Source organism: Rhinolophus sinicus, chromosome 1 (assembly GCF_057876585.1).
Source record: "Rhinolophus sinicus isolate RSI-liver-muscle chromosome 1, RSI-T2T, whole genome shotgun sequence".
Lineage (NCBI taxonomy): Eukaryota > Metazoa > Chordata > Mammalia > Chiroptera > Rhinolophidae > Rhinolophus > Rhinolophus sinicus.
This window is the reverse complement of record NC_142501.1, coordinates 112,582,594-112,722,758: the sequence shown is the minus strand read 5'-3', so window position 1 is coordinate 112,722,758 and position 140,165 is coordinate 112,582,594. Positions and strand designations below refer to the sequence as shown.

Here is a 140,165-nt window from a genome sequence, read left to right as displayed (position 1 = left end):
TGGGTGGCCGGTTGGCTCAGTGGTTAGAGTGCAGTGCTCATAACACCAAGGTTGCCGGTTCGTTTCCCGCATGGGTCAGTGAGCTGGACCCGCCATAACTAGTAGATTGAAGAGAACGATTTGACTTGGAGCAGAGCTGTGCATCCCACAACTAGATTGGAAACAAACACAATTTGTTTTAAACAGTTTTTTAAAAAGGATGTCTACATCTTGTTGAAGAAAATCAATCTTAACAGGAGTTATTATCTATAAAGGAGTACAAAAGTCATGTGAAAAACTAGAGAATAAAAAGAAGAGGAGATAAAAATTATTGAGCCTCAAAATTCATATAGTCACGAATGAGGTAGAAAAGCGTGAAGCAGAACACTAAAAATTCTGGGATATTGAAGACTGAGCAAGACAGGATGTAGTAGAAAACATTTTTTAAATCTGTTTTTACAGGTTAATTCACTGATTACCATGCCTTAATTCATTTCACTGCAGATGACGTTTGGATATACGTATTGTACGTCATTCCCCTATTCCGTTCACAGCGGGTACTTTTTTATTTTCAGATTTCTGGAACTAAGGTGGGATTTGCCTCTCCTTCTTGATATTTCAGTTCCCATCACTATTATCACTCAGTTGATCTTTGAGAATCATTCTTTGTGGAAAATGATTTTATTTTGAAGGCCAGTTGATATAAAACGAGACTATTAGGAAATAAAGAAAAAGGGTGATTTAAAAATTGCACCATACTCTTAGATTATTAAGTCATATTGTTCAATTTTTAAAATTTCAAATTGATTCTCTTATTGGAACAGTCAGATGAGATGATTCGAAATATTTTCATAATTCAGATGTATTTCATTCCATATTGATGATAAGTATTTTAAACTTCAGCTTTTTTCACATTTAAATTGCCCTCCAAATCATTGACTTAAAACTAAAGAATACAAATAGACTATAATTATTCAGGTTATAATTATTTTTAAAATGTATCCTTTCCGTTGGCTTTAGGAACAAGCAGCATGTCAAGAAAACGTAGACCCGTTAAATGACCGTGGTGACAGAATTCAACGTCTGCAGGTCAGAATTCAACGTCTGGAATCTGAACTCTCCAAAGCGAAACATTTTAAAATAGAATTGGAAGAATGTAAGCGCCTCTACCTAGAGGAATTAAAAGTTACAGCATCTTTGGAAAAGAAACTAAACAAGTAAGTCCAAACAAAGAGAAAAATCAATCGAGCTCATTAATTTGCCTCTAAAGTCTAATTTTTATCCAGGCAGATTCCCGAGATTAATAGGAAGTGAAAGCTTACTAAATAGTATAATTTTGGAAAATGATGTTAGTGAATAAATTACTTTTAAAATGTTAGTTCAGGATGCATCTCTCCCATTTTTGGTTTTACATGACTGTATTTTTCCTTCTCACGCTTTTCATAGCCTTAATCTGATCTACCAGTCTCTAAGCAAAGTGTTTTTGAAGCTTTGTGATTTAGACAGCGCTATTTATTATAAAATTTCTTGTCAAAATTTCCCTAAATATGAGGTAACTATTTACTATAACAACTTAAACCCAAAGGGTTAAGTACTCTGCATATTCTGGCACTTGGTAAATGTACTTTCTCGATTGTGCTCTGTGTTTTTGTCTCTAGAGGTCGCTTTCGGACAAGCTGTTTTTTCTAGTCTTTTGGATGTACACAGAGGCATACATGTGAAATATAGGAGAAGGTTAACATAGGGGTGAAGGGTAGTGTAACTGACTAAGTGGCTATAAAAATAAGGCGGTCAGCCTGAGGGGGTGTGTGGAAGACAGAAAGGGCAGATCCCACCTCCAGTGCCTTGGTAACAGTGTCATAAGCTACATGCCCCTGGAGCTGTTTCAGTTCAGTATGATCACCAACCAGGCTCTCTTGTTCTCCCCCAGAGGCTGTTGTTCTAAATGACGCCTCAGTGCCAAATGGTTAATTTCTTCAGGGTAATGAGGGGATTACCCAAGGGCAGTGAAAGCAAATGCTTGAAAATAGCTTTGTGGGATTTCAGCAAATTTCTAAACTTGTTTACTATGTATGTCTCTTAGCAATCCTCAAGAATCTTATGGGTTCAGCCATTCCAGAAGGCAGAAAGTATTATCTGTTAAGCCGTCAACATCACTGATAGGCCTTTTCCTCCCCTCCCTACGTTGAATTACTTCTTAGCCTGGCTTCCCCACAGAAACATATGTACCGGTTTAAAACAATTTGAAACATATCCTTGTACTTGGTAGGTCTGCCCTGACATATTTTCAGTGTTCGTTTCATGGGCAATTCCACTTACTATTATGGAAACATTAAGAACTGCAAATCATTAAGGAAAAAATAAAATACTAAGTCTTTGCTCTTACAATCTTCACAGGATTAAGGACACGCTGGCAGAGATGAGAACCCAGCTTCTCATGAATGCACCACAGAACTCTTTACTCAGCACGGCTCCCAGGAGGCCAGACCTGCACCTCCCTTGTGTTGGAAGGCTAAATGATTGGTTCCGACCTCAAGGAAGTCTCGCTCCAAGAGAGCAGTGGGTGATTGCTATGTCAGCCCCACAGACTTCTAATAATGGCACGTGCACCAACTTGATGAAGGTTAGTTATATTACCTTCTTTCCTTTGGGTTTCAGATTTGTGATGTAATTCTTGTTCTTAACTTGGTCGGAGATTCTGAGTTGTTTCATTGACTAATGCACACAACGTAAAGGGCATAATTGTGTGTGCTAATGTAGAATGGAGACAGAAATTTGACCATCTTTTGTAAGTCCCTGCATCTCCCATGTTTTAAGAGCTACCTGTCATTAACTGTATTCAATAAATGTAATTAACTGACACATTTTAAATTTCTGGAAAAGCTGCTTTTCAATTAGATTTTACAAATGAAATATTACTACCTAACAACGAACGGTATGCTTTGAGATGCTTTGGCTTACTTCTGCATTGTTTTTAATTTGGCGATGGTTTATAACAATTTTAGTTTTCCTACAGCCCAGTTTCGCCATCCCTAAGCGTAAGTGAATGATTGACATTTACTAACTAAATGTGGATGTTTCTTATTTCATTGAAACCGAGGTAAATCCTTTTTATGAATTCGGCAAACTTGTAACCCTGGAAAGATTAACTTCTCTTTCTAAGTTAAAAGTTGTCATCTTTTTACATGATAGTACATCCTTAATTTCTGTTTTACTTATAGCATTTTTATTTCGATGATTTAAAATGTCTTGCTTAAAAAGTAATAATAAAATAAAATGTCTTGCTAAGCCACAGTACATTTTCGAAAGAGGTAAATTGAGCAAATATTTGAATTTTTAAAATGAAGTTCACTTATATCTGTATATCTCGGCATCACTTGAATAATTGATGACTGAGATGGCAATGAAATGGGGTCGTTACTAGCAACTTGTTTTCTTTGTGCAATACTGTTATTAAAATGTCCATTTTGATCTCATTTCTTTAGTTCTTCACCGAGCCAGGATTTCTGTTTGGACCTTTTTTATAGTTCTCATACCTTTGGTAAAGTAGTCCTTCTGTGCATTAATTTTGCTCCTGAACTCATTGAACTGCCTCGTGAGTTTTCTTGTATCTCATTGAGATTCTTCCTGGCTGCTATCTTGAAATCTCTATCACGTAGATCACAATCTTTCGTGACTTTGACTTGGTTTCTGGAGAAGTGTCGTTGTCTCAGTGTTACCCTGTTACCCTGGTTGTTCATGCTGCTGGATGGCTTGTTCCTCTGCAGGCTCATTGGAAGTAGTGAACACTTTCTTATTGATGTACATTTTGATGTGAGCAATTCAGCAGGTAGATAATTAGACGTCTCTGTTTTGTTTTTCAGTAGCTGATGCAATAGCACAGTTTCTGTTTTCTTTCACTGGTGCTACTTGTGCCTAGGGGGTCCAAGTGTGGGGGCTTAGCTGTGAGTGTGGGAGTGCTGGCCTGGGTGACCAGCATGATGGGTGTTGCCGCTGTATCCAGATCACGACGTTCGCTGGGCACCAGCACCTTGGGAGGGAACAGGGGAAAGCGCTGGTTGAGGAGAGCCTGTCTTGAGCCCACTGAGCTCACCTGGTTCCCTGTGGCCCTGGTAGGACTGTGCTGTGGTTCGAGGCTGGAGAAGTATTTCTGCTGCTGCTACTGGTCTCTGGTGGTGCCAGCACTGCTGCAACTGGGGAGGGTTGGGATTCTTGTGGAGGTGGGGGGATGCTGCTGCTGCCCCTCTTACCCTCCACTGGGCTGTGATGTGGGGGCTGCGCCCCAACCCCTCCACTGCTACTGCCTTTGCTGGGGATTCAGGCTCAGCCTGTCCACCTGGAACCAGGTGTGGGCCTGTTCCTGTCCTTCCCCCCATCCTGCCTCCCTTTCACTTCCCATACACCCTCCTTCCCTTTACGGCTGTGGGATCTTTTAGGCATCCTAGTGTGTGGGACAGAGGAACCTCTTTTGGGCTAGAGATGTCCAACTAGTTATAGATGTTAGAGGAGATGCAACGTTGTTGTGTCATTTGCCATAATGTTGACATCACCTTCTAAGATAGCCATTTCTGTCAATGCAGATTGGTTTGTAATTTGATGGTATTTTTATGGCCCACTTAATGACAAGCAAAATAGCGTAGGCCTGTGCTAAATGAGGTTTCAACCTTGTTTTTTCATTTAATTTCATCATAACATAGCATAGCAGAGCCAAGTATTTTGAGATAGCCTTTTGGTCGTATAGGATCTCAGTGCTTCGAAGTGCTGACATTGGAATACTGGGTACAAAAGGAAAGTGTATGTCTAATGTTTTGTAAGTTGTTCAGCATGATACGTACTTCAAATGGTCTCTTTAGTCGTCTCCAGAAAAATCAGAAGATGAAAGAGTGTAAATGCAGAAGCTATGCAAGAGAATATGCTTGTGGACATTTTTTCTTTAATTAATTTTTGGTAGGAAAGATGTGTTTAGTTTTTCAGTATTTCTAGATAAACGAGAAATGGTTTATTTTAAACTCAATACCGTTTTTCCAAGTTAGCCACTATCCCCCTGTGGGGCGTTGTTTTGCCCAATCGTGCAAGCCTGATTAAGAGAGATGAAAAAGCGCTACTCCGTCAAGATACAGAGATACATCTCCCAATCACGACAGAATGCTGGAAAGACTTATGGTCCAGCTGTGATGATGTGAGGTTGGACAGAAGTGTGCTAGGAGATAAAGAGAAATCTCTTTTGTGGTATAAGTTTTGCTTGCTACAGATTACCACAACATGGTTAACGCATTTGTTGGTTGGTATCGGTCAACCAAGTTTTATTTTCAGGAAAAGAAAGGTTCCTTTAAGGAAGAATTTCCTCAGTTCGAGTTTGCTTTCTATCATTAAAGATTTTCTCCTTCAAGTTCTCGGTCCTGTGTTGAGAAATGTTTGTGCTTTATATATTGAGTGTATTGACTGCTATTAATCGGAGTTTTGATATCAGTCTCAGTTTCCTTATTTTTTTTCATGACTTTAAAGCTTCCAATTATTTAGAAAGTTACTATTTTGTTTCTCATGCCTCAGTATTGTTGAACTACATGACAAAGTTTTAGGTATTCATTTTGTCTGAGTCAGAAATTGATGGCAATTTCCTGAATATGAGGAAGTAGCTGGCATGTTACTCTAGCCTCAGTAAGAAGTCCTAAAGCCCATTCCTGGCCCGCAGCTCATTGGTTTTGTGACCTCAGGTGACCTCTGATCTCTCTGAGCTTGATTGCCTGTTATGTACAATTACGGACTTTGACTAAATCAGTGACTTTCTGACTTCAAAAATATTTATTTTTCAGTCTAATACGAGTCTTTAAAAAAAATTTTGAACGAAACTATATGATATAAAATATAGACAAGTAGAGCTGCCTAGCTAACGGAGACATGGAGACTCTGAGATTTTGTGTTCCTGCGGGGTCCCCAGTGGAACCTTAGATTTCTATGGGACAGAGTCTGAGAAGTACCAGTTATGAGAAAACCCTTCTAGTGAAACTCCTTTGAATTAAAGTTCGTGGATACATTCTTTTCCTGTGTATAATTTTCTCACCTGTCTATATTTTTGAGTAATGGAAAGGTATAAATAAACCTGCAGAAGCATTCTCCTTCTGAATATTGGACTACAAGCTACTTCTACTATCTGAACACAATCTTCACCTACAAATAAACATATAAAGATAATCGAAGTAAATATCTAGGAAAAGGGCTTTGGGGAAAAGAAAATAACGTTACATTTGCAGTTCTCTAATTCAAGTCACAGAAAAATGTGATTTGCATTTTATATATTGTTGACTAATTGGAATTAAAACTGTTTCATGACAGGCCTCTCCCTTCACCTGGTATTGGGTTGTTGTTTTTACAAGGCCGTCTAGTAATGTTGTCACATTATTCATTTTATAAGCCTTTTCTATGAAGCTATTGACAAAAAGGTGTTATGGAAAACAGTCTCTGCAAATATTGGAAACCATGATGGCCAACAGATTTGTCTTCACCCCTGAATTTGTAAAGGCATTGGGTGTCATATTATCGTTGTCACCACACTGTCTATTACGTTCTGGACATTATTGTAAGCCCCGTTTTGGTCATGTAGTGAGAGGATACCTTTCAGAAGGAAGGATTAAATAAGAAAACTTTAGACTGGGACACTTGCAGTATAGAGTTTGAAATATTCCCATACATTTCGTAATTAAGTAGACTAACTACAACCACTCGAATACTTCAAAAATTGGGCCTCCCTCATTTGTAGAAAGAATACGAAGTTACAATTAAATAATTATGTATTCTTTTCGTTGTTACTAATTCTTCAGTCATGAATCAGAAACTAAATTTGAAAACTGGGTCTAGGCCATACTTTCTAAGTCAGATTTCCTGTAATCTTTGTGTCCATACAAATATAAATGTTTCAGTCATAATACAGACAAGAAAATAGTTTTTGTGATTGTTGCAGCCAGCAGAATTTTCACGTGACGTGACAGGGCCACAATCATCATTTTATGTATTTAAGGTTCTATGCTGAGAAATAGCCTAGAACACACCGTAAGATTAATTTTAAAAGTGCAAGAAACCATTAAGATAAAAAATCCATAAAGGAAAAAATCCATTAAAGTTAAAAAAAAACTGATTAAAGTTTTATAAAGAGCTGTTTTTCTAAGGATTGAAAAGTAATGCTTTCACTGTAAAATATGACTTGTTTGATTCTTTGTAGGAATCAGATCACACCTCATCCTTCTGAAATTGTGTGTATTCAGTAGACGAATTTCAGCTGCACTATGGTCGGATTAGTCTAAACAGCATCACCTATATATGTTCTCTATTAAATTAAAATGAGTACAAATGTATTTTATTTATGTGATTACTTTTGTGTGTATTTACACAATGCCCAAGCAAGGTCTACTCTTTAAAGGTGTTATGTAAACGCCACATTCCTACATTAAAGCCTCTTGTTTAACTTAAATACTGTAACTAAGATTTGATTTATTTCAGGAGCAGCAGAAGTTGGTGGAAAGCATAACTAGAGATGTAGAAGAAGGTAGGTGGCCAAAATGTATTGATTCCAGTTAGATACCATTAATTTCTGAAATAAACAATAAAGAATATGGCATCCTTCTCCATGTTTTGATAATAGATACTACAATAACTATTTTCTCATGCATTGCAAATGGGAAAATTGAAAGCATAAACAAGCATTATGAAGAATACATTTCTTCCTCATTTATTCATCACGTGTAGCCTTTCGAAAACCTCAAAGTCCATGTATCTCTTTTTATTTCTGGCCGTCCCCTTCCTTTCCTCTACCACCCATATGGAACTTTTAACTTGCACATTGAAAACTGGGCTTCATCAACCTATCCTGTTTTTGCTAGTGATATAAGGCCCAGTAACCAGGCTCATCTAGTAATACTTAGGCAATTACAGTCCATATAGCTGTCACCTGATCGGTGACATTTAAACCTCCAGTCATTGACTTTGTCATTGGTTTACCTTTTACCTTCAGGAGAAACATCACATACTTTTGCATGGTTAAAACCACCCAAATCAATTTACTTCTTGCCAAATAATTCGGCCTTCTCTCTTGCTACTAACTCTAGTCTGCCCCTTTGCTCTAGCATCTATTGATAGCTAAACTAGACTACTTCTCATTCCACGCGTGTTCTTCCCCACTCTAGTCTTTGCATCTGCTTCTTCCTTCTATGTGGCATGCTTTTTCCTTGTCCTTCAGATATGAACATACGTATCACCGCCACCAAAAGGCAGACAATATTGACACAAAGCCAGGAGGTCCCTTCTATGTGTTCCGATAATGCCCTGCTTTATATTTGTATGGTATATGTGACTCTGAATGGAAATGGCCTGTTCACCTGTTTTTCCAGTTTAGAGTAGGTGATGGTTCTGGGGTGGACCATGTCCTCTTCACCTTGTAACTTCAGTGCTTGTTGTACTACCTTAGCACATGCTTGTTGAATAAATGAATGAAGAATGAGATAATCAGAAGCTCTGAAACTTAGCAGGAAGAGCAGTTAATTCAGTGTGCAGCCATGGGCAAGTGATATGTAATAGTAATCTCCTACTGGGTAGTGGAGTCTTCATAGGTTTTTTTCATTCTTCTTAACATGTATACTTACATTTTAGATAAAGAGTATGATTCTTTCTTTTTTTTTCTAGCTGATGCTGAACTTCAATCTGAACACCGTCTACTTTGCTTTAATATCTAGTGATGATCTAGTTTTGAATGCATCACAAGAATATATGTCGTTTTTGAATAAGAACTATATGATCTGAAATATAAATAGTTCACCTTTACTGGGCTGTTTACATAGCATTTTCCTTCTTTCCCATTAAACATATGGTATGTGAAAATCCTTACTGAAGGAAAATATTTTCGTTTCATATGTGTATATGAAAATCTATGTAGTATTCAAACTGTGTTTCTTGGTGTCTAACTAGCTTTGCAGCAGATTTTGTGGATGAAAACAAGCAGTGTTAAGTTTTACATACTCATGCTGCCCAAATACCAGCTGTTTATGCAACACCCAAACAACCAAGTTGTCATTAATACTGCAGGGGTGTAAACTGATAGCTTTTTTTGAAATTTCCGGTATTTATCACTGTGTATGAACCTAAAGAGTTTGACAGACATCATTTTGATCTGCTGTTCTGGCTACGGTCAATGTTTGGATGTATTACAATAGTTATAGTGCCATATATCTGGTTCTATTAATATATAATTTTAAACACTGATTCATAAAGCTGTCCTCTTAGAGAAATAAAATTTGTCTAAGGATTTCACCTTTTCTAGTCATTGATTTATTGATTTGTTTTTTGGAAACAGTCTTAAAATTAAGAAGCTTCTGGTTACGCCGACTTGGCAGAAATGTCACACAAGTGATGCTGAGTTCTTCCCAGTGCAGCAAATCTGGAGGCACGTGCTGGATTCCGTTACTGGCAATGTTGACTTTGATCGTGTGGTTAAGAAGCGTCGCCGAGTTTATCCACCATAAAATTACTATTTCCCCTTGGTTATTCCCTTATCTCTTGTGTGCAAATACCCTGAGACTCTGTAAATATATCGTCAATCCTCAAAATCTCACCCACTAGATGGAGCACCCATTGATGACTCTTGATGAATCAATGCCTTGATGGTTGCCAAATGATTATAGTATGATTCTGTCATCCCTCCTGCATTGATCAATACATCCAACGAAACACGCAAACAGATGAGGGAGGAAGGAAAGCTTATTACTTTGGTCCTTAAATGCTCCTGATTTGCCCAGTGGTAGCCATTTCAAGCTCACAGCATATCTTTTTGACCTGTCCCCATTATTCTTTGAGCACATCCTTCCTCTCTCGACAAGTTGTTCCAAGCTCATCTTGCAGTTGTCCGCCCCAGCCCTGCCATCGGACATTTTCTATAGAAGCCCTGAATCCTCTTAGGGGAGAGTGACATCAGGAGACCTGGATCTGGACACCAGATGCGGTGGGTGTGCATGTTGCTAGTGGTTGTCGTTGCTCTCGGGTTCCCTCAGTGAACAACAGGGATTATGTGTGTCAACAGAAATGCACGCACACACGCACACGTGGGTTCAATATCAAATATAATGAAAACTATGAATTCCTACCAATTCTTCTAATTCCAGTCAAATTCCACAGGGATCATTCCACAGGGTTTTTTCTTCACTCTCTGTTAAGTCCCTTTTATGGCAGTAAGGTGGCTCCCATCATCTGTATCTTATTGGTTTCATCTCCTTGATGTGCCCACGCACATGTCCTCCTCACTGCCTTGGATTCCAACGCCCCACATTGAGTGGTGACCACTGTTGACCTCACTGTGCTCTCCCAGTGTGTGCCCTTGCCCTCACGTGCTTTCTCAGATCCCCTGTACCAGGCCCCCTCCTCTGCAGGTGATGTTCCCCCTTCAGGCTCTGAAAACCCGCGCTGGCTGTCCCTGTGTTCCTGTGTTGACGCCTCCTGACCTTGCCCAGTCTCTGACCCTTCATCCCAGTCCGTGTCTTTCAGGGATGCTCTGACTTGCGCTCCAGCACTGTCGTGGTGCCCTCCCACACCTCCGCCTTCCTCTTCCATCCAGGCTCCGACAGCTTACTCTGAGCTGTCACAGCTCCGTTTTTGTCCCCATGCTTTTGAGCTGAAATGATTGGGAAGAGAAAGAAGAAAGGGGGGGAAGGGCTCTATGTACCTTTTATAATCCGCTTGTCAAGCTCTACAAATACAAGCAAGGATTTTGATTGGAATTGCGTTAAATCTGTAAACAAACTGTGGAGAAAAGACATTTGTAATACTGAGTTTTCCAAACTTAATATTTTAATTGTCTGATGAAGTCTCAATGTTTAAAATATTTCCCATAGCGGGCTGGCATATATATTTTTTATTTATTCCCTATTATTTGATACTTTTGATCCTATTAAAAATGTTATTTTAAAAATCAACTTCATTTCCTCTTTGTTGCTCACTTACAGGCATACAATTGATATTTTGCACTTTGAGCTTGATATCAGCTATAATGCTGAACTCTCATATTTTTCTTACTCGATTGTTCTTTCTGTGGATTCTTTTGGATTTTCTACTTGTACAGATAATATATTTTATAAATGGGGACAATTTTGTTTCTTCCTTTCCAATTCGTAGAGTTTTCATTTCTTTTTCCTTCTTACTGCAGGAATATTCTTGAATAGAAGGTGAAATATTTCTGAAATTCCATGTATTTCTGAAATTCCAAAGCAGAATCAAAATATCTTTCTCTAATTCTGTAAATAGTGGTGGTTTTTAAAAGGAAATGTCGTCTATTAGTGTATTAGTGTTCTATTGCTGAATAACAGATCACCACCAACTTAGCACCTAACAAACACCCACATTATTATTTCACATTCTGATGTGCCCGGCGTCTGGGCTCAGCTGGTCCTTGCTCAGGATCTCACAGGCTGCGGTCAGGGTGTCAGCATTAGGAGGCTCCACTGGGAAGAAGCCACTTCGAAGCTCCTTTACTTTGTTGGCAGAATTCCCTGTGACTGTTCAACCATATATTTATATTCCCAGCGATTCTCTGGCTCTCAGCGGGAGGCTGCCTACAGGTCCTAGGGGTTGCCTACAGTTCTAAGAGGCGTGTCTGAGTCAGGGTGGGCTGCGATAACAAAATACCATGGACTCATTAACAACAGACCTTTCTTCCTCACCGTTCTGGAGGCTGGGAAGTCCAAGACCAAGGCATTCGCAGATTCAGTGTCTGGTGAGGGCCCACTTCCTGATCCATCGACACCGGTCTTCTTGCTGTGACACATGGCAGAGGGGCAAGTGATCGCTCTTAGGCCTATTGTGTTTTTTTTTGTTTGTTTGTTTTGTTTTAAATGTATTGGGGTGACAATTGTTAGTAAAGTTACATAGATTTCAGGTGTACAATTCTGTATTACATCATCTATAAATTCCATTGTGTGTTCACCACCCAGAGTCAGTTCTCCTTCCATCACCATATATTTGATCCCCCTTACCCTCATCTCCCACCCCCCAACCCCCTTACCCTCTGGTAACCACTAAACTATTGTCTGTGTCTATGAGTTTCTGTTTTCATTTGTTTGTCTTGTTCTTTTGTTGCTTTTGGTTTATATACCACATATCAGTGAAATCACATGGCTCTCTGCTTTCTCTGTCTGACTTATTTCGTGTCAGTATTACACTCTCAAGATCCATCCATGTTGTCACAAATGTTCCTATATCATCTTTTCTTACCGCCGAACAGTATTCCATTGTGTATATATACCACAACTTCTTTCTCCATTCATCTATCGAAGGACATTTAGATTGTTTCCATGTCCTGGCCACCGTAAACAAAGCTGCAGTGAACATTGGAGCACACGGGTCTTTATGTATAAATGTTTTCAGATTTTTTGGGTAGATACCCAGGAGAGGGATTGCTGGGTCATATGGTAATTCTATTCGTAATTTTTTGAGGAAACTCCACACTGCCTTCCATAACGGCTGAACCAGTCTGCATTGCCACCAACAGTGTATGGGGTTCCTTTTTCTCCACAGCCTCTCCAACACTTGTTACTATTAGTCTTGTTGATGATAGCCATTCTGACTGGGGTGAGGTGATACCTCATTGTGGTTTTGATTTGCATTTCTCTGATGATTAGTGATGTTGAGCATTTTTTCATATGTCTATTTGCCATTTGTATGTCCTCTTTGGAGAAATGTCTCTTCAGGTCCTCTGCTCAATTTTCAATTAGGTTGTTTGTTTTGTTGTTGTTGAGTTGCATGAGTTCCTTGTATATTCTGGATATTAGCCCCTTATCAGAGGCACTGTTTGCAAAAACCGTCTCCCATTCAGTTGGTGGCCTCTTTATTTTGTCGGTGGTTTCTTTTGCTGTGAAGAAGCTTTGAAGTTTCATATAGTCCCATTCGTTTATTTTAGCTTTTACTTCCATTGCCTTTGGAGTCAAATTCATAAAATGCTCTTTGAACCCAAGGTCCATAAGTTTAGTACCTATGTTTTCTTCTATGCAGTTTATTGTGTCAGGTCTTATGCTTAAGTCTTTGATCCATATTGAATTAATTTTGGTACATGGTGACAAATAGCCGTCCAGTTTCATTCTTTTGCACGTGGTTATCCAATTCTCCCAGCACCATTTATGGAAGAGGCTGTCTTTCCTCCATTGTACGTTTTTAGCTTCTTTGTCAAAAATTATCTGTCCATATTTATGTGGTTTTATTTCTGGGTTCTCAATTCTATTCCATTGGTCTATATGTCTGTTTTTCTGCCAATACCATGCTGTTTTGATTATTGTAGCCCCGTAGTAAAAGCCAAAGTCAGGAAGTGTGATACCTCCATTATTGTTCTTTTTTCTTAAGATTGCTTTGGCTATTTGGGGTCTTTTGTGGTTCCAAACAAATCTGATGATTTTTTGTTCTATTTCTTTAAAAAGTGCCATTGGGATTTTGATGGGGAGTGCATTGAATCTGTATATTGCTTTGGGTAATATGGCCATTTTAACTATGTTGATTCTTCCAATCCATGAGCACGGAATGTCTTTCCATTTCTTGGTGTCTTCTTCAATTTCTTTCAAAAATGTCTTATAGTTTTCAGCATATTGTTCTTTCACATTCTTGGTTAAGTTTGTTCCTAGGTATTTTATTCTTTTTGCTGCAATTGCAAAAGGAATTGTCTTTTGTATTTCTTTTTCTGAGATTTCATTGTTAGTATATAGGAAAGCAATGGACTTTTGTACGTTGATTTTGTAGCCAGCAACTTTACTGTATTCGTTGATTGTTTCTACTAGCTTTTTGGGGGAGTCTTTAGGGTTTTCTATATATAGCATCATGTCATCTGCAAAGAGTGACAATTTAACGTCTTCATTCCCAATTTGGATGCCTTTTATTTCTTTCTCTTGCCTGATTGCTCTGGCAAGGACTTCCAACACTATGTTGAAAAGCAGAGGTGATAGGGGACAGCCCTGTCGTGTTCCTGAACGTAGAGCAAATGGCTTCAGTTTTTCACCATTAATTATGAGATTAGCAGAGGGCTTGTCATATATGGCCTTTATTATGTTAAGGTATTTTCCTTCTATACCTATTTTATTAAGTATTTTAATCATAAATGGATGTTGTATCTTGTCCAATGCTTTTTCTGCATCAAATTTATATAATCATATGATTTTTGTCCTTTATTTTGTTTATGTGATGTATCACATTGATGGATTTGCGGATGTTGAACCATCCTTGAGCCCCGGGGATGAACCCCACTTGGTCGTGATGAATAATCTTTTTAATGCATTGTTGTATTCAATTTGCTAGAATTTTATTTAGGAGTTTTGCATCGGTATTCATCAGAGATATTGGTCTGCAGTTTTCTTTTTTTGTGCTGTCCTTACCAGGTTTTGGTATCAGGGTAATGTTGGCCTCATAAAATGAGTTAGGGAGTACTATCTCTTCTTCAATTTTTTGGAAGAGTTTGAGCAGGATTGGTATTAGATCCTCTTTGAAGGTTTGGTAGAATTCACTAGTGAAGCCATCTGGTCCCGGACTTATGCTTTTGGGAAGGTTTTGGATGACTGATTCAATTTCGTTACTGGTGTTCGGTCTGTTTAGATTTTCCAGTTCTTCATGGTTCAGCCTTGGAAGGCTATATGTTTCTAAGAACTTGTCCATTTCTTCTAGGTTATTGAATTTGGTGGCAAATACTCCTTCGTACTATTCTTGGATGATCCTTTCTATTTCTGTGATGTCCGTGATAACTTCCCCGTTTTCGTTTCTGATTTTGTTAATTAGTGTCTTCTCTCTTTTTATCTCAGTGAGTCTAGCCAAGGGTTTGTCAATTTTGTTAATCTTTTCAAAGAACCAGCTCTTTGTCACATTAATTTTTTCTATTGTCTTTTTGTTCTCTATTTCGTTTAGTTCTGCTCTAATTTTTGTTATTTCCTTTCTTCTGCTGACCTTGGGTTTCACTTGTTCTTCTTTTTCTAGTTCTTTAAGGTGTATCATGAGGCTATCTATTTGGGAGTTTTCTTGTTTCTTGAGATAGGCCTGTAATGAGATAAATTTCCCTCTTAAAACTGCTTTTGCTGCATCCCAAAAAATTTGGTAGGATGTATTTTCATTGTCATTTTTTTCTATGTATCTTTTGATCTCTGCTCTAACTTCTTCTTTGACCCAGTCGTACTTAAAAAGTATGTTGTTTAATCTCCATGTATTTGTGTTTTTTCCTGCTTTCTTTTTGCAGTTGATATCCAATTTAAAAACCTTGTGATCAGAGAATATGCTTGGTATGATTTCAATCTTCTTAAATTTGCTGAGGCTGATTTTATGTCCCAACATATGGTCTATCCTTGAGAATGTTCTGTGTACACTAGAAAAGAATGTATAGTCCGATGTTTTAGGATGAAGTACTCTATAAATGTCAATTATGTCCATTTCATCTAATGTGTCATTTAGGGCTGCTGTTTTGTTATTTATTTTCTGTTTGGATGATCTCTCCATAGCTGTCAATGATGTAGTTAAGTCCCCTGGTATAATTGTGTTTTGGTGAATTTCTCCCTTTAGTTTTGTTACTAGTTGCTTGGTATATTTCGGTGCTCCCTGATTGGGGGCATAAATATTGATGACTCTTATGTCTTCTTGCTGTATAGTCCCCTTCACCGTAATGAAATTTCCATCTTTGTCTCTTATTATCTTTTTCACCCTGAAGTCTGTTTCATCTGATATCATTATGGCTACACCTGATTTTCTCTGGGTACCATTTGCTTGGAATGTCAATTTCCACCCTTTCACTTTGAGTCTGTGCTTGTCCTTGTAGCTGAGATGTGTCTCTTGGAGACAACATATGGTTGGGTTTCATTTTTTGATCCAATCTGCTACTCTGTGCCTTTTTATTGGTGAGTTCAGTCCATTTACATTTAGGGTGATTATTGATATGTGAGGGTTTCCTGTCATTCTATCTTTAGTTTTCTGGTAAGGCTGTGTCTCCATTGTTTCTTTGCCTTTTTGTTGTTGTCTATTATTTCTGTGTGGTGGTATTCTATGATGTTTCCCTCTGTTTCTTCTTTATTGCAGTATATATTTCAGTTCTGGATTTTTTTTTTTTTTTAGTGTTTACCCTTAAGTTTATGTAAAAGAAAGTTTGATATTTAGAGTATTCCATTTTCTTCAGCACGCTTACTTTCTCTATTCCCGTATTCCGCTTCAGGCCTTTACTCTCCCCTTTTTTATGTTTTGGTTGCCACAAATTGTCCCTGTTGATGGTGGTCGAATAGCCTCCTTTAGTATTTCTTGTAGTGCAGGGTGTGTATTAGAAAATTCCCTCAGCTTCTGTATGTCTGGAAAGGTCTTTATTCCCCTTTGAGATCTAAAGGATATCTTTGCTGGATATATTATTCTTGGCTCATAATTTCTCTCTTTTAATAGTTTAAATATTTGGTTCCACTCCCTCCTGACTTGGTGAGTTTCTGCTGAGAAATCTGATGATAATCTAATGGTCTTTCCTTAGTAAGTTACCGTCTTCTTTTCCCTGGCTGCCTTGAGGATTCTTTCTTTGTCGTTGATTTTAGACAGTTTCAATACAGTGTGCCTTGGAGAAGGCCTGTTGGGATTGAGGTAATTAGGTTTTCTATTTGCTTCTGTCTAATGGGCTTTCCTTTGTAAGTTACCGTCTTCTTTTCCCTGGCTGCCTTGAGGATTCTTTCTTTGTCGTTGATTTTAGACAGTTTCAATACAGTGTGCCTTGGAGAAGGCCTGTTGGGATTGAGGTAATTACGTGTTCTATTTGCTTCTTGGATTCGAGGGTTCAGTTCTGTCCACAAGTTTGGGAAGTTCTCATCGACGATTTGTTTTAATATATTCTCTGTTCCCTTCTCTCTTTCTTCTCCTTCTGGTATGCCCATTACTCTTATATTACTCTTTCTGATGGAGTCAGAAAGTTCTTGTAGACTTCTTTCATTTCTTTGAAGTCTCAAGTCTCTTTCTTCTTCCATCTGTGTAATTTCCAGGTTTCTATCTTCGATGTCACTGATTCTTTCCTCCATCTGGTCAACTCTACTACCTAAGCTGGTTATTTCGTTCTTAATGTCTTCTATTGAGTTCTTAATCTCCAGAAATTCTATTTGGTTCTTTTTTAAAATTTCAATCTCTTTCATAAAATGCTCATGCTGTTCTTTGATTGTGTTTCTGAGTTCATTTAACTGACTCTCTGTGTTTCTTGCATCTCGTTGAGTTTTTTCAGAACTGCAATCTTGAATTCTCTGTCATTTAAGTCACATATTTCTGTATCTTTAAGTGCCTTTTCTGGAGATTTTTCACTTTCTTTCTGAGCTATCTTGTTGCCTTGGTTATTCATGGCAATTACTGATTTACGATTTCTCTTCCTAGACATCTACAGGAGTGGCTTCTGCAACAGGTTGATAGGAAGCGGTCTTTCTTTTGTTTTCCAGTACTTGTTGGTAGAGTGTTTTAATTTTTTTTCAACAGCAGCTTATTTTTCTTCTCCCACACGGTGGTGCTATGTTTTCTCTGCACTATTCCAGCTTCTCACACAATGGGGTGATTCCCTGGGAGACGGGCTTCTCCTCTATTAATAGTTAGTCTAGGTCACAGGGTGCAGTATCCCTGTGGGTATGCGGAGAGCTTTTGATGTTCCAAAGCTCTTCCCGCTCCAGATTCAGAGCCTGTATATTTCAGCAGTTCTGTTTACTCCTGCAGGGATCCGCCAAGATAGGTGGGGACGGGGCGAGGTGAGCTGTGAGAGGTGGCCCAGAGCAATGGCGGCGACCACCACCACAGCCCGTCCTGCTTCCACAGCTCCCTCCCCTTTGCCAGAACTAGTTGGGCTGCGAATTTGTGTCTGCGGTCTACCGTTCTCAGAACAGCAAATATTCTATTCTTTTGATCTGACATAGCTGCTATTCAGCTTCTAGCACTGGGCAGGTGGAAGCGGGGCGAGCTCTGGGAGGGTAGGGAGGGGGCGGCTAGTCTCAGTGCCTAAAACTTCCGTTCTCTGCTCGGCAGTGAGGGCTTAAACCACTGTTTTCAGCTTTCTTCCCTCAGTCTTTTCTCCGAGGTCTCTGCCATGAGCGTTGGGTTGAGCCGTGTTATATGCTGCCCCCTCAGCCCTGTGGGCCATAATCGTCCCACTCATGAGAGCAACATCCTCCCACTCTAATCATCTCCCAAAGGCTCTGTTTCCAAAGACTTTCACGTGGGGCATCAGGACTTCACCTATGAATTTCAGGGGGACATGACATGAGCATTCAGCCTATGGCAGAGCCCTTCACGGTTCGTGGCCATGTGCGCTCACTCAGGATGGCTGAGACTTCAGGAGGCAGCCAGGGGAACCTCTCACTTCCCAGAGCAGGGCTCTTCTTCTTTTAAAGGTTTTCAGCTGATGAAATCAGGCTCACTCAGATTCATTCCCCTTTTGATTGACTCACAATGATCTGAGTTACTTACATGTGCAAAATTCCTTTACTTTTTGCCACATTCTGAGGGTTAGAGGCAAGGGACAGATCCTGCTCATTCTCAATGGGAAAGGATTATGAAAGGTGAGCACAGCAAAAGGCAGATGTTATGAACTGACCTGAGGGTCTATGTTCTTCAGTTGTGTGATGGAAGTTTTCTTACAATACCAATTCTATCATGAATAAATGTTGAATTTTACTCGATGCTTATTTTGCATCGATGGAGATCATTTGCTTTTAATTGTTCACGTGCGTCACTGTGTTTCCTTTGTCAAATCAGTCAAGCATTTCTCAGGTCAGCCGAACTTGGTTATGGTATTTTCTTGCTTTGTTTTATACATTGCTACACTTGGTATGCTAATAGCTGGTGAGGACGTTTTCATCTCTCTTCGTGCATAATGATACTACAAAGAATTTTTAATACTTTAACAACATTTACACGTCTCCAAACATGTGCTTATGTTGCTTTGTACTTCAATTCTGTCTTGTATCTTACACAGACACAAGATATGTTCATAACTTTTTCAGGATCTTATCCACGTTCATTGAAGTACCTACATATTTAACCCTTTATTTCCTCTGTTTCTTCCTTACATCTCAGAACTTCCATATGGGGTAGTTTTTCTTCTGTTTGTAGTGGACATCCTTTAGAATTTTCATCAGTGAGAAATTCCTGGTAGTGAATCTCTGTTTTTATTTTGTCTGAGTATTGGCACATATTTTCACTTCGTAGAGAATTCCACGTTGGTAGTTAGTGTCTTTGATGATATGGAAGATGACATTCTGTTGCACTTTGGCTTCCATAATTGCTGTTGAGTAATTGGTTCTCCAACTGTTCGTTTTTTGAACATAATCTATTCCACACCCTGCCCCTGTCCCCACAATCTTTGGTTACTTTTAAGGTTTTACTCTTTGCTTTGGTTCATGAATCAGGAACAAAGTAATATTCAGAGACTGGAGCTATTGTAGTGCCAGGCCATTGGGGTTCATGCCCTGACAAGTTTGCAATGGCCTATTTGTGCCCGGTGAGCGTAGAGACTTTTATTTTCTTTCTGACCTCCCATGACCCCTGCAAACGCTTTCCGTCTTAGGCTGTGTATTTTGACCTTGGTGACCACTGTAATTCCTGGCCACACTGAGCCCAGGGAAGTGGTGGTCGTTATGCAGCCAGATGCTTGACACGTGCTGGTCTTTCCTGCTGGTGTTCGCTCACAGTGCCCAGAGGGCTGGCTTTAGAATTTGGATGACTGCAGTTTTATCTTGAACTGCACTCCTGGGTCTCTGGAGACAGTGTGCCATCGGGCACAGGTAACAAGTGCAGCCGGGGCATGGATTCACTTATAAGGACAAGAGCATCTTGGGTGGGGATAATTATTTGCTGCTTACAATCTGAATTTTCAAACAGGTGTGCAGGTGAGACATTTAGTGCAATACATTGCATGTGTGAAGTTAACAACTAGTGTGTTTAAGTTAGCTTTAAACTGTGTGCACAGTTTGTTCCCTTTTGGTGGTGTTTTGAAGCCAAATAACGAGCAAGGGGGGACTCTATGGAGAGGCCAACCCATGGATACACAGTGTTCATAAACAGACTTTTAAGAGTCATTCCCCAATTTGTAGTTTCAAGTTGGCTCTGGATGTATTTAGATACATGCTGGTCTCGGTTGTAGACATCTGAAACCTACAGGTTGGCTTTGACCATAGAAGGGAAGTAGAATTTTATTAACAACAAACTGAAAGATGGGTGCTTTATTACAAAAATAAACCAAAACAAAACATAGCACATTCTTGGTTTGAGGGAAGAAATCATCTCAGTGGAGCTGCAATAGCCCGATGCCCCCAAAAGCAATTCAGAAATCCTGCACCTGGAGGGCTCATTCTCAAGGAAGCAGCTCTTCTCTGGAGGACACATAAAAAGTGTCCTTCAACCTTGCTATATGAATAGGTGCAATAGAATAATAACAGAATAAAGAAATTCAGGTTGATTTAGCTGGAGGAAGTGAAAGTTTTCCTCATGATAATGGTTGAAATTTGGAGGGTCAGACTCAACAGATGTGAAGGGGAATTGAGCTCCATAGTCCAGGGGAGTGAGATGTGGGTGGTCTAACTGCTGTCACAGAGGGTTTCAGGAAAGGGGTGATGCTTTCATTGTTACTAGATCAGAAAGGTGACTGGGCCCCAACAATTTAGAGGGGAGGAGAGGCAGGATGCCAGCTGACTAGCTGATCCCTGAGAGGGTGTGTCTAAAAGCTGCAGAAAGACTCCCTAGGCAGAGCAAGGAGGACCCTCCAATCAAATATTGGGACAGCAGTATGAATTGGTTACAGAATATCAGGGCAGGTTTGAGAGGGGAAGTTGAATCACATCAGTGTAAAAACTCAAAAAACATTAGTGAGTGGCTCTTAAGGTGACCATGTATTGTATGCTGTACCCTGGGAAAGCACGCCCAAGAAATCATGTTTAGGAGTCGTGGTAAGGCACAGAAAACATGAGCTATATTGGAGGGAGGGTAGGAGGTAAGACCATATAGTATTGACTGATTTTGTAATAGTCGTTGGTCTGCTGGAAGGATCTCTTGTGGGAAGGATTATGTAACCCAGGCAAGTCGAATGTGGACAAGATTTATTTAAACATCAGATGCTTTTGGCAGAAACCACAGTTCCTGTTTTCACATATCTCACTATGGAAAACTGCATAAAACAAAATCTAGAGGAACATAAGTGTTAGGAAAACATCTAGGGCAAAAAAAGGGGAAAGAAAAAGTACTCAGAACCGGCAAAAAGCATAGCACGACTTGGTAGAGAAGGAAAGAACTCTGTGAGGTAGGGTAATGAGCTAAGTCTTCCTGAAACTACTGGTAAACTAAAACAATAAAGGCCAATAGCTTAAAGGACATAGCTGATTGAGGTGATAAACAGAGCCAGTGACATCCTACCTAAACCAGAGGAAAATACCTCTCTTGAGTAGTCGTGACACAGACGGCCGCTAGGGGCGCAGTTCATTTAAAGCAACTTATTTCAGAACTTGCTGTGGTTCTCTCATGGAACCAATAATGGGGACAAAGTGGGCAGCAGAATGTTCCCAGGGAAGCAGGTTTCCCAGATCCAAGCAATTCCATAGTGAGTGGCAGGAACCATAGTTGCTCAGTACCAAAATCACTGGTCCATGGGGGAGAGTGGAATCACGAGTGGAGCCCACAGGCCATGCAGCATCAGAATGCCAGAAAGAGGACACTCAATGCGCTAGTCAGAACTGAGAGACTGAAAATGCTGAATGGAAAGAACTTCTCAGGACCTGATACCTGGAACTACTTCCACTGAAAATTGTAAAGAACAAAAGGCAGGACTACCTTAAACGACAAGCTTGGGAAAGGAGATGAGTGAATTTTGGCCTCTACCACATCCTGGTTCCATATGTATAGAAAACTTTTAGTGTCTAATTTAACCTCTTATGGAAGGTTTCTTCTAATTACGTTTTAGAAATTGGGATATAACATAACATACGCTGTTCAAAAGAGTGCAAATCTGTACTTTTAGTATATTGATTACGTTGTAACACCATCACCAGTGTCCAATTCCAGAGTATTTCCATCGCATCAAAAGGAAACCCTGTACCTGTTAGTAGTCAGTCCCAATTCTCCCCTACCTGCCCTCTTGGCAACGACTAATGAAATTTTAGTGTCTATGGATTTGCCTCTTCCAGATATTTCACATACTTGGAACCATACAGCGTGCGGCTTTTTAGTCGGGCTGATTTCACTTACCATCATGTTTACAATTTTCATCTATATTGTAATGTGTAGCATTACAGATTCCTTAGTAAAGCTGAATGATATTCCATTGTGTGCATATACAGTATTTGTCTATCCATTTGTCAGTTGATGGGCGTGGAGTGTTTCCATTTGGGGCTATTATGCATAATGACGCTGTGAGCATTGCTGTGTGATCCTAAATGGTTTTCAGGGTCATGATCACAGACCCCAGACAAGCATCATGGGTTGACCACTATACTAGCAAAGTTGAAACTAACTGATATTTTTTTAGATACCTCTCAGTCTATTCTGGCCTTTGACTACACAAAGTACTGGGGTTGGGAAAATAATTGTGTTTCGGATAACTGTTCTAGGAGTCGGGGATTGCTTTATTTTCTAAAATGTGTAAGTGTGGAAAACAATTGCCGTGTAATTGTTTTGAATCAAAACTTGCTTGACTCCTTAAAAGTGAGGCTCCTGAGCTGCTTAGCAGTGAACACACACAGTTGCAAGGCCCTGAACTGCACCCACTCCTGGCTGCAGCTGCCAAAGGGATGCAGACATGGACAGTTCATCTGATTGAAACTGGCACGATGAGAAGTCTGGGAGAATGGAGTTAGGCTCTAAATGGGGATTTGGGACTTTAATTTCTTTGGATGCATAATGCCCAAGGACAGCAGGGCTTTTTACATTGTAGCTCCAGTGGACTTCAACTGAAAGATTCAGGGTTTTAATGTTTTAAGATTTTAATCTTTTAATCGTAAGACTAGAAATTAACGGGAGGGGTTATACTTAATTTTGGAGTGTCACTATATGCTGACATGTGAGTAGGAGAATATTTTAATTTAATTTGGAATATTTAATTTTAACATTGTTATTTAATATCATTGCAGAAACTCTGAGAGGGTATATTGGTCAATATGGCTGTTCAGAAGTTGGGGTAGAAAATAGCTTTAAATTCAGAGTGGCTATTGAGATCATTCAATTAATATAATACTATTCTGTTCCATTTCAGAACCTAGAGCAAAATCTAATTCTTTCAATACAAAGAAAGGTCCTAGAATGTCCTAGAAATATCGATACCTTAGTACAGAAGTGCAGTTATTTTCTTGTGACAAATATTTTCTTCTTCTTATGTTAAATGTATATACCATAGTTCTCTGCTAATGATGCCTCATCGGGTAATCTATTGAGGATCTCTAAGGAGACAGAGACACGCATGTAGAATACATTTTTTAAAAGTAGCACAAGCTAAGGTATCTCTTATTCAAAGGGAAGGGCAAAAGCACAGGAGCTGGTGGTTATATTGTCACTTATCATCCATCAAGGAGATGAAAAGATGCTTTTGCTGTAGATTTTTTAAGCAGCTGGATTACACCAATATTAAAATGTGTGTGTGGGGGGAAATTCCTCCGGTTTTCTCCCTTAGCTGAGTCTTTGCTACTGCCATTGCCAGGTGTGTAAAAATGATGATTAGATTTGGGCCCTTTAGTGTTTCATCCTTGGGCCAAAGTAGAGGATAAACCTGGGACGTCTCCCAGTGGAGGCCTTGAACTCTTTATCTCCAACATGGGACACAGAGTGGGAACCCAGGATGTCCTTTCTGCCCCCTGCCTGCAGTAAGTGGGGATTTCCAGAATTCCCCCCATTTGCTGCTGCTGTGCATACGCTCCTCTGCAAAGTGAGTTGGTTTTCCATTCCTGGTGTAGTAACTTAATTTAGTGCAAGGTTTGTGGTAGGAGGTTGGAGTTTTTCTGGTTTCACATTGGTAGACATGTTCCTCACTCTTTCCGCTTTTCTTTTTTCTTTTTTTGGGGGTAGTCTGATTCCTCTTATTTATATTCATACAAAACAGGGTCTTAAGCAGGTCTGCATTCAAAAATTATGTGATTAAGAATTAAACCGGGTGTTTCCGGAATAATGGCGGCGTGAGGTGAGCCTCTGTAAAGCTCCCTGGAATTTACAACGAATCGAACAACAAAAACTCCACGAAGGACTCCCTGCACAGCAGACAGGCAAGACGAAGAGGCCCACTACCGACTGAAATCACCTACAGGTGGGAGATCCACGCGAGTGGAGGGAGGAGGAAAGGGAGAAGCACGGAGACGGAGCCGCGCGGGCGCAGGACGCAGACCCAGCTCAGTGCGCCGAGCTCGCTGCTTCCCGGAGCTACCGCAGCTGCGGGAGAGGGAAGAACTCGGACTGCTAGGGCTCCGCTTGTGGCCCACAGGGCTGAGGGGGCAGCATATAACACGGCTGAACCCAACGCTCACGGCAGTGCCCTCGGAGAAAAGACTGAGGGAAAAAGGCTGAAAATGGTGGTTTAAGCCCTCACTGCCGAGCAGAGAACGGAACCTTAGGCACTGAGATAGCTGCCCCCTCCTTACCCTCCCAGAGCTCGCCCCGCCCCCACCTACCCAGTGCTAGAAACGGAACAGTAGCAGTGTCAGAGCAAAAGAACAGAATATTTGCTGTTCTGAGAACTGTGGGCCACAGACAAAAATTTGCAGCCCGACTAGTTCCGGCAAAGGGGAGGGAGCTGTGGAAGCAGGACGGGCTGTGGTGGTGGTCGCCGCCATTGCTCTGGGCCACCTCTCACAGCTCACCTCGCCCCGTCCCCACCTATCTTGGCGGATCCCTGCAGGAGTAAACAGAACTGCTGAAATATACAGGCTCTGAATCTGGAGCGGGAAGAGCTTTGGAACATCAAAATCTCTCCGCATACCCACCGGGACACTGCGCCCTGTGACCTAGACGAACTATTAACAGAGGAGAAGCCCGTCTCCCAGGGAATCCCCCCATTGTGTGAGAAGCTGGAATAGTGCAGAGAAAACATAGCACTACCGTGTGGGAGAAGAAAAATAAGCTGCAGTTGGAGAAAAAATAAAATATTCTACCAACAAGCACTGGAAAACAAAAAGACCGCTTCCTATCAACCTGTTGCAGAAGCCACTCCTGTAGATGTCTAGCAAGAGAAATAGTAAACCAGTAATCACCATGAATATCCAAGGCAACAAGATAGCTCAGAAAGAAAGTGAAAAATCTCCAGAAAAGGCACTTAAAGATACAGAAATATGTGACTTAAATGACAGAGAATTCAAGATTGCAGTTCTGAAAAAACTCAACGAGATGCAAGAAACACAGATAGGCAGTTAAATGAACTCAGAAACACCTTCAAAGAACAGCATAAGCATTTTACAAAAGAGATTGAAATTTTAAAAAAGAACCAAATAGAATTTCTGGAGATTAAGAACTCAATAGAAGACATTAAGAACGAAATAACCAGCTTAGGTAGTAGAGTTGACCAGATGGAGGAAAGAATCAGTGACATCGAAGATAGAAACCTGGAAATTACACAGATGGAAGAAGAAAGAGACTTGAGACTTCAAAGAAATGAAAGAAGTCTACAAGAACTTTCTGACTCCATCAGAAAGAGCAATATAAGAATAATGGGCATACCAGAAGGAGAAGAAAGAGAGAAGGGAACAGAGAACATATTCAAACAAATAGTCGATGAGAACTTCCCAAACTTGTGGACAGAACTGGACCCTCGAATCCAAGAAGCAAATAGAACACCTAGTTACCTCAATCCCAAAAAGCCTTCTACAAGGCACATTGTATTGAAGCTGTCTACAATCAACGACAAAGAAGGAATCCTCAAGGCAGCCAGGGAAAAGAAGACGTTAACTTACTAAGGAAAGCCCATTAGATTATCATCAGATTTTTCAGCAGAAACTCTACAAGCCAGGAGGGAGTGGAACCAAATATTTATAAACTATTGAAAGAGAGAAATTATGAGCCAAGAATAATATATCCAGCAGAGATATCCTTTAGATATGAAGGAGGAATAGAGACCTTTCCAGACATACAGAAGCTGAGGGAATTTTCTAATACACGCCCTGCACTACAAGAAATACTAAAGGAGGCTATTCGATCACCACAACAGGGACAATTTGTGGCAACCAGAACTCAAAAAAGGGGAGAGTAAAGGCCTGAACCGGAATACGGGAATAGAGAAAGTAAGCGTGCTGAAGAAAATGGAATACTGTAAATATCAAACTTTCTTTTACATAAACTGAAGGGTAACCACTCAAAAAAAATCCAAAACTGAAATATATACTGTAATAAAAGAAGAAACAGAGGGTACATCATAGAATACTACCACACATAAATAATGCATAACAACAAAAAGGCAGAGAAACAATGGAGACACAGCCTTACCAGAAAACTAAAGATAGAATGACAGGATATCCTCACATGTCAATAATCACCCTAAATGTAAATGGACTGAACTCACCAATAAAAAGGCACAGAGTAGCAGATTGGATCAAAAAACTAAACCCAACCATATGCTGTCTCCAAGAGACACATCTCAGCTATAAGGACAAGCATAGACTCAAAGTGAAAGGGTGGAAATTGACATTCCAAGCAAACGGTACCCAGAGAAAATCAGGTGTAGCCATAATGATATCAGATGAAACAGACTTCAGGGTGAAAAAGATAACAAGAGACAAAGATGGACATTTCATAATGGTGAAGGGGACTATACAACAAGAAGACATAACAGTCATCAATATTTATGCCCCCAATCAGGGAGCACCAAAATATACCAAGCAACTAGTAACAAAACTAAAGGGAGAAATTCACCAAAACACAATTATACTAGGGGACTTAAATACATAATTGACAGCTATGGAGAGGTCATCCAAACAGAAAATAAATAACAAAATAGCAGCCCTAAATGACACATTAGATGAAATGGACATAATTGACATTTATAGAGTACTTCATCCTAAAACATCGGACTATACATTCTTTTCTAGTGTACACGGAACATTCTCAAGGATAGACCATATATTGGGACATAAAATCAGTCTCAGCAAATTTAAGAAGATTGAAATCATACCAAGCATATTCTCTGATCACAGGGCTTTCCAATTGGATATCAACTGCAAAAAGAAAGTGGGAAAAAATACAAACACATGGAGATTAAGCAACATACTTTTAAAGTACGACTGGGTCAAAGAAGAAGTTAGAGGAGAGATCAAAAGACCCATAGAAACAAATGACAATGAAAATACATCCTACCAAAATTTTTGGGATGCAGCAAAAGCAGTTTTAAGAGGGAAATTTATCTCATTACAGGCCTATCTCAAGAAACAAGAAAACTCCCAAATAAATAGCCTCATGTTACACCTTAAAGAACTAGAAAAAGAAGAACAAGTGAAACCCAAGGTCAGCAGAAGAAAGGAAATAACAAAAATTAGAGCACATCTAAATGAAATACAGAACAAAAAGACAATATAAAAAATTAATGTGACAAAGAGCTGGTTCTTTGAAAAGATTAACAAAAATTGACAAATCCTTCGCTAGACTCACTAACATAAAAAGAGAGAAGACACTAATTAACAAAATCAGAAACGAAAAAGGGGAAGTTATCACGGACACCACAGAAATAGAAAGGATCATCCAAGAATACTATGAAGAACTATATGCCACCAAATTCAACAACCTAGAAGAAATGGACAAGTTCTTAGAAACATATAGCCTTCCAAGGCTGAACCATGAAGAACTGGAAAATCTCAACAGACTGATCACCAGTAACGAAATTGAATCAGTCATCCAAAAGCTTCCCAAAAGCAAAAGTCCAGAATCAGATGGCTTCACTAGTGAATTCTACCAAACCTTCGAAGAGTATCTAATAACGATCCTGCTCAAACTCTTCCAAAAAATTGAAGAAGAAACAGTACTCCCTAACTCATTTTATGAGGCCAACATTACCCTGATAACAAAACCTGGTAAGGACAGCACAAAAAAAGAAAACTGCAGACCAATATCTCTGATGAATACCGATGCAAAACTCCTAAATAAAATTCTAGCAAATTGAATACAACAATGCATTAAAAAGATTATTCATCACGACCAAGTGGGGTTCATCCCTGGGGCTCAAGGATGGTTCAACATCCGCAAATCCATCAATGTGATACATCACATAAACAAAATAAAGGACAAAAATCATATGATTATATCAATTGATGCAGAAGAAGCATTTGACAAGATACAACATCCATTTATTATAAAACCACTTAAAAAAATAGGTATAGAAGGAAAATACCTTAACATAATAAAGGCCGTATATGACAAACCATCTGCTAATCTCATAATTAATGGTGAAAAACTGAAGCCATTTGCTCTATGTTCAGGAACACGACAGGGCTGTCCCCTATCACCTCTGCTTTTCAACATAGTGTTGGAATTCCTTGCCAGAGCAATCAGGCAAGAGAAAGAAATAAAAGGCGTCCAAATTGGGAATGAAGAAGTTAAATTATCACTCTTTGCAGATGCCATGATGCTATATATAGAAAACCCTAAAGACTCCCCAAAAAGCTAGTAGAAACAATCAACGAATACAGTAAAGTTGCTGGCTACAAAATCAACGTACAAAAGTCCATTGCCTTCCTATATATTAACAATGAAATCTGAGAAAAAGAAATACAAAAAACAATTCCTTTTGTAAATGCAGCAAAAAGAACAAAATACCTAGGAATAAACACAACCAAGAATGTGAAAGAACTATATGCTGAAAACTATAAGACATTTTTGAAAGAAATTGAAGAAGACACCAAGAAATGGAAAGACATTCCGTGCTCATGGATTGGAAGAATCAACATAGTTAAAATGGCCATATTACCCAAAGCAATATACAGATTCAATGCAATCCCCATCAAAACCCCAATGGCATATTTTAAAGAAATAGAACAAAAAGTCATCAGATTTGTTTGGAACCACAAAAGACCCCGAATAGCCAAAGCAATCTTAAGAAAAAAGAACAATAATGGGGGTATCACACTTCCTGACGTTGCTTGTACTACAGGGCAACAATAATTCAAACAGCATGGTATTGGCAGAAAAACTGACACTTAGACCAATGGAATAGAATTGAGAACCCAAAAATAAAACCACATAAATATGGACAGATAATTTTTGACAAAGAAGCTAAAAATATGCAATGGAGCAAAGACAGCCTCTTCAATAAATGGTGGTGGGAGAATTGGATAGCCACGTGCAAAAGAATGAAACTGGAGTGCTATTTGTCACCATGTACCAAAGTTAATTCAAAATAGATAAAAGACTTAAGCATAAGACCTGACACAATAAACTGCATAGAACAAATCATAGGTACTAAACTTATGGACCTTGGTTTCAAAGAGCATTTTATGAATTTGACTCCAAAGGCAATGGAAGTAAAAGCTAAAATAAACGAATGGGACTATATGAAACTTAAAAGCTTCTGCACAGCAAAAGAAACCATCGACAAAATAAAGAGGCAACCAACTGAATGGGAGAAGATTTTTGCAAACAGTGCCTCCAATAAAGGGCTAATATCCAGAATATACAAGGAACTCATGCAACTCAACAACAAAGAAACAAACAACCCAATTGAAAAATTGGCGGAGGACCTGGACAGACATTTCCCCAACAAGGACATACAAATGGCAAACAGACATATGAAAAAATGCTCAACATCACTAATCATCAGAAATGCAAATAAAACCACAATGAGATATCACCTCACCCCAGTCAGAATGGCTATCATCAACAAGACAAGTAGTAACAAGTGGTGGAGAGGCTGTGGAGAAAAAGGAACCCTCATACACTGTTGGTGGGAATGCAGACTGGTGCAGCCGTTATGGAAGGCAGTGTGGAGTTTCCTCAAAACATTACGAATAGAATTGCCACATGACCCAGCAATCCCTCTCCTGGGTATCTACCCAAAAAATCTGAAAACATTTATAGATAAAGACACGTGTGCCCCAATGTTCATTGCAGCTTTGTTTACGGTGGCCAAGACATGGAAACAACCAAAATGTCCTTCTATAGATGAATGGATAACGAAGTTGTGGTATATATACACAACGGAATAGTATTCGACGGTAAGAAAAGATGATATAGGAACATTTGTGACAACATGGATGGATCTTGAGAGTGTAATGCTGAGCGAAATAAGTCAGACAGAAAAAGCAGAGAACTATGTGATGTCACTGATATGTGGTATATAAACCAAAAACAACAAAAGAACAAGACAAACAAATGAGAAACAGAAACTCATAGACACAGACAACAGTTTAGTGGTTACCAGAGGGTAAGGGGGGTGGGTGTGGGAGATGCGGGTAAGGGGGATCAAATATATGGTGATGGAAGGAGAACTGACTCTGGGTGATGAACGCACAATGGGATTTACAGATGACATAATACAGAATTGAACACGTGAAATCTAGGTTATTTTACTAGCAATTGTCACCACAATAAATTTAAAAAGAAAAGAAAAGAAAAGAAAAGAAAGCAACATACATACAGAGAACATTTTGTTGCTTGCCAGCTGGAAGGGGGTTCATGAAGTGGGTTAAAAGGGGAGAGATTAAAAAGTACAAATTGGTAGTTACAAACTAGTCATGGAGATCCAGGGTATAGTATAAGGAATATATTAATAATATTGTAATAGCAACGCATGGCATCAGATGAGTACTCGATAATTTAGGGTGATAGATGGGAGAGGAGTTAGGAGCAGGGTGCAAAAGGTGAAGGTAGTAAGAAGTACAAATTGGTAGTTCCTAAATAGTCATGGGGATGTAATGTAAAGCATAGGGAATATAGTTAATACTGTCACAATAACTATGTCTAGTGCCAAGTGGGTGCTGCACGAGTCAGGGGGATCACTTTCGTAAATTACGTAAATTCTATCCTGTACACATGAAATTAATGTAAAATAATTTTAAATGTCAAAAAAGCGAAAAATTTGTAAGCATACCCAAAACTGATTAAGCTTATACCAAAATAATGAGGGACTATAGATTCCTAGGGGAAGAAATTAGGATCACGACAGAATTATCAGCCACCATAAGCTCTACCGTGTAAATCAAAAGTTTAATTACGACAGGTTTCAACGAATTCGATCAATAGCCCTCACTTCTCTAGAAGACTCTCATCTCAGGATTCCCCCCAGGTGAGATATTACCGGGGTTAAGATATTTGATTCACACAATGTTGAGAGGAAGCATCTGGACTGGGAAGAAAGGGTAGTTCCAGCTGACAAGCCTTCCAACAAGATAAGGGGTGTACTTGTGAAAGGAATTTCAGAACACTTCCATAGGTCAGGTCAGGTCAGGTCAGGTCAGGTCCCAAGGAATAGGAAGTTATTCAAAAGAGCAAACAAACATGGAAAGGCGAATAGCGGACAATGTGAAGCTTATGAAAAACTTATGCATTCTGAGAGAAAAGCAGGACAAAGTATGCTGGTCAGCATCCTAAGGGTGAGGAGCTGCCAAGATCTGAAAATAACGCTACGCTCACAGTAACAGTGGTAAGAATCCCCGTAAAATGTACAAGATGAGCCGATCCATAGCAAGTCATGGTTTATGAGTGTGTGGTTGAGGGCGCTGTCTATGAGGGACTCGAGGGGAAAAAGGAACGTACAGAAGACCTCAGTAAGGGGGTGAGGGCTGCCACTGTAGATGAGGGAATGTGGTTTGAAGCACTGGGATGTAGGGAGCTGAGAGCATTTAAAAAGAGGAATAGAAAAGGGTCAAGGACTGACTATCAGGGCTGCTGTTTAGAAAAGAGTTGGGCTGAGAAGACCACAGAAAGGGTGTGGGCATCCTCATCAGTTGCTGCGAAGAAGTAAAGCAGGATAAGGACTAAAGAAGGAGATGACCCTGAAAACTGTTTTAGCGCAGTCATAAGGGCAGAAAGTCAGATTCTTCTGTAAAAGAAGAGAATAAGTGGCGAAAATATGGACCTGGGGATGAGGCCACACATTAAAGAGGGTTAGAGTCCAAGGAGAAAAACAGGATGACAGAAAAAGTCACAGGAATCAAGAAACAGTTTTGTTTTCATATAACATAGAGGAGATGAACTTTAGTTAAAGAGAAAAATATTTACTAGAAACGGAGAAATTGAAACCTATGGAAGAACGCTTACAGAGAATGAGAGTCTTCATCTGATGCTCATGTCAGATGATCACAATAATGTAAGGTGGACTGCAGGGAAGTTTCAGTGATTATCGTAGAAAAATGTGATTCCATAAACCTTGGAAAATCTTGAGCTGTAGATGAAAATGTCTCTGGGGGCATTTCTACAAACCGAAATGTAAATAAGCCACTATTTAAATCAGGTTTAACACTTAGTATTTTTACATGTGTAAACCTCTGTTTTTAAGAAAGTTTGGCAATTTAAATTCCAGGAAACCAATGATGACACTGTAAAATCAATTTGAGCTGTTTTAAGAAAAGTCATTGTTTTTGAAATCTGTCCTTACTGGCATCAGGTTTATAAACTACATTTTATACACCTGTCTACACATATTACTAATGAACTCATGAGGAATAATATTTTAAAGAAAGAAGTGAGTCTCTAGATTTTCAAAACTAACTTTCTTTAAAAATGTTTTTCAAAGTCTCAGGATGGAAAGAAACAATTAGAGTACTATAAGAAGTTAACAGAATCTCTGCAATATGATTTGAATCAACACAAGAAGACAAATGATGGATTAGAGAAAGAGGTTACCAGGTAAGGTTTTGATATTTCAGATCATGTCAACCATTAATTACTATTTAACTATAACTCTTCCTTGATGAAAACCTAAGTACAAATGTATTTCATATCTGTAATTTTCATAGTTAAACACATTATCCTACTTAAAAATTTACTTCAGAAACTCACAGCACAATCAAACTTGTGTGAATGCCAAAATGTTATACCTACTCTTTAATGATTCCTGTAACTATAATGACAGTGTCTTTTGCATATACTGTCAACTGCGCTCTTCCTGGTCTCCCTTGAATCTTTATTTCTGCAAGATGTCTTTGCTCTCTTTGGTAATCTTTCCTTCTTTAATAGTGTTCTTCCCTTCGGCATTCTAACAGTTTAATGTCTAAAAACCTATCTGTGGTTTTGTTTAACATCATCAGAAGTGTTATTGATTTGGCTTCTGTGTTCTTTCTACTTTTTTCAGTTATAAAACATGTCATACATACCAAACCAGATGTATAACCTAAAGAAGAATGAGATGAGTAATCGTCTCACTCAGATAATAATGGAAGTTTCCCAACATCTGGGAAGCCCGCACGTGGCGTGCCCTTGCTGCAAACTGAATGAAGTTTTTCTCTGATTCTCCTCAGTGTTTTTTTTCCCTCATGTCACTGTCTTTCTCTGCATTGTTTTGGATTCTTCTCATTTTATTAAATTGTGCTGGCAAAGATCTCTTCTTAAAACAGACTTGAAGAGACTGTTACACCTTATCTCTCCAGTGTCCTTTCTTCTAAAGCCCTGCCCTTTCCTTTCCACTCTGACCAGATTTTTCCTTCCGGTTTCTCTTTCTATTTTGAATGATTTCTTTTCTTCCTGTAGACTGTGGTCAGTAGGCTCCGAATGGTATTTTTCTGTCTTTTCGAAACACCCACATATATTATACTTTCCTTCTTCACCTTTGATACTGATCTCTGCTTTATAGCTGATATTTAATAATAGGGTAACGTTTGATACTAACAATCTTAAGTGGATGTTAATAATACTTTTATTATAAGAACCTTACATTGTTGCAATATTCAGTCTGTATCATATGTATCACAATTGTTTTGTGTTACTCATTTAAGATTATAATTTAATAAGTATGCTCTCAAACTATTATACTGGAATAAATAGGAGAGGTTCATAATTTATAGGTTTGTTTATTTTGTATGATAGACATAATCTCTCTTTAAATAATTATTAAATATTTGTCTTAAAGAATTTGACTTACTCATTTTCTACAATTCTGCAGACTGAAGACACTCTTTCAGAATACAAGGATGCTACATGACAATCAAAATGGAGAGGTTAGTGTCCTTGGAGATTTAGAACCCAATCAATCTGAAATGGATATTCAGAAAAATAGGTTAAAACAGAAGGTAATTTATAATCCGTTTGGAACCCAGAAATCACTTAATTTGGGGAAATATAAACCACTCAATGCTTTTAGCAGTATGATATAGCTTTTTCCTTAATTTCATAGACAGAAGCAATGAAAAAGACCGCTATTTTTCTATATAATTTTTCTTTAAAAGGGCATTCTGTTACCTCTCCTATGTCTCAACCCTGGCTAGTTATCTAAAGCCAAGAAGGACACTGTTGCATGACCCCCAAAGCACTGGCTCCAAATCAGCGCCTTTCTTTCTTTCTCTCTCTCTCTCTCTCTCTCTCTCTCTCTCTTTCTTTCTTTCTTTCTTTCTTTCTTTCTTTCTTTCTTTCTTTCTTTTTCTTCCTTCCTTTCTTCCTTTCTTCCTTTCTTCCTTCCTTCCTTCCTTCCTTCCTTCCTTCCTTCCTTCCGTCCTTCCGTCCTTCCTTCCTCTCCCTTCCCTTCCCTTCCCTTCTGTCTTCCTTCCTTCCTTCCTTCCTTCCTTCCTTTCTTCCTTCCTTCCTTCCTTCCTTCCGTTCATTCGTAACAGCTTGATTGAGATATAATGAACATAGCATGCAGTTCACTCATTTAAACTGTCCAGTGCAGTGCTTTTAGTGTGTTCAAAGCTTTATGTAGTCGTCATCACAATCAGTTTTAGAACATTTTCATCACCCTGGAAAGTATCCTTGTACCTGTAAGCCCTCACTGTGTGCCAGTCTGCCCTTCCCACTCTTCCTAGCCCTAGGGAACCACTAGTGTACTCTCTGCTCCATATTGTGGTTTTGATTTATTTTTTTCTGATGACTAATGATGCTGAGCAATTTTTTCCCATGCTTATTATCCATTTGTATAGCTTCTTTAAAGAATTGATTATTCAATTCCATTGCCCATTAAAATTGCATCGTCTTTTTCTTGTTGAATTGTAAGAATTCTTTATGTATCCTAGATACCAAATGCTTATCACATATTGGATTTCCAAATATTTCTCCCTTTCATTAGCTTGCCTTTTTAGTTTTTCAATGGTGTCCTTTAAAGCATAGAATTTTTCTATTTTAATAAAGTCCAGTTAATCTACTTTTGTTTGGTGCTGTCATATCTAAGACACAATGCCAATTCCAGTCATGAAGACATGAAGCTTCTTCTAAGCTTTTATAGTTTTCGCTTTTACATTTTGAAATATTTTTTATATATGTTATGATGTAGAGGTTTAATTTTTTCTTTTGCATGTGGATATCCAGTTGACCCAGTATCGTTTGTTCAAAAGACTATTCATGTCCAGTTGGAATTTTCGGCACCCTTGTCAAAAATCACTTAGCTATATATAAGTGGGTTAATTTTTGGATCATCTATTCCAACTCATTGATCTATAGATCTGTCCTTATTCCATTACTGAATCAAATGTTATGAGAACTCTTTCCCAGTCATCTTGGATATTACAGGATATCTTATGGAATAATACAATGTCAGTGTAGTGGAATATCTTTAATTCCACTTCTGTGGAGATGTTTTGCTTCTTGATGGAGCCTGTGGCCTGCTTATGCCTTGGTGACTCTATGACATGATGGGATATTAGGCTTACAAAGTCGACTCATTCCTTTTATTTCCTTCATTCAAAACATTAGTCTTTAACCCAGTGCCTCCCCCTTCACTTCCATTTCCATCAAATGACAGTAGTAAGATCTGCTTACTTGGTGGACCACTTTCTTCAGTTTGTCTATCTCCTAATCCATAGCCTCTTCCATAGACTTCACTGTCTAGGAAGGAGAAGATGAAACCTGGACAGTCTGCATTCCTCTTTGGAAATCTCTCTAATCTGTCATCTTGCAATTGAAAAGTAGATTCTGTTTAACCTGGTTCTTTTCTAAAACACTGGTGCCAATCTTGTTCTTGGCATAGATCCTACATTCTCAGAAACGCAGTTCCCTGTATCTACTTCTTTTCCTTAAATAGGGATGCATAGTTGTACCATTAGCTTCATATATAAAGAATGGAACAAATATTTCATCCCATCCAAAGAAAATATGTCGAGAGTACAGCTGTTAAAAATCAGGAAGAAATCAATCAATCAGAAACAAATAATAGATTAGTGATGTGAATCAGAAAATTTCAAAGCCTATTTGTATGATACGGAGAAGCATTATGGTATAAGATACAGAAGACACTGTCTTCCCTTCCCATACAAACAAGCTTGAAGTAAGGTAGAATAGAAATTGTATTTAAACAGTGCCAGAGGAGACTATGATTGTTTTATTACTGAGATTAAAAATGATTCCATAATGCTCTCTATTTCCTCACCGAGGGTAAGGAAATGAAGATTGAGTACTAGATTGAGGACTAAATAGTCAAAGCTGCCGATCTCTTAGAATTTTAGGGAATGGAAATCAGGAAAAAGGTTTGATTTTGGCTATTAAGTGGCTATTTCTAGTTTTTCAACTATCATACTACAAATCATATGTCTCCTTGCCAGTCTTCCTTATCCCGTAAGTTGAGGGAAGCTTCTAAAGATGCATACCTGCCTCGCTGTCATTGAAGGGAACCCTGAGACACCTTCTTGTGTCTTCCTTGTATTCACTGCTTCTTCTCATTAGCATTATGTGCCATTAATAAGTCAATCTCCACATTTCTTAGATTCCACTATAAAGGAGACTAAAGGCATACCTCGGAGATATTGAAGGTTTGGTTTTGACCACGGCAATAGAGCTAGTAACCCAATAAAGTGAATCACAAGAATTGTGCATATAAATTTATCCTTACGCTAGTCTGTAGTGTATTAAGTGCGTGGCGGCATTATGTCTAAACAAACAGTGTACATACCTTAATTAGAAAGTACTTTATTGCTAAAAAATGCCAAACATAATCCAAGTTTGACAGAAAAGTGGTGTTCATATACTTGGTGAATGCATGATTGTTACAAGCTTTCAATTTGTAAAACATAATAATAATAATAATAATAATAATAATAGTTGCAAAACACAATAAAGCAAAGTGCAATAAAAGAAGATATGTCTGTAATTTATACTCTATAAGTTATGTTACTTATTATCTCTTTTTTTAATCCAATAGATGTATCCAGTTTTTTCCTTAACTCCGCAATGGAGTGGCTGAAATAAACCACAGTTATTTGGTTCACAAATCCATACTTAAGAAGAGTGTGGCCAGGGCCGTCTGTCTCTGTTCCCCTCAGCTTCAACTGGGGCAGCTCCATGGCTGGTGGCTGGAATCATTTGAAAGTCTGTTCAGCAATGTGTCCGGTTGTTGGTGCCTACTGTTGGTCGGCACTCTAGCTGGGGCAGACAGCAGGGACACCCACACCTGAACAGCCGGCTTGCATTGTGGCCCGAGCCTCCCCACAACACGGGGCTGGGTTCCAAGGTTCAGATCCTCAGAGACATAACCAACAGGAGCTGTGTTGCCCTTTGTGAAGGAGTCTTGGAATTCACACGGAATCTCTTTCAACATATTCTGTTCATTAGGAGCAAGGCACTAATGTTGACCCATATTCCACTGTGTGTATGCAATGAATATTTCAAAATTTACGGACACATTTAAAAACCAGCTTGATCTATCCACTGTCCACAATTCTTTATATTCCTCCCACATGGAAAATACACTCATCCCTACACAATACTCCCCACAAGTCTCAAGTTTATGGCATCAGGCTCAGGTTCGAGTCTAAGATTTTACCATGTGAGTCTGGTGCAAATGGGGATGAAGGGCCTGGTTTTTGGTTTCTAGGATAAAGCCCCTTGAGGACAATTCCTTTCAGTATGAAAACATGAGAATGGAAGGGACAAGTTACCTACCACCCACACACCCAACATTCTGCTCGACTGCTGAAGTTTCCCCTGCAGAAATGGAAAGTGGAAGGCACCTTAGTCCATAGCAATTCTGAAATACAGCCTGATGTGTGCTGTCCGTTCTTGGATTAGGACTTAGTCGTAACCTTGCCAGGGCCTCTCCATGGCCCTTTGCTGTGGCCTGTGAGCTCTTTGTTCTGTGCTTTTCATAAGAAATGACCTGTGCTTGCAGCTCTTTCCTCAGCATCATTCCTCCACGCGAATGCCTAAGACCCACAGGCCTCCTCTTAGTTTTCACTCTCTCGGTTTTTGTTAGGAGCCTCCCCCGGCGGGCACGATGCCGAGGAAGCAGTGACCGGGAAAAGGCGGGAGCGCGCGCGCGGGGTGAGCCGGGCCGGGGGCGGGTAGGGGTTGGGCGAGGCGGTGGCTCCTTCTCTATCTACCCTGGAAGCTGTTCCCGCAGACCCCTTCCCTGCCATCCTGACCCAGTAGGGGAGTGGGTGGCGAGGGGTGGGGCGTCCCCTCCTGTGGGAGGGTTTCCAGTTCCCGGCGGATCCTCACCTGGTGGGAAAGGGCCGCGAGGGCGGCCATCCCTGAGCGCCCTTCCCCCCTCTGCACCGGCCTGGCTGGCGGCAGGTGACTTTCCTCTGTAGGTCGCAAACGTGGTTTAAAGTGATACCCTCCCGCGGGTTGGGAATCACTGTGCAGCTAGTGCCTCATTACAAGGGAAGTGGTTAAGGGTACACCTTTGGGAGACGTGAAAAACTGAAAATACTCTAGCTTTAGGAAACGGCCCAGGAACACTGGAGAACAAATGACTTCTCTCAGGTGGTGGGATACTGAACAGCCACCTGAAAGGAATCTTCATAAACCGTTGTGTCTAGTACATGTGTGTGTGTGTGTGTGTGTGTGTGTGTAAATGTGTATATACATACTTTTATACTTGTATTTAGACAGAGAATGTGAATGTTTCATGAGGCTGAGGAATTGCTTTTACTGTTGGAGATGTGTAAGCTGGAGACAATAAACATGGAACAGAGAAAATGAAACCAGGTTCGTCTGCCTCCTCCACCAGGAAAACTGTTGTACGGAAATGTGTGCCACAGACATATTTAAGGAAAACCAAAGCTGTAGGCCCGTAAGGTGGTGGTAGGACATGGAAAGCCTGAGATCTGGTTCAGCAAGTGGCAATGTGAACGGCAAACCCCCCTTGCTCTTTGTCTAGGGGCCAGGCTAACCCTCAGGCCCTGCCCAGTCTGTAGTCAGCTGGGAGACCCTGAGGAGGCCGGGCCAGGGACCGCCCTGGAATGGACTACCCTGGAGAGAGGAGACAATGATTAGAGTCTTTGGGATGAACGGTCCGCTTTTCTACTGGGACGGTTTCAGTAGTTCTTTAGATATTGTGAACAGCATTATAAAAGTAGTGTCTTTTTGTAATTGACCTCAGGTTGCGTCTTATGCTATGGAATCCAAATAAAACCTCCAAAAACCAAAAGAAACTTATTGTTGAAAGGAACTGGTCAATGTATTTATTACCTTACTGTGGAAGCCCCCCATTTAAGTAGATCTCCGAGCCCTGCTTCTTGTGAGTTTTCTAGATACTTGAACTGTGTGATATGTTCTTTGGAATCTATGGAACAGTAAATACAAAGGAAAAGGAAAAAAGTAAACTTTGTCTTTTTGAAATTAACATCTATTTCATGCAGAAAAAAATATATTACAAGTTTTCATTGTTTTCACTTTGATGTGCATGAGGATTGAATAACAGAATATATGTCATGAAATGATGTCCAGATACCTTTGCATTAAGTTGGTGCAAAAGTAATTGTGGCTTAAAAGGTTAAAAATGAATGCGAAAACCTCAATTACTTTTGCACCAACCTAATAGTAATATGAAAAACAGTACTGATTTTCAAGGTAAGTTTTAAAAGTTGAATTTAAGAATCTGGAAGTGAATACCGTAGAACTGTAGTAAAACTTGTAATACTAGCGTGTGGGTTTGTCACCTACACAGCAGGAAGTGTTTCATTAGTGTTAGACTTTAAAATACCTTGTTAAACTATATTTTCATATCATTTCAACAAACATTTCCTGAGGGCCTGCTGTGTGCCAGTATCTGGGAAGAATGAAATAGAGACCATGGCCTAAGTTGGACAGGAAGATGGATGGGCATGGGGTGAACACTTTGCAGAAAAGGACCAGGGAGGTGGAACACAGGTGGAACGCGCTATTGGGTACACAGAGGAAAGAACGGGACATCTCCTTGAGCTGGACATTGAACTGTCCAGTGGCTGTTTGTCAGGGCAAAAGGGGGCCATTCATTTGAAGCACAGGGCAGAACACAGATACAAGGGCGTAGAAGCAAGAGTGCAGGGAACTGTGAGCTCTGTAATGTCCTCTGGGTGTGAGTGGCATGGCGACAGGAGATGATATTGGTGACTAAGTGACAGACAGATCCTGAAAGGCCCTATTTGTCTCTCAGGAAGGAGCTGGACCTCTGTCTTGTATGGGAAGGGTTTTAAGCAGCCAGATGAGCTCATGTTGGGGAAAAAAACAGTGGGCTGAGAGGGAACGATCTGAGAGTCAGACTGTGTAGGAGGCTATGAAATTTCATTCAGCAAGTATTTGTTGGACCCCCAAATATACCAGGTAATGTTCTAGGTGCTGTGGACAAAATAGGCAGAAATCCTGTACTCTGTAGAGTGCAACGTTGATATCTATAGTCCAGACAATACAAGAAGGGTCTGACTTAAGCTGGCGAGGATGGAGAGGGGGCGGAAGTGACAGCCTTTGGTGACCCATTAGTGACCCATTAGACTTAGAGGAAGAGGAAATGGGAAGAATCAAACACAACTCCCAGGTTTCTGCCTGGATGATGAGGTGAAATCTATTTCCATTTTCCGTATATTAGCCAATTACAAAATCAGAATACCATTTCTGGCATAAAAGATGAGCGTTGTTTTTATCCCCCTGGAAGGATACGTAGTTAGAGTTATTTCCCCAGGATGGGGATGGGTTTAGTTGATGCAGTCTTGGAATGTTGTAGTCACACAACAGCCTAGCCAACTGTCCCCCCGTGTCTTTCCTTAAGGAAGGAAGAGTGTGTGAGACTGTGCCTTTCTGGGACTTTGTTCCATCCTCAAGTTTACACCTTAGGTCTCTCTGTCTGGTCCCCAAAAGAAGGTTTGCAGCCAAAGACGGGTAAGATATCTCACAGGAGATACAACCTAAGCCAGGCGGAACCGAGTGGGGACCCCCAATGAGCTGCCTTAGAAAAATATGGGAAGGGGCCTTGCCTCCCCTTCCCCCTGCCTGGGAAAAGCTGTGGCCGGCTCTGGCTTTTCCCTGGCACCTGTTTGTGAGAGAAGTTACAAAAACAATAAAGATCAGTTCTCTCCACTTAGCTCAAGGGCACTGTTACAAAATAACCTTAATTAGGACATTGTGGGACCTTGTGCTTCAGCTGTTGACTGACAAAGGGTACATACCTTAATTAGGACATTGTGGGACCTTGTGCTTCAGCTGTTGACTGACAATGGGTGATTGAGATAAATGTTTTTCTGTTATGATGTGTGAGTTTCAGAGACTGTGTAAGAAACAAGGTTGGTTTCTCTTGTTTTTGTATACCTATTCAATAAAAACCCCCAGTAGGCCTTATTCTGGGCTCCAGTCCCCTGAGACTGAGAGACCCCTGGCCTTCAGAGAGATTTAACTGCATTAAGTCTCTGTTTGTTTCTTTCTTAAAAACTTAACCCAAACCGCCCCTTCTCGCACCCTCACTGCCCCTGTTGCGCTGGATGTGACAGAATGTGACTCAGCTTCCTTGTGAACCCAAACCGGAATTTGCCAATAACCAGCTTTTGTCTCCGATCACCAAATAGGTTTTCACTGTTTAAAATTTCTTCATTCACATGGGGATTGAACCTATGAATACTTAATCAGCAAATTTGGAGAATCAACCACAACAGTGTAGGGTTAGACTTATTCTGTATTATTGTGCTTCCCCGAAAATAAGACCTAGCCGGACAATTAGCTCTAAAGCGTCTTGTGGAGCAAAAATTAATATAAGACAGGTATTATGTTAGATAAGACTGGGTCTTATAGTAAAATAAGACTAATAAGACCGGGTCTTATATTAATTTTTGCTCCGCAAGATGCATTAGAGTTGATTGCCCGGCCAGGTTTTATTTTTGGGGAAACAACGGTATTCCCACTGGTCCAATGTCTAGTGGGTGGAAGTCAGTATAAGGCAGATTTAAGTTCAATACAAAATGACTTTCTGACAATCAGAACCATCCTGTAATATAATGGGCAGTTGCCTGCTAAGGTCATTGCTCATAGTTTCTGTCATTGATGTCATTTACGCCTGGTCTATATGACCATCTGCCGCAAAAGCCAGACAAGACTTATTTTTTCTTATTTTTCTTTTGTTCAAGACCAGGGTTAAATGTCTGATCCGCCATCTTGGGCCACCAGAGCCAGAATAAGGAGTTGGACTGGATCATTTTAAAGCCCAACTCAGGGATGAGATTTAAGCTCATGCCTACAAAGTCAAGCCATCGCTGTAACTACAAGTAGTTAAGCAATTCCAGAATTTATCATTCTGGAGTTAAGAATGATAAAAATATATAATCGGGAATTCAAATAGTGGATCTGGGAATAAAATCCCCGAGATTTTGCTTTTGATCTTTGGACCTTCTATGTAGCTCTCTTTCTTCCTCATCAGGGAAATCTTGACAAATCCCGGGTTAAATTAATTCAGCATTCTGTAGTTAAATATCACCTTTGCTTGTAAATGACACATTTCAGATCCACATTAGTTGGACTTTTATGGAAAAATCTGGAATCAGGTAGAACCTTGGAATAAATGGCTTAGTGCCAATTTCCATAACCTTTGAAGATGCGTTCAAGGATGTATAATACATCTCTGTTTCATTGAAAGTAGCTCAAGGTGTTGTCAAAAACAGGGTAAGTACTCAGCTTCTTCTAAGTGGCATTCTAGCAAGAGACTTTTCACATATGCACTGTACTGTGATAATTCATAATGAGGCCCCTTGAAATATTCTAAAATCATAAAGTTCTCTTTGAGTCACCACAAGTCAGTTAAATTGCTGTTAGTAATATTTTGGTACTAATCTACATGCTTATAATTTTGGTATTTACATACTTATATTCAGCATACAGGCTAACTGTTTATTTACTGTGACATCTGCATTACCAAATAAGTTTTCCTAACAGTGCTGAATAGCAAAGGCTTTACTATAACTAGGATAGGCATGTGTATTATTAGTGTGAGAGGGTGGCATGGCCCTGAGGCTGTTAGGGTGCATGTGTTGAATGGTATGGGTTGGACTGTGACCTTATTAGAAGCTTAAGAACACTTTTTGAGCTGAAAACTACTGTAATGACCATTTGCTAGATAAGTCACATTTGCTAACCATCACAAGAGGTCAGGTGACATCTGGAGGTCACACATCTGGTTATTGGCACCCAGTGTTTATTCTACTGTCTCCCTTAGTATAACCCTATTTTTTTCCTGGTGTCCTTATAAAATCTGGGCAACCTGGAAAAGTGAGAAGCACCAATGTAATAATTAGAACCTGTTTAACTTCTTTGTGGTGTGTCTGAAGACTTGGTAGAGGCATAAAGGATAGTCAAAGAGGACAAATATCTGGGTGGTTTTCTTTCCTCCCTCTCTCCTCCCCTCTCCTTTCCTTCTCTTTCCCCTCTCTTGGAAAAACTATTAAGGAGAAATGTGTGCATATAATAAAATGGAACGAAACACATTTGTGGATACCTGCTTAGGTACTTTTTCAAAAAATCTGTAAAATATTTCCATTTACTTTTTCGAAGTGTAGTGTAATCACCGAATACCTGAGGAAATTTAATGTGGACAAGTAAATGATACACGTTACAAGGATTTTATCTTTAGGTCTATTACCTAGAATTTTAGTATTCCTCTGCAAAATTGATGGGAACACCGATACTAAGTAAAAACCCATTTTATGAAATGTTAGCACCAACATCATTCAGTATAAAACTGAATTTTACAGAAAGCCAGAAACTGGCTTTATTCAAATTATTTTTGTCCAAATTATTTTATGCAAAATAATCCAGATTATTTTATTGTGGAAAACAAAAGCAGTTCGTTCTCGTCCCCTGATACTATCAGAGAGCACACGTCAGCAGTATCCTCTTTGCTAAACGAATTGGGATATGGGGCACATTGGTGACTTCAACGGCTCACACTTGAATGTTGTACTTTATCAGTGTTTTTTTACTTCCCAACATTGCCATCTTCATTAAAGAATCTCATGAGAATGCCTTTCCTTGTGCTAGCTGCCCTAGGGAGACGTCACACAGGTGACACTGTTGGGGGCCTGCTGTCCCATCAGTAGTAGCTCCATCTCTGATTTCCTACAAGTACCTTTAGACCAAAGGCAGGTCGCCGGTCTCTTGGTTCCAGGGGACCCCCAGAGAGCCCAGGTGCCGCCTCCTGTTGGATCGGGAGGAAGTACCGCCCTGCATTAGTGTGTTTGGTTGCCTTTTCTTGTATGGGCACTGGGAGAGCACTCTTAGTCGTGATGATGCAGTGAGACATCAGAGAGTGGACTTCTCTCTCCTCGTCTTCACTGACTGCAGGGTTTCGTGAAAAGGCTTATCATCTTCTTCATGAAATGTGTAAAAGAAAATATTTGCCTGTAGCATGTAGCCAGTCATGAGAAGAGAGTTCTGTTTGCCCAGGTGATAGGCCCTACAGAGGTGGAGTGGGGATACACTTGTCTCTTATTGACGTCGGCTTTGCCCCCGCTAGAGGTTAATGGTATGCTTAAAACAGTCTCAGAACATGCAATAACTGGGCGAGATTTCTTAGTCTTTTTAGTGTGCTTTGCAAAATGATCCAATATTGAAGCCTAAATATTCAGTCATCCCTTTATGGTCCTATAGGTCTGGGTTTGGAGTCATCCTTGCTACTTGGGTGTGCCTCTTTGTAAGTGACCTTGGAAGAGCTATAAAACCTCAGTGAACTTAGCTCTGTCACCTGTAAAATAAATATGATTGAGTTTCCGTGAGGATTAGAAACTGACGTGTCTGATGCAGTGATTCGGGACATAGTGAGCATCCGAAATGTGTTAGTTCTCCCTTTCTTCTTAGCCAAAAATACAAGAAATAAAATATGGAGATTAACAGCTTATTGAAATATACTTAACATACCATGCAATTCACCCACAATATGGAGACTCGAATGGAATGATGTGCATGGGAAAATCAGCTTATTGATGCTTTGCCCATATCCACAGATATACATATACATACATACATACATACATATATATATATATGGAAATCCTCTTGAATGACTCTTGCTAAGATTCCTGATCATCATGATGCCGTGCCCTTTTGCCCTTTTTTTCCTCCTCCATTTCCCAGCTCCTCACTGTACCCCTTTACACACCCATATGCACAGGCATCCAAGTGCACACACATACACACTGAGCTAGGATAGCCTTTGTTTAAAAGAGTCAAAAATATTCAAAATATGATGGGAGGGAAAGTAGGCAACTTTTGGAATACATATTAGCAATTACTAATGGATTTGGGGGGATTCATGGGGAACCCTTGCAGAGGACGGACAGCTATATTTTCTGTTTGTAACTTTTCCATAGGATCTGTTGCCATGTCCCACCAACAGCTTAACTGCGTAACTGAAAAGGGGGACAGCCCCAACGAAACCACAGGAAATGGACCCCCCAATCTGGCTCACCCAAACCTGGACACATTCACCCCAGAGGAGCTGCTGCGGCAAATGAAGGAGCTGCTGATGGAGAACCATCAGCTGAAAGGTAAGCAACACCTGGCCCCCGTGTTTCTCCATTCACCCTGGACCTTCCTGAATATAATACCCTTTGTAATAAGGCTTGTTGGTGAACTCCCTGCTCTCTGTCTGGTTCCCAAGGAGCAGAAAGAGCACAGAATTAAGCTATCAGTAAGGCTAAAGCTGCTTTCATTATTTACTTTTGGGTGAAGGTAAGAATAAAAAGTATTTTATGTGTCTCAGGGAAATGGCATAATGACATTTAGCTAATTTGAAAGGAAACAGAACGAAAGAAAGGAAACAGAACGAAAGAAGGCTGCTATTATTGTAGAGTTAGTCCTAAATATCATTACTTTGTTAAGAGGAAGCATTCTAATATCTCAAGCCATGGCTTCTGGCAGGACCTGTGTTTGAATTTGGTTAGTCTTTGTAGTTATACACAGGTACTTGTGCTATATGGAGGTAACCAAATCAATTTTATTTTCTTGAGTCTTATGAGGACTAGAAATACCCTTAGACCTGCTGGTCCTGTCTGAAAACAAAAGCCCCTCATCTTGCTACAGTCTTCTTCTGGCTGACCCTTAGGCCCAGGCCCAACATGGCATCTTTAGATCCAGAGCCTCCTGGTGAAGGGGTCTGAGGGGCAGTGAGATTTATGAAGTCAGGTTCAGTCCCCTGGTGTGTGACACCCTCACTCTGAACCCCATACAGAAGCCATGAAGCTAAATAACCAAGCTATGAAAGGACGATTTGAGGAGCTTTCAGCCTGGACAGAGAAACGGAAAGAAGAACGCCTGTTATTTGAGATCCAGAGCAAAGAAGCCAAAGAACGCCTAATGGCCTTGAGTCATGAAAATGAAAAATTGAAGGAAGAACTTGGAAAACTAAAAGGGGAAAACAGAAATGTCATTCCAGGTGAGCAGACTGATTGGCTGTGATTTTATTTTACTAATATTTGTAGTATCTTATTTGTAGAACCTTATTTGTCTGGACTTCTAGATCAAAGCCTTTCATGGTTCAGGTTAGACAGATGTTTTGCATTACCTTGAAAGAAGTGTTCTTGCTGAGAAGATTGGTTGCAGTTTTAAGGGCCATGAATAATCACTGTTGGGGGAAAGAAATTTGTAAAGCTTTGACCGTATTGATTATAGTCAAAAGAATGTTGCAGTTATAAACTAACATTTTGTATTCATTACAGACAGTGCAGAAGGACCTCTACCTAGAACCATCCAAGTGTGTTTTTAGTGTGTGTCTGTGATATAAAATTGCATTTTAAGAAATCTGTTACTCAGAAGTGTTACTTGTTGACCTTGTCCTTCCTCTCTGTCTAAGATAGATTCATCACTTTTCATTGTACATTTACTTCTGAAAGATGGTTTAAGAAATGTCATCTTGTGATAGATTATACAGGGTTGCCGTGTTTTCATTGACCCAAAGAACCTGGGAAATACGCTCACAGCCAAGAGTGGGTATCAAAGATGTTAGTGAAAAACAAAGCAGAGCAGATGTGCAGCCTCTGCCTGGTTGCTCGCGCTCACTGGGTATTATTTGTTTACATGGACACAACTGCTGTTCATTTTCTTCCAAACCTGGATCTTAACTCTTTGGAGGACAGAGCACTGGGTTGATTCAGGGAGGACGTAACTCCAGATATCAGTGATCTTTCTTGAGACTTTACCTTGAACTTTGATGATCTCTAATTCCTTGAATGGGTAAAGAATGTGAACAGAGAAATAAAATGGAAAGAAAGTAATGAAAAGGGGATGGTATAGAATAATCTAAAGAATGAAAAGTTGTTTAGAAAAGTATCAGTTGGTATCAGTGATCTACTCATCAACTCGTGCTCGTGAGACAATGGAAACATTGAGCTTTAATACATTCATGTTAGTGTTGGAAATGTTTCACTGTGGATAAGGCTTACCACATCTGATGCTTCAACGTGTCTTCCAGTTGGAAGAGCATTAAGTCACGTTTGGGGGGAAATCGCTCATTGTCTGAATGTTTTTGAGGTGTAATACTCTGAAGAAATGATTACACCTGGGACATATGAGTAATTTTCTATTCTCTGGAAGAAAATGTCTTATATGGTTTTCCTCCCTTGGCTTTTGGGAGGTGAACTGACAGTTGGCTTCAGCCGGCTGGGACCTAGCACATTGAAGCCAAAAAGGAAGCTTCCAGAAGCAGTTTGAGATTGTCTGCCTGGAGGTTTTCTTACAGATCCCAGCATTGGAAGAAGTTGAGATGAGAAGTTGAAACTGTGGACAGCTTGTGTCAGTGTAGGCGATCTGTCGAAGTGAGCTACAAGCAGGACTCAGAAACGAGTCCTTGGGACACAAGACTTGGGTATTTGCGACAATGAGATACTTGGGGCTCTTTAATACCCTTGGTCATCAGCCTTCTCCCCCCCAAACTGTGCCTCCCGGGCTGACCCCTTGCCTCCCTTGAGGTGGTTTTTAGATTTAGGCGGTCATCTTCCTCACTTAGTAAAGCTCTCAAGGCCTGGGACTTGTCTCACTCATGCTGGCCCATGTTTGCCACTGTTCCCACAGGGGGGAATCCCCCCTCAGCATCAGGGCTTCTCAAGTGTTTTGTCCTACACAGGGAAGAGAGTTGGAAATTTCCTCTCGAGATCTGCCTTCCAATCCTCAGGGTGAGGCAGAGGCATTAATGGTTCTGTTTGATTTCACTGAATTATACTTTATATAATGTCTCTACAGAGTAGTTTTTAAATTTTAATTGCAGACTGCTAGGCGAAGGTCATTAGACAGGCTTTTCTTCTTGGATTATAGAATGGGATATCAACTGGGCACGTTGCTAGGACAGTAGGATGGAGATATTATCTAAATACAGAGAAAGACAGAGAAGTTGCTGTGTTTCACCAAGTCAATGGTAAGTGACTAAAAGTGAGGACAGTGTGACAAATGGTGGAATTGGGGCTGAGATCCTAGAAAATAAACCATGGGAGTTCTAGTCCAGGAAGTCAGTGAACAGACTCTCGGGGGTAAAATAGAGAGACATTTAAAGTGTTAGAGTACAAGGTGTCTATGGCCAAACAAATAGATTCATATTTTCTCAAAGGCATTTAAGAGATGCTCAGAATTGTGAAAAAGAAAATTAACCTGACAGTCGGAGGTTCTAGTGTCACGGCCTTATAGCCCTGGTCCTCAGACACTTGTTTAAAACTTCATTCCAGGAACATTCTTTTATAAGGAGACAGAAAAGTCAAATAAAGCTCTAAGCCTCTTCCTTTTTAAAAAAAATAAAACTCTATTTCCTACCTTCCTGCCAAGGTAGTTTTAAAAAATCCATTCCATAAAATGTTCTCTGACAGATCAGGTGGGTAAATGTGAAGATTCCTAATGATCCTATGTATTCTTGCCTTCATCTGTTTGCTTCCTGGTTCCAGGCTCAGTGGTACCTTTCCTTGTATGTTTTCCTTCCTTTACATGTACGTTTCTTTGGTGTGAGTCATTACTAAGAGAGATGGCACAGGCTCTTAATCTTTCCTTGCAGACCTGACTCTTCCGTTTCACAAGGAGTTGCTTTGCTCAAAGTCCTGTGCTAGTTTCCCAGCAAGGAAATGCTGCAAATGAAGGAAGAGCATGATCTCGATGGTAGGAGGGGCACCTCCCTGCTGCAAGCTAATACCCGTCCATCAGTTTTTAACATTTCATGGACGAGCTGGTTTATGTTCCAGGCACATGCCCTTCTGATACTTTTTGGTTCCACTGCGAACCTTTGGGCCTGGTTACCATCCCTTAGGAAAGCTGTCACAGAGAGGGGTATGTGTGCGGTGCATGTCAGTTTTCTGATGTGTTGCCTCCTCTGACAATCTCAAGTGTACATATTTCTGGTGGTGCCATGCCCTCAAGAGTAGTGAAGGTTTCCTGAGGAGGAAATCAGAGAGGCCGAGAAGGTCAGAGCTGGAAGAGACCAGAGACCCTGTGTGCCATGTCTTTCTTTCTAACTCAGGTAAACTGAGGCTAAGACATTAAGTGAATGTGCTCATGGCAGCACGTACACTGATTAGCTGAGTGTGGAGTCGAGTCTGTTCTCCCTGCTCCCAAGTAAAACCTTGCCTCTAAACAGGGTCTTTCTTCCGACTTTGTCGTATGCAGTGATTGCATCTGGCTGAACACAACACGTACTTGATGTATTGGTGAAATATTAATGTTTATAGAGCCTGAAATTTAATTTTTTTTGAGCTTTCATACCAGCCTCTGAACTTTCAGTTTGCTTATTTCTCACCAGACTTACGTTTAGCATCTTAAAGCACCAACCCAGAGTATTATAGTATCCAGACTATATACCTGGGAGAATTTTGGACCTTTCATTGTGTTTTGCTGTTACTGTGCCAAGTGATGTCCTTGATGCTTTGGCTTCTAAGTGGACATGACAGGTATGGGGAGCGAGGGGGTGGGTGTGCACTTGTGGAGTAAAATAAAAAGCAAGAGGTTGAATTTTGGCAGCATTTTATCCTTATTTTCTGATATTCTGGACTAAAATTTGCAAGTCTACCATTGCCAAGGTCTGGTTGGTTATTTTCATAATATCAGATTATTCCAGCATGCTGAGGAAGCCTTTCTTTCATGAGGTGATTTTAATTTGCTATTATTTGAATACAGTAAAATGATATGAAAATGTTATGTCAAAATAAATTGCCAAGGACAAGCTGGAATATTCTGTTGTAAAGCATAGGTGACAAAGATGTTGAAAAACTGCCTTCCCAGTGGGTGTGGAGCACTTGAGTTTGAAAGCCAGGTTCTTAGTTTGATTAGTTAATTTGCTTTGTTCCTCGTCATTTCCAGGACCCCACTGGGGACCCCAAGGCAGTAGCAGAACAGGAAATGGAACAGCTAAAGACCCAGGTGGCGCGCCTTCAAGCTGAAAAGGCAGATCTGCTGGGCATTGTGTCTGAATTACAACTCAAGCTGAACTCAAAAGCACTCTGAAGACTCCTTTGTTGAAATTAGGATGGCTGTAAGTGTTTTGGCTTTGGTTTTGTTTTAAGCAAATTACAAAACCTCACCTGGACAGTTGATACAAATACCACCATTTCTTTTCAACACAGAGGAGCCAAGTAGTGGGAAAATTTCAGTGTAGCAAAGATAAATTGGCTCTTATTTCTTAAGTATCACATAATGCTTGTAAGGGTGATCATTGCTGAAATGGAAAAATATCGACTACCTTTTATGACAAAAGAGATCGTCCTTCTTTTTTCCAGTATGTCCTGACAACCGGCCTTCTCAGTATTTAACAACCGGTAAGTCAGCGATTAGTTGCCAAGACTAATGTTTTCTACGTGGGTATCAGGTTGACGAGTTCCTCCTAACTAAGGTCGGGCTGAAACCTAGAACTAAAATCCCTGATACCTGAACATCCTGGCTTGATTTACATACTATGTAAGATATGATGAAAGCACATCCCAAGACTCAGCATGTGTTTTTCTCAAAGAAGTAAGTTAATCTTCATTGTCAATAATCACAAGAAATAGGGGTGTAGACAGTATAAAATTGATTCTGAAAAAATTAGGTGGTTTGTGGGGAGAGGGAACAGTAGATTTGTCTTTCTTTCATTGTTTGTCAAGTTTAATATGTCACGTAATTTGTGTTTTCTAAACAAACTTAAACTGACAGCCAGTAAGGAGAGGGGAAGTGTGTAAGAAGTGTGACCCAGGAGAATTGAGAAGCAGCAAGGAAATTCAACCCGAATTGGAAAATTCGCCCTAGAAAATGAAAATAAGCTGTAGTTCAAATGTAGGTCAAAACACTGTGGATGAGTGAGTGGTATGACAAAGGCTCTCCTTCAACCCTGCACCAAATGGCTCCTAACCCACTTACTTGCTGAGCCAGGAACTGAGCCTGTGCCCCAGTTAGGTTTAGCAATTTGCAAGATACCAATATTGTTTGTTTTACTTTTTATCACCACTAAGTTCTTTTTTAAAAACCAGTTTTGCTGTCACACAGTTTAAGATTCGGTTGTTCCACAACTCTGTATAGAAAAACTGCAGCTCCTGGGCCACGCCCCACCTGCTTTTCCTGCTTCCCCAGATAACCACTTTCAACAAATTTAGCTGGTTCTTTCCATATTTACCTCCACATATCAGGCTTAAATTGCCCCTTAAAATATCCCCCCTGTTTTCAACATAGTTTATTGATCTCCCACTATGAAGGATGAATATTTAACTGTCTTTCATCCCCATCATCGTCATCACACACACATGCTAGACTCACTAAGACAAAAAGAGAGAAGACACTAATTAACAAAATCAGAAATGAAAAAGGGGAAGTTATCATAGGTGCAAATAGAAAGGATCATCCGAGAATACTATGAAAGACTGTATGCCACCAAATCCAATAACCGAGAAGAAATGGACAAGTTCTTACATACATACATATAGCCTTCCTAGGCTGAACCATGAAGAACTGGAAAATCTAAACAGACCGATCACCAGTAACGAAATTGAACCAGTCTTCCAAAACCTTCCCAAAAACAAAAGTCCGGGACCAGATGGCTTCACCAGTGAGTTCTACCAAACCTTCAAAGAGGATCTAATACCAATCCTGCTCAAACTCTTCCAGAAAATTGAAGAAGAGACAGTACTCCCTAACTCATTTTATGTGGCCAACTTTACCCTGATACCAACACCTGGTAAGGACAACACAAAAAAGAAAACTACAGACCAATATCTCTGATGAATACAGATGCAAAAATCCTAAAACAAAATTCTAGCAAATTGAATGCAACAATGCATTAAAAAGATTATCCATCACAACCAAGCAGGGTTCATCCCAGGGGCACAAAGATGGTTCAACATCTGCAAATCCATCAACGTGCTACATCACATAAACAAAATAAAGGACAAAAATCATATGATTATATTAATTGATGCAGAAAAAGCATTTGACAAGATACAACAGCCATGTATGATTAAAACACTTAATAAAATAGGTATAGAAGGAAAATACTTGTACTTAATAAAGGCTATGTATGACAAACCCTCAGCTAATCTCATAATTAATGGTGAAAAACTGAAGCCCTTTGCTCTACGTTCAGGAACACGACAGGGCTATCCCCTATCACCTCTGCTTTTCAACATAGTGTTGGAAGTCCTTGCCAGAACAATCAGGCAAGAGAAAGAAATGAAAGGTATCCAAATTGGGAATGAAGAAGTTAAATTATCACTCTTTGCAGATGACATGATGCTATATATAGAAAACCCTAAAGACTCCCCCAAAAAGGTATTAGAAATAATCAACGAATATGGTAAAGCTGCCGGCTACAAAATCAACGTACAAAAGTCCATTGCATTCCTATATACTATCAATGAAATCTCAGAAAAAGAAATGCAAAAAACAATTCCTTTTGCAATTGCAGCAAAAAGAATAAAATACCTAGGAATAAACTTAACCAAGGATGTGAAAGACCTATATGCTGAAAACTACAAGACATTTTTAAAAGAAATTGAAGAAGACTCAAAGAAATGGAAAGACATTCTGCGTTCATGGATTGGAAGAATCAACATAGTTAAAATGGCCATATTACCCAAATCAATATACGGATTTAATATAATCCCCATCAAAATCCCAATGGCATTTTTTAAAGAAATAGAACAAAAAAATTAATCAGATTTGCTTGGAACCACAATAGGCCCCGAATAGCCAAAGCAATCTTAAGAAAAAAGAACAATGCTGGAAGTATCACAATCCATGACTTCAGCTTGTACTACAGGGCAACAATAATCAAAACAGTATGGTATTGGCAGAAAAACAGACACGTAGACCAATGGAATAGAATTGAGAACCCAGAAATAAAACCACATAAATATGGACAGATAATTTTTGAGAAAGAAGCAAAAATGCAATGGAGAAAAGGTAGCCTCTTCAATAAATGGTGCTGGCAGAATTGGAAAGCCACGTGCAAAAGAATGAAACTGGACTGCTATCTGTCACCGTGTACCAAAATTAATTCAAAATGGATCAAAGACTTAAGCATCAGACCTGAAACAATAAACTGCATGGAAGAAAACATTGGCACTAAACTTATGGACCTTGGGTTCACAGAGCATTTTATGAATTTGACTCCAAAGGCAAGGGAAGTAAAAGCTAAAATAAATGAATGGGACTATATGAAACTTAAAAGCTGCTGCACAGCAAAAGAAACCATCGACAAAATAAAGAGGCAACCAACTGAATGGGAGAAGATTTTTGCAAACAGTGCCTCCGATAAGGGGCTAATATCCAAAATATACAAGGAACTCATGCAACTCAACAACAAAAAACAAAAAAAACAAAAAGTAAGAGAAGATTACAGACAGCATTATCGAATTAAGACTTTTTTTTGTTGAAAAAAATGCAGTGATCATCTCATTAAACATTCACAGTGTGAGATGTGAATTCTCCTTAACCTTGGGAATCAATTCTTCTTGGAAAGCAATTCAAATTACCATAAAACATTTGTAGCTGACTGAGGCCTAAGTTACTCAAGATGAGTTACTTGTAACTCCCTACAACTTCTTAAGAAATTATGGAGAGTTAAAATGGGGAACAGATGAGAGACTATCAACTGAGAGGTGACTTGTAGTCATTTTATAGAAGAAAGTTTTGAAATAATCATTCAAGAAATAGTAGAAAATCAAGTGCAGATATGTGGCAAAGTCGATGACAATAAAGGATGCATTTTTGAGACTCCTGGTGCTTTTATGTTTGTTCTTCATTCTGAGTAATTCAAGGTTCCACATTCTAAGACTCTGCTACAGTATCGATGACATTTTATTGCAACTGAATTTATTTCAAAAGTTGATACTGGTTTGGGGTTAGCCTATTGTCAGTCAACTTCCTTCGTAACCAAATTATACTATCTTACTCGTTCAGAATGATGATCTCACAGCAAAACTGGAAACTGCATCTTCAGAATGTCTCCATCTGTGGGGTGGCCAGTTGGCTCAATGGTTAGAGCATCGTGCTCATAACACCAAGGTTGCCGGTTCGATTCCCGCATGGGTCAGTGAGCTGGACCCTCCATAACTAGTAGATTGAAGAGAACGATTTCACTTGGAGCTGAGCTGCGCATCGCACAACTAGATTGGAAACAATTACTTGACATGGAGCTGATGGGTCCTGGAAAAAACACTGTTCCCCAATTGTTAAACAAATTTTGTTTTAAACAGTTTTTTTAAAAAGGATGTCTACAACTTGTTGAAGAAAATCAATCTTAACAGGAGTTATTATCTATAAAGGAGTACAAAAGTCATGTGAAAAACTAGAGAATAAAAAGAAGTGGAGATAAAAATTATTAAACCTCAAAATTCATATAGTCACGAATGAGGTAGAAAAGCGTGAAGCAGAACACTAAAAATTCTGGGATATTGAAGACTGTGCAAGGCACGATGTACTGGAAAAAATTTTTTAAATTTATTTTTAGAGGTTAATTCATTGATTTTTAACATGCCTTAATTCATTTCACTGCAAATTACATTTTTGATATACATATTGTATGTCATTCCTCTACTCCCGTTAACAGCAGTTACATTTTTATTTTTAGATTTTGGGAACTAAGGTGGTATTTGCTTCTCTTTTTTAATATTTCAGTTCCCATCATTATTATCACTCAGTTAATCTGTGAGAATCATTCTTTCTGGAAAATCATTTTATTTTTAAGACCAGTTGATATAAAACGAGACTATTAGGTAGTAAATAAAAAGGGTGGTTTAAAAATTGCACCATACTCTTAGATTATTAAGTCATATTGTTCAATTTGTAAAATTTAAAATTAATTCCCTTTTTGGAACAGTCAGATGAGATGATTCAAAATATTTTCATAATTCTGATTTATTTCAATCCATATTGATGATGATGAATATTTTAAACTTCAGGTTTTTTCACATTTAAATTGCCTTCCGAATCATTTAATGCAAACAAACAATATAATTCACATGACAAATTTTTAAAAAATTTTCTTCTCAACAGATTCAAAATAAGCATGATAAAACTCAGAAAACTTCCTTCACACAACTGAAGGAAGAGACCCTCAGGTCAGTTCATAACATCTGCCTTTTGCTGTGCTCACCTTTCATAATCCTTTCCCATTGAGAATGAGCAGGATCTGTCCCTTGCCTCTAACCCTCAGAATGTGGCAAAAAGTAAAGGAATTTTGCACATGTAAGTAACTCAGATCATTGTGAGTCAATCAAAAGGGGAATGAATCTGAGTGAGCCTGATTTCATCAGCTGAAAACCTTTAAAAGAAGACTGAGCCCTGCTCCGGGAAGTGAGAGGCTCCCTTGGCTGCCTCCTGAAGTCTCAGCCATCCTGAGTGAGCGCACATGGCCACGAACCGTGAAGGGCTCTGCCATAGGCTGAATGCTCATGTCATGTCCCCCTGAAATTCATAGGTGAAGTCCTGATGCCCCACGTGAAAGTCTTTGGAAACAGAGCCTTTGGGAGATGATTAGGTCGTGAGGATGGAGCTCTCATGAATGGGACGAGTGCCCTTATAAAAGGCCTAAGAGAGAGCCCTTGCCCCTCTGCCATGTGTCACAGCAAGAAGACCGGTGTCCATGGACCAGGAAGTGGGCCCTCACCAGACACTGAATGTGCAAATGCCTTGGTCTTGTACCATGCAGGGAGTCACACGGGGTCTCAGCCCCCCTCCCCACATAAGAACGGAGGACATGGTGAGGCCAAAAAGGAACACCCATGGAGCCATAGCTAAGGGAGTCATACCACTATAGTCTCACTGGCGGCTGGGTTGGAGACACAGGAAGCAGGAACCACGCTATCCGCAACCTGCCATCCACGTATCTCTGCCAAACAATCTCACTTGCTAGCAATCCTCTTCTCTGCAATCTGCAATCCACACTACATCTGTGGGGACAGAGCCAGGAGTGCAGTTTCCAGGCTCTCGACCTCATGTAGAAAGGTGCTGGCTCAGGTAGTAAATGGCCATCAACTGTGATTGCATGGCCATCAGCTGTGGCTAGTTGGCCATCAGCTGTACCCAGTGAGCCATTGGCCACTAATATAACTGCTGTGGCTACGCTAGCAGCAAATGGGGGCTAGCAAGAAGATGGTGGCTGAAGGAGCAAGAGCGGATTGCAGTTAGCACGGCAGATTGCAGCTAGCAAGAGGAAGTCGGTCAGTTGGCAGAAAAGCGGACAGCAGGTTGCACGTCGTGTGAATCAAGCCGCCAGTGAGACTATAGTGGTATGACTCCCCTACCTATGGCTCCGTGGGTGTTCTTTTTTGGCATAGCCACTTCCTGCGTTCTTATGTGGGGAGCGGGAGCAGAGACCATGCAGGCTGCCCCGCACGACAACATCCCTTAGAATTTTCATCAGTGAGAAATGCCTGGTGGTGAATCTCTGTTTTTATTTTGTCTGAGTGTTGGCACATATTTTCACTTCGTAGAGAATTCCACGTTGGTACTTAGTGTCTTTGATGATATGGAAGATGACATTCTGTTGCACTTTGGCTTCCATAATTGCTGTTGAGTAATTGGTTCTCCAACTGTTCGTTTTTTGAACATAATCTATTCCACACCCTGCCCCTGTCCCCACAATCTTTGGTTGCTTTTAAGGTTTTACTCTTTGCTTTGGTTCATGAATCAGGAACAAAGTAATATTCAGAGATTGGAGCTATTGTAGTGCCAGGCCATTGGGATTCATGCCCTGACAAGTTTGCAATGGCCTATTTGTGCCCCGTGATCGTGGAGACTTTTATTTTCTTTCTGACCTCCCATGACCCCTGCAAACGCTTTCCGTCTTAGGCTGTGTATTTTGACCTTGGTGACCACTGTAATTCCTGGCCACACTGAGCCCGGGGACGTGGTGGTCGTTATGCAGCCAGATGCTGTGACACGTGCTGGTCTTTCCTGCTGGTGTTCGCTCACGGTGCCCAGAGGACTGGCTTTAGAATTTGGATGACTGCAGTTTTATCTTGAACTGCACTCCTGTTTAACAAGCTTCACTGGGTCTCTGCAGACGGTGTGCCATCGGGGCCTAGGTAACAAGTGCAGCCGGAGCATGGATTCACTTATAAGGACAGGAGGATAATTATTGCTGCTTTTACAATCTGAATTTTCAACCACGTGTGCAGGCCAGACATTTAGTGCAATAAATTCCGTGAGTGAAGCAAACAACTAGTGTATAAGTTAGCTTTAAACTGTGAATACGGGTTGTTCCCTTTTGGTGGTGTTTTGAACTGAAATAACAAGCAAGGGGGCAATGTCTGGAGGGGCCGACCCATGGGTATATCAGCAGGCTTTTAAGAGTCACTCCCCACTTTGTAGTTTCAAGTTGGCTCTAGATTTGTTTATTTAGATACACACTGATCATTGATGTGACATCTGAGACTGAAAGTGTGGCTTTGACCATAGAAAGGTGGTAGAATTTTATTAACAACAAAGAAAAAGATCTGAGCCTTATTATGAAAACAAAAAGCACACATTTTCTTGGTTTGAAGGATAATAGAAAATCACCTCAATGAAGCTTCCATAGCCCGATGCCCCCAAAAGCAATTCAGAAAGCCCATGCCTGGAGGGTTCATCCTCAAGGAATCAGCTGTTCTTAGGAGGACACACTAAAAGTGTGCTTCAGCCTTGTTATAAGAATAGGTGCAATAGAATAATAACAGAGTAAAGAAATTCAGGTTGATTTCGCTGGAGGAAGTGAAAGGTTTCCTCATGATAATGGTAGAAATTTGGAGGGTCAGACTCAATAGATGTGAGAGGGAATTGAGCTCCATAGGTCAGGGGAGTGAGATGTGGGTGGTCTACCTGCTGTCACAGAGGGTTTCAGGAAAGGGGTGGTGCTTTCATTGTTACTAGATCATAAAGGTGACTGGGCCCCAGCAAGTTAGAGGGGAGGAGAGGCAGGATGCCTGCTGAGTGGAGTTCCAATTCTCCTCTCCCCAACTCCCTGACAACCTTTAATACTCTTTTTTTCTGCAGAAGATTTGTCTCTTCTGGACATTTCACATATATGGAACCATACAGGGTGTGGCTTTTTATGACTAGATGATTTCCCTTAGCATCGTGTTTTCAATTTGTATCCTTATTGTAATGTGTAGCATTACAGATTCCTTAGAACAGCTGAATAATATTCCACTGTGTGCATATACTGCATTTGTCTATCCATTTGTCAGTTGATGGGCATGGATTGTTTTTCCATTTGGGCACTATGACACATAATGATGGTATGAACATGGGCGTGAGATGCTAATTGATTTTCAGGGTCGTGATCATAGACCCCAAACGAGCGTCTTGGTTGACCAGCACACTAGTAAAGTGTGTGTGTGTTTGTGTGTGTGTGTGTGTGTGTGTGTGTGTATGTGTGTGTATATATATAAAGTGTGTGTGTGTGTGTGTGTGTGTATATATATATATATATATATATATATATATATATATATATATATAAATAATACTTCTGAGTCTCTATTATGTCCTTTGATTACACTAAATACTGGGTTTTGGAACATAATTATGATTGGGATAACCATACTAGGAGTTGGGGATTGTTTGTTTTTCCTAAAATGTGTAAGTGTGGAAAACAATTGTCATGCAGTTGTTTTGAATCAAAACTTGTTTGAATCATAAAGCTCCTGAGCTGCTTAGCAGTGAACACACACAGTTGCAAGGCCCTGAACTGCACCCACTCCTGGCTGCAGCTGCCATAGGGATGCAGACATGGACAGTTCATCTGATTGGAACTAGCATGATGAGAAGTCCAGGAGAATGGTTTTAGACTCTTAAGTTAGCATTTGGGACTTTAATTTCTTTGGATTGATAATGCACTAATTAGTACGGAAGGACAGTTCTTATAACAAATATTTCTTCACTATGGTAAATGTATATACCACAGTTGTATGCTGGTGACACCTCATTGAGTAATCTTTTGAGGATGTTAGAGAAACAGAGACCCTCATTGGGAATACATTTTTTAAAAGTAGCACAAGATAACTCGTCTATTCAGAAGGAAGGGCAGACATACAGGAAATGGTCGTTATATTATCACTTATCTTCCAAGACAGAAAGTTTTGTTTGCTGTTGGATTTAGTAAGCAGCTAGATTACAGAAACATTAAAATGTCAAATAAAAAATCCCTGTTTTTTCTCCCTTAGCTGAATCTTTGCTGCTGCTATTGCCAGTGTGTGCCGATGGTGCTTAGAATGTGGCCCTTCAGTGTTTTCTCCTTGGGCCAAGGTGGAGGATAAACTTGGCAGCTCTTCCAGGGTAGGTTTTGCACTCTGTACCTCCAAGAAGCTGGGAAACAGGCTGGCAACCTAGTATGTCCTTTCTGTTCCCTGAACTGCCCACACTAAGTGGGGATTTCCAGAATTCCCCCCATTTGCTGCTGCTGTGCATATGTTCTGCAAAGTGAGTTAGTTTTTCATTCCTGGTGTAGTAACTTAATTTGATGCAAGGTTTGTGATAAGAGATTGGACCTGTTTCTAGCTTCAGCATGGAAGACCTGCTCCTCACTCCTCTCTCTCTCTCTCTCTCTCTCTCTCTCTCTCTCTCTCTCTCTCTCTCTCTTCTCTTTCTTTCTAGAGTGGTCTGACTCCTTTTATTTATATTCACACAAAATAGGGTCTTAAGCAGGTCAGCATTCAAAAATTATGTGGTTAAGAATTAAACCAAACCAACCCAGAAAGTCCTAAAACTATAAATGACATTTGAGATACAGAGAATAAGGCAGAAATGGAATAGCAGATTTTGATCCAGAACACACACAAACCTTCCAGTAAACTGGAAGGGCAGGACCCAGCAGCATAGGCTGGAAACAGTGCCAGCTGAAGTTTTGTGCCACCTTTCTAGCCAGGTTCCTAGACGAGCTGGAGAGGTGAGTCCCTACCTTCCCCCAGAGAACTCTAGAGAACACTTGTTTCTACCTTCCCAACCCTGGGCAAAGCCCCCCCCACTCACCTGTGTCTCCTTTTTCAATTCACTTAACTCACTTGTGATTTCAAGAGATTTCAACAATCTCTACTAACATGGCCATGTAGTATCTAGTTTTACAAATATTTCAGCCTCTTCTTTAAAAAAGTGCCTGACATATTCAGTCAATGAATGGCACCATGCCAGGTACTGAGGAAGAAGAATGGCACACATATTAAATGTGAGATCTAGATTTTTGAAGAAAGAGAAAAATTCTATGATAAAATCCTATCTAAGCCATCCAATTCTGGCAGTTTGGGGAAGCTCACCTAATTTTCTTTTTCTTTTTTTTTTAAATAATTTTTAAAAATTTTTTTGTTTTATTGGGTAATATTGGGGAACAGTGTGTTTCTCCAGGGCCCATCAGTTCCAAGTGATTGTCCTTCAATCTAGTTGTGGAGGGTGCAGTTCAGCTCCAAGTCCAGTGGCTGTTTCATTGCAGGGGGTGCAGCCACCATCCCATGCGGGAATGGAACCAGCAATCTTGTTGTTGAGAGCTCACTCTCTAACCAACTGAGCCATCCAGCCGCCCCTCTGGAGGAAGCTCAGTGCAGCTCATTGTCTTCAATCTAGTTGTGGAGGGCACAACTCACTGGAGCGTGTGGGAATCGAACCGGCAACCGTGTTGTTCAGAGCTTGTGCTCTAACCAGCTGAGCCATCTGCCTCCACCACATAATTTTCTTTTTCTTTTTTCAAAAACGATCACATAAAATGATGCACAATCAGGGCGCGACATTCTACCTGGCATATGGTGAGTGGACAACAAATGGTGGCTTCTATGGTTATTACTCTTTTATTTTGCTCAGCCACATACAATCATTGCACAGTATTTTACCCTTATCTACTGTAATACGTTCTCACTCTCTCATTTTCTCTTCCTTCCCTGACTCTCTCCTTCTTCATCTTTTTCTCTCTGCCCTTGTTGTGGCCAACTCCACAACCATCCTCCAAGTCCTCTCCTACTTTTATTGCCATCCTTTCAATCAATAATTTCCTCAGGCAATTAGTGCCAATGGGTATGTTTATTTTTAATTCCTGTAGAGTAAGGAAGTGTTTCCTATTAAATGTAGATGTACATTATCAAGTTTAAATATAAATCATTAAATCACTATATCAATTTAGACTAAGAGGTCTGGTCTGACAGTATGAATGCATATCACCCAAATATCATCGCTTATGGGGAGATTCCTCTAATCTTCAAGAACTGATCTGCCTGTGGTGTAGCCGACTGAGTCTAGAACGTAGAGAAAGGACTGCTTCTGCTTCCATGGCACCATTTTGTAATCACAGCAAGGATGCATATGACTCAGCTCTTGGCATTTTCCTTCAGTCTCCTCTACAAAATGTGGGCCATTTGGGTGGCATCTTGGCTCCTGTTGATCTCATTTCTTTGATCAATCCAGAAATTTCTGGTAAGAAGGCGTTTGACACCTCCTCCTACAGCACTGTTTTCTGGAAGTGAACCTGCACTTACACGGTCTCAAAACTCAAGTGACATCCTGTTTCTGGGGCTCTGGAGCATCTCTCAAAGACATTTGCTGTTAATGCCTCAAAAGATGATTTAGAGCTCATTTTCCATGAAAGAATTCCTTAGCACCGGAAATTAAGGTCTGCCTCCGATTCGAAAATCAAATTATAACCACAGAAACATTTTTTCAGGAAATTGGAATTTCCTGGTTGAAAGGAGTCTGATGTCAAGGAAGTATCTGCACATTAACAGTATTTTAAGGGAGGAACAAGGAGGCTCCACATGGTTGTTGCAGAACATAGGGTAACAGTTATTCCAACTGGGCCTGGTTCGGCCATGAGTCTTTAATGTGTGTTAAAAAAATGTGAGATAAAGTTTTTATTTTTAATTCTCCATAACTACAAGATGGCCTCAGTTTCCCATTTTTAAAAATTCGTCACATTGCTTTTTCAACTTTGACATTTTCTCTTTTTAAGATTACAAGCTGTAGGGTGAGAGTTGGTTATAACCTTCCCTCAAATATGGAGTCACACTCTATAAAACTAGGGTCACTGCATTAAATAATAACCCACAAGTGGAATAAGTTTTCTGATTTGCATTACTTGTACAAAGGCTTCAATTTGGGAGGCATGACGCTAACGAATAAAGTGGATGCTGCAGTAATTTTACTCACGAATGTTCGATTACAGGGTAAGTTTCAAATTCAGAACCACATATAGTGGCCCTTTGATTAACCTTTTCTCACAAAGACTCCTCAGATTTCTTTTTTTGTGAAAAGGAAAGAGCAACACGACTCCAGTTATTCACAGGCCACGCAGTAAGAAACAATAAATACTAGGAATTTATTGGCAAGCTTTGGATCAGGCTTTATGTGTTTGTTAGCAGATTTCGAATGCATTTCTGAAATTGGATGGCCAAGGCCAATTATCAAAACAGATTGCATCTCACTGCCCTCCTGCTGGCTTTTCTAGTTATCCTACAAATGGAATTTAGATTTCTCCAATTGACTACAAAATAGCATTTGGCCAAATATTTATGATCACATTTTCTGTGGTCTGGTTTTAAAACAAATCAAAATTGTGAAATCCTTTTGTGTCAGTTTTGTCATTCTGAAACTGACCCCTGATAGTGAGTTTGGGACAATGCCTGAAAATGATGAGATGACATCAGATTAAGCCTGTTTGTTATAATTTTATTTTTCTGCTTAATTTACAGGTGTTAGAATATGTGGTCCAAAGGACTTAGAAATGCATTTCTCATTCAGCTGAATAATCCACAGGTGGCCTGGCTTCCAGGGCTGCTGGATTCTGGCCCCCACCTGCTGGACTCCTCCCACTATATCAAGTCTCTCCTTCCGTCCTTCCCAGCTTAGACAGGTCTTTTCCTCAACGGCCAATCCCTCCACTTGTGTTTTGGATCCCATCTTCCTGTTCTTTCTCTAGGTCTTTACAGTAGCAACAGCCTGTTCTCTATTTCGTAACTTTAGTCTGTACTTCCAACTGAATCCTCGCTTTAGCTTTTAAATATGTTCAAGAGTCTCCCATTAAAAGTGAGTATGCTTGGCGCTCTCACACTGCCCCCGCTACCCTACTATATCCCTCCCCTCCACCTCCAAACTCCTTCAAAACTTATTAGGACTCACAGCATCCACTGCCTCACCACCCACTTACTGCCTAACCCGTTTCCATCTCGCCTCCGCCTATTGTCAACACCTTTCAGTGAAGTCACCAGTTACGTCCCTGCAGTAAAATCCAGTGCACACTGTCCAGGCCTCATTCTCCTTGAGGTCTTAGCATCATTCAGGGCAGCGGGTCACTGGCTTCCTTTCGAACCATTCTCTCTTTCCTTGCCTTCTATGACCCAGCCCTCACCTTGTTTCCTCACTTCCTCTCTGGCTACATCTCGGTCCCATCTGCAGACGTGTATCCCGCTTCCCAGCCCCTGTATTCACACCTTCCAGCCACTGAATTTACTCTTTGCTCTGGTTTATCTCACCTATGCCCAAAGTTTAAATTATCACCTATGTGAAGTTGAGTCATAAATAGATGTCTCCGTTTTAATCCTCTGAGTCCTTCCTGATCTATAGATCCAGTTAGTTTCTTGACATGTGCACTTGGCTGTCTCAGAGATTCCTTCAGCTCAGCAGTTCTCAAACTTGTTCATCTACCTCCAAACCCAGTCCTATTTCTATGTTCCATTTTCGTTAATGGGCACCACCATTCACCAGGCCCTGCTACCTTACCTCTCACCCAATCCATCACGGAATTCTGGCTATGTCTTACGTCCGGACTCTCTTCTGAATTCTTCGCTTCCCTCGGTTTCCACCCTAGTCTAAGATAGCAACGTCTCTCATGTGGTATATTGCATTAGCCTGAAAAGTGGCTTTGCTGCCTCCAGGATGATCTCTACTGGGCAGAATAACCCTTTCAAATGCTAATCTGATCGTGCCATCCCCTAGATAAGACATTTCAGAAATTACCCTCTACACATAGGAGAAAGACTAAAATTCGAACTGTGAGTGACCCGGGCCTGCGTGATCTGGCTTCCATCTCAGATGCTGGCTTTCCCAGCACCACCTCCCGCACCTTTCTTTCTATGCTCCCACCTCTTTGGCCTTTTTCAGGCTGTGCCATTCTCTCTTGTCACAGAACCTTCTCCCATGCTATTCCTTCTGTCTGGATCATGCTCCTACCCCTCTACTACTTACACAGTTGGCTGCTGTCTTCCTACAATAAAAGCTGAAGCTTCACGTCCTCATGGCACCCGTTCTGACTTCTCTTGCTTCTCTCCTTCTTGGCACTGATCATGGTTATAATTTTTCATTTGCTTGTTATGATTGGTGAATGTCTATCTTTCCTGCTAGACTCAGTTCCACAAGGTCATGAATTATGTCTGTTTTTATTAATTTTTATGCCTCTAGTCCCAGGCAGAAAAACACAATAGTAACTGAAGAGATATGTGTAAGAGGAGAGATTCCTTACGTGGCCCTATAACATTTTTCTATCTACAAGGAAACTGTGTGTAATTACTGTTAGATTTGGGATGTCTTGAGAGTCCGGTGAAGTGGCCAGCAGAAAGCTTCATGGTACACGTGAGAGGGCATGTAACAGGCTATTGTGTGTGTTCTTTTAGGGGAGGCTGTGCGTACAAAAAACTAATTTCCCAGAAGAAATAGATTGTCGCCTTCACTTTATTTCCTCTATAGATGAAGAATAACAATGAATGGAAAAAGTTAATTCAGGACAACTTCAGGTAAGGTCCATACTATGCCAAGAACAGAGAGAGTATATTACAGGACAGTCAATATTATCCAAGGTTGGCTTTGGAGAAATGCAGTGGGTGTTGTTCCCTACACAACGGGAAGCATAGAGAACGAAGTTTCAAGAAATATTACCAGAAGGAAAATCCTTGTGTTCCTAAGAGTTGGTCCCACCTTTTCTCCTGAGGCGGAGCATTTATTGTGTCCTACTGGCCAGCCCTAACCCATGGGACTTGAGAGAGGTCACACTATCCATGTCCCAGGAAGAAATTCCATGTGATCCATGCCAGTCATTGTGATCCAGTTTATCGTGTCAGTTACTGAATCAGATGTGGGCATTTTCACCCAGAGAAATGTCAGAAGTCTTCTGAGTCCCTTTTTTGATTTTTTAATTAAAATGTATTGGGATGCCAATGGTTAGTAAAAGTACATAGGTTTCAAGTACAATTCTGTCCTACAATATACTCGTGTCACATTGTGTGTCCACCACCCAGAGTCGGTTCTCCTTCCATTACCATATATTTGACCCTGCTTACCCTCATCTACCACCTCTCTCCCTCCTTACCCTCTTGTAACCACTAAACTATTGTCTGTGTCTATGAGTTTTTGTTTCTTTGTCTTGTTTCTTTGTTTCTTTAGTTTTATATCCCACATATCAGTGAAATGAAATAGTTCTCGACTTTTTCTCTGTAATTTATTTCGCTTAGCATAAGAATCTCAAGATCCCTCCATGTTGTCACAAATGGCACTATTTCCTCTTTTCTTACGGCCCAATAGTATTCCATTGTGTATATATACCACAACTTCTTTATCCAGTCATCTATCGAAGGACACTTTGGGTGTTTCCATGTCTTGGCCACCGTAAATAAAGCAGCAATGAACACCAGAGCACGTATTTCACTCTTTGTAGAAGCACATGGGATAATAGTCCTTCTCCTCCCCTCCATGCTGTTGTATCTGACTGCTCTGGCAAGTGTTACACCCACTTGTGACAATGAGGAGAACTGGCCTGCAAAAGAGTGACATGCTGAGGATGGCTGAGAGGGAAGACAGAGCACAGGGGTGGCAGGCTAACCGTCCCCATTGGGGGGTGGGTGGGCACGCACAATCTGCTGGACACACAGATACAAGTTCATGTGTGTGGGTGTGCACAAGAGAACTTTGTTCTGTGCTTCAGTTTCCTTCTACTTTTTATTTATGTATAAATAAATAATCTCCATCATGGAACAGTCTTGTAGCACTGTATTTCAGGAATAAGAGTGGCGGTCAATCACTTTCATCAATTTCATTTACAGGTGAAAGAAAGATTGTGGCGTAGAAATCACTGAAAATTCCCTCAGCCTGTCTCATGGTCTTCTGGGTCTATAAAAAGAGAATTACTGTTTATCCCATGAGAGTCATTTCAGGATGACTACACCTGTCTCACTTGGCTCATTTTGCTTTTCCAATATTCTCGTTCAGGAGTCATTTACCATATTTTCCTCGGACATTTTCTTGTCTGCTACACTCAAATGAGGCTTTACCTGTTTTCGTAAACAATTTTACCACCAAAGCACCTGTATAATTTGTTTGGCAATCTTGAATCTTGGCCTATGATGTCCAAGCAAGGAAACCCATCTCTTAATCATATGTTAGATTTCCCCGCGTGATTAGCTGTCCTCCTCTGCCTCTGAAGTTCAGAGTTCCTAGAGATACCAGTAAATCCTCCCCCTGGAAGGGCAGGTTCTATGTAAGTTGTCACACCTGGAGACAAGTTATATGATGGAAGGAAATCACATTTATTGAGCACATACATGTAGTAGGTACTGAATTAGGCCCTAAATTTCTGTTATTTCATTTAATTCTCATAACTCTGTGAAGAATGAATTTTCCACAGTTTACAGAAGGGGAAACAGAATACGATTGAATGATTTGCCCAAGGCCACACAGTTAGAAAATGGTGGACGCAGACTATGAGTACAAACCTCTATAACAACAAAGTTCATACACTTTTACCTAGAGCAGGGCAAGAAATTAATTCCTCTGAATGAGGACTGGTATATATCAGCCATGCTGATGAGGCAAGGGTGACTTCAGTGATATCAGTGCAGGTGTGAAAGAAACACCGCGGGGATGAGCAAAACAGTCCTTTCAGAAACAAGAGACAATACGGGAAAGGTAGGACTCCAAACTTCCACAGCAGTGATGTCTGATAGAACTGTTTGTGGCGATGGAAACGTCCTATGTCAGCCCTGTCCCACCTGGCAGCCTCTCACCACATTAGCTATGCAGCAAGTACAGTGTGCGGGGGGTGGGGTTTATGGCGAGACTTTGTCAGCCCTTCCTAACCGCGTGGATTCCTTTTCCCTCTTGTTTACCCGATGAGCAGGGGTCGCTCTACCAGTTGTTAGTTTTCTTTCTCAGAGTAAATTGTTCCTTATACAGCTGTAAATGTGGTGTGTATGTGGGGGGAGATGAGTTCAGGATATTCCTACGTGGCCGTCTTAAACCAGAACCCAGTCCAGCAATTTCGAAATGTCATTGCCCTGCTTTCTGGCCTCCATAGTGTCTAACGAGCAACATGCTGTGCATCTCATTGCAGATCCTTTGTACTGACTGGTTTTTTGTTTCTTTGTTTGCTGCTTTCCAGATTGTTTGTCCGTGGCTTTCAAGAGTTTGGTGATGTGTGTATGAACCTCTTTGATTTATAATTTTTGGAGTTCATTAAGCTTCTAGAATATGTAGATCTGCATCTTTTCTCAAATTTAGAAAGTTTTCAGCTATGGTTTCTTTAAATATTCTTTATGCTTTCTTTTCTGCTTTTACTTTTATTAGCATTTATTTGATGCTGAACTCATTCCCGGGCCATAAGTTTTAGTTTCTTCACTTTCTTCTCAGAGATCTTTTCCTTCTGTGCAACCTCCTCTTCTGGTTTAGGAACAATAACAATCTGCTCTTTCTCAGTTAGGATCATCTGTGTGTTGCAGGGAGAGCTCCTGTATGGGTTAATACCCCCCTGAGCTCTGTAAGTTCTGGGCTGCATCTTGAGAGCTTTGTTCACCCGGATGTGTTCAATGACCAGAGAGTCTACATCTGAACCCTTAAGTTCAGCATTGCTCTCTGCATTTTTAAGCATGTGCAGTGAAAATTCTGCTCTCTTTTTGGGTTGGACTGTGTGTCCAACCCTATTGTTTGGCCTGGGCACACCTCCTAACTCCACCGTCATAACGACGGGACAGCACACATTGCTTTTGTAATGTGACATCCTTTAGATACTTGGTGACTTTTCAGATATGCACACCCTTGTTGGCCTGGGCAGTTTCACGAGTGTTCTTAAAATGAACAGGTAGATGCGAACCTCTTGATTTACATGATTTTGTGGGGTTCTCTGAGTCAAGCGAGTAGTGAACCATTTTCAGAGGTGACCTCAGGCTGCTTACGGGAAGAACTCTTTATGGTTCTTTTTGTTTGTTTGTTTGTTTGTTTTTTTCTGCCTTCTCTTCTTCTGGGATTCCCACTGTATGTTGGTTTGGTTGAACTCTCGGGCTCTGTGTATTTTCTTCATCCTTTTGCGTTTTAGCTCTTCCAACTGAATAATTTCTTTAGGTCTATTTTCCAGGTTACAGATTCTTTATTCTGTTTATACAATTCTGCTATTGAAATCCTGTAGGGAGCATTTTAATTATTATACTTCTCATCACTAGGATTCGTATTTGGCTCTTTTTAATAATTTCTGTCTCTTGATTGATATTTTCTGTTTGTTCACACATTATTCTTATGACTCCCTTTAACTATTTCAACATATTTGAGATACATGATTAAAAATCTTTCTCTAGTAATTCCAATCAGTGTGCTTCCTCAGAGACAATGACAGTTAACTTTAATTTTTGTGTGAATGGGCCAAATTTCTTTTCCATGCTTTGTAATTTTTCATTGAAAACTAGACATCCTGAATATTATCATGTAGTCTTTTCAATCAAGGTTTTCTCCCTCCTTAGGGTTTCTGTTGCTTGTAGGTTGTAGCTGCTTGTTTAATGAACTTTAGCAACAATTTTACAGGTCTGTATTCTTTATCATTTGTGATCTCTTAAGTCTCTGTACCTGTAGCTCCTGTTCAGCTAGTGTTTGACCTAAATTTTCTTGAACATTAGAAACAAAAAATAAAAAGAAAAAGAGAGAGAGAGAGAGAGAGAGAGAGAGAGAGAGAGAGAGAGATTTAATTATATTTTTAAAATCCTAAATTTTTCTGGCTTTGCAAATCTGGGGCACTCCTTCAGTGTGTAGCCAGGCCATTTATACGTCCTCCTTAGCCTTTAATTCCTGCTACACTGAGCCCTGAGATCAGCCAATGGTGAAAGCTTAGAGTTTTCTTGTGTCTTTCCTGAGCAGGCATTCTGCCTTGAGGATGTGTGTGTCTAAGTTTCCAGCACACATGAGTGCCTTTGAATACCTCAATTTTACAAAGACACTCCCTCTCTAGCTCTTCACCCATGGCTTTCACTGGTCTATTGTGTGCCTCAATCTATAATGTTTTGTCCTTACTGGCTGTGGGTTGTCAGTTTGCCTTCCATTGCTTTTGTTGGCTTCCTGCCTTTTTTCACCATGAGTGAGTTCTGAAGTATTCAAAAGGGGGCAGTGCTTTGTGTCAGTCTTCTAGCTTTCAGACAGGTTAGAACATACAAATAACTCTTTGTGAACAACGTCTGTTCTGTGCCCTCTGAAACACCGCCCTGCGTCCCACATCAGGAATACAGGCCCCCTTCTGGAAGACCACGACCAGCACTGTACTTACCAGGCAGAGGGTTGAAACAAAGGCAAATGAAAATGCCACAAAACATTCTATCATTTTAAGTTGCTTATTTTTCCGCCCAGGTTTAGTGTTCACTTTGTTGATGTAAAGCTTGGCTTGTTTTCTAGAGTTCTGTCAGTGTTGATTTTGACCATTTTATGTAATTTTTTAAAGTTTCTGTGGTGAAGCAAGCTCTACGATTAGCCTCTTCTCTTTTGTGCACTGATGTGAACCCAGATATATTTTTCAGTGTTCTGTGAGTTACATCCAGGGCCCCAAACCAACAAATTCCACAGCCAAAGTAAATTGCTTCGTTACAATAAATCTTGATTATAATGAAGACTTTCTTAAACTCCAGCATCAGTTTATAAAAGTTTAAGATAAAAAGTAACTAAGATAAATTTTGAAATCTGAAAGATTAATGAGGACCACAGTTGTATATGACATGTTCATTCTCATTCCATCTTTCAAATTTCTGTACTTTGTGATGTAAATTTTTCAGAGAATGGAGAGACTAAAATATATGATTGGCTGTTTTGACATGACTTGACTAGTTGAGGTGTTGACTTTCTCTAAATGACCTATATTTTAATGTTCAGTAGACAATGGGAGAAAAGATTTGAAGGTGGAACACCATAAGAGTTCAGTGAATAGACTTGCAGATGTTCCAGTTACCAAGAAGGCAATCGTTTAAGCAGTTTATCAGAATGACCGAAAAGAGTCTAAAAACCTTAGATTTCCTGGAACCCAGCAGTCTAGATTCTGATTTAATAGGTTTGTAGTGAAGCTGCAGAACCTTGTGACTAAAAATTTGCTGATATAATTCCAGTGCTCAAGTTGATTTGGACATCACTGGCAGCAAAATGGCCAATTTCCTGAATTTTCAATTCACATAGTATGGAAGGCCTCAATTAGAATTATTATACTTAGAAAACCATCTATATGCTTGGTGAGGAATTCACATCTCCCTTGAAAAGGATCATGAGCAAGGAGTAGTTTACTGTATATTTGAGAGGCGCAGATTTTTCCAGATTTTATCATCAGTTGACCTATTTAGTATAAGTTTTGTCATTCCCCAAATGTCGATTTTGAAATAGTCTAGAAGCTCAATATACCACTATATGCTATAGAATCAAATTCACTTTGGAGCATAACCTTTTGAAAAAGTCTCATTGTTATACAAATGCATTATCCGCAAAACAATAAATATGGAACCCTAGGATGTATTTGAATAAGGGCCTGTCTGAGGAAAACGCACGTAAGCTAAGAATAACCATCACATATGAGTGTGCGTGAGACAGACAGGATGGGGATATCTTAGGGATGGTCGAGCAGGTGCTGTCCAGAAAAGAGTTGAAATTCTCAGGATAACAGAGAAGTAGGAGTGAGAGATGTCCAAAGAACTTTCAAAAGTACTCACGTGAGGATGAGTTTTATATTTAAGCCAAAAGAAGGCATGTATTAGGTTCATCATGGCAGCATCTGTGACTTTAGAATTTTCCTGTTCTCTCTCCTCTTCTCCTTGGGCATATTCCAACCCAAAAACCAGCTTAACAAGATGGAGAGGAGGAGGATATATATTTGGAGAGGCCTGGCATTTAACAAAAAAATGGTTCATCCTACTAACTTAACAACATAGTGTTTTCATTCTTCCTATTCTTCCCCTTTTTCCCACCTTTTGTGTGTGTGTTTGTGCGCACGCACGTGTGTGTGTGTGATTTATTTTCTAAGTGTTGTAGTTTCCTCTCCAGAATAAGGAATTTCTGAGGTAATTTATTAGTGGTGCCCACAGTGCCCAAGTCCCTGTACATACTGGGGCCACATTTCTCCTCCTTAAAACTAGGCCAGAAACCAGTATTCACAAGGAACAGGATTGGCTCCCTGCTTAGCTTGGGCTCAGCTTGTGTTTTGACAACCAGAATGTCTCCAGGACCTGTCCCAATGCTGGTCTCTACTTAGTTTAGGGCCCTGGATCTCGGGCTTACAAAACCTGTGACTTAGGACCAGTTTTGTGGGCCCCTGCTCCCATATTAATCTTTCTTCTAGATCTGTTCTGACCCTTCCTTTGAAGACCCCCGTGGCTCTGACACCTGTTCTGACTGACAACTGCTAAGAAACCCTCTGGGGTTGACAGTCATCTCCTTGCCCCACCTCTGATTCTATTTCTGGCTCCAGCCTTGCTTCTGGCTCCAGCCTTGCTTCTGGCTCCAGCCTTGCTTCTGGTTCTGTTCTAGCTAGGACCAGACTGGGCTCAGACTCTGCCTCTGACGCAACTTTAGTGGGACTGAAGCTCATTTTCTGGAAAGAAAGGCAACGTTCTCAAACACCACAGTAGATTACAAAATGTCAACTAGTTGTCCTTGGTGCAGTGAAAGAGGAAAGTTTATTCAGTGCAAACAGCTCAGTTGTGATTCAGCACACCTGTGGAACAACTCAATAGTGTTATACCTCAGTTATGAGACTGTATAAATGTGGGAGAGCATGGCTGTGAGATGACCCTGAGGCAAGGCTCTTCCCCAGCTAGATAGCTCTGCTCCACTCTGCTCTAGTCTGGTCTGGTCTGGCCCACTGTGCCTTGCTGTCATGCGGGAGACCCTGCGGGGTCTCTGCTCCCGCTCCCCATACAAGAACGCAGGATATGGTGAGGCCAAAAAGGAACACCCACGGAGCCATAGGTAGGGGAGTCATACCACTATATTCTCTCTGGCGGCACTATACTCTCACTGGAGGCTGGATTCACACTGTCCGCAAACCGCCATCCACACTTGCCAGCCCAGCCACCATCTCTTGGTAGCCCCCATTCTTTTTCTCTTCCTTCTGCTAGCGTAGCCACAGCAGTTATACTAGTGGCCAATGGCTCACTGGTTACAGCTGACGGCCCACTAGCCACAGCTGATGGCCATGCAATCACAGTTGATGGCCATTTACTACCTGAGCCAGCACCTGTCTATGTGAGGCCGAGAGCCTGGAAACTACTTTCTGAGGCTCTGCCCCCACACTCCACCCCTACAGGCTCTCGCCTCACAATCTACGTGACAAGCGTCTTCCGCGAGGGGACCTGTGCGAGGAGCCTGGAGGTGAATGCTTCTGGGCAGAGCCAGGGTTCCTCAGGGCACCACCAGTGCTTCTGGGCACAGCCAGACTTCCTGGACTTCTTAGGGTACCACTAGTTTCCCCGGGCCCAGCCAGGGTTTCTCAGGGCACCACCAGTGCTTCTGGGCACAGCCAGACTTCCTGGACTTCTTAGGGTACCACCTGTCTTCCCGGACACAGCCAGGGTTTCTCAGGGCACCACCAGTACTTCTGGGCATGGCCAGACTTCCTGGACTTCTTAAGGTACCACTAGTTTCCCCGGGCACAGCTAGGATTTCTCAGGGCACTGCCACTCTCTCTGGGAACAGCCCGACTTCCTGGGCACAGCCAGACTTCCTGGACTCAGCCAGGGCTCTCAGGGCACTGCCACTCTCTGTGGGCACAGCCACACTTCCTGGACACAGCCAGGGCTCTCAGGGCACTGCCACTCTCTCTGGGCCTCTCGGGGTACCCGGCTGGAACAATAGCGACTCACAATCAAGGTGCTTACATATTCTCAATGGCGGCCAGTCAAGAGACAAAAGCGAATATCCCCCAGTTCCACTAACAGTTCCCAAACAAACAGTCAAGCGGTCCATTAAATTAGGGATGGAAGGCAATTCCCCATAGTCCATAGTCATTCACCAGGGCTGTCCTGGGGGTGAGGGACGACCTTGACCTCACCCTCATCTCCCACGGAGGACTCAGCAAGCGTTACCTCCTGGGACTACAAGTCCTGCATCCAGGCTGCCTGAGCAGGAACTTCCCCGGCCCTTTCGCTTTCTCTGGCCTGTGCTGGTTGGGGAACCGTCCACATCTTTCCACCTCTCCATGAGGCTCCATCTCTCCAGCAGCTGCATGCCTTTTCCTGTGCTGGTGGGAGAACCGTCCACATCCTCCCACCCCTCCACGGGGGTCCAGCTCTCCGGCAGCTGCTCCTCCTGGTCTTCCAGAGACTGAGTGTTCATACACACAAACTGCTCCACCGTCCTTTGGAGAGCTTTGGCCGGCACCATACCCTGCTCGCTGTGCCATTTGTCGTGCAGGAAGTCCTGCGGGGTCTCTGCTCCCGCTCCCCATACAAGAACGCAGGATATGGTGAGGCCAAAAAGGAACACCCACGGAGCCATAGGTAGGGGAGTCATACCACTATAGTCTCTCTGGCGGCACTATACTCTCACTGGAGGCTGGATTCACACTGTCCGCAAACCGCCATCCACACTTGCCAGCCCAGCCACCATCTCTTGGTAGCCCCCATTCTTTTTCTCTTCCTTCTGCTAGCGTAGCCACAGCAGTTATATTAGTGGCCAATGGCTCACTGGTTACAGCTGACGGCCCACTAGCCACAGCTGATGGCCATGCAATCACAGTTGATGGCCATTTACTACCTGAGCCAGCACCTGTCTATGTGAGGCCGAGAGCCTGGAAACTACTTTCTGAGGCTCTGCCCCCACACTTGCTCTGGCCTGTTCCTCCTGCTCTGCTGCACTCAGCTCTGGTCTATTCTGCTCTGGTGAGATGTCGTCAGTGTTTCAGCTCCAACCAGGTGAACTCAGACTTCAGTGCAAAGGGGTAGTGTGCTCTCTGAGCTACAGCGGGGATGACTTATGCAGAGAGAAGTTCCCACCCCTGACCCCTGATTGGTTTCTCCTCATGCAAATGAGGACTCCAAATCTTCTCAGTTTGATTGGTCCAAAAAGCACTGTCTTGATTGGTCAAAAGGGAGCCTCCCTGATTGATTGGTGAAGATGCGAATGGGGGATATAGCAATGCAGCTCCAGCTCTGATTGGAAGGGGAAAGTCTCAATCCTTTTGGTTGAAATACTGTGGGGACAGAGCCAGAAGTGCAGTTTCCAGGTTCTCGGCCTCATGCTAAAAGGTGTTGGCTCAGGTAGTAAATGGCCATCAACTGTGATTGCATGGCCATCAGCTGTGGCTAGTTGGCCGTCAGCTGTAACCAGTGAGCCATTGGCCACTAATAAAGCTGCCATGGCTATGCTAGCAAGAAAAATGGGGGCTAGCAAGAAGATGGTGGCTAAGCTAGCAAGACCGGATTGCAGAGAGGGGGATGCCGCCAGCGAGAATATAGTGGTATGACTCCCCTAGCTATGGCTCCCTGGGTGTTCCTTTTTGGCCTCACCATATCCTGCGTTCTTGTATGGGGAGCGGGACCAGAGACCCCGCAGGCCGCCCTGCATGACAAATACAATTTCAGAATCTCCTTTATATGGTTTAGCTCAGATGGCAGGAACAAAATGCAGGTAGGCGGTTCAGTGTGGGAGGCAGGCAGTTTAGAGCAGGCTTCTCCCTGAAGGGCAGTTTGCCTGAGAGGCCCCGTTTAGAAATGGCTGCTCGGCTCTATTTTCAAATTTGAGCCTAGTTAGCTACCAGGGGGCCTTCTTGAAGGGTATCTTCTTTCTCAGAGTCAACAAAAGTAGCTGCTGCATGGATTGCCCATCTCCACCCTATCCAACAGTCTCCGGGATAATTTCTAGGGAAATCTGAACTCGGACTACTTGTGCACAGATGCTGGAGCTCTGCTGGGAGCATGTGATTTGACCCATAGCCTGACCAGCATGTGTGTCTGTGGCCTGTCCTCTCAGGAGACGAGTTAATACACAGAACAGTTTAAAGGCAAATGACATGTGTGCCTGTCCTGCGTGATCCACAAGTTATTGGAAGCATTTAGCCTGTTCACACGCACACACATACAAATGGCACAGATACTACATGTGTCCTAACTGGCAGCCTGTTGCTTCCTGAGGATCATTCAGTAGCACATTTCTCAGGGGAGGTTTTTGTGATCCTGGTTTTACCTAATTTAGTTATTTTTTTCTAACTACAAATGTAATATACACATACATTTTCCTTGTAAAAAGTTAGAAATAATAACATAGAAAGAAAACTAAAAAAAAAATCCAAACCCATCCCTAAATCTTCTTGTATCCCATTCTTCTTCTTAAAGGAAGTGTTAAAAAGTGGATGTTTATCCTTACAAACCCTTTCTATGCATGTGCCGGAATATCAAAATATATGCAGATATATATTTTTTTGTAAATATTATTGTATTATTTGTGCATGTAAATTACATTTTGACCTAATATGCCCGGGGATCTCAACATGTTAGTGCACACAAATTTATCTCATTTTTCAACTGCTCTATAATTTCCAGTGTATGGGTGAAATATAGATTAAACATAACCTTATTGATAGATGTGTGGCTTATTTAGAGTCTTTTGCTGATATAAGCAGTGCTTAGTGAATGAATGTCTTTTATTTAGAGCATAAGAAGTCTATCTGCAAGATAATTTTTTAGAAGTAGATTTACTAGGCCAAAGATGAATTAATATCTCTACAAGTTGTATCAATTGACACCCTCATGAGCAGTGTATAAGGTTTTGTTTTGCTATAGCCAATTCCAGAATGTCAGTCAAATGTCTCATTTGTTCCATTGGCATATTATTTGCGCTTTATTTTTTATTTATTTCTTAGGATCATCATATTTCCTCTTTGGGTGAAGTATCTTCTACTATCTTTTGCTAGTTTCCTTTTGGACTGTGGGGATTTTCTTCTGGGTGTATAAGAACCATTTATATATTGAAATGACTACTTTTTCCTGTGTTTTGAATCATGAGCCTCCACCCCACCCCACCCATATTGCTGCTTGCTAAGACTATGTTTTCAGTTGAATTAACTAATTCTGTTTTTTATGAGTTCTGAATTTTGTATCATAATAGACACTTTCCCCTTCTGTAACTGTAATTATCTCCTTTTTAGAAACATTTAAGTAGTGATGCATCTGGAATTCATTTTAGTGTAATATAATAGGTTAAGAATCAATGGCACTGAGTGCTTGCTGTCACCCAAAAATTGTGTTACCTTTCCATAGCATGGAATTAAAATTGAAAATGGCAGCCCAATCAAAGACCACATTTGCCAGTCGTTTTGACTTGCATGTGTGGTCATGTGACTGGTAATAAACTATAGAAAATATGAGGAAGTGGTATGTGTTACCATCTAGATACAGGCAACAGAGGAACCTATTTGAATTATGGCAACATAAGTTGCCAGGAACTCGGGTCTCTGAATCACCAGGGGCAAGATAACTGTTCAGTGACCAGTCACATCTTTAGTGACTGTTACATGAAAGAGAAATACACTTCCATTGTGATAAGCCACTAAAATCTTGGAGCTTATTTATTAAAGTGGCTGGCCTGGCTTTACCAATAAAGAGTCCAATGAAGAGATAGGTGTCTCTAACCACTCATGTTTAAGCACACTTCATTTTATTTAATGAGTGTTCTGCCAATGAAAGGGATTTGTCAGTAACCTAGCATCTGTGAAGGACCTGGAAAGGACCTAGAATAGAGGTGGGTGATTTTCACAGTTAACAGCATTTAAAGTGAGAATTATGAGGAGAAAGTAATAATATCTTATGATTAGCTAATAAACTAGATGGAATTGGGGAACTTTTAGTTATCAACAGAGATTTACTGCATATGCTATTGTCAGATTTAAAGGTGATTCTGGTACAAGACTAAAGTCCAACTAATTTAGCTAAGACTGTTATTGATGAGAGGGGAGTAGAGTTGCACTTCACTACTAAGTCAAGGAATAGATTATAATGAGCAACAGTTCTTTAGTGGGTACCATCTGGTTGTGTTAGAACCTCTAAAGCATGTCCTAATTTTTTAATAAACATATAAAAATAAAAGTTTGTGATAAGCTAGGAGACTCAGGGTAAAGGGTGATTAAGTGGTATTTTGTAATCACTGAAGGCCTTTCCTTATCTGTATTTCAAGTGAGTGGTTCTGAGCTGTTTGATTTAATCAAATCATATTTGGAAAATTTTGTAGCCAAGTTGTTCTCTATCCACCTCAGCCTTAACTCCCACATGAAGCTATGCATACTTCTACTCTCATATTGGTAATTTTTACTGCTGACAGCATAGAGCATGTTTTTGAGTACACACACACACACACACACACACACACACACACATTCTCTTAATGATAATGGAAATAATGAATAAAGCACATTCATATAGTTATATTTAGAAAACTTGCCTATACCATTTTTCTCAGCAATTAATTATGAGTGGTCTGTGGAGTCATTTTTCAGTCTTGTATTCTCTGCACTCTAAATCAAAGAAATTCTCCAAAATGTGTGAAGTATGGATGGTAGTTTATCCAGTCTCCAGTGTTTTTGTAAACTTTGCTCATTTTTCGTTTTTCTTTGGTCTATTCCAGTCTCCAGGGTGGAGTGACCCCTGTGGCGTACAACCATCTTAATGAAAACACTCACCTAACTTTTAACATGCACATAACTGAGCTCTTAAAAGACAGCTTGTGTGCAGTTCCTAGGATTTTGAAAATTGCTTTGCACTTTGTTCATGATTAGCAATCACTTAGCATTAATGTAATAGCAGCTATGTTTTTATGTGGGTGGAAATAAGAATTTTCATGAAATCTCCAGATTGTAAGAGCACTGAGTCTAAGAGTTTTTAGGGAAAATATTTTTAACAATATTTTAAAGGAGAAAGAAATGGGAGATTTTGTATGTTGGCTTTTCAGAAGTCATTGTTTAAAGAGTGAGCTTACTAAAATAACCACAAGATGGCATCAGTTTTCTATTTTAAAACTTACAGTAAATTGGACTGAAGATTCCTTTTTTCCTTCATTTGCATGTTGAAAGACCTAGTTATAGCTACTTCTTGAATTTATCATCTATGTGCTGTAAAACTCATGGCATCTGTATCAGATTTGAAGTCTGAAGACGGGGTAACTGATTTATGAATTCCATTTGTCGAGCTATATCCAAATTATGGGAGAATGTCTCAGTTGGTCTCCTAGGTATTTAATATGAAGTGTTGGAATGAGGGTGTTCACAAGTACTCTCTAATGGAGCAAATCCAAACACAGGGCCTCTTACTGACCATCATTATGATATTTCTTTAGCATAACATCAGCATATCTTTCCCCCTCAAAGCACAACCACTAAGTGTCTACAATTGCTCACAAATCTGTCACTGCAAAGGGTTAAATTCTATAGAAAAATGTTTGTGCTTCAAGAGTAGACTTCACCTTGTCTCCTTATGCTAGGTGATCAATTTTAGGTTATTTTATTAATCTATCTACATTATTCATGTTTATGTGGGTCTAGAATGTCAATCAAAAATATTGCCATTAATTATTCTTGCCAGTTTTCCTGTATCATTCCATAAAAGGAATTTGGTGTTCTTAAAATGCCTAAAAAGTAAAAACAGACCAAATATTCTGCTATTTTGAGTTGTGAAACTCTTTCATGTAGGTTTCAGAGCTCACGTGCAGTTGCAACACGGCCTAGGGGTGACATGGTTTCTGATTAAGCATATCTCTTCAGGTTCTTCCTTTCGATGTAGACAATCCTTCTGGCCTTTAATCTGAGAATGGTGTCCACTTTTTCAGGATAGTGTCCTCTATACTTTAGAAAATGCCTTCTCTATGAGAAGGGGAAGGGCATTAGGGAATTAAACAATATAGTTTAGAACTTAAAATTTTATTTTGTCTACTTCTTATCCACATTCAGTTTAGATAAAATTGAGTAGGCAAAGCATTATTTGGTGTTCAGTCACCCATCTTTTCTTTATTTCCTGTCACTATGTATATTCCACTTTTCTTCTGTCCCACAGTCTTTCTCAAGCTGCCCTTGTGCCCCATTTTTTTCTCTTCTCCCCTTTCTCCTTTTCTAAGTCCCATTCTATCAGGTTAGCAAAATGGAGTTTGGTATAAATAAAGGGAAGTTACCCACTATTATTTATAAGATGTCTCTATTTTAGCTGTATTTTAGTAATACCATTGTCTTATATGTCTTATAAGAGTTCTTACATGAACTCTTTGACCATGAGCTCTTCAGAGACAAAGACTGTGTCTTCTGCAGCCCTGTGTTTGGTACTCAGAACACTCTAATGTTAGTCAAAGGGGGAGAGAGTAGAGGCAGTGGTGGCAAAAACAAGGAACTTTCAATTGAACTGTGAGAGCATCTGACTATTCTCACTACTTAGGTGGTCCTGTTTGTCTTTATAGCTCTAGAAATTATATAATTAAAATACAGCAGACATAATGGCTGAAATGTATTCTGTAGATCATGTAGGGTCTGTTCAGATGCCTAAGGGAGTGTTCTGAGATGCAAGGTATCTTTTTGCATCTTTTCATCTGCCCACCTTAGCTTTTCTTTCCCTTTCCTTTAGTCCTTGCTGGGAATTAAAACAGGATAGCTGTTCCCCAGAACTTCTATAATGATCTGTCACAGAGCAATATGAAGTCCCTCAGTTATCCTTGTCTAGGCTAAAATCTAAAGATTTAATAAATTGCATCATGCATTGAGAAGAGTCTCTAAAACTGAAACATGTTTAATTAGGAAAGAAACTGAGGGAGGTATTAATAGTGACAGCAGCAAGAATTGACAATATCCACAGTGTTGGGGGAGGAGAACCATATTGTTAAAGTACATGTAAATATTATGGTGGGGTGGTAGACTCTTACACTGAAGGCTTCCAATGAATCATGGCTCCAGGTAGTTATGACTTTTCGTGGTTCCCTCCCACAGTGACTCTGAGTTTGGCCCTGTGACTTCCTTGGTCCAGTGGAACTGTAGAAACTGTGACACAAGCAGAGTCTTATGCACTGGGTCAGGTTCACAAAGACTGGTAAGCTCTTTGGGGTACTAGTTGCTTTATCCTTCATCTTCATTAAATTCCTTTTTATGCAATAAAATGAATCCTCATTTCCTGTAGTGTAGCAGTACCCAAAAAGATGGGTCAGGAAACAGCACAAGACAAACTGGAGACTGCTTACGGAAAAGAAAACTAGACATTTCCTTAGTAGAAGTGTTGGAATTTGGGGGACTCACAATAGACAGAAAAGGAAAAATGAAATCTTGAAGGCCATACTCAACACACAAAAAGGAAAAAACAGAAAACCCCAGACTGACAGCTTATTGAGATAGGACTTTAAAAGGGGGGCAACAATTTAATAATTAATAGGAGAGAGAAAGCATCCAAACAAATCTAACAAAGGAGACCGGAGTAATGCTCCCAGAAGAAGCCCAAATCCAGGAGATAACTGAGTAGCTGCAGGTGCCCTTAGATATGTTCTCTTGAAGAACAGCAGAACTAGTCAAAGTGGTTGAAGAAAATCTGAATTGACTTTTAAGTCAAGAACTTGGACAATTAGCTTAGACTACTTTCCATGTTATTAGTAAATTTCCAGGTGATGAAGTTACTTAGGTGAAGATCCATGTACTTCCTGAGTCCTTAGGGGACCAAGAATTTCTAGAGTTAAATCTCCTCAAAAGAGAAGCACAGAGAGAAGGAGAAATGAAGGGGAGGTACACTAAAAGGAACCAAGGAGGACAAAAGTGATTAGGTGTGCATCCTTCCTGAACTCTGTTTATCTGCGCGCGCGCGCACACACACACACACACACACACACACACACACACTGCAACAGTACATATGAATCATAATACATGTGGTTGTAATGGTTATTTATATGTGTCAACTTGACTGTAGTCCCCAGTTATTCAGTCAAACACTTATCTAGGTATTGTGAAGGCGAGTTTTGTAGATGTGATTAAAGTCCATAACCAGTTGGCTTTCAGGAAGGGAGATAATCCTAGATAATCTGGGTGTGCTGATTCAATTATTCGAAAGGTCTTAAGAGCAGAGCTGAGTTTTCCCTGAAGAAATTATGCCGGAGGACAGCAGCTTCTGTTTGTGCCTGACAGCTCTAGACAGTTTGCTTCCTGATGGTCTGCCGTGTGATTTTCAGTCTTGCCTAGCCAACCCTGACTATTGCATAAGTCAGCTCTTGGAAATAAAGCTCATAATATCTACAGGGGGTGGCAAAAAAAAAATATACACAATTTAAGAAAGGAAAAACTGTATTAAAATTGTAATACTCAATATATACCGATAACAAAAGATAAATACAAGTCATGTGTGTATGTTTTTTTGGCACCTCTGGTATTTCCTATTGATTCTGTTTCTCTAGTTGAACAATGACTAATATATATGCGTGTGTATGTATGTATGTGTGTATATATATATTTTTTTTTTCTGTAACCTGCTTTTTTGCTAACAGTATATCTAGAGATGGTATTATATCTAACTGCTGAATAATGTCCCATAACATGGATACACTATTTACCTGTTATTGGCGGATATTTTAGTTTAGATTCAAATTTAGATTTAGATTTGTTTTCATTTGCTTTTGAAATTTTCTCTATTGACTTCTTGCATCTAGCATTGCTATAATAAAATCTAATATCAATCAGATTCTTGCTCTTGCAGATAATTATTTTTCTTCTCTGAAGTCTTTTAAGAAACCCTATTTCCCCGAAAATAAGACCAGGTCTTATATTAATTTTTGTTCTAACAGATGCATTAGGGCTTATTTTCAGGGGATGTCTTATTTTTTCATGTACAACAATCTACATTTATTCATTTATTCATGTACAAAAATCTACATTTATTCAAATACAGTCATGTCATCTGGAACATCATCATAACTCTCTAAACCCCAAATTCCAGCTTGAATTTCTTGCGACTCCATTTCCTGTAGAACCATTGGCCTCAATCTCTCATGTCCAGCAATAGAGCTCTCCTTAAATGAGCACTTCTTGTCCATGTAGCCTGCTCGTAGTGCATTGGCAACAGATGTCAGTGATTTTATCTCATGAATTCTTCACCCAAGTCACAACCTCTTGCAGGGTAGGCTTCACAAAGTTTCCACGCTGGTTTCTCTCCATTCTATTTTCAATGTAGTCATTGCTTTCCATGTGCAAATCGTCCTTGTATGGCTTGTTTATTGCAATATCGAGAGTCCGGAGATAGGCAGCCATTCCTGCGGGAATCATTATTTGAACTATTCTTCTCTCTGCAAGGAAGTTTTTCATGTCTTTAGTGCGGTGAGTGTTGGCTAAATCCCAGACTAGCAGACCTCTTTGGCCAGCTCGCAAAATAAGTGGCAGCATTAAATTGACCCTCTTCCTTATAACTGCTTGTGTGCACCAGCCTTTTTCGGTTTCAAGAACATAAATGCCTGAATCATATTCGACCTTATCTTTCTTGCCCTCAGTGATGATAAGAGTTGGGCTTTCTTTCCATCCAGATGAATTGTCAAAATACAGGTAACACGTGCACTTTCATAACCAATGGATGGAATGTAGATTGACATGGTACCCCTCTGATTAATTGTTGTTTGAGATATTTGGGCCATAAACTCTGCAGTTTCATCCATAGAAATCATGTTGGAGAGTTGGCATTTAGAAAAGTCAATGCCATCAATGAAGGACTTGAATGCAAGTGCATGTTTAATAACTTCAGTATCTTCCAGCTTGAACAGTGTTGTCGATCTTAGAGACAGTTCATATTGCTAAAGGAAGCCATCCAGCCAGTGTTGTGATGCTTTGAATTCTTCTGGGGATATTTCTAACTGGGGTGCCATGGCAAGGGCTAATTCTTGAATATCAGCCTGGTGCACAACCAAAGCCTTTGTTCTCCTGTCAGCAATCCATTCACAGATGATGTCTTCCAGCTCAGGAAATAATGGTTGCCGACCTGATCCACACTTGCGCTTCTTAGCATTTCCCTCGTTCACCTGTTGACTGAGGTTATTGCACTCTGCTCGCCATTTTAAGAACATTTGGAGATCCAACTTCTTCTCTTTGTAGAAAGCCATAAGATTCTTGCCTCGGGAGTCCTCCACAATTCCTTTCTTGTACTCGATGGAATAGCTCTTTCTTTTTGTACTCATCTTGTCAGGGGGTCAAAATATTATTCCCTTTAAATCTACCATTAAATCAAGTGTTAATTGAAGATTTACAACACAGGAGTGGCAACAAAAATAATGACAGTTAAGAATGATGGTCCATACAAAAGTGACAAAAAATTGCAGTCACCAAAATTCAGAAAACGTTTCTTTATTTCACACGAGTGCATTAAGTACGTTCGTTACGACGTATTGAATTATGAAGTTTTATATTAGACACAACCACGTCGGTTCATTATCAAGTGCGCTCATTATTCCTGCGTTGTGTCTGTACTCCAATTGGTCATTCCGCAATAAGTCTTGAGTTCATCTGTTTACATAGACGTTTACCTCTCATCTAAAGGCGCCCCCTTGGGTATTTACAAATACTTAATTATAATTTATATTATCATTTATTTTAAGAGTTAATGTAAATAATATTATTTATTTATATTTATATATTAATATTATTATTTTATAATTCAATATGTCTGTCGTGTGTTGCAATGGATCTACTAAATGTGTCTGTCTGGCTGACGATCTTAACTGGGGCTTATTTTGGGGGTAGGGCTTATATTACGAGCATCCTGAAAAATCATGATAGGGCTTATTTTCCAGTTATGTCTTATTTTCAGGGAAATATGGTATTATTCTTCTCTAATGTTGATGTGAACATATCTATGGTTGTTTTACATCTTGCTCAATTTTCAGTAGTCCCTTTAAATCTGAAGACGTGTCTTTTTTTCTTTTTTTTAAGATTTTATTAGGGAAAGGGAACAGAACTTTTTTGGGGGAACAATGTGTACTTCCGGGACTTTTCCAAGTCAAGTTGTTGTCCTTTCATTCTCAGTCATGGAGGGCGCAGCTCAGCTCCAGATCCAGTTGCGGTTGTTAGTTATAAGAGACGCAACCCACCATCCCTTGCGGGAGCCAAACTGGCAACCTTGTGGTTGAGAGCCCATGCTCCAACCAACTGAGCCATCTGGCCATCCGCGAGCTGAGTGGCAGCTCATTGACTTTATTCTAGTTGCAGAGGGCGCAGCTTGCTGGCCCATGTGGGAATCCAACCGGCAGCCCCGTTTCCCCGAGCTCGTGCTCTAACCAACTGAGCCACCCGTGGGCCCTGAAGACATGTCTTGATATTCTTGGATATCTTCTGTTATCATTATTTTATTTATGTATTTATTTTTCTCAGTCCTCTTTTCTCTCTTTTCTTCTTGGAATTCCCACCTGATGGATGTGAGACTTTCTGGGACTTTCTCTCAAGCCTTAATTTTTATTTCATCTTCACAACCATTCATTCCGTTGTGCTGAATTTAGGGTAAGCTTGTCAGTGTGATTTTCCAGCTTATTAACATGCTCTTCAATTGTGTCCATCCTATCACTCTGCCTGTGTATTGAGTTTTATTTTAATAGTAATATTTTTTATTTCTAAGACCTAAAATTGCTTTGTTGTAATACCTACCTGTGTCGTTTTTTATATATAGTTATGATGTCCTTCTGAGGATATTAATTTCATTTTTATTAAAGCCTCATTTTGTTTGCTCTATTAAGCATTTTTTTCTCAGCTATTAGTTCTGTTAATGAAATTTACCACATCTTTTATGATTTTCCTCACATATTTGGCAGTCCTTGGTTTGGATGTTTTATTTGCCTGAGGTTTGTCTCCAAAATTGGGGTGGAGGAATGTGATGTGTTATTGGATGAGGAGTGCTGGGTGACACCATTCACAAAGGCATTGCCCTGTCTCTCCAGCTTAACTGCCCACACTCTCTTCTCCAATCCAGAGCAAATGCCTCAGCTGCCTGCTCTTTGACAAAATGGGGGAGAGAGTCTTTGGAGCAGGAGGAAAGGGACCAGTCCATCTAGTATCCATGTTCTCTGAGCTTAGAAACCTGCAGAGCATCCAAGTTTCACAGCAGTCCTTTTCCTACGTATTTCTGCTGTGGCTATTTCCTCAGCCAGGTATATCTACTTTCTGTTTCTTAAGGGTTCCTCAAAAGTTTTTGTTCACCAATGTTTTCAAGCACTGTTATTGATTTTAATTTTTTTTTCTTGTCATTTCTAGAGATTTGGGATAAGAGGGGAGGTAGAAAAGTGTGGTCTTGATTTTATTTCTGCACTGCATTATCATTTAAATAACTGGGACAATTCAAATTAACTTGCCAATAACTTTGGGAAAAACATACCTTTGTTTTAAATAATAATAATAATTTGAGAATTAAAATATTTGACTTGATTAATAATCTGGAAATTTTATAGTACCTTCTTATTTAAAGTATTATAGTTACAATACCTATTCCATTTTTGCGAACCAAACCTAACAGAAGTTCACACATAATGCCATTAAATTTGCTGAAAGTTACAAAGGAAAGAATATCTGATGTCTTGTTACTATGGACAATGTAATAAAAGGAAGCTTTAAAGAAATGATTTCAAATTTGTTGGATCAGAGGCTGAATGAAAAGCTAAGGAAGAGTAAGGTGTGTGTTTATGTCAATGTGTTGACACACTTTTATTAGGATGCCTATTTAAGAGAAATATGATTTCTGGAGGTGATTAGGAATGCAAAACCACCATCAGAGAGAATGGTGGTTTTATCCATAAATAAAATCTAGTTTGGGGATTGTGAGAAGGACAAGTATATTTCTGCTGTGGTTTCCGTTGACAATAGAACATGTATTCAAAGACGGTGAATACCTACGGTGCTCAAATTCTTACAAGAAGACGCGTGATTGCATTTTCTTAAGTCAGGAGAGCCCTAATTCTAATATCTGTTTCTATAATAAGGTTAAAAGAAATTCTTTGGCTGCTTTATCATGAGTCTCAATCCAATCTTGGCCCAAGATTTCCTGTTGATGTTCTGCATGTTTTTCCTATCAACCACTTTGTTTGTAGATTTCTCTCTCTCTCTCTCTCTCTCTCTCTCTCTCTCTCTCTCTCTCTCTCTCTCTCTCTCTCTCCCCCCCCTTTGCATTTGGTTTTGGATTAAGACTGATATTTCTACTGTACATGTTTGCTATGATAGTGACACTTACTTGATTTGCTAGTCACTTGGCTTTGCTCTACCTGAAGCTTAAAATCTATGAGCTTGGTATTGTGGGTCTAACAGCATAGTAAAGAAAAAGAAAAATCTTAGATTGTTCATCAATGTCATTTTAATTCCCTAACAATGTTTCTGGACATCTGGAATAAGTGTCCAAGACAAGATTAAAGGATATACCCTAACTATGTATAATTCTATCTCTTCCTATGTGGCTCCTCTACAAATATTACATGGGACCAAATATTATAGTCCCATTCAGGAAAAACATGCCTTGTTTAGACTGCCATAGAGTGCCTTTCTTTTTCTCTGCCATCCATTAAAATTAAAGCACATTTACAAAAGCAAACCCAACAATTACTGGATACCACATGAATATTATTCGACTCAGTAGAGTGTATTGACAGGCCTAGATTCAAGCACTTCAATTGTACACTGATGCTATGTCAGGAATATAAATGCTCTGTTTTGTTTCCTGCATCCTGAAAAGTGAAATCCTTATATCTGTTAACTCTTAGAACAGACTAAATACCTGACTCTTTGTAACACAAAAATCAGTGAAAGCACACATTGTATGGTTCAAAAGCAATTTCCTTATTACACTAAAGATGGTGTGTGCTCATTTGCTACATAAAAGAAGAGAAATCATGACTGGTAAAATGAAAGATTAGTATAGTTCTTTGCTGTAATGTGTTTTTATACTAAGGGAAAATACACTTACGTAGATAACCTTTAGTTTTCCTCTAATTTATATCATTCTACATCAATTTTCCCTTCTTTCTCACACTCTCTGCCCCATTTTGCATCATGATATTGAGGATTCAAGTCATTATTAGTTGAATCTCTGAACATTGTCTATTTTTCAACAATAAAATACACATTAAGTGCTTTTAATCAAAGATTTCAAGTGATTGGACCAAATTATCAATACACAATTTGTTTAAATCCTGTTGTAACAATGCATTTGAATTCAAATGTAGATATTGAAAAAGGATAATCACTAAGACGTAAACTCAGTGCTATGACTCTTGTAAGAAGGGAGGGATTTCAAACAAAAGTCATTTGTTGGTTTTTTCCTTTGGGAATGAGTGAAGGGAAGATTTCTGAGAGACTCTATCTAGTACATATGTTATTGATGAAACAATTACCTCTGTGTCAATTTAATGTTGCTCCTTCTTCTAACATAGTCATATTATGTGTGCATTGGAAGCCTTAATACAAATATTTTTAATTTTTCTCTAACTTTGCTTTAGAATAAATCGCAATACCAATTTATTAATGAACAAGACAAACAAACAAACAAAAACTCATAGACACAGGCAAGTGTTTGGTGGTTATCAGATAATAAGGGGGGAGGGGGAGATAGAAGAGAGTAAAGGGGGTCAAATATATGGTGATGGAAGGAGAACTGACACTGGATGGTGAACACACAATATGATATATGAGGTCTGACAATTAAGTTCACAAACTCATCCTAGAAAAAGTGCTACATACCTCATTGCTGAATATCACTATGGTCACCTTCAAAGTACTCCCCTTGGGAAGCTATGCACTGATGCCAGCGCCTAGTCCACCCTTCAAAGCAATTTTGGAACTCTTTTTCTGGGATGGCCATCAGAGCTTTTATATTACCCTTGATGTTCTGAATGTCATCAAAATGCCTGCCTTTCAATATTTCCTTTATCTTTGGGTAAAGAAAGAAGTCATTGGGGTCCAGCTCCGGTGAATAGAGAGGGTGTTTCAATACAGTTATTTGTTTACTTGCTAAAAACCCCCTCACAGACAGTGCCATGTGAGCTGGTGCATTGTCCTGATGCAAGAGCCATGAATTGTTGGTGAAAAGTTCAGGTCGTCTAACTTTTCACACAGCCTCTTCAGCACTTCCAAACAGTAAACTTGGCTAACTTTCCAGTTGGTAATGAACAATCCCTCTGGTATGAAAAAAAGGTTAGCATTATTGTTGCAACAAGTTCACGAACTTAATTGTCAGACCTTCATACAGCTGATGTATTATAGAAATGTACATTTGAAACCTATATAATTTTACTAACAAATGTCACCACAATAAATTTAATACAAGTTAAAAAAATAAAAATAAATAAAAGTAAAAAAAAAAAACAAATACCAATTTATTACTTTACCACAAGAAATACAACAAGCAGGCCAGGTTTTCTTTTATGGATTAACATTCTTCCTATATAGTAAAATTATGTGGGAAGTTACAACTTTACATTTTAAAAGACTTTAATGCAGTGGTTCTTCATATTTTGGCATGTGAATATCTGATAAAAGCCACACGACCTCTCTTGAGCAAAATGTGCATGTGTGCATGTGTTCAAGGCTTTGTCTATTTTCAGGCGCCCATAGACTCCCTGGAGTTCACCCGTGACTTAGCAGTGTGGTGAGGGGGAGCAGAGCAGGTTCCTGGGTACCGATTCTGCCAGTGCTGCAGTTGGGAGGCTACGTGATTTAAGTGCTAGGTTTTTCTTTAAATTTTCACTGTGTGGAATTTACACATGCGATACTGTTGGTGATAAGCCAGGGTCTGTAAACTTTAATAGAAGGCTAACGGAATCTCAGGCTGGGAAGGCTGTTTAGTTACATCCTGACAAGGTAGCCTAGGACAAGAAGACAGAAAGTTATGTTTGTGTCGTTTGTACTAATAAATTTAGCCCTCTACATTTGGTCATTTGGAGGCAGCATTGTGCACTGCTTAGGGCCACAGGCTCTATAGTCAGGCACCTGTGCTCAGCAATGTCTTAGGTGTGTAATGTTGGGAAGGTAGATGGGAAAAGTAGAGTGCATGCCTCTAAGTTGTTTAGGACAGTGCTGGCACTTTGTACGTACTCAATAAAAGCTCAGTAAACAACAGAATAATCTTGCCAATATTTACAACATTTAGAACAATTGTTTTGGTTATGAGAAGACTTTCTGATCTCTATTTTTGTTCCAGGTTGGTAAAATAGACTCACCTAGAAAGACTTTCTTATACTTTTCTGTGTCGTCCTGATTGAGCTCTCTCCCTCCAACACAATCCCTGGAAAGGATGAGGTGGGGTGGGGTGGGGACAGATGGGTCCCAACCTGGAGCCATGCTAGAGTAACTTCCTAGAACACAGACAATTTGTAATGCTTTCCAAGCCTGCAGATTGAAATTGGGAGTGTTCTGCATTCCCTTTCTACAATTTGTAGTCTGAATTTGACGTAATTAGATAGAGTTCTTGGTTTTGACTCTTTGGAGAACTTTAGTCTACCAAACAAAAGACTTTGCAGCACCACGAAGCTGTTCTAGGAAGAGACTTCAAAACTCTAACTTTAATTTTAGGAATTAGATATTTAGAAATAAATGAAAATGCATTTTACACAAATAAATTAAAATAATTACAATTTTTAAAACCTTTCCACAGTGAAGCTCTGGAATGACAACATTCAGGCACTAATTTTTTTTTTTTTTTAATTTTATTTTATTAAATTTATTGGGGTGACAATTGTTAGTAAAATTACATAGATTTCAGGTGTACAATTCTGTATTACATCATCTATAAATCCCATTGTGTGTTCATCACCCAGAGTCAGTTCTCCTTCCATCACCATATATTCGATCCCCCTTACCCTCATCTCCCACCCCCCACCCCCCGCCCCCGTTACCCTCTGGCAACCACTAAACTATTGTCTGTGTCTATGAGTTTCTGTTTCTCATTTGTTTGTCTTGTTCTTTTGTTGTTTTTGGTTTATATACCATATATCAGTGAAATCACATGGTTCTCTGCTTTTTCTGTCTGACTTGTTTCGCTCAGCATTACTCTCTCAAGATCCATCCATGTTGTCACAAATGTTCCTATATCATCTTTTCTTACTGCCGAATAGTATTCCATTGTGTATATATACCACAACTTCTTTATCCATTCATCTATCGAAGGACATTTTGGTTGTTTCCATGTCTTGGCCACCGTAAACAAAGCTGCAATGAACATTGGAGCACACGTGTCTTTATCTCTAAATGTTTTCAGATTTTTTGGGTAGATACCCAGAAGAGGGATTGCTGGGTCATATGGCAATTCTATTCGTAATTCTTTGAGAAACCTCCACACTGCCTTCCATAACGGATGCACCAGTCTGCATTCCCACCAACAGTGTATGAGAGTTCCTTTTTTTCCACAGCCTCTCCAACATTTGTTATTATTTGTCTTGTTGATGATAGCCATTCTGACTGGGGTGACGTGATATCTCATTGTGGTTTTGATTTGCATTTCTCTGATGATTAGTGATGTTGAGCATTTTTTCATATGTCTATTTGCCATTTGTATGTCCTCTTTGGAGAAATGTCTCTTCAAGTCCTCTGCCCATTTTTCAATTGGGTTGTTTGTTTTTTTTGTTGTTGAGTTGCATGAGTTCCTTGTATATTCTGGATACTAGCCCCTTATCGGAGGCACTGTTTGCAAAAATCTTCTCCCATTCAGTTGGTGGCCTCTTTATTTTGTCGATGGTTTCTTTTGCTGTGCAGAAGCTTTTAAGTTTCATATAGTCCCATTCGTTTATTTTAGCTTTTACTTCCATTGCCTTTGGAGTCAAATTCATAAAATGCTCTTTGAACCCAAGGTCCATAAGTTTAGTACCTATGATTTGTTCTATGCAGTTTATTGTGTCAGGTCTTATGCTTAAGTCTTTGATCCATTTTGAATTAACTTTGGTACATGGTGACAAATAGCAGTCCAGTTTCATTCTTTTGCACGTGGCTATCCAATTCTCCCAGCACCATTTATTGAAGAGGCTGTCTTTGCTCCATTGTATGTTTTTAGCTTCTTTGTCAAAAATTATCTGTCCATAGTTATGTGGTTTTATTTCTGGGTTCTCAATTCTATTCCATTCAGGCACTAATTTTGATAATGGGTAATTTAAACATATGTTAGCATTTACAAAAATGTATGATGATCAAAATTAATTCATTAGACATTTAGATTTCTGTCGTGTACTTGCTTCGGTGTTTCCTTATTCTGCAGGATCAATGGTTCTTTTGGTGACATACCATGTAGCAGATGGAAAACATTAACTGCCATTTTCCATGCTTGTCAAAAATGTTTTGTAATTATTACTCTAATTACATATACATATTATACTAAGTCACAGTAAAAAAAAATCATAGTAAAGTGAACCATTGGTGTTAAATGAATAATAAGCTAAACTCTAAAATGAAAATAAATATGAATTGGACCTTGAGCTGAGTAGCAATTTTAAATCAAAAGCCATACAGAAATAAAATGATAGGGATTTGATTTTGCTTTCTTGGATATTTATGGAACATAGCTATATATTTTTAGCATATAAAAAGCACAGGCTATATCTTATACTTCACAAGTCACCTCTGATAGCTGGCAACAATTTGTCATCAACTCAAACTTTTTAATTTACCAATAATATTCTGAGGCTCCTAGTCTGATTTTATCGTTGGAACTAAGTCCCTGAAGACCTCCACTTTTGACAGTTATAGTCAATATGAAATAATCTTTGTCATATGTTCAGGACTTTAAAAAATTTGTGAATTGCTATTGATGTTTTTAACCTTAGAGATAAAGAATTTTTGAGCTGGTAAGGAGTTAGGCAGCTATCTGGCCCACCTACTTTATTTTACACAAAACTGAGGAATAGATATATATGATGTCAGAGGGGCAATAGATTGGGAGCGGGGGTTATCACTTTGTGAGGGGTGAAATGTCTAACTATTACATTGTTTTGTACACCTGAAACTAATAAAAAATTGAACTAAAACTTTAAAAAAAACTAAGGAAGTTACAAAAAAAGAATTTAAATGGCTTATTCCTGTTGATTGAGATCTATTATTGCTATTCTGCCTCTAAATATTTTTCTCCTCTTTATGTTTAGCAAAGGAAGTTTTACAACTCTGGCGACTTTTGTCTGTTTTTAAATGATGACTAACAGAATATGTTTCTTGGTTTGCTAACTGTACTGTCTTTTGGCTATTCAGTAGAAATGCTTATCCTGCATCTATAAGTTATTAAGCTCTCAGTGACCATCACAGAAACAGTCCTTATTATCCTTCTTATAATTCCTACAACACCACTTGCTAATTAATTGAGTTAAAGAAATTAGAACTCTCAGGAAAAAGTGAAAGAAACTTTTTGTTTTAAAGTACTTCTAAAAAGTAACTTCTAAAATGCATACTGTGGACTCTTACAAAACAGCTTAGCTTCTGGCAGGTCTGGGGTGTAGCTGGGCCTCAGGAACATCTAGAACCAAGCTTTGAAGGTGATAAGACTCCCCATGACTCATCTGTTTTTCTGTCTGCCTTGGCTTCCTTCTCTTTGAATGCAAATGAATTTTTTTCCAAAAGTCTACTAGCACAACTGAGTTTGAATCTTAATAGTTTCCCAATTCCAGTTCTAAAAATTGTAGGAAAAGGACACTGTTTTGCTTAGCCTGAGGCATGTGCCTGCTTATAGACCAATGGACTGAAGTCAGGACATGAATTACTATAGTAATACTATCCTGGCTCACATGATCACTCTTGGTCCAATCATCTGTATCCAGGAAGTGGAGGTCATAGTATCTTCTTCTATAGGCAAGACTTTTGGGGAAAAAGAACCAGTTCCTAGAATAGTGGTGCCAGACAAACAAATGGTGTGGAGGCTATTGTGTGACCAAACTTGATATTTGCTCTCCCTGGATTCCTAATTCACCCTTTCAATCCCTCCTTTCCCTAGCCATGCAAAAAGAAATAAGTCAAAAATTTTAAAGCAATCTAAAGAACATGTCTTTACGTTTTTTTTTACTTGCATATGTTTATACCAGTATCAGGATTTTTTATAGTTTTAATTGTGCAAGAGATGGTACATATGAAAAGTCATATGTAACAGTAATGTTAATGAAGAAGCATAAAAAATAAACACCGATGAATCCATGGCCTAAGCTGAGGAAATAGCATGTTACAGACACTGCTGAAGCTCCCAGTTTGCACATTCTGCAACACTCCACTAACACCTTATTTAACATGTTAAATAAATATTGATATATTCCCCCCTTTTGGCAAAAAGACAACAGAAGGAAGTGAAAAATGTACACTCTGGATTAGAATTCTACCTTTTCCGCTTACTACCTGCACAAAAATAGGCAAGTTATTTCATTTCCCTGTGCCTGTCTCTATTGCTTCATCTGTAAAATGGGATTAAATTGTTCCAATCTCATAGAGTTATTTGACGATTATATAAGACAATGCAACATTCTTTGTAACAGTGAATACCTGAAACCTGGAAATAATACAATAAGAATATTCATTAATAAGGGACAAGTTAAACAAATGGATAGACTCAAGCAATTGACTACTATGCAGCAATTAGTATCACATTTGTATGTGTGTATTTCCCAAACTGAGAACACGCTTTCCCCTACAATGCATGTGGCCATTTTCCCTGGTCCCTTAAGTTTGCAAAGGTGAGGACAGAGCTCAGTCTGGAGCGTAGAGGCTGAGACAAAGAGGGAACGTACTTACTTGTGTCATAATGACATGGAAAGGTCATTACTGAGTTCTGGCTTTCTTCTGTGGAGGAAGACAAAGATAGGGAGCTGGAGACCTGAACAAGAAAGGATACAGGAAGCTTTGATAGTCAGTAGAAGAAGCATGATTGTCAGTAGCATGGTAGAGTCAAGGTGTGAAACAGCCAGAAAGGGAAACCATATGGTGATGGTGCAGGGAGGGGAACTATAGGTTGGCAAACGATAAGCCACAGGCCAAATCCAGCTCACCACCTAGTTTTGTATGGCCCAGGAGCTAACAGTGGTGTTTCATAATAAAATGATTGAGAAATAAATGTTAAAAAATAGTATTTTGTGATACGTGAAAATTATATGAAATTTAAGTTTCAGTGTCCACAAATACAGTTTTATTGAATCATGAGATGCTCATTCATCTTCCTATTATCTGTGGCTGCTTCCCCCATGGCAGAATTGAGTAGTTGTGATAGAGACCATGTGTCTCCCAAAGCCAAAAATATTTTCTATGTGGCTCTTTACTGAAAAAGTTTGCTGACTTCTGTCTTATGATATAACTCAAGGATTTCAGGAAGAGTAATATTAAAACTTAATATAAGCTGAGAACTCACTTTTGCCAAGTATGGCTCTAAGCTCTTCATATATATTTAATATAATTCTGTGAACAATATTATAAGGTAGATACTATTATTATCCCATTTCACAAATGAGATATTGAGAGACCTAGGTAATTTTCTCAAGGTCATACTATTAATTAATAGAAGAGCTAGGATATGAACCTGGGCCATCTAATTCTAAAGCAATAATATCCAGTTTTAGTTTCATATAGTTTCGTGTAATATCCAGTTTTAGTTTCATTTCGTGCCTGTTTTATGATTTAATTCCTTCCAGTTATCCCTCAGAATGCCAGTATTGCTCAATAAACATTTGTTTCCTGAATTCTATTCCATTGGTCTGTGTCCATTTTTCTGCCAGTATCATGCTGTTTTGATTATTGTCACTTTGTAGTATAATTTGAAGCCAGGGAGTCTGATACCTCCAGTGTGTTCTATTTTCTCATGGTTACTTTGGCTACTCGGGGTCTTTGGTGATTTCATACAAATCTGATGACTTTTTGTTCTATTTTTTAAAAAATGCCATTGGGATTTTGATGGGGATTGCATTAAATCTGTATATTGCTTTGGGTAATATGGCCATTTTAACTATGTTGATTCTTTCAATCCATGAAAAAGAATATCTTTCCATTTTTTTGTGTCTTCTTCAACATCTTTTAATAACATTTTGAAGTTTGCAGTCTATAGGTCCTTCACATCCTTTGTTAAGATTATTCCTAGGTATTTCATTCTTCTTGTTGCAATTACAAAGGGAATTGTTTGTTTGGTTTTTTTTCATTTCTTTTTCTGAAATGTCATTGTTAATATACAGGAATGCAATGAATTTTTGTACACTGATTTTGTACCCTGTAACTTTACTGTATTTTTTAATTGTTTCTAACAGTTTTTTGGTGGGTTTTCTATATAAAAAATCATGTCATCTGCAAAAAGTGACAGTTTGACTTCTTCATTCCCAGTTTGAATGCCTTTTATTTCTTTCTTTTGTCTGATTTACCTTACTAGGACTTCCAATACTGCGATGAATAACAGTGGTGCGAGGGGACATCCTTGTCTTGTTTATCAACTTAGAGGAAATGCTTTTAGTTTTTTACCATTAAATATGATATTAGTTGAAGGTTTACAATATATGGTCTTTATTATTTTGAGGTAGTTTCCTTCTATACCCATTTTATTAAAGGTTTGAATGATAAATGGATGTTGTATCTTGTCAAATGTTTTTCTGCATTTACCGATACGATCATATAATTTTTGTATCCTTTATTTTGTTTATGTGGTGTATCACATTGATTAATTTGCATATGTTAAACAATGTTTTTGCCCCTGAAATAAACTCCACTTGATCTTGATTATAATCTTTTTAATGTTGTATTTGATTTGCTAGTATTTTGTGTAGGATTTTTGCATCTGTATTCATCAGAGATATTGGTCTGTAGTTCTCTTTTTTGTGTGTTATCCTTACCAGGTTTTGGTATCAGGGTAATGATGGCCTCATAAAATGGGTTAGGAAGTATTGCCTCTTCTTAATTTTTTGGAAGAGTTAGAGGAGGACAGGTATTAAATCATCTTTGAATGTTTGGTAGAATTCACTAGCGAAGCCATCTGCTCCTGGACTTTTGCTTTTGGGGAGGTTTGGGATGATTGTTTCAATTTCCTTACTGTCGATTGGTTTATCTAGATTTTCCAGTTCTTCATGATTCAGTCTAGGGAGGTTATATATTTCTAAGAACTTGTCCATTTTTTTTCTAGGTTATTAAATTTGATGGCATATAGTCTTTCATATTATTGTTGTATGATCCTTTGTGTTTCTCTGGTATCTGTCTTAACTTCTCTTTCATTTCTGTTTTGTTTATTTATGTTTTTTCTCTTTTTACTTTAGTGAGTCTAGCCAGGGGTTTGTCAATTTTATTAATCTTTTCAAAGAACCAGCTTTTTGTTGCATTAATTTTTCCTATTGTCTTTTTATTCTTTATTTCATTTATTTCTGCTTTAATTTTTACTATTTCTTACCTTCTGCTGATTTGGGGCTTCATTTGTTCTTCTTTTTCTAGTTCTTTAAAATGTAATATTATGTTGTTTATTTGGGATTTTTCTTGTTTCTTAAGATAGTCCTGTAATTATATAAATTTCCCTCTTATCGCTTTGGCAGTATCCCAATAGTTTTGACATATTGTATTTTTATTCTCATTTGTTTTTATCTTTTGATTTCTCCTTTTATTTCTTCTTTGACCCATGCAATCTTTAGTAGCATGTTGTTTAATTTTCACATATTTGTGGTTTTTCCTGCTTTCTTTCTTCAGTTGATCTCCAATTTCAAAGCATTGTGGTTGGAGAATATGCTTGGAGTTATTTCAGTCTTCCTAAATTTGTTGAGTCAAGTTTTGTATCCGAACATATGGTGTATTCTTGAGAATGTTCCATTTGCACTAAAGAAGAATGTGTAATCTGGTGCTCTGGGATAAAAGGCTCTGTAAATATAAATTATGTCCATTTGGTCTAATGTATCATTTAAGGCTGATATTTACTTATTGATTTTCTGTTTAGATAATCTATCCATAACTGTCAATGAGATATTTGGGTCCCCTACTATAATTGTGTTTTTGTCAGTTTTTCCCTTTAGTTCTGTTAGTAGTTGCTTTATGTATTTTAGTGCTCCGTGTTCGGAAACACATGTATTGATAAGTGTTATGTATTTTTGATGTGTTGTCCCCTTTGTCATTATGAAATGTCCATTTTTGTCTCTCGTTACCTTTTTTAAATCTTGAAATCTATTTCATCAGATATAAATATGGCTACACCTACTTTTCTCTGGATGCCATTTGCTTGGAGTATAGTTTTCCACCCTTTCACTTTAAGTCTATATTTGTTCTTGCAGCTGAGATATGTCTCCTGAAGGCAGCATATGGTTTGGTTTTGTTTTTTAACCCAATCTGCTACTCTGTGCCTTTTTAGTGGTGAGTTCAGTCCATTTACATTTAGGATGATTATTGTTATATGAGAATTTCCTATATACATTTTATCTTTCGTTTTCTGGTAGCTCAGTTTCTCGATTGTTTATTTGCCCTCGTGTTTCTGTCTGTTATTTTAGTTTGGTTGTATTCTATAATTTTTTCCTCTTTTTTCATGTTGTGTGTCTCAGTTCTGGAAGTTTTTTTTGAGTGTGGTAACCATTAAGTTTACGTAAAAGAAAGTTTCATATATATAGTATTCCTTTTTCTTTTGCAAGCACCTTATCTCCATTTCCTTTTGCAAATTCAGACTTTTACCCCCTCCCCTTTTAAGTTTTTGCTGTCACAAATTATCCCTACTTATGCTATGAGTTCACTTCCAAGTTGCAGTAGAAATGGTCCTTTTCATTTTTGTTTTTTATGTTTTTACTCCTGTAACCTTTATATTATATTTAAGTGCATAGTGCCCTAATCTGAATAGGGCCATTTCCTTTTGTCTTTTTTTTTTTTTTTTTTTTTTTTTTTTTCAAGATAGAATAAACCCCTTCAGTATTTCCTGTAAAGCAGGCCTTGTGGTAGAAAATTTCACAAGCTTCTCTATGTCTGGAAAGGTCTTTATTACTCCTTCATATCTAAAGGATAACTGCCAGATATATTATTCTTGGCTGGTGGTTTCTCTTTTTCAATACTTTGAATATTTGATTGCACTTCCTCCTAGCTTGTAGAGTTTATGCTGAAAACATTGATGATAACCTAATAGGCTTTCCTTTGTAGATTACCACCTTCTTTTCCCTGGCTGCCTTGAGAATTCTTTCTTTGTCATTAATTCTTGACAGTTTTACTATAATATGCCTTGGAGGAGGAGCTTTTGGATTGAGATAATTAGGTATCTGTTTGCTTATTGGATTTGAGGATCCAGTTCTTTCCATAGGTCGGTGAAGTTCTCATTGACTATTTGTTTGAATAGGCTCTCTGATCCTTTTTCCCACTCTTCTGGTATACCCATTATTTTTATATTGCTCTTTCTGATGGAATCAGATAGTTCTTGTTAAGTTATTTTACTTGTTTCTACTCTCAAGTCTCTCTTTCCTTTCATCTGCATCATTTCCAGATTTCTATCTTTGATGTCACTAATTCTTTCCTCCATCTGGCCAGCTCTGTTTCCCAAGCTTGCTATTTCATTCTTCATCTCTTTTATCAAGTTCTTCAGCTCCAGAAATTCTATTTGGTTATTTTTAAAACTTTCAGTCTTTTTGGTAAGGTGTTCATTTTATTCATTGATTTTATTTCTGAGTTCATTAAACTCCCTATCTGAGTTTTCTTGCATCTCATTGAATTTGTTTGAGAACTGCAGTCTTGAATTCTCTGTCATTTAAAGGTTGATCAAAATGGCGGCGTAAGGTAAGCCTCTGTAAAGCTCCCTGGAATTTACAACTAATCGAACAATGATAACTCCACAAAGCACTCCCTGTACAGCAGACAGGTAAGATGAAGAGGCCCACTACTGAATTCACCTACAGGTGGGCGAATCACGTGAGCAGGGGGGAGGAGGGAAGGGAGAAGTACGGAGACAGAGCTGCGCAGGTGCAGGACTCAGACCTAGCTCAGTGCTCCAAGCTCGCTGCTTCCCAGAACTACCACAGCTGCGGGAGAGGGAAGAACTCGGACTGCTAGGGCTCCGCTTGTGGCCCACAGGGCTGAGGGGGCAGCATATAACACGGCAGAACCCAACGCTCACGGCAGACACCTCGGAGGAGAGACTGAGGGAAGAAGGCTGAAAATGGTAGTTTAAGTCCTCACTGCCAAGCAGAGAATGGAAGCCTTAGACACTGAGACTAGCCGCCCCCTCCCTACCCTCCCAGAGCTCGCCCTGCCCCCACCTGCCCCGTGCTGGAGGCAGAACAGTAGCAGTGTCAGATCAAAAGAATAGAATATTTGCTGTTCTGAGAACTATGGACCACAGACACAAATTCGCAGCCCAACTAGTTCCGGCAAAGGGGAGGGAGCTGTGGAAGCAGGACTGGCTGTGGTGGTGGTCACCACCATTGCTCTGGGCCACCACTCACAACTCACCCCGCCCCTGGCCCCACCTATCTGGGCAGATCCCTGCAGGAGTAAACAGAACTGCTGAAACATATGGGCTCTGAATCTGGTGCAGGAAGAGCTTTGGAACTTCAAAAGCTCTCCGCATACCCACCGGGACACTGCGCCCTGTGACCTAGGTGAACTATTAACAGAGGAGAAGCTCGTCTCCCAGGAAATCCCCCCATTGTGTGAGAAGCTGGAATAGTGCAGAGAAAACATAGCACTACCGTGTGAGAGAGAAAAAAAAGCCTGCAGTCGGAGAAAAAATAAAACATTCTACCAACAAGTACTGGAAAACAAAAGAAAGACCTCTTTCTATCAACCCATTGCAGAAGCCACTCCTGTAGATGTCTAGGAAGAAAAATTGTAAATCAGTAATTGCCGTGAATAACCAAGGCAACAAGATAGCTCAGAAGGAAAGTGAAAAGTCTCCAGAAAAGGCACTTAAAGATACAGAAATATGTGACTTAAATGATAGAGAATTCAAGATTGCAGTTCTGAAAAAACTCAACAAGATGCAAGAAAACACAGACAGGCAGTTAAATGAACTCAGAAACACAAAGAACAGCATGAGCATTTTACGAAAGAGATTGAAATTTTAAAAAAGAACCAAATAGAATTTCTGGAGATTAAGAACTCAATAGAAGAAATTAAAAATGAAATAACCAGCTTAGGTAGTAGAGTTGACCAGATGGAGGAAAGAATCAGTGACATCGAAGATAGAAACCTGGAAATTACACAGATGGAAGAAGAAAGAGACGAGACTTAAAAGAAATGAAAGAACTCTACAAGAACTTTCTGACTCCATCAGAAAGAGCAATATAAGAATAATGGTCATACCAGAAGGAGAAGAAAGAGAGAAGGGAACAGAGATTATATTAAACAAATTGTTGATGAGAACTTCCCAAACTTGTGGACAGAACTGGACCCTTGAATCCAAGAAGCAAATAGAACACGTAATTACCTCAATCCCAACAGGCCTTCACCAAGGCACATTGTATTGAAGCTGTCTAAAACAACGACAAAGAAAGAATCCTCAAGGCAGCCAGGGAAACGAAGACGGTAACTTACAAAGGAAAGCCCATTTGATTATCATCAGATTTTTCAGTAGAAACTCTACAAGCCAGGAGGGAGTGGAACCAAATATTCAAACTATTGAAAGAGAGAAATCATGAGCCAAGAATAATATATCCAGCAAAGATATCCTTTAGATATGAAGGAGGAATGAAGACCTTTCCAGACATACAGAAGCTGAAGGAATTTTCTAATACACGACCTGCACTACAAGAAATACTAAAGGAGGCTATTCGACCACCATCAACAGGGACAATTTGTGGGAACCAAAACATAAAAAAGGGGAGAGTAAAGGCCTGAACCGGAATATGGGAATGGAGAAAGTAGGCGTGCTGAAGAAAGTGGAATACTCTAAATATCAAACTTTCTTTTACATAAACTTAAGGGTAACCACTGAAAAAAATCCAGAACTTTAATATGTACTGTAATAAAAGAAGAAACAGAGGGAAACATCATAGAATACCACGACACAGAAATAATAGACAACAACAAAAAGACAAAGAAACAATGGAGACACGGCCTTACCAGAAAACTAAAGATAGAATGACAGGAAACCCTCACATATCAATAATCACCCTAAATGTAAATGGACTGAACTCACCACTAAAAAGGCACAGAGTAGCAGATTGGATCAAAAATGAAAACCAACCTTATGCTGTTTCCAAGAGACACATCTCAGCTACAAGGACAAGCATAGACTGAAAGTGAAAGGGTGGAAATTGACACTCCAAGCAAATGGTACCCAGAGAAAATCATGTGTAGCCATAATGATATCAGATGAAACAGACTTCGAGGTGAAAAAGATAACAAGAGACAAAGATGGACATTTCATAATGGTGAAGGGGACTATACAACAAGAAGACATAACAGTCATCACTATTTATGCCCCCAATCAGGGAGCACCGAAATTTACCAAGCAACTACTAACAGAACTAAAGGGAGAAATTGACCAAAAAACAATTATACTAGGGGACTTAAATACATCATTGACAGCTATGGAGAGATCATCCAAACAGAAAATAAATAACAAAATAGCAGCCCTAAATGACACATTAGATGAAATGGACATAATTGAAATTTATAGAGTACTTCATCCTAAAACATCGGACTATACATTCTTTTCTAGTGTACACGGAACATTCTCAAGGATAGACCATATATTGGGACATAAAATCAACCTCAGCAAATTTAAGAAGATTGAAATCATACCAAGCATATTCTCTGATCACAAGGCTTTGAAATTGGATATCAACTGCAAAAAGAAAGCAGGAAAAAACACAAATACATGGAGATTAAACAACATACTTTTAAAGAACGACTGGGTCAAAGAAGAAATTAGAGGAGAGATCAAAAGATACATAGAAACGAATTCTCTGTCATTTAAGTCACATATTTCCACGTCTTTAAGTTTATTTTCTGGAAATTTTTCATTTTCTTTCTGAGCTGCCTTATACCTTGGTTGTTTACGGTATTTATTTGATTATTTTTCTGCCTTGGCATTTATGGTAGTGAACTCTGTAGCAGGTTGATAAGAGATCTTTCTTTTGTTTTCTAGTAGTTGGCACTGGTGCACAGTGTTTTATTTCCTTTTGCACTGCTCCAGCTTCTTGGATCTCTGCTGGGTGGTGGAAAATACCTTGTATTTCCTGGGGAGGTGGGCATCTCCTGTGTGATTAGGTCACCTCAATCTCAGGGCACCACCCCTGTGGGAGGATGCGGTGGGTGATGGGGTTCTGAGTCCCTGAAATCCCAGTGCTGCCCCTGCAGCCAGATGCAATGTTGTACTGCCTGAGGTATCTGTTCCAGGTGTCCTTGCTGGGGTCAGCAGCCATTGTGGGGGCGGGGTGGGCTAGGAGAGGCTGGTGGTATGTTTGTGGCTTTGTTCTTCTCCCAGTAATGGTGAGTGCCAGACCTCAGCTGCCTCGCTTTCGTATCTCCACCCCTGTCACTGGGATTAGCCTCAGTGTGCATCTGCCACTCATCAACTCTATCTCCAGTTCTCAGGGCTGTAGATATTCTGCTTTGTGACCCAACAGTTACTGTTTCAGTTTCTTCTGGGGCCTGCTGATAGCTTGGGGAGGGTGGCGGGGAGCATCCAGGCTCCACAGCTTTCTTTTCTGCCTGGCTACTAGAACACAGCTATCGCGCTTCTGTATTTGGTCTCTGCCCCACTTGCTGGGTTCAGTTGTATGATATGCTGGTCACTCAGGCAGGACTGCTCAGGGCCCAGAAAGTGCACCTGCAGCCTGAATCCTTCCCTCTCCCAAGACCCACAGTGAGCTCCCAGCTGAGACTGTAGCCCCTGTTTCTGCTCTTCTCCCTGCCCTCCTCTCTTCCTTTCCCCTATTCACCCTTCAGATGTTTTGATGCATGATCTCTCAGGCATGTTTATGTGTTGTACAGCGAATCCTCTGTTGAATTATAGCTGTTCAACTTATTGTATCTTCAAGGGGAGAGATCAAGGAGATCCTATACACCACCACGTTTCAGATGTCACTCTACATTTCTCTTTTAGAAAAAAGAAATTATGAAAGAAAAAACTAAAATTTCCAAGAATCTGCATATCTTTCAACGAAACTCATTTTTTTAATTTCCAATAATTTTATTTAATATCACTAGGTATGCTAGCCTCTACTTTGAAAATGTACTTAACAAAATTGATTTAAAAGCAATAAAACCATCCTCTGGAGACAGAAACTGAATTTTGTAATTTCACTTATTGTGAATTTATTTGAAACTAAACTAGAGGCATATTAAAAGCATCTTCACATTGAGCCTATTTGGGTCACCTTTTGGGGTGATTTCAGGGGGTCTCTTTATAAATATAAATGGGATAAATAGCCACGCATTAATGAAGTCCCTATGACGTTTTTTAAGTCCAAATGTTTCCTTCTACTAATTTCTCTCTGTATGACATGTATTCCCAAAGCAGAGTTTAATGTAGTTATTGAGGAACTTAAATACACACACACACACACACACACACACACACACACACACACATTTTGTTCCAGAGAGGCTTCTAAGAGTGCTTTCTCTTTATCCAAGAAAAAAGTATCTTTCAATGGTGATAAGAACTGGGAAGGACATTGGGATCAACAATTTCAGGGGACCCCTATTCTCCCTCTGCCTTGGCTATCAGTTCACGATTTCTTTTTTATGATCTTTTCATAATCATGAAAGACGTTTAAAAACATGATATTTTTGAGTAAAGCTGACAATGAAATCCCACTGACACAAATAAAAATTGATCTTAGTGCAATTACATGAGTCACACACACTGACATCTGATAGTAATGGCTAACGTATGTTTAACATTTACTTTGTGCTCTCGCTGTATCATTTAATCCTCAAAATAGTGCTATGATGTAGGCATTGCTATTAGCCCCATTTTACAGATGAGGAAATGGGCCTTAGCGATTAAGTAACTTATCCCAATCTATCCAGCCACTAAATGGAGCAGCTGGAAACACTATCATGGTTCTCCAGTCACATCAATACAACCTCCAAGAGCAGCCAACATTGTCTCCCAGACTTCTGGGCTTTTGACTAAGCTCAGATAAGGCATGCAACACCTCCTCCTCACCAATTTTGCAGGAGACCCACCACGTTGTTTGGCCCTTTGGTAGCAGTAATTAATGTCTGTCCATAAAAAGCAATATCCTGGGGGCTTAAGAGAGCTAAAGGTATTTAAAGTTAGAAAGATTCAGCCAACTAACACTTTTCCTCACCTGGCAAAATCTGGTCAATGGGTAAAAGGAAAGAATAATAATTGTCTAATAAAACCATGCTTCCTTTTCCTGAAAGTTAATTTGAAAAAGGATTCTACCTTTAGTATGTGAAAGAGTTGAAAGGGGTCTCTAGAAGCAAAGAGCAGATCGATTCTAGTTTCTTTTTATTTTAAGTAAATTCTTAAACATGAGTCTTCGTTTTAAAATTTTATATATTGTGAAGTTTCATAATAGCAAAAGATGGCTGGTTTTCAGGTCTTAAGCTTCTCCAGAAGGAAAATTCTTGGCTTGAAAGCATTTCTAGTTAAAAAGCTTTAGCAAGCTCTGTCACCAATTCAGGATCACGAGCAACCTTGTTCTTTCTCAAACTGTTCCTGTGAAAAGTAATTACTTACTCCTTGCCAAATGCTTGGGCTACCTTATACCTTCCTGCTTCCCAGAATTCATCTCCAGTCAAATTTACCTTGTCACCTCTCCCAGTTCATCTGGTTCTGTGCACCTGAGCAGGGGACAGATCCAGAGGCTGTAATGCACTTAGGCAGGATTTTCCCCTTTTGAGTGCCAGCCTGAGTCGGGCCCAGGTGGGTGACGATTCAAATTGAAATGAACATTGGTGCAGCACAAGCTTTAGGTTTTGATCTGTAGGAAAACTTCTTTGTAATGTGTGCCAAGGAAATGCAATTTAAAAAAATAGTAATAATAGGCAGGGAATTGTTATATAAGAGTCAGATTGCTTTATGGTCCCTTGGCTGGCATGTTTAAAATGCTGTATTACAGGGCGGTGGTGGTGGGGGATGTAAAGTGGAGGAATATTACAACCAAGGTTTTTGGTAAAATAAACACCCTTTTAAAGAAGATTGGAGTTTAAGCACTTTTTTTAAAGGACTTTGAGGTCATCCTGTTGGCTTCTTAAGAAGTCGTCCACTTGCTGCGCTGCTATCTTTTCCCAAATCATAAAAATACTGGAAGGTAATGAATCACAAAGCCAAGAGGAATTTTCTCATTTTTGCCCTCATCATCTGGCATGAGATTATATGACTATATAATATCCTTTAAAAATTATCTATAAGAGGAGATCTCTTGAATTGTAAGACTGATTTATATTTTAGGTAAATTTTTACTTGGGACACGATGGGCCCAAGGTCTCTTATTTCTCCTTTCCCTTAAATCAACCAATTGTATCTATGGAATGAGGTAGATAGTTATAAAACTTTATTCAACTAACTCTCACAGAAAAAATTTTAAATTATCAGTAGTTAAAATGACTGCTTCAATTCTCCATTTATTAACGTAATGTAGACATCATTTATCACCCAATTATATACACTCCAGTTTTTATTTCTCTGGTTAATTATTTTTTATTATTAATATTTTAAAGCCAATGTAAAATGCTCATAGGTCCTGAGAATGTGCATAATAACAATCTTCTTAAATTAAACTACAATCTATTGTAATGTGTGTCCAAAAACTAAAATTTATCATTAATAAGCAAAAGCAATACTTCAGGTAGAATCTAGATCGGGGTGGGGGGGTATATGGGCATTCCATGTAGAATTCTTTCAACTTTCTTATATATATGAGAAGTTAAATAATAAGAAGTTGTAAAGGAAACAGACTAGACTTACCTGATATGACTTCTCTAATTTTCCCATTAAAATACCTGAGAAGATACACAAAAGGACAAGAACTGGAAACAATAAAGGAGGAAAAAAAAGACAGTTTGCAAAATTCAAAGATAATTCCACCATTCTATCACTAGAGGTGGGCTGAAGGACACATTTTGGAGACACACACACACACACACACACACACACACACACACACACACTCAGATACTGTGACTTCTGAACTAAAGCAGCAGGTATAACAGGAAAAGGTTCGATTCACCTCAACTGCCTGCCCAGATATTGAGGAGCTCTCTTGGACTAAAACACCAAAGAGGCAGTCAGCCATCTTCCTTCTGCATATGAGCTCATTGTAAGCTAGTCAGAGTAACGTACACCACCTCTCCGCTTATGCACAGTCAGCCCCATCACACTGCTCTTTTCCCCCCACATCTATTCAGATTCTAAAGCTCCTGCTACACTGTTGGCAGGTAATGACATGTTTCAATATAAAATGATTTTTACTAAAGAACTATATAATCCAGAGGAAAGAAAAAGAAAAAGCCCCTAAGAACAGTGCCTGTAGGAGTTATGTTTACACAAACATCACATGAGAGCTAGCAATGGTGGCCAACTCTTTATCACAGCTGGAGAGCTCACACTCTAGCAGGAAAAGTCCCCACTGCCCATACCACTTCCCTTAGGGCAAAGTATCGGTGACTATGAGTTGGGTATCAAAGCCAATCTTTCATGCTGAGTTGGTCTAAAGCCACATATTGACACTTTTTGGTGCTCTGCATTTCACCTGCAGATCCTTGCTTCTACTTGGTATAATTTCCTTCGGTTTAAAAAATCTTTTGTTAGCATTTCCTGCAGTGACAGTCTGTTGGCAATGAATTCTCTCAGCCGTACTCTGTTTGAAAATGTCTTTATCTTGCCTTCATTTTTGAAGGATATTTTCACTGGATGTAGAATTTTAGCTTGGTAGTTGTTTTTCCCCTTTCAAAACTTTGAAGATATGATTCTAGTGTTTTCTTGACTTTGTTGTTTCTGGGAAAATTCAGCCATCATTCTTATCATTATTTTCCTGAAAGTAATTTTTCCCCTCTCTGGATATTCTTAACATCTGCTCTTTGTCTTTGGTTTTTAGTGGTTTGACTCTGATGTGTCTTGGAGCAGTTTTCTTTCTGTTTATCCTGCTTGAGGTCCACTCAGATTCTTGAGTCTGTGAGTTGATATCATTAATCAATTGAAATTTGTCAACCATTATTTCTTCAAATTTTTCTTATGCTCCACTTTGTTTGCTCTCCTTCTGGGATTCTAATTACATATACAATGTTAGGCCATTATTGTTATTGAACCAAAGAACTCATATTCTCTATCTTTAACCTGCTCTTACCCCTCCCCTTTAGTTTAATTTGGATCATTTTAATTGACTGGTCTACAAGTTCACTGATTTTTTTCTCTGCTATGTCCAGTCTGAAAAGTCCATTAAATGATTCTCGCATCTGTTATGAGTTTATTTCTAACCTTTCTATTTGTTTCTTTTTTGTAATTTTCAGCTCCCTGTGAATATTGCTCATCTGTTTATGCAGTATCCATATTTTTGCCCACTACATCCTTTAACCTATTCATTATTTTAAAGTCCTTGCCTGATAAGCCCAACATCTGGACCATTGCTGGGTTTGCTTTTATTGACTCTTATTGCTTTTATTTTCAGCCATAGCTCGCATTTTGCTTCTTTGAATTCTTAATATTAAATCAGACACTGTGTTAACGCACAGTTAAAAAAAATCAGGCATTATGTGCAAAAGAACAATGGAGAGGAAGGTAAATAATATTTACTCCTAGAAAAGTACATTCTGATTCTTCTCTCAGGCCCCTCGCATCACAATACCAAGAGCTGGCAAGAATGTGGAACTACAAAAACTCAGCTGTAAAATGAATGAGTGTTCAAATTTGTACAATGACTGCTGGGGGATGATTTAACACTATATGTTAATGCTCAATATATACCTACTTTCTGATTCAGAAAATTCACTCCTAACTATTTCCTAGATACATGTACAAGAATGTTCACAGCAGTGTTGTTGATACAATTACCAAAAATGGAAAACAACCCAAATGGTCATCATTGGCAGAAAGGATAAACTGTGGCATTTTTTTAAATTAAAATTTATTGGGGTGACAATGGTCAACAAAACTACATAGGTTTAATACATCACCTATACATTGCATTATGTGTTCACCATCCTGAGTCAGTTCCCCTTCCATCACCATATATTTGACCTCCTTTATCCTCTTCTACCATCCCCGTGCCCCCTTACCCTCTGGTAACCACTAAACTATTGTCTATGAGTTTTTGTTTCTTTATTTGTTTGTCTTGTTCCTTTGTTGCTTTCAGTTTTATATCACACATATGATTAAAGTCATATGGTTCTTGTCTTTCTGTCTGACTTACTTCACTTAGCATAACAATCTCAAGATCCATCTGTGTTGTCACAACTGGCACTATTTCATCTTCTCTTATGGCAGAATAGTATTCCATTGTGTATATATACAATGTAAAACTGTGGCATTTTTATAAAGTAGAATCTTACACAGCAACAAAATTGGATGAATTACAACTGCAGACAATGTGGATGCATCTTATAAATAAAGAAAAAAAGCAAAACTAAATATATTATTCCACTTAAAAATTTAAAACAGGCAAAACTAAACATATTATTTGTGGATGCATATAATATGGTAAAATACAAAGGAAAGCAGGAAATTATTAGCATAGAAGTTGGGATAAAGGGTGACCACTAACGGAGAGGCATGGGTTGGGAGGTTGGGAGTAGGAAGGACTGCACAGATAGGTTGCTACTATGCTGGAAATTTTCTGTCTTGTGACCTACATGATCAGTGCACTGGCATGGTTTTTGAAAAAGCTATTTGTTAAACTTTACACGTACATATTATCATGTTATATGTGAGTAATCTCTCTCTCTCTCTCTCTCTCTCTCTCTCTCTTCTCTCCCCCCACCCCTGTGTGTGTGTCTGTGTGTGTGAGAGAGAGTGAGAGTGAAAGAGAGAGAGAGAGAGAGAGAGAGAGAGAGAGAGAGAGAGAGAGAGAGGCTGATTCTTGGTTTGATTTATGTGGTCCTAATAAACTTATTTTTCACTGAAGCAGTCATTTGTAAGCAACACTAAAATTTTAGCTTAAAATTTTTAAAAATTTATGTCTTTAAAAAGTGGGTTGAAGATGAGAAAAAAAGCATTCAGTTACAAAAAGAGAAGTCATTATTGTGTAGTTCAGAGATAGACCAGGATTGAAACGCTGGCGCGCTGGTGAGCTGAAGGACGTCATTTTCATCCCATGACATTCTCGCCCTTCTTGATCCGTGCGGAAGTTTTGTAAGTTCATAGTGATTCCTAAAAGAACTGTCCCCCATTTTCTCCTAGAAATAGATGAGACCAGAACAGAATAGTTCTGTTTTTTGTTTTTTTCCAGCTAAAGTCTGTCTCACTATGGAGGAAGTAAATGAATCACCTATTCACTCAGAGTTTTGCTATGTCTTTGAAGGTATGAATCTGCAAAATGCAGTAGAAGAAAGGAATAACAGTGTAACTTTGAGTTGTATTTGTAGAAGTTAGACGACACATATTAAGTTCGGTACTCTACACTGCTGCAGGAATACTGCGTTTCTGGTTTTGTTTTTCATAGTTATAAAGATAACCTATAATTTTGTAGCTCTATATTTAAACATTCCTGACTTTAAATAGTACTATGAGTTCGTTATGAAATTTTTGACTCCTCTGAAAACAAACAGAAATAAAACTGAAATTACAGTCGTACATACCCACACAAAACCTTCATTAATACAATTTCCTATAACTGGAACAAGTGTGGCTCCACATTCCCAGAAAGCAAAAAAGACCTGTACGCTCTGTATGAAAACAATTACACTGAGTATTCAAGTAAGAGGAAGTTAAGGAACTAAAAGATCCTTTCAAGGGAGAATGAATAGCTAAGAGAGTTAATGAAGGGAATAAATATATGCATTCAGGTCGTGACATTGCTAATTTAGAACAAGCTGTCTTCAAATGTTTAAAATAATTATCTTGAAGAAAGGCACATTAAATCACAGTAACATGGTTTAAATTAGAGTAACAGGGTAAAATTAGGCAAGAACTAAATTATTCATTATTTTATTTAAAGGCTAATTAAAAAAAATCCTTCCAGCATGATTGATTATGGTATGAAAATGACATTTGGGGAAATGAATGATTTTCCCAAAGATTTTTGTAGAGCTAGTCCTTTTTGGTTTGGAGAATACCAGTGAGTTAAGATCCCTTTATTCTGGGGAAGGATTTCTGTCCCTTTTCTGCAATTTGTAGACCCCACTATGCCAGGTCGGTCTCTCCAGTTCTCCTTTGCACTCCTGCAACTGAGATAAGCAAAGCAAATCAAGAGAACTCGAAGGAAAGGATCATAAGGTAAGCTTTATATTTTTGTATGCTGTAGTGTGCAGAACTCTAAAGTAAGAGATGGGAAATCTGAATCCTAGACACTGAACAGCAGCCTGATTTAGAGCAAGGCACTCAAACTTTATAGGTCTGGTATTGTTGTTGTTTTCATCTGTAAACTAGGGAAGCATTGCTGGAGGCCAAAGTGACGAAACGGACGCTGTCTTACTTCGGGCACATCATGAGAAGGCAGGGTTCTTTGGAAAAGACAATAATGCTGGGAAAAAATAAAAGGCAGCAGGAAAAGAGGAAGGCCAAATGTGAGATGGACTGACTCCATAAAAGAAGCCATAGGCATGAGTCTACAGGAGCTGAGCAGGGCTGTTGAGCATGGGACATTGTGGCTATCACTCCTTTATGGGGTGGCCAAGAGTCAGTACCCACTCAATGGCATATAAGACACACACAGCTATGGATAAAATGACTTATCTTGCCTACATCATTGGGTTGTTAAAAAGATCAAATGAATAATGTGTTGTGAAAACCTGGAGTAAATTGTAGGATCATTATTACTGCACTCTAGAACTACTCTGTGTTGCTTGTTCCGTCCCACTTTCCCGTCCTCTTTTCCCCTGACCCAGCTCTGAACTTACTGTTGGACATCCAAGCCCTATCACAGACCCAGTGGTAGGATGGCAGCAGTTGTGGCATGGACAATGGGAGATGAAGAAGCTGAACAGAGCCACACCAACAGCTCAGTTACTCCGGGTTACTAGCTGCACCTTCTGTTAGATTCGTAGCTGGGAATTATGGCACAATAACAGAAATGTTTCTGAACAAATTTTTCTTTCTAGCTCTGAGTTCTCTCATTCTGATCTCTAAAATGAAGAGTTAAGATTGGTATGAAGGGGGGCTCTTACTCTGAAGCCATCACCTTCTCTACCAGAAAGAGCTCCATCCACATTGTTGAATCATGAAATGAGTTGAGTACAATGGAATTTTGTTTACTAAGTATTGCTTGCGATAAGCAAGACTGTACAGGTTTCAAAAATGGTAACATTTTATAAAATATATGTGTTTCAGTGGGATGTGGAGAAGAATGTGAGGTGACAGTGTTTTCTAGACTTTTCTGGAGCTGAACACAAGCTTTGTACTGACATTACAGGTGCATGATTTATAGGCTTGAACATGTAATCATAGGGGTCACTTTAGAAGGAAATTTTCTTTTTCTTTTTTTTTTTTATGAGAGTTCACAGACTAAGGAATACTTTAAAGTTAAAGAATGTTAATATGTGTCTAGGCATCAGCAAAGTTGGAAACCAAGACTAACCAGACTAACTCGCCTTACTACGAGTTTTTCTACAACAGTGCTATTGACGTTATGAGCTGAATAGTTCTTTATTGTAGGAGACTGTCCTGTGCATTGTAGGATATTTAGCAGCATCTCTGGCCTCCACTCACTACATGCCAGTAGCAGTCTCCTATTTGTGACAATCAAAAATATCTCCAGACCTTGCCAAATGTCCCAGGGGTTGAGGGAGGCAAAATCAACCTCCGTTGAAAATCACTGCACCAAAACCATTAGTTTAATTTACTGCACAATAATACTATTTCCACTTCTGAAAATTTGCTCTTATGAAGGATGTGCTTTTCAAATAATTAACAAATTTTACTTGTCACTAATTTTACTAACAATTTTTTGTGGCTTTGCAATTTACAAAATACTTCTACATGCAATATTATATAAATGAAAGAAGGAAAGGTGTTAATATTTATTATTCACTATACGTCATCTTCTAAAGGACTTACTTCAAATACATTTTTCCATTTAGGTCTCGGTGTATCTCTACATGGGAATCATTTCCCTCCATTTTATCTACGAGGAAACAAGCTTACAGAGACTAAGTAGCTTTTCCAAGAAATGTAGCTGATCTTCTGACTTCAAGTTATAGTACTCTTTGTCCCACGTCACAGCCGCCAGTGAGACACTGGTCATTTACACTTGAAGATGAAAATAGATAATCATCTACGTGTCAGAATTAGCTCTCTCATAAGGGCCTCAAGTCAGTTTTTACACTTTTCCATTTTATAATTGGAGAGATTGGCCCCAAATCACTAAGTTGCTGGCATGTATCATTGTTAAAAGAAAATTCAATTCCTTGTTCTGCAACAACCCAATTAAAATAACCAAACCAACCCACACACTCTCTCTCTGGATTAGTAAGTTACATTACCCTTCCACCTAGCTTGTTTGTAATAGTATACAGCAGGCGGGGAGCCGGGGAGCTAGAGTAGCAGATGTTACTGGGGATTTGGAGCAATGGAGAGAGATTTCATTACAGCCACATAAACAACTTGAAATTAAATATTAGATACCCCTTTTCTTAAAAGTCATTCTACCACTGCATCTGTAGAATGCATCCCATTTTTTTTCTGGCTGTCTTTTTCCCAGGCTTCAATCTGCCATCACACAGCTTAATCAGTCCTCTCCCTCAGATGTCCCCTCTTATTCCCTGATTCTGTAGATCCTTTCGCCTTTAGCTCTTCCTGAAATTTGATTCCCTTCACATTTACAGGGCAGAGTAATTAGCTCTCCACTCCTTCCACAGGTTGGGGTCCACCACTGCATATTCCAAAACACATTTGTCACTTTGCTAAAGAAAAAGCATCTCCTCAGGGACTCACTCCTGTGCAGACTGAAGAGCTGGCAGACTTTGCAATTTCTGTCTTTCTTCACCCCAACCGCATTTTCCTCCTCCCAAGCTCTGTAAGTGGAAGAGTTCAACAGAGACATTTATTTTCCAATTGAAAACAATTATCTAGCCGCACCCCCATACACATCTTGAAAAGAAGCAGTGGTTCGTCAGTTTTTTATTTTTAATACAAATATTGAAGGACAAAATACATCGGAAGAGTTCAAGCGCATACGTGTACATCTTTATTAATTTTAAAAAACTGAACACATCTGTGTAACCAGTGCCCAGAACAATAGAGAATATTAGAAGCATTCCAAAAGCTTCTTTGTTTCCTCTATCAACCAGTATAATCTTTTCTAATGACAGAGTTTATATATGCCAGCATGTTCTCTAACCAAGAGCAATGCAGTAAATAACTTGTTTTTATGACTGTGTTGCATTCAATCAGAAGTTCACACACAAGCCACAATTGCTTATATTATTTGTACACAAGTCATTGAACATGTAGTGATTGTGTTAATGCTGTGGTTTAGGGGTTTGAGACGGGAGAGAAACCTCCCAGGTCCTGTTCCCGGGATTTCTCAGAGCCCGTCAGTCTTTCCTAGGTGGGTTCTCTCCTAGTCACTCAAGAACCCCAATTTCCCTTGGGTTCCATGGATGTTATCTATTCTGACAAGTGATGACACTTATCAAGTACACTAACTGCGTGTGAAATATTGCTCCCAGAATCAACAACACCGCCATTTTACACTTTAACTGTCTCAACACATTTGAGACCCTGAAGTGGTACAATTTTCTACTCCAGTGGATCTTATCCCTCGCAGCACATTAATCATCTGAAAAATTACAATAAAGGGGTATTCAGTATTGATTAAAAATTTTAAAGTTCCAGGTGTCTCTAAAGGGTTGAAGAACATTGCGAATTCTCAACCTCTCCTTGGTGCTCCCTTCCATTTCAATTTTAAGTATACTGGCAACTCTAATTACATTTTCAAAGTGACTGAAAATGTAATGCAAACTCAATTGCCTAACTACTGTTGATGTAAGAAATGTCCAAGCCTGTAGAGAATTTTGATGAATTTATTTGAGCCAAACTTAGGACAATTGCCAGGAAGCAAAATCTCAACTTCCTGGATTGAGGATTGAGAAAATGCTCTAGAGAATAGCAGTTTTGCAGCTTATTTTATACATTAAAAATCAAAGGAGAATTAAGGAAGTTTACATGCAATCCATTGGTGGTAGATTAAGTGGGTGGGAGAAAGCAAAGCAGGGAAATCTTTTGATTGGATAAAGAGCAAAACTGAGAGACACACACATGCTTCTTTTACATTGGTGGGTACAGGATAGTTAATAATTAATATTTTACAGCACATAGAGATGGTATTCGGGGAACAAGATAACAATGAGGGGTTCTGTGGTCTTGTACTCTGGTGCAGTGTGTGTGCTCTGAGGGGTCTGGACAAAGGATTTACTCTGGCATTCCAAGGGTATGAGGCAAAAAGACAATAGACAGGCTCCCTTAAGTTAAAGATTAATCTTTGTCAAGGAAGCTACAGACCTAGGATGTGACTACACTAAGACCCATTTTTAGGATTTTTTTTTTCATTAAGACCTCTATTTTTTAAGTAGAAAAACTAAGACATTTCATGAAAAATGAAATCTATCATACAATGCATAATATAGTCAAAGACCTGAAATACAATTAGCGTCTTAACCATTTCCCATCTTTAATCAATAAACATTATTCCTCTTAAGAGGAGGTGAAAAAATTACCCATATTAAAAATACTGAAAATAAACATCATTAATAACCACCATTAAATGGTGAATAATTCTACATCTCTCTAAGTTAACTAGCACTCCAGTGTAAAAATAGTTATGGCTTTTGTTATGGATTCATATTTCCTAAAATATTAACTAAGATAGGTTTCCAGTTTGGTAAACCTAATAACTAATGCCATTTGGTTTTAAACACAACTGTATCTTAATCATCAACCTAAAAACATAATGAGAAAATAATGACATTGTCACCCAAAGGTCTTTTCAGTCTACTCTTCACCATATAATCAGACACCCTTAAATGAACTCCAGCAGAAAGTCTAAGGAATTCATGGATCCATCTCCTAAGCACATCAAGGAAAGTGCTAATACACTGGACACTTAGAAGACAACGCTAGTAGAACAGCATATTTAAATTTTTGATATTAAAACAATACAGAGGGGAAAGCCCTTGTGAATTTTTTTTTCCTCATTTTGGTAAGATCATTAATGCTTTATGCTTGTATTACTTGTATGACACTATGCATTAGGACAATTTCAAGTAGCTTACAAATGAGCAATACATTACGAATGGCTCTTACTTACTATTATACATAATTCTTAGGATACACATTTTTATACTTTGAACAGTCACATGGATACTATAAACATGGCAACTGTGTATCACTATTCGGTGAAAGTTCTTGCCTTCCTTCATGATTTATCAGTCTTTTATTCATTTAGACTTTCTTTCTAAAAAGTCTGAATCTTCTAAGTACAGCTCATCTCCTGGTAAAAGCTGGAACCATTAATAAAGTCATGGGCATCCATTTTCTACCCTTTCTAATGTGTGATCCAAACAGAGAAAGGTTTTTCTCCCAAAGAGTTTGCCTGCTGTAGGCTCCTGCTGCCACTGGCTGCTTTTGCTACCATAGGATTGCTTGGAGGCTGGTGCATGGAAGAACAAAGAAAAGAAAAAGAGGAGGCTAGATTTCCACACTCTCTCTGAACTCAAAAGTTACATTTTCTGCTCCTCAAGTTGCCACCAGGGGACTTCTTCTGTCTTTCTGTGCTCCATTGTTCATTTCCAGTGCACTGAGCTGGGGCCAGGAGATATCAGAGGGGGGAAAATGGTAAACTCATTGCCAGTTTAGTGGTATTTCAAAATTCTGGTCTTCCTCCCCAAGTCATATGTTACTATTTAGTTTTTAGAGTCTTCAAGTAGCTACTCCATATATTCTTTCTGAGTTTTATAGCTTCATTCAGTGGGAGAGAAAGGGTGGCGTATACTTACTTCCTCTTAGTTGAAACTGGGCCCTTTGAGTGGTATCTTTTGAGTTTTGGAATTTCTGGCCCTCTAGTTTACTCATGGGGCTAGACCTATGGAGTAACAAAGGATAACCTACCGTGTCAAAAGCTCCAACTTCAAAAGAATGTCTTTCATTATTGTATTTAAAACATAATGATTTATTTTATGATATGCCGTTCACAATCCTTAATACACATGGAGGGCATTGTCAGGACTTGCCCCATACCATTCTCAACCGAGTTATATTGTCAAAGGAGTACCTATTTAAGAATAAGCTGCCTACCCTCTCACAGCCCTGAACCAATGATAAGCCAGCCCAGCACCACATCAAAATCTCTTGCCCTGCTGCTCTCACCTAAGTGTGCTTACATTAAGTATATCTACTCTTCCAGCACCAAAAGATGTTGGTAAATAGACCACATGGCAAGTCTGGGTCCCTACCTATCTCTGTTCTACCTAGAACCTGAGGACTCAGTGCTCTTTGGCTACAAGCCATCTGGCTAGAACCTACTTCTGGCTTTGTTCCTTTTAGCCCCATTTCCTAGGGGCTGGGACTTGTTCTTTTTCTCTAGTTCTGAGATCATTCTTAGAATAATCTGGCTCTGTAACTGACATTCCCACTGTCCCTGTTCCAAAGCAAACCTATGTCCTTGTCCTTCAGATCAGGTTCTCCTTGTCGATAAACTAGACTGAATCTGTCCACTTTTGTTAGTTTTGGTCTTTTATTGGTAGAATAATTCTCCCTCTTTCTATTTATGATACTTTTTATATTTGCTTTATCCCTTAATACTTTAACTAGCATTTTTGAAAATATTAAATAATAAAGATAATAATGAGCATCATTTTCTTTTCTGGTTCCTAATTTTAAAAGGACTAGCTATAGTTTCACCTATTTTTTGTTATTTCTCATAACTTATTAATGCAATGTATTATATTAATGGATTTTGTTATATTATTTTATGCTGAGATATACCTTGATTGATTTTGGTAATTTATTCCTTTATATACTGTTCAATTATATATTCTGACATTTCATTTATATCCCTAAATGAAACTGATTTACATTTTTCTATGAGTCACTCTCACTTAGAGATAGTAGAGCACAGCAGGCATTGTTCTAAAATAATCATAGACATGGTATACAGGCAATTCTCTGTGGAAGGGTTTATTGTGGTAGATACGTATTTTTTTCTAATTATCTCAAATCTATTTCCTCTTCTTGTTAGTACTCTCCTATTGTCCTTGGGAAACTTTTTCCTTAATGTCATTTGGGAAAAGTTGATATCCTGTCCACCAGTTCCAGGAGGTAGCACAAAATTGTGGCCAGCTAATCAGCTCACTCACCCAGTTAAAATGATTTAATTCATGGATGGGTACATGATTCAATGAGATGAAATTCTAGAACTGTCAGAAGAGAGAATTCCAGTTTTTTTATAAGAGATGCTGAAAGGTTAGGACATGGATCTAGAGCTACTGGGGGCCTTCTAGCTATCATAAATGAGGAACCTGAACAAGAACAGAGTGCAAAGAGAAGAAAGCAGAGCCAAGATATGGAAACAGAACTCCTGACAACTTGATCCTCTGGATTAAGCCAGACTCTCAGCTCAATCCAGAATATAATCCAAAATTACTCAGTTTACAAAGAATCAGAAAAATTTCAATGCAGAAAGACAATGAACAGATTCCAATGCTGAGATGACACAGCTCTTGAAATTATTTGACACAGATGTTAAAGTAGCTATTTTTAAATGCTTTAGCAAGCAACCACAAATATTTTTGAATGTATAAATAGACAATCATAGAAAAAAATAATATGAAGAAGCAGATAGACATTTTAGAACTGAAAAATACAATAATGGAAATTTTTAAACTCATTGGATGGGATTAACAGCAGATTAGAGATGTCAGAGTAAAGACCCAGTATATGTGAAAATAGATCAATAGAAATTATCCAACCTGAACAACAGAGAGAACAAAATACCAAAAAAAAAAAAAAAAAAAAAAAAAAAAAAGCATAGACTCAAGTACCTATGGGACAATGGCAAAAGGTCTAACATTCATGTCATCATGGTCTCAAAAGGAGAGGAGAAAGAATGGTGCAGAAAAACTGAAGAAAAATAGCTAAAAATTCTGAAACTTGGCAAAAGACATAAACCTACAGATTTAAGAAAATCAGCAAACTCTTAACAGAATAAACCAAAGGAAATCCGTTCTCAGACACATGATGACTAATATGTGTGTGTGTGTGTGTGTGTGTGTGTGTGTGTGTGTGTGTATAATATATATTTGAAAAAAAATCTGGAAAGCAGCCAGAGAAAAAGGTTCATTGCCAACAGAAAGACAATGATTCAAATGGCTATGAATTTCTCATCAGAAACCTGGGAGGCTAGTAAGAAGTAAGACAGTTTTCAAGTGCTGAAAGAAACAAACTGTCAACCCCAAATGGGGTATCTGGTAAAAATATCCTTTAGGAAGGTATAAGGAAATATTCTCAGATTAAGAAAACTAAGAGTATTCATTGCCAGGAGACTTATGAAGGAATTGCTAAAGGAAGTTTTTCAGACAGAAGAGGAATGATGCCATAAGAATACTTGGAATACGATGACTTAAGGAAGAGCAACAGAAATGATAAGTATCTGCGTAACTACAAGAGATTATTAGTTTCCTCTTGAATTCTTTAAAATATGTTTGATATTTGAAGACAAAATTTTTAGCAATATCTGATGGGGACTTCAATGTATGAAGATGTAATATATAAGATAACTAGAACATAAGAGGGACAGGTAACTGGGATCTACATATTTGTAGGATTTCTATATTTCCCATTGCAGAGGTAAAACTCTGATTCTAAGGATGCTGTGAAAGTTAAGTGTGTATATTGTACCCCTAGAAAAATGATTAAAAACTATGCAAAAATTTATAATTTTGAAAATAGATGAATTAAAATGGGATACTAACAAATGTTCAATAACCCAAAACAAGTCAGGAAAGGGGAAACAAAGGAATAAAAAGCAGAGGGAATAAGAAAAAACTAAATAATAAAATTGTAGACATAAGTCCAAACATATCAATTTCAATACACCAATTAAAAAACAGAGATTGCCAAAATTGATTTTAAAATGTCTTGAACTAACTCTATGCTGTCTATAAGAACCTCACTTTAAATATAATGCTCTGTCAGGAAGACATCATTTTAAAAGGGAACTGGGGGCGGCGGGGGGGGGGGGGGGGCGAAGGCGGCCAGATGGCTCAGTTGGTTAGAGCTTGAGCTCTGAACAACAGGGTTGTTGGTTTGATTCCCACATGGGACAGTGAGCTGTGCCCTCCATAACTAGACTGAAGACAACGAGTTGCTGCTGAGCTTCCAGAGGGGTGGCAGATGGCTCAGTTGGTTAGAGCATGAGTTCGCAACAACAAGGTTGCCAGTTCAATTCCTGCATGAGATGGTGGGCTGTGCCCCTGCAACTAAAGATTGAAAAACGGCGACTGGACTTGGAGCTGAGGTGCTCCCTCCACAACTAGATTGAAGGACAACTACTTGGAGCTGACGGGCCCTGGAGAAACACACTGTTCCCCAATATTCCCCAATAAAATTAAAAAGAAATAAAAAATAGTTCCGGCCTGGTGGCTCAGGTGGCTCAGGTGGTTGGAACACTCTCTCCTAATTCCGAGGTCACCGGTTCGATTCCCACATGGGCCAGTGAGCTGTGCCCTCTACAGCTAAGACTGTGAACAGCAGCTCTCCCTGGAGCTGGACTGCCGTGAGCAACTGGAGGTTGGCATAAGCTGCCCCTGGCTGCTGAGTGCTGCCGTGGGCTACCATGTGCTGCTATGAGTGGCCGGCGTGAGTGGCTGGCAGCCAGCGAGAGCTGCCGTGAGCTGACTGGCGACTGACTGCCACACTTGGGGGGAGCGCAAGGGTCATAATACCAGCATGGGCCATGGAGCTGTGTTCTACACAACTGGACTGAGAAACAACGGCTGGAACCGGAGTGGGGAGGGGGAAGATGGAAGACAGGGGGGACATTTTCTTATGCATAGCAAATGAAAAAGGTTGAAAGCATAAACATCGTAATGAAGAATACATTTATTCCTGATTACTTATCATGCTGTGTAGCTTTTTAAAAATCTCAAAAGCCCATGTATCTCTGTATTTCTGGCTGTCTCCTTCCTTTCCTCTGCCATCCCTACGGAACTGTCCACCTGCACGTTGAACACTGGACTTCATGGGACTGCTGAATGGCTCAGTTGGTTAGAGCACGAGCTCTGAGCAGCAGGGTTGCCGGTTCGATTCCCACATGGGCCAGTGAGCTGCACCCTCCACAACTAGATTGAAGGAAAACAACTTGGACCTGATGGGCCCTGGAGCAACAAACTGTTCCCCAATATTCCCCAGTAAAAAAACAAAGCAAAACAAAAACAACTGGGCTTCATCAACTTGTCATGTTTTTGCCAGTGATATGAGGCCCAATAACCAGACTCATCTAGTGATACTTAGGCAATTACAGTTCATATAGCTGTCACCTGCTGGGTGACATTTAAATCTCTAGTCATTGAGTTTGTCATTGGTTTACCATGTACCCTCAGGAGAAACTCCAAATTCTTTTGCATGGAGTAAAAACACCACATCAATTTAGTCCTTGCCAAATAATTCAGCCTTATGTCTTGCTACTAAACCTAGTCTGCCCCTTTGCTGTAGCATCTGGCTGAACTGGACTACTTCTCATTCCACAATGTTCTCCCCCACTCCAGTCTTTGCATCTGCTTCTTCCCTCTATCTGGCATCCTCTGTCCTTCTCCTTCAGGCATCAACTGCCATATCACCTCCACCAAAGCGTAGACAATATTGTCACAAAATAGGGATGTCCTTTCTGTGTGTTCCCATCACCTGTTTTGTATTTGTGTGGTATATATGACACTGAGTGGAAATTGCCTGTTCATCTGTTCCTTCAGTTTATAGTAGATGATGGGTCAGGGGTGGACCATGTCATCTTCATCTTGTAACATCAGTGCTTGTCATATGACCTTGTTAACAAATGAATGAAGGATGAGACAACCAGAAGCTCTGATACTTAGCCATAATAACAGTTAATTCAGTGTGCAACCATGGGCAAATTATATTGAATAGTAATCTCCTGTTGTGTATTGTTGCCTCATATAGGATTTTTCATTCTCCTTAACACTTATACTTAGTTATATTTTAGATAAAGAACATAATTCTTTGTTTTTCTTTCTAGCTGCTGCTGAATTTGAATCTGAATCTTATAGTCTTTTTCCTCCAGTATCTACTGATGATCTAGTTTTGAAAGCGTCACAAGAATATGTACAGATTTTGAATAAAAAGTATATGATCTGAAACATAAATAGTACACATTTATTTACTGGACTGTTTATATAACACTTTGTTTCCCATGTAACATATGGCATGTGAAAATATTAAAGAAAAATATTTTTGTATCATAGGTGTATAATGAAAATTTATGTAGTATTTTAAATTATGTTTCTTGGCATCTAACTTCTAAGCAGATTTGTGAATAAAAAACAGAATTGAGTTTTACATACTCATACTGCCCGAATACCAGCTGTTTAAGTAAAACCCAAACAACCAAGTTGTAATTAATACTTCAATGATGTTAATTGCTAACTTTCTTATCTTTTCCAATTTTTGTCACTGCCGTATTTCCCCGAAAACAAGACCAGGTCTTATACTAATTTTTGCTCCAAAAGACACATTAGGGCTTATTTTCAGGGGATGTCTTATTTTTTCATATACAACAATCTACATTTATTCATGTACAACAATCGGCATTTATTCGTTTATTCATGTACAAAGACCTACATTTATTCAAATATAGTCATGTCATCTTCTGGAACATCGGGGCCAGGTACCCTTGATCCCATGATAGCTACCACTTTCATATCACTTTATATTTTATAGAAACATTTTTACACATTTCTAAATAACTTTTTTACAAAGACCATCTTAAACAGAAAAATCACCAATGAGAATCACATAAGTGAGAAGCACTTGTAATAAATAGACGATGTAAGCGATATGTGTTTGTAGTGGGAGCTGAAAGATGGCACAGCATTGCCTCCTTCCACCCATTTTTTTTTCTCTGTGCATGTCTGAGAATGATCATGAAAGCGCGAGAACATTGATTTTGGTATTACAAATACATTTTAGCAAGTAGGCAACTACTCAAATATGGAACCCTGAGTAATGAATGTATCGTCTGTTTACATTTAAAGATTTATCTCCCAGACCACTCAGAGCTGTTAGATAAATCTGCCAGCAGGTGGCACCCAGAGACCGACTAATGTCCAAGCCCATTGTGGCTCTGACAACAGAAGGCGCCTTTGCAAAGTCTGTTAGATTTTAAGGGTTTTTGGTTTGTTTTTGGTGTTTTTTGTTGTTTGGGTTTTTTTTTTTTTTTTTTTTTACACTTTGTGAGTTACTGTGAAGAAAGAAATAACAGGTAGCAAAAATAAGCAAATACTGGGCAATTATAAAGTTTATGAAGTTTCACAGCGGTTACGTGGTCACATTCTCTATCACTGTTTTTTTTAATCTTGCTCTCAAGACGGTACTTGAAAGCTCTGTGCAACTTCTGTCTCACAAGCCTCCTCTCCTGGGACCTCGCTTTTCCCTGAATGACGTGACTTCTATGAAAGTTCTTACCCAGCCCAGGGCCTGAGGTCACAGGCTCCCCAAGGAAAAGTCACTACTTTTGTCAGATGGCTGCTTTGTGTTTCTGATGACTTTCGGACAGAGTATCACCATAGATACTCGTCCCAATAGGCATTTTCTGCTTTCATTTGGATGAAAAACCCAAGGATCCGTCAGAAATTAAAAGCAAACAGAACCAGGAAGAAAACAGCGTCAGCAAAGTCGGGAGATATGGCTGGTTGTGAACAGACATCAGAGAGGAACGGCAGAGAAGATGAAGCGGGAGATTATGGAGGAAACAGGAAAGAGACAGAGGGCCTTTTCCTCAACCACATTAGAGACTGGCTCGATTTTATGACAGCCCAGGACCTACAGTAGATGTAGGGGTCGCTGTAGCGGCTTCCTGCACCTTAATTTATCACAGTCTTCTCTGAAGTGAAACGACCCACTGGAGTATGAGGTAAGCACCTGGCAGCAGTGCCCTTCCGTTACTCTCCTGTCCTTTGTTATACGGTTTCCTCCTCCAGATGTGACACATGACACAATGTTATTAGTTTTCCTTTAAATAGTTTTCTCTTAAATAATTTAAGCTGCGAGGAAAACTTGTTGTCCTTCCTCCGCTGTGTGTACCATTTCCTGGGCTGTCCCCACCTGGCTGCCCATCTGGGTTTCCATCAGCTCCATTTCTCCTCAGCCTGAAGAAATTCCTTTGAACTTCCTTTGTTGACACTTTCTCTTTTTCATGGTTCCAACTGTGTTTCTAATTGCTTATTGACACAGTTTATGAGGGCTGCTTTAAAACCTCTGTGGGATGACTGTCATACCTGAGTGATGGTGGTGTAGGCAGCTGTTGCTTGTCTTTCGTTCGGCACAATACTTTCCTTGTTCTTGGAATTATGACTAATTCTCAGTGGAAATCTGGACATTTGGGGTATTTGGTATTAAGCTTTAGATCCCCCTAAAAGGTCTGATAAAATTTTATAGTGTGGCAAATTCACAGAAGAGAGAAAAAAAGAAAAACCAAGAATTACAGATAAGTGAGAGAGTGGACTTTGAACATTTGAAAGTATAGTAAGTGGTTAGCTGCTTTGGGAGGTCGTCTCCCTGTGATCACTTCCCAGGATGTCAGTATTTCAACAGCAGTGACACAGGAGGAAAAGAAAACAAACAAAAAAGCCAAAGCAGCAGTAGGTTAGGTTGTTTGAAGTATACCTTTACTTTGCGGGGTAGGGGACTGGGTTTAGAGACTTTTATTTTCTGATCCAGGGACTCGAGCCACATTGCAACTGATCAGGCTGAGCGACGTTGACTAAACCAGCCAGCTTCTCCTCCTTGAGGTGTTCTCCAGTCATCAACTGGAACCAAAAAACAGCAGTGACCACAGATACCGTGTTAATATTCATTCTCAAGTGGGGGGTCTGGATGACCAGCAAATCTAGAAGATAGAGGGGGTCTTAGTGAAGTAACTTCCTGGGCTGGGTAAAGAGAGGTTTCTTTTAAAATGGCTTAAGTATATTATAACCATGTGCTATGGCATTACCCTGTTATACACGGTCAGAAATAAATATACTTACATGCTCTTGGGCACGGACACAAAAATAAACCAACATATTCTATTTTTGCAGGTATGCTGCTCTACACCTTACGGAGATAAACTATTTGTGTTGATATTTTAAACTCCCAAGAGAGCAGAAATGAATTCTGCCTCTTTTAAAATAATGCCAATCTGGTCTAATATATAAAGTTAACAAATATTTCAAGGGGATGATGAGGAAGGTGAGTTAATATCCTTATCATTTAATTTCTTTCAAGTACTCAGAAATAATTTATGACAATGGATGAAAAATTGTGCACCAGACCTAGAGATGGATAAATGATAAAAGTCACGTCAGCAGAGGACTTCCATTTTAGCAAGGGAAGTAAACTCTCTCAATATATAATCATTTTCTGATAGGAAATGGTAAATCACTGAATAATTATTATTGATTAAAGTTACTGATATTAACTCGTAATGATTCCTGCCTGCTCCTCTATTTTCCCTTCCTTTTGTCAGTCTGTCAATTTGTTATTATACATTCAACCAATATGCATTAATTACTCGGGGAAAGAGTAGCTCTTAAAAAAGCTGCCCTACGAATGTAACAATCTGTGGGAAACAGAAAATAAACAAAATAGGTCAGTGAACTCTATGGTGTGTTATTTAGGGATACGTGCCAGGAGCAAAGAAAGTCAGGGTGGAGGGAAAGTGCTGCGAGGGCTGCATTTTTTGATATAGTAACAGAGAAGGGATGACATCTGAGTTAAGACTTAAGGAGGTGGAGGAGAGAGCATCCAGCTACCTGACGAGGAGCATTCTAGCAGAGAACAGCCAGTGCAAAGGTCTTGAGACAGGCCTGGCATATGTGGGAAACAGTAAAGGGGCCATTGGGCTGCACTGGAGTCAGAGGGCAGAGTCGTGCGACGTGGAGGCAGAGACGTAGGAAGGGGGCACCCGTTGGCCCTTGCAGCTTTTGTCAGGAATATGGCCTTTGCTCTGAGTGAGATGGCCGGCCACCAGACGTCCAGAGAAGGAGTACCTGATCAGATCTGCTTTTTAACCCACTGGCTGTGGCTACTGTGTGTGAGGATGGAGCAGACAGCAGCCAGTGGCTGAAGATTAATGAGCATATTTGGTGTGTGTGTGGGGGGGTCTGCAGATACCACCGTGACCCATAAGTTTGAGATGCTTCTGAGACATCCAAGTGGAGCTGAGTAAATGGATCTGTAAATCTGCCCAGGGCCGAGCTCCGGGCTGCAGATGATTTTGGAGCCTGTATTTAGACGGTGTTTAAAGCATGAGACTAGATGAAATCACGGAGGATGTGGGTGTGGCTAGAAAAGAGACGAGACCCAGGACTGACATCACTCCACAGTGAAGTTGAGGAGGACCCTGCAGAGGACACGAGATGGAAGGTGAGGGAGGTGATGGGGAAACAGAGCCACCGTCAGAAAGCCAGCTCAGAAAGCGTTGCTAGGAGAGTGACCCACTGGGCCAAGGAGAGTGAATGAGACTCTGCTGGTTTCAGCAAAGATGGCCATGGTTGACCCGATGAGGGTTTGGGCAAAGTGGGAGCAGATGCCTGATTTGCGTGGGCTTGAAAGACGGTGAGATGAAGGTCGCTGACTTCACGGAGTTTCTGTATAAAAGGAGAAGCGGCTGTAGCTGGATGACGAGTTCAGCTCAAGGGAGGATTTCTTTTCATAAGATGAGAGCACGTTCAGACGCTTCTAGGAGTAATATGTGCGGGAGGGAAACCTGACGATGTGGGCAGAGGATGGGACTACCCAGGTTTTATTTAGATCAAGGAGTAAGGCAAGAAGAGAAGGGCGTGTGCTAAGGATGTTACTATATTGATGGATCCTAGAATATAAGCAGGGTATGGACCGAGGGGACGCTAGAGTGACAGAGAAAAGGTGGTCTGAGGACGTGGAGAAAACATGACTTCCAGCAACTTGCTTAAAAGAAGAGGGAGGACAAGAGTGCCCTTTGGGGACTGGAATAAGTTGAATCCCATCATTCTCCTGCTCCCCAGTGTCTACAAGGGAACAAGCCACTTATAAAGTGTCCTCATCATAGCCGATGTTCTTCTTGAGGCCATCCAGAGTTTCCATGTCCTCTGGTGCCAACTGGAAATCAAACCTCTCAGAAATGTGAGGAGATCAATTCAACTTCCCTGAGGCAATGACTTCCCCCACCCCCACACAGACACACAAATTGATGTAAGAATTTACATAGGTTTTCTGAGATGGTAGTCATGAACCTGAGGTCTTTCCCTGGCAAAGTCACGGCAATCTGTCAGATCACTGAGGCTGGCAATTGAGATCACCCTCAGAGACTTCTCCTGGGGGCTGTGGTCGTAGCAAAGGAATCCTAGAAATTTTTGAGTCCAAATCTCCTGTCCTCAAACTCCTTCATTTTGCAGCTGAAGCAATCAAGAGATGACTTGCCCAGGACCATCTTGTTGGGTTAGAGACCAGGATTGGGACCCAAACCTGACCATCTGTTTAGTGTTCTTTCCAACCCCGCCCTGCTCTCCACCTCGCAGCAGTTGGAGGCAAGACCAGTTAAATAGAGCCCTTGTGTGCAGAGTATACAAGGGCACGAGCTCTGCCCCATACACACCGACAGCCTCTCCAGTAACCAATACCAGGGCACATGCTGTGCCTCTGTCAGCCCCTCCTGCCTACAGCCTGCTGTGCAGGGCCCCCTGGGCTGGGGGTCACTGGTGCTTTTCAGCCAATGGCATTAAGCACCGAGTCCTCCAGGAGAACTGGCTTGTTCTTGCTCACCCTGGGAGGGAGGCAGAGATGCCATGTGTCTGGGTTTGCATATCCATCTCACCAGGGGCTGCCAGTTCGGCTGGGGTGGCTAATTTTCTAGAATCTTCCTTATTACTTTCTGGCTGTCTCAAGGTCTGGTGTCGCTTCTTTTGGTAAATCCAAAGAAGAAAGACAAGAGAAAGTGGGGCAGGAAGGGGAACTTGGGTACTTCCTCATTTTTCAAATATTTCTGAGAAATTCCGTGAACGATTGAATAAGTCAAGAAGACAAAATTGTTGTCCAAGCTAAGACCCAATAACCCCAATCATAATCAATAACCAGCTATTTTATAAGAATTTGCTACTTCAAAAAATGCTTTCAATTAATGGTCAGTTTTATTCCTCTTGAAGAGATAAGGAAGTTAAAACTTACAGACGTGGTTACTCGTCTCACGTCACTCAGCTATCAAGTGTCAGAATCGTGGCTCAGGCTCACTTTGTCACTCTTCAAAGCTAAAGCTCCTGAATTGTATGCACATTTGAATCAGTAATGTTATTATTCAATAATGTTTTACTGAGTCTTTACAATGTGGACGAGAGAAAGAGTTGACAGAGATGGGTTATTCCCGCTGTCCATCCTTAATTCCTCCCCCCGACAGTTGAGAAAAGACCCCAGAAAGCACAGCATCTATGACGAGAACAACTTCCCAAAGACCGTTACCATGCATTCCTGGAGTGAGAGCCCAGGGCGGTGTACGAGATCAGGACAAGGTCCTTGGACTTGCAGAATTCCAGGAGTTCGCTCTGCTTGAGGTGCAGGTGACATTCCACCTGCAGAATGCTAAGCAGCCCTGTTGGGCTGTAGGAACACCAATACCAGATGTATAGGGAACATGCAGTGCTGAGTGGCACACTGTCAAAAACATTTGGGAATACCAGCCTCATGGGTCAGCAGGTGATCGTCACCCTCAGCTGTGCCCGGGGAGCTCCCAGAGGCTTAGCTCTGCTTACTGCTCAGAGACAGATAGCATCGCAGCGTTGGTTAACAAGCTCAGATGACGAGGTCAGCAGATCTTCTCAGTCTCTCAGGCTGGAAACCATGTGATTGGATCTGCCTCAAGTATTGAAGCTTCCGTGCCCATGAGAACACCCGCTGCCCCCCTGCAACCGATCAGCCTCAACTTGGCCAAATTCCAGTCCCCCTGAGAGCTCAGGGAACGTCCAGCTTCTCCCTTGGTTCTTCACCAATGACTCCAGTCAAAACCAACTTTCTTTCCTTTCTCTAAACTGGTGATCTCCAGAAGTGGAGGTAAACCTCCCACAGGACAGAAAATATAACTTTGTAATTTTCATCTAAAAATAAGAGAAGAAAATAAGACTTTCTAATATTTAACCCATGGATTGACTATCACCCTCTCAATCTGCGTGGAAGGAGTTTAAAAGTAGAGCTGAGCCGTGCCAGTCATCCCCACGCCCCTGGCTTCTTTCATGATTCTCCGAGGTAAGGAAGTGTACCTGTTCCTCCTTAAAGTGGATGCATCTTAACAAGTAACCTTCTTAATTGAAAAAAACCAACATTCTATGGTGGTAAAATATACGTAACATAAATTTACCATTTGAACCATTTTTTAAGTGTAAAGTTCAGTGGTATTAGGTACATTCACAATGTTTGGGACTGATTTTGTGCCATCGAGAGGCTCAGTGGTTCTCACGGTGCAGAACTCAAGAATTGTTGGACCTAAAGATGAATTGCGCACTTTCTTTTACACACGCGTGTTCCAATTTTACTGACTTTTATAAGATGTCACTAGTCCGCTACCTCTGAATCTCTAGGCCCAACCACCATAATACCTAATAGATTATACTCCAACCTGACCCTTAGGTGTTTTTTATAAAGTGACATGGCCTTGGGGACTGTGTTCAACAACTTGAAACACACATTGAAGCAACGATGTGCAAAGGTACAGCACAGAGAGGGGTGCCATTGGTGACCTGTTGAAATGCGGAAAGAGTAAGCTGAAGAGGAGGGAGAAGAGGTCGGGGTGGGTTGCGGGGGCTCCCGGGCTTGTACTTGAGCCCTGGCTTCTCAGGATCATCTGCAGCTGCCTGCAGTGAAAGCTGCACACGCCACTGGGTTTGGCCAATCCTGCCTCCTTACACGTCACCAGGGCCTGGGGGGGAAGGCGCCTATGAGGGGTGATCTGTATAACTGGCTGGAGAAGCGTAATAAGTGGAAGCATGCAAAAATTGGGGGCTCGGGATGGGAGAGAAAACAAGACAGAGCAGGAGGGAGAAAGTCCGGAAAGGTGCAGGTGTCAATAAACAATACAGGAATTGACCCAGTAAGAGGAGAATAAAGAAGAAAGACTAGGAAAAAATGGGTAAGAGGCTCAGAATAAGAGAAGAATGCAAGTGGCCAGGACAGAGGTGAAGGAGGCAGCAAGATCTTCAGCTGGACACCTAGAAAAACGAGATTGAGTGACCATGTAACAGGCTCCCAGAAAATAGGAAGTGGCGCTCGGTGGAGCGTGGTGACCGGAATGTGGCTCCGTGTTTTCTCTTTGACCTCATTTCCTATTAAGGCCACCAAACTCCTTCAGCTCTAGTCACACATGCGCCCTGCTGACTCTCCAACAGATTCTCTCCTGCCTCACAACTTTGCCTTGGCCGTCTTCCTGCCTGTGTCACTCCTCCAAATGTCCACAACACCGATTTCTTATTTCCTGCCAGGCTGTGCTCAAATGTCGCCTTCTCAAGGAGGGCCAGCCCGCCCATTCTGTTTTCAGTTGCCTACCTCTGTCCCCAGCCACCCCACCCCTCAGGTCCCTTAATCACCTTTACTTTGCCATTATCACTTCCCTCCCACCCCCACCCCAGTAGCACCTATACTCCAGGGAGCAGAGACCTTGGTTTTATTCACTGATGTTGAGTAGTGAGTGAGTACATCACAGGCACTTAGTATGTATTTAATTATTAAGTGGATGAATTGTGAAAACTGAGGCAAATGGACATTCAGGGATTTGCCTCAGTCTACACAGGTGGCAGAATTGGACTCAATCCACCTTTTCTGAATTCCTGTCCTTCCTCTCTCCCCCAAGCAGAAGCTGTACTCACTGCTCACATGGCACAGAGACCCACTGTGTCGAAAATGAGCTTTCCATGTGTGTCCTGTGGCAAAGCTTCCTCCCCAGGCTAGAACACAGAAAAGGAGGAAAGGTTGTACAAAGTTGTATCTGGCTCCAACTTTGAGGAACATACAAAATTGTTTGGAGCCTGTTTGGAGCCTGTAGACCTTGAGGCTGTTTGGAGCCTGTAGACCTTGAGGCTAATGGAACAATCTATGCTTATTCTTGAATGAATTTTAAGGTTAGGTGTCGCGTCCAGCGCAACATGGGCAGTGAGGGTGAGGGAAGGGGTGGCATTGGGTTAGGTTTTAAGAAAGAAAGAAACAGAGACTTAATGCAGTTAAATCTCAGAAGGCCAGGAGGTCTCGCAGTCACCAGAGACTGGAGCCCCGATTCGGGCCAACTGGTGGTTTTTATTGATAATTGTACAAGGAAGTAGCATTATCTTTCCCATGGTCTGTGAATCTCATACATCATGTCACAAAACTGAATCAAACCAATTATCTTTGTCCCCAAGCAGCCGGAGCAGAAAGTCTTGTGATGACTTAGGTGAGGTATGCACCTCCCTGGAGGGCAAGTCTCTCATGTTTTGACAGTTCCCTTGAGATAAGTGGAGAGAGCTGATCTTTATTGCCCTCATGAGTTCTCTCACAATCAGGTGAGAGAGGAAAGCCAGAGTCAGCAATGGCTTTTCCCAGGCAGGGAAGAAGGGGAGGCAAGGTTCCTTTTCATATTTTCTAAGGCAGCTCATTGGGGGTCCCCACTTGGTTCCGCCTGGTTTAGGTTGTATCTCACGTGAGATATCTTACCCATCTTTGGTTACAAACCAACATTTGCAGACCAAACAGAGAGACATAAAGTGTAAAACATTGAGATAAGCAAAGTCCCAGAAAGGCACAGTCTCACAGACTTTTCTTTCCTCAAGGAAAGACACTGGGGACAGTGGGCAAGGCTGCTGTGTGACAACAGTTAGGCTAAGGTACAAATACTCCCCCACCACAGCTAATTTCAAGCTACCAATATGGGGGAAAGACGCTCACAGTCGAATCTGGTGAGCCCACGAGCTGGCCCTAGCACATGGCAGGGTTTCACCTCTTCCTCTAGGTTTACACTCGCTACACGATCTATAGATTTACTTTCCTAAATCAGTTCACTCTGTAAGAGATTATTAAACAGTTTTCAACCTCTGGGTTGAAAATCCAATGCTGAAAATTTTCTACCAGTGAAGGTCTAACTTTAGATGGAATCCATTAGCAATGTACCTACATAAACTTGGAGAAACACTTCAAACAACATCTGAGGAAGGACAAAAATGTAAAAGAGAATAAACTCGGTTTTCACTCAGAAGTATCTCATAGTTAATTACTTTTTTGGTTGCTAAGTCGGTTCTTTGGTGACACTTTCTGCTTCACAATATTGTTATTTTTCTTGGCTGCTTCCTTTTCTCCTGGCCACCAGGCTGGACTTTTAAGTTACCCATAAGTTTTGTCTTATCTAGGACAGCCCATTTTTAAGATTTCTAAAATGAAAATTTATGATTTTTGAAGAAACCGATTACAGTGTATTTCAGAACCACCTGGCGTGCAGACGTTATTGCACAATGGGGCGTAATGAACTTCCCAGCACGTGCCCAGCCTCCGTGTATTTCAGTTCCTAAAGTGCCGCCTTCTCAGCCTGCTTGCTACCGACCTCTGTTCAGATCTCTCCCTGTCCTCTCACCTGGACATCTGATCTTGGCCGCACTGCCCAGAACACCTTCCAGCTTTGTCATGCCGAGTTTAAAAATGCTTCTGAGACCTTTGAGCTGGCACAAAGCCAGCTGAGCAAGTGGATCAGACCATACCAGGGCTTGTCCGATTATGAACTACCTGTTGTTTTTTTGTGCCCTTTGATACAGACTGCCACCTTGATCCCTCCCCTCTGCAATTCCCCCCTCAATACTTATACTCAACCATCTTCAAACTTGAGTTTCTATTTGCCTGCTGATCCCTCCATTGTATTTTAATTTCCTTTAACCAACTTCCTTACTAAAGTCACTGTCGACATAGGAGGAAATGTTAGTGGTTGATAATACCTCACACTGTAAGAGACATAATGTATTACATTGGAAAAATGATGTGAATGCCTACCTTTAAAAGAATGTTTCCAGCTCTTGTCTCTTCCAAAGGAGGTAAATGGTATCCAGTAGCATGTTTCCCCACCACCAATTTTTATGTGTAATACTAATGATCAAAAGTCAGTCTCTAACTCTATTTCCCTTTAAAAGAAATCTTCTTCTTGGAGAGTCACTATTTTTATCTTGCATCAGGAAAATTCAGGACCGAACTAAATATTAGGTTGTTGCCAGGAACCAAGGCTGGTTACAATGGCTGCTAGAAAAACTGGAAAAACAAAGGCATCTACTGAGGAAATCCTGCCAGACAAGTTGTGACAATTTGAAAATGAAAAGAATGCTAACAGTGTTATTGGGAAAAAGCTGAGTCTGTGAAAAGCCATGAGTTCATAACGATACTGAAAAAAAGAAAATTAAGATGAAGTTTCGGAAAAGGCAGTTGAAATAGTTTTTAAAAGGATGAACAAAAGTGTAACATGTTTAGTTTTTCACTGACTTCAATGTTAGCAAAAGTAAATGCATGTGAGTAATTTTTCTCCTATATTCAGGTCAGGTTATAAAATAGAGCTACGCACGTCTCTGTTTTTGTAAACAGGAAGTTAAGTGTGAGCTGAGCAGTGGTGAAAGTGTGCCAAGTACAGGGAGAACTGTGGCAGGTCCATTGGCAGGAAGTGTATCCAAAAAGGAACAACCTGGTGAAACACTGGAAATGTTCACACAACTAGAAAACACAAGAGACTCTAGTAAAAAAGAAAAAAGAAAAAAATTGCTAGCATATACTAGAGACTTTTGTCTTGACTGGGTATAAGACAAACACACAACATGGAATGCCAAGCCACCTTAACATGGAAATGGGGGAAATATTGCCTTCATTCCAATGATAACAATTTCAAAATACTTAGGAGTCAATTTCACAAGAATTATACAGCTTCTACAGAGAAAAACAATCTATAGAAGGGCACTGATGACATAAAATAATATCTGAACAAGTGAAAACGTATGTAAAATTTTGGGATAGAAAGACAGTTTATTAAAATTTAAATTTTCATAAAATATACATCGAGCAACTCTGTTTCAGATTCCAATAGGATTTTTTAAAATTAGATACAATTTTTTCAAGTGTATATAAAAAAATTAATGTCAGAGAGAAAAATTATGAAAAGAATAAACAGTGATGGACACTTTCCTTACTGGACCTGAGAACTTATTACAAAGCCAATATATTCTAAACAATAGTATTGGTATGATATGAGATTACACAGAAATACCAGTGGAACAGAACAGAAAATTCAGGATTCGTTTTTATGCATATGAGAATTTAAGATACGATTAAAACAGTAGTACAATGCAGGGAAAAATAATGAGTTATTTCATACATGATGCTGGCACAAATGGCTGGTTACCTTAAAGAAAGTAGGATTAGATCTCCCCTTTTATACCATGTAGCGGGGGTGCCAAAAAAATGTACACACATTTTAAGAGATGTTATCTTAAAACTTGTATACTTGTTTTCAGCATCCTCTGTATGTAAATAAATTCCAGGTGCATAAATGATATGAAGTATAAAAAAGAAGAGAAAAATACGAAAATCTCCAAGGCATAGTCTCATGTGAGAGAAGATCTTGTTAAATAGATCAGAAAATCAAATGCTGTGGAATAACAAATAAACGTATTTAACTATACAAAAATGAACTTCTGCCATGCAACTTACTAAAGTTAATTTAAAACTATATTAAATTTTAAAGTTTAATGTCAAACTTTTGCATGGCAAACATTAATAGAGTTAACAGGCAAATGATAAATTTGGAAATTATTTATAAATCAAATGAAAAGGAGTTGATATTGATAACCTAAGAGAGCTCATAAAAAATTGACAAGAAAAAGACAAGTAAGTTATGAAAATTTGACTACAGTTATGAGGAGACATTACACAGGAGAACAATCCAAATGGCCACAAGCATAGTAGGTGTTCAGATTCACTAGTAGTTAGGGAAAAGCAGCTCAGAGTAACAAAGAGATTTCAGTTTATAGCCACATAACGGGCAAAAATTTAAATGAGTCATATTATGTATTGTGGGCAGGAGTGTCGATCAGAAAGTAATCTCATATATTGCAGCTAGATCCGTGAAACTGAATTCGAAAAGCCATCTGGCAACAACTATTGAAACTAAAGGTTCATGTACCCTTTCACTCGTAAGTCTTTATCCCACAGAAATAGAAGCTGCTGTGTAGTGACACATGTACAAGGACATTTAACCTAAGTGTTCAGTGCCAACACTGGGAACCAAATGAACGTTCACCCATGGGAAATCACTGAATAAGTAGTGTATGCACTCCATGTAGTATCAGCTACACTAGTGCACTCGGAGTAATTTCCATGTGCGAAACACAGGAGAGTGTGGACAGTCGTCCCCTTTATGTGCGGAGGATACATTTGAAGACCCTCAGCAGATGCCTGAAACCGCGAATAGCACCTAATCCTATACATACTGTTTTCTCCTTATACATACATACCTATGATAAAGTTTAGTTTATAAATTAGGCACAGTAAGAGATTAACAACAACAAGTAATAATAAAACAATGTTAACAATGGACTGTAATGAAAGTCATGGGAACATGGCCTCTCTGTCTCTCAATAGTTTATTGTCCTGCATTCACCCTTCTTCTTGTGATGATGAGAGCTGACACATGTCTACATGGTGAGAAAACGTGAGGTGAAGATGCTGGACAAAGGGATGATTCACGTCCCAGGAGGGATGGAGCAGGACGGCGTGAGATTTCATCACGATACTCAGAACCTTGCACAATTTAAAGCTTATGAATTGTTTATCTCTAGAATTTTTCTTTTAATATTTTCAGACCGCAGTTCACTGTGGGTCGCTGAAACCATAGAAAGCAAAACTGTGGATAAGGGGGGGCTAATGTGTCAGGATCCAGTTTTGTTAAACTGGGACAAATACTATCTACATGTTATATATATAAAGAAAATTTGGAAAGCGCATATGAAATTTGGAAAGCGCTGTTAACATTCATTATTATGAGTGGTTGCTAAAAAGAGTAAGTGGAGAAGAGGAGTTATTGGGGAAACCAAGCCAAAAGAAAAAAACTCAGCTAAAAAGCATGTATATGATAATTTATGTATTTATTATTTATTATATTTTTGGGGAGGAATATTGGGGAACAGTGTGCCTCTCCAGGGCCCATCAGCTTCAAGTTGTTGTAAGTAAGACACCTCTCCTGCCATTTCCCCTCCGTGGACAAATTTCCAAGTCGGTCTGCACAGTTCCTCTGAGTGCTCTTTCCTTTTCCTTCTTAAGCTTTGGCCAACGACGGCTAAATCACTTTGTTATAAATCACCTTTTTATAATAAAGGAACATGTTCAAAGCAGGCGGATTTATATGGTATTGTAAAAGGCTTATGTGAGTTTGAGTTTTAAGATAAAGCCCATTGCTAAGGCAAATTTTGCTATCCTGCATTGTTTTCCATAGATTGGAAAACAACTCCAACGGGACAAACTATTTAAAAAAGAAAATTTAGCTTTGACAAATTTTTTCGCAAATAATCTGCCGTAAGTGTATAAAAGACAGCTGTGTCCTCAACTGCTTCTTTAGAATCTCATTAAGTAAAATGAAGTCTTAGACAACTGAGTTCAAAATGTTTTCATTCAAGGAACTGCTTGACTAGCAAACATGTAAAACTGACCCTACCAGTGCCAACCGAGAGCATTCCTGCCGGGGTTGCAGTGACGAGAGGTGATGTACGTCCAGGAGCAAAAGCGCGTGAACGCGTCCCCATCACCTGCTCCCTCTGTACACCTGCAACCCGCCCAGGACCTGCATGAGGCTGAGCAGGAGCCCCACTCCGAGGTGGAGACCCTGAGAGGGGCCGTGGCTGGCAGAGGGGTTCTGAGCACAGGTGGATGCCCTTGCTGGATGCCCAGACATGACTGACCCTCCTGCCCAGTCTTCGAACCCCGGGGTCCTGGGGTGCCCGGGGACTGCGGCCTGCTGCTTGCCCTCCAGACTGTGATGTAACATTGGGCTTCTGAAGCACAAGAGCACATGTCCCATAACTCCTTCCTTCTTCTCGCAGAGGGAGAGCCATGAACGTCAGCCAAAAAGGTCCCTGTGTCCCCTTCGGCCCCTCCGCTTTCACATCCCAGAATTTGCCGAGGGCACGATGGCCTTCCCATCTGCCAGCCCCAGGCCGCCCAGTGCCTGCCTGGGAGCACTCCGAAGGGCATCCCGGGGCCTCAGAGTCCAGAGACTTGAGTGTCAGGCTCGGCTCACCCAGCGCTCGCCTCTGCAGCCGCACGACCTTGGGCTGTCCTTCGCTTGCCCAAGCCCTAAGGCATTGGGTGCCTCACCCCCTGGAGCCACATCCTGGGGCGCCCAGCATCCCAGAGTCCCCACAGGCTGCCTTAGCCACCTTCTCATCCCTGAACACCCTGATGGGCCAAAGCCAGTGTCCCATGCTTCCAGGGGGACCTCAGCAGGGCCCCCTTCCCAGTTCCCAGAATCCCTGGGAAGCCTGCCCAGTCTGGGTGCTGGGCTGCAACAGCTGCGCCCTCAGGCAAGCACCTCGTCAGGAACCCAGGGAGCCCGTGGAGAACATAACCCAGCAGCATGGGCTACAACACAGATCCATCCAGCTTCTGCTATAAATAAACCAGTCCAGGAGAAGCAGCACTATGCAAAATTTCCAGCGCAATGCTCTTTGCAAACAGCAAAGTAAATCAATAAAGTAGGGGCTGTTTTCAGAGACTCCCTGCCCTTAGATGGGAGACTGCCTTCAGGCAAAAACACAATATGGGTGTTCACATGTGCAGGGGACAATCCCTTGGGGGTTCTGGAAAGACGTAGGGCTTATGGAAGGCCCCTTCTTGAGTTCCAGCTGCTGGAGGCACCATGGCTGGAGGACATTGGCTCGGACTGTGCCAGCCTCCAGGGCTGAAGCGAAGTGTTGCTTTATGCATGTAGGTTCCCAGAGCAGGCCCCGTTATCCTATCTCTGGTGCCAGGTTACCCTCCGCGGCACGGGTGGCTCCAGGGAGGAGGGCCAGTGCCCTGACAGGACAGCGGCTTGCAGAAGGGAGTCTGAGACCTGGGAAGCACATGGCAGCTACCGGACCCTCCAAAGTCCCTGTAAAACCTGGCCACAGGGACACCTCCCAGTACCCTGCCTTGCACAAGCCCTCCCCACCGCCCAACGACCAGGAATCTGAAGCCTGTGGGGAGGCCTCACGGGCTTCCCCAAGGGATGTGATCCCCACCTGACTGGGCTCGCCAGCTTGTTTTACGTTCTCCCTGAGGCCAGTGTTCATCCCGAGCCAAAGTATGGCGTCTGCTGGAGGTCAGCAGCTGTCCCCACACAGGTGGGGGCCCTGATGAGCCCACCCTCATAGACAGATGAGGGGTTTCCAGGGAACCTGAAGTAAAACCATCTTTGGATCTGAGCTCCTCCGCCCCCTGCCAGTCAGAGGGGATGGCTCTCATCCCTGCGTGACAGGCCTCGCTGCCTTCCAGCTCCTGGGGCAACAGGGAATCCTCCTTGGGTAACTACAGAGCCCAGGGACAGGGACAGCTGCATGTGGCCGTGCCAGACCTATCCCCGCCCCCTCCGGGCGTCACCTGGCCTGTGAGACGCACCCCCCGCCCACACGACCTCGTCTCCACTGAGTAACACAAACAACCCTGTCAGACATCCTCAGAGACACAGACCTGCCTGGAACATCCAGGACACCAAGTTCAGGCTCAAGGATTCCCTCAGCCTCGAGGGGACAGAGCATCACACTCAGGGGCTGTCAGGAGGAAGTGCAGCCCCCACTGGGCTCCTTCCCTATTTAGTCTCTGAGCTTGCAAATGACTGACATGCAAGGAGGGCTGGCCTCCTGCCCCATCTTTCCCAGGGCCTTCAGGCACCCTGGACGCATCACCACACCCAACCAGGCCGCATTTCCGCCAAATCAGGGGACCACCATCTGCAGGCTGAGTTCTGGAGAAAGACACCCCTGCAGAAACCCTGCAAGGCCAGGCCAGCTAGTGCTCCGAGGCCCAAGCCCTGACATCCGCAGACGCCCACCCATGGGCTGCGAGGACAAAGGCAGGCACTGAAGCCTGCTGCCATGCCTGGGTGGGCCCTCCGGCCACGGCCCACTTGCTGGACCACAAAGGCCTCCTTCCCACCCAGACGGTGTCTGACTCAGCCCATTTTTTGACTTGAGAAATGAGAAACATGGGTCTTATCAGTTTTTTTGTACAGACTCCTCTCTTGCGTTTACTGTTTATCAGTTAAACACACAACCTCGAAAAACACATACACGTGGTGCTCATTTCACCTCTGTCTCCTCCACTCTGACAGGGAAAGTTTATATCCAGGGTCCTGCCTCTGTTAACCTCCTCTCCTCAGCCGCACCCTCCTGCCCAGCTGCTTGTTCAGGAGGTTCAGGTCTCCAGGTCCAGGGGCAGGGAAGGCTCAGCACCCACAGCCTGGCCACCTGGCAACCAGCTCCCTGGGCAGACCACTGGGGAGAACCAGCCAGGAGGCAGAGTGAACCAAAGCTGAAAGTGCTCAAAGGCCACCTGCTGGGGGGCAGCAAACCTGCTGCCTGCATCCCAGAAATGCCTCCTGGCAAAACTCAGCTCTATTCTGGACCCTTCTCTGAAAGTCTGTGGAGGCATGGCCAGGGAAAGAAAGGGTGGTCCCTTCCTCACCCGCCAGAGAAAGCACCATGAGAAGGGGCTCCAGTGTGTGGTGCCTGCTGCCCCCTGCACAGTGCCCAGTTCAGCCTGGAAAGGCCGGTTCGCCACCGAGGTCACTGCCTCTCTGCCTGGAAGGTGAAAAACGACCAGGGGACTCGCACCACTTCCTGGGCCCCATGGCTCTCCTGCAGCACCGGGAAGCACAAGGCACATAAAAAGCTCCCCTTTACTCCAGTTCCTTCGTGCCTCCGTGTCCCCAGCCAGGTTCCTCTCTCAGGTCAGACTTTCTGTGAGCCTGGGGAGAATTCTCCTTCTGAGCGCAACCCACAGGTGTGCAGGGAGTTGCAACCTCTGCTCCTTTGACGAGCCCTCTCCCCTCCAAGTCCGTGGTGGTCTCCGGCTACCCTTCCACCC

The 140,165-nt window shown here is 40.2% G+C and overlaps 1 protein-coding gene and 1 long non-coding RNA gene across 5 annotated transcripts; both read left to right on the top strand.

Moving 5' to 3' along the window:
• The first annotated feature begins 45,541 nt into the window (after positions 1–45,541).
• LOC148759188 (optineurin-like) lies at positions 45,542–131,015 on the top strand. Of its 4 annotated transcripts, XR_016023000.1 has the most exons (5): positions 45,542–45,764; positions 46,448–46,651; positions 50,545–50,716; positions 123,427–123,972; positions 124,779–131,015. XR_016023000.1 is itself a non-coding variant. In XM_088802386.1 (3 exons), exons 1-3 carry the CDS (start codon positions 45,599–45,601, stop codon positions 50,622–50,624), a joined length of 450 nt encoding a protein of 149 aa, XP_088658512.1. In that variant the 5' UTR covers positions 45,542–45,598; the 3' UTR covers positions 50,625–51,913. The 4 variants fall into 4 exon arrangements, 2 of the variants coding, with proteins under 2 accessions (XP_088658512.1, XP_088658514.1); XR_016022997.1 differs by having other exon boundaries at positions 123,427–131,013; XM_088802386.1 differs by lacking the exons at positions 123,427–123,972; positions 124,779–131,015 and having other exon boundaries at positions 50,545–51,913.
• Positions 103,111–113,280, top strand: LOC141569990 (uncharacterized). Its single transcript, XR_012493763.2, has 2 exons — positions 103,111–112,062; positions 112,913–113,280. It is a non-coding gene; the product is annotated as an uncharacterized LOC141569990 (long non-coding RNA).
• Positions 131,016–140,165: the final 9,150 nt, after the last annotated feature.

Bases quoted from the DNA above. Each gene is read 5' to 3' on its own strand.
- LOC148759188 (XM_088802386.1), top strand. From the start codon at position 45,599: ATGTCCCACCAACAGCTTAACTGCGTAACTGAAAAGGGGGACAGCCCC. The intron at 45,765-46,447 runs GTAAGCAACACC...AACCCCATACAG, and splicing joins GGAGAACCATCAGCTGAAAG to AAGCCATGAAGCTAAATAAC. The intron at 46,652-50,544 runs GTGAGCAGACTG...CGTCATTTCCAG, and splicing joins AAACAGAAATGTCATTCCAG to GACCCCACTGGGGACCCCAA.